The 128,358-nt window shown below is 49.4% G+C and overlaps 1 protein-coding gene across 4 annotated transcripts; it reads left to right on the top strand.

The window, feature by feature from the left end:
- The first annotated feature begins 16,840 nt into the window (after positions 1-16,840).
- Positions 16,841-97,293, top strand: CPEB1 (cytoplasmic polyadenylation element binding protein 1). 4 transcript variants are annotated; one of them, XM_044980840.1, is made up of 12 exons: positions 16,841-16,961; positions 37,521-37,698; positions 51,894-52,082; positions 76,219-76,445; positions 81,034-81,283; positions 81,746-81,859; positions 82,527-82,616; positions 83,578-83,714; positions 85,676-85,874; positions 90,441-90,535; positions 93,109-93,189; positions 95,897-97,293. In XM_044980840.1, the coding sequence occupies exons 1-12, from the start codon at positions 16,947-16,949 to the stop codon at positions 96,005-96,007; spliced, it is 1,686 nt and encodes a 561-aa protein (XP_044836775.1). In that variant the 5' UTR covers positions 16,841-16,946; the 3' UTR covers positions 96,008-97,293. The 4 variants fall into 4 exon arrangements, with proteins under 4 accessions (XP_044836775.1, XP_044836773.1, XP_044836776.1 ...); XM_044980838.1 differs by having other exon boundaries at positions 82,527-82,631; XM_044980839.1 differs by having other exon boundaries at positions 16,892-16,961; positions 37,524-37,698; positions 82,527-82,631.
- Positions 97,294-128,358: the final 31,065 nt, after the last annotated feature.

Genomic DNA, 128,358 nt, shown 5'->3' with positions numbered 1-128,358 from the left:
CTAGACCAGGAATAGGCAACCTATGGCACGCGTGCCGAAGGCGGCAAGCGAGCTGTATTTCAGTGGCACTCACTCTGCCCAGATCCTGGCCACCGGTCTGGAGGGCTCTGCATTTTAATTTAATTTTAAATGAAGCTTCTTAAACATTTTAAAAACCTTATTTACTTTACATACAACAATAGTTTAGTTATATATTATAGACTTATAGAAAGAGACCTTCTGAAAACATTAAAATGTATCACTAGCACCTGAAACCTTAAATCAGAGTGACTAAATGAAGACTCGGCCCAGCACTTCCGAAAGGTTGCCGACTCCTGGACTAGACCATACCCTACAGGTGCCCTTGCAGCAGCTTTCAACCGGACTCATTAGCAAGGGCCTGCATTCCCCAGAGCCCCCAGGATCTCACCCGTCCAGGGGCCTGGATGGCAGCTCCCTTGGTCTGTTCCCTCTGCAGCAGACCCATCCTGCTGCCCCCAAGCCAGCCTGGAAACACACCGTGCCTCTCCCCCAGTACCTGCAGCTGTTCTCCGGTATGCTGTGTTTGTGGGCCCTGGGGCTGATGCCCTCAGTTCTTCCAGGGGACGGTTTGGCTGGGTATAGGCAGGTTTCTTTGGTGCACCCTGCGGCCTTTGGGTAACGCCCAGTGCGCCTGTTGCTCCTCTCCCCTCCCCTTGTGGTTTCATGGCACAGCAGCCCTGCTGGGTGGGAGGACTGGCCTGGGGGAACATGGGGTGTAGTGTTCAGTCACCCCGAGGTGGTACTGTGAAACAGTCAGTCAGCTTGAAGGACCGGGAGGGTCTCCCAGCCCCAGCTGGTGTCTGTGCTGGGAACATGACCCGCTGCAGCGCAGCAACATTCCTCCTCATCAGACCAAGGCCTGTGCCACACAGCTCCCTGCCCCCCACAGGTGAAAACTGGCATCTGGACACTGCCCAGAGCTGCGGCTACCAGGGCTGCGATGGCCAGCTCTGGCAAGCTGCCAGGGGACAGCAGGAGTGATTTGATTGCATGTGTGGCCACAGCACCTTGGAGCCCCATCCCGGAGGGGTTTATTATTATTTGTATTACAGAAGTGGCCCCAACAGCTCAGGCACCTCCTGTGTCAGGTGCTGCCCTGAAGGGCTCATGATCTAATATGAGTGCCAGGCACAGGGTGGGGGAGACCCAAATAAGGGCAGAGGCAGCATGTCCCAGGTGGACAGGGCTCTTTCTGGTCCAGGCCCACCTGTGCCTGGCTCAGCTCTCTGCCACAGCTGGGGACAGTTAGCACAGCCACAGGACAGTCTGCTCCCACAGCTGAATCAGGCCCAGGCCGAGGGCTGACTCAGAAGCCTGCAGGGAGCCCAACAGGCAGTGAAGGTATATCTAGCTTGAAGGAGGCCAGGCCAGGATTAAAGGGGAAGCTGAGAGAAGCTGAGCAGAGGCTGCAGCCAGCTGGAATGATCAGCACAGACTCTGCAGGGCTGAGAGACTTTGGGTGCAGGTGGGGCCACTTACCGGAGTTACCAGCCTCTCCCAGTTGCACTAAGGACTAAGCTGAGATGCTGTAAGAAATTAGAACCCTCAGAGCCGGATCTTGTCTAGCATGCCTGCATTGGGGTGCCCAGCAGGGGAGGAGAAGGCAATGCATCTGCAGGGCCATACTGTGCCCCCCAGGGGTGTGGGTCACATAGTGCCCACCCCTGCACCCAGGATCCAGCCCACCAGACCAGCTGGCTTTTAGAGCCAGCTCCCTGGGCTGGCCAGCATGGCCACGTGGCCTGCAACCAGGCCAGAGATTTGGGTTTGAAACCCTTTATTTCAAGAACCTGGCTAGTTCCCTGGTGTACATGGAGCTCCTGACAAGGGGCTCAGCTCCCCACATGCCATGGAGCCAGCCTGCTCTGGGCTTTCACTGGCTCAGGGGAGCTGTTTATTCCCTATTAATGATCATGACTGTTGGTTTCTATTCCAGTAACAGCGAGAGGCCCCCGTTGTGATCAGGTCCTTGTTGCAAACACCCAGGCAGAGGCTGTGCCTGCCCCAAGCAGCAATTCTTTAGACGAAGGAAGAATTATTAGCCCTGCTTCACAGATGGGAAATTGAGGCACAGAGCTTCAACTGAAGCTAATCCAAGATAAATCTCATTAAACTGAAATTCAAGCATCCACACAGACTTTTGCACTGGTTTACCTAAATCATCTTAAAAGCCCGCCGGGCGTGAAACTAGGGCATCTCTGTCTGTAGACATATCCTCAGCCAGTTTTATCTCACACCTTTTTTTTGTTTGGGGGCAGGTCCCTGGGTGGACTGGATACCTATTTTGGACTAAGAGAGTGGCCTATTTCAATTGGTATACAAAAAAGAAAGATTAAAGTCAAATAGGACAGTCTTCATCCAAAATAAGGGTGTCCACAGAGAGACTTTCACTGAAACAACAAAAGATGTGAAATAAAACAGATTTAGTTACTTCACTTCCAGTGGGGGTGTAGCCCAGCCCTAGTTATCTCCCTGCAAGTGTACGTGTAATCAGGCCCTAAGTGTGCCTGGCAATTAACCAGCAGGAGAGAAAAGAGAGCCTCACTGTCTGTGGCTGGCATCCCAACAGACTCGGGCCAGCAGAGAATACTGCATGCTAAAGCTAAAGGATGCAAAACACCCTCCATGCATGCGCCAAAGTACTTGATACAAAGCGTGGGTGGGTGGCTTAGCACTGAACTTGATATGCTTGAAAAAGCCAGCAATGGAAAACTCCTGGAGAAGAGAGGACAGAATGACAGCTCACTCTATGACTCCAACAGGGAAGGGATGCTGCTGGGAGGAGAGATCATCTCTTAAAGGAAGTTGGAGTGAAGACCCCTGGATCCTGGGGCCACAAGTGGGTCATGGAATGGCTGGGAGGGATTGAGAGTTTATGGGCCCCACCAAGATCTTAGGCCAGAGCCACAAGGAATTAATGGTGTTAAAGGGACTTTATTCCTGAGGGCACCTCACCTGAACTACTTTGTCCTGCAGAACAAATACCAACAAAGCACAGTGCTTTGGAACCTGCCCCTTTGCTCCATAGCCTCAAACAGCAGAATTCAGGGGAGGCTTTAATGAGCACAGAGGCCAACAGTCTGTTAGCGTTACATGCTCTGTGGGATAAACCAGTAACGTGGGGTCTGCCTTTCAAGGAGCTCAGCACCCAGGGAGGCCCCCAAATAAGAGGCAGATCTCCCATGTGCTCAGCTCCCAGTGTGACACCAATGGTCTGACTTTCAAAATTGTTCACCACACAAAGTGCTCTTTGAAAGGCCGGCCCCTTATTTTGGTGCTCAGATAGATGCTGAGCTTTCCTCTGTCACTGACTGTCTTGTCTAATCTCAGAGGATGTCTGACTTAATTCTGAGGTAGCTGCTCCACATAAGCTATGTTTGCTATCTGGGCTTTGTATTTATTACCCTCTGGATTTTGAGCAGGCTGGTCTAATACACTTTGGATTGTCTGCTCTGTACCAACAATTGGCAGGTGTTAAGTCTAAGAGGCAGCTGTCTACAACCTGGCTAAGACAGGAACAGAATTATGATGGAATAGAGAGAGCGATTAAAGGGTTTGTTGTCCAAAAGAGAGAGAAATCCTATCTTGGGATAAGCCAGTAAAGTCCCCAACTCCCGTGAAGAGTTATCTAGGAAAGAAAATGAAACAAACTAAAATGGACAAGGTCTTTGACAACTTTTTTTTTCTGAAAGCTGACAAAATGCTGGAATGCCTGCAGTCCAGGAAGAATGATCTTTCAAGCTGTTTGATGGTTTGTAATTTTTTTTAAAGTTTAAAAAAAAAGTTAAAAAGAAAAATGAGCGGTGTGGGCTGGAAGATTGTGATAATAATCATGTTTTCCATCCCGCTAGTCAATTCCACAGTGCACACAACACAACAGTTTAGGACAGGAAGTGAAGAAGAATCCCACATTCCAACTGAAACTGCAGAGAGAATTTTAGGAAAGAGGAATGTGAATTAGACTAAAACATCACTGTCTCCCAAGATCTATAATGACTTCACCATAGTCTCAGCCTCACTTTTTTGTCAGTTCCAAAGTATAGTTCTTCCCACTGCATAGTGCCCCCTAGCCTCACCCTGGAGCATTAGCACAGTACTGACACAGAGGAAACAGCTCCACCTGTTGAATCAGCTACTCAATTTCTAACAGAACCTGAGTTTTCTCATCCAAGAGCCGATGTATCCTGCTCTGGCTTCTCTTGTAAAATGCTGCGAGCTCTGAGCAGGCACAGCCCAGGGGAACACAGCTGCTGGGCCCACCTCCTCTCACATGATGGGGGTAGGGCTCTGTGGTGATCTATTAGCATCCTCTGGGTGATCTAGCAGGCAAGGTGGGGAAAGAGCAGCTTGGGATCTGCCCAGAAAAGGATTAGCTCAGGGGAAAAGGCTCCAGAATGAACCAGGTCTAAAAGCTGCCCCGTGACCATGGCTGCCACGGTTCTGTGATCAGCTCCTCTCCTCTGGAAGATGTAGCTGCAGGATAGGCTGACAGAAGCCCCTCTGCACTGTGACTGCCCCTGTGCATTTAAAAATGTGACCGTTGCCCCTTTAGCCCAAGCCCTTTGCCAGCATTTGGGGGCTGCAGGTTTGTTTCCATTAGGAGGAGAAACTGATGCCACACGTCAGGTCTATTCTTTGGTGCAAGCCTGGTAATGAGGTCTGGCCACACAGTCCTGTTTCCCTAACGTGTAGGAACAAACAACTGCAGGCAGCATGCTGGCTCAGAATCCCCCACGTCTGCCACTGCAGCACGCTCTGTGCTCAAGAAGACCTGGCCCCCTGCTTCCTCTCCACCTTTGTCTTCACTCAGACTCAAGGCTCTGACCCAGATTTTAGCCCAACCCCCTGCCATCCACACACAAACCCTCTTTAACCTGGGTTCATGCATGCTTTGAGCCTCGGCTGGCTTGCAGGGTAGATCCCAGGTTTCACTTTAGTGCCACAGTGTGGGTGCAGCTGAAGCCCTGGTAATGGAGCTCAGGTTGTGACAGACCTCCAATGCATTCCCACAATTCCCCAGAGGCTGGGGGTGGGGTGGGGAGGGGAGAGCCTGTATTTTCGAGTCCTTCTGCTACTCACTTCCCACTCACCTCCTATGCACTGGATGCCAATGTATATACACCCAGTTAGTGTTTAACGCCTCATTCCACATGGCCTGCTCAATTTCTGCCCAGCTCAGTTCAGCCAGCATGAGAAGATCCTGGAGTTGCTTTCCCCAGCACACAGCATACTGTCCGGAGGAGCACACCAGGGCTCTGCTTGCTGTGCGGTGTGAGTACACCCAGGAGCATGCTTTGGGGAGATGCCCCCAAAACCACCAACTGGCTAAGAGTATCTCCAAGAGGCTGGAGGAGGAGAGAAGCATGCAGACAGCAGTTCACCACATTCTACAGGCCGTTACCCTCTGACCCCATTGAGGGGTACCAAAAGAAACTGCACCATCTGCTCAAGAAAATCCCTGAAGAAGCACAGGAACAAATCTACACAGACACACTCCTAGAGCCCCAACTAGGGATATTCTATCTGCTACCCAAGATCCATAAACTTGGGAATCCTGGATGCCCCATCATCTCAGGCATTGGCACCCTGACAGCAGGATTGTCTGGCTATGTGGACCCTCTCCTCAGGCCCTATGCTACCAGCACTCCCAGCTGTCTTCAAGACACCACTGACTTCCTGAGGAAACTACAATCCATTGGTGATCTTCCAGAAAACCATCCTAGCCACTATGGATGCAGAAACTCTCTACACCAACATTCCACACAAAGATGGACTGCAAGCCATCAGGAACAGTATCTCCAATAATGTCACGGCAAACTTGGTAGCTGAGCTTTGTGACTTTGTCCTCATCCACAACTATTTCAGATTTGGGGATGATTTATACCTTCAAGTCAGTGGCACTGATCACATTCCTCTCCTCCAAGTGCTTCAAAATGGATTCTTTGAGGACCTGCTCCATGATTTTTCCAGGGACTGAGGTGACACTGACTGGTCTGTAGTTCCCCAGATTCTCCTTCTTCCCTTTTTTAAAGATGGGCACTATATTTGCCTTTTTCTAATCATCCGGGACCTCCCCTAATTGCCACAAGTTTTCAAAGATAATGGCCAATGGCTCTGCAATCATATCGGCCAACCTCCTCAGCACTCTCGGATGCATTAGATCCGGACCCATGGACTTGTGCATGTCCAGCTTTTCTAAACAGTCCTTAACCTGTTCTTTCACCACTAAGGGCTGCTCACCTCCTCCCCATACTGTGCTGCCTGGGAGCTGACTTTGTGAAGACCGAGGCAAAAAAAGCATTGAGTACTTCAACTTTTTATCTGTCATTAGGTTGCCTCCCCCATTCAGTAAGGTTCCCACACTTTCCCTGTACTACTTCTTGTTGCTAACATACCTGTAGAAACCCTTCTGGTTACCCTTCACATCCCTTGCTAACTGAAACTCCAATTGTGCTTTGGCCTTCCTGATTACACCCCTGCATGCCTTCTAGTTGATGAGGTCTCCTTCTGATCCCTTCCCTCAGATAGAGGGAAGGGGGGTTGAGGGGACATTGGCCCCCACTGCAGAAGTTGTCACCCCACATCTGCCTGCCCCGACCAGCAATTAATCCTGCTCTCCCACCAGCTAAGCCCCCATCAGCCCCCACCCTCACAGTTCAGCCCCCCCCCCCCCGCCCAATCCTCCCCTTTCCAGTCATCAGTCTCACCTCTGCTCTTCCTGGTATTCTTCTCCTCACTCTCCCAGGCTGGGAGGGCCGCAGCAGGGCCCTCATCCCCTTCTGGCCCTCCCCAAGCTGGGTGCTGCCTGGCGGGGGAGGCAGAGGCACCGTCCTGTCCCCCTTGCTCACAGGAGGGGAAAGGGGAGGGGGAGCAGAGCTGCCCTGAGCTTCTGGGGTCTTTGCTCCTCCTCCTCCCCCCCACCGTGAGAGCAGCGAGGGCAGGGGAGAGACTCTGCTGGTTTCTGGCAGGGTTGAGCTTCGGGAGGGCTGGAGCTTCTTGTGTATCGCTAGATGAGTCCTGAAGCCCTGTGCAAGCCCATGCCTTGTGAAAGGCTAGTGAGCATTTGTCAATATTGCGTACTCCAGGCGGGCGAGCCAGCCAGGCTCAAAGCACATATCAGCCTGGGTGTGGGATCTGTGTGCAGATGGTACCGGGTTTTGGGCTGACCCCCATGTAAGAGACCAGCTTCACTCTGCAGTATAGACGTAAAAGTGACTCGCTCAAGCTCAGAGAGTCTGTGTGAGGGCCGAGAACTGAGCTGGGTCCCCTGAACCTCAGGTCAGCACCTCTACCACAAACCCCCTCATCACCTTCTGAGTCCTTCTCTGCCAGCCAGCAGACAGCACCCCAGTCCTGTGGCCAGAGAGCAGCCGCACAATGTGCCAGGCAGGCAGCAGAGGGCTGATCGGACTCACAGGTTGTAACTTCACTCACAACTGACCTGCAGTTTCAATAAAGCCTAGGAGAGAGCTGTAGGTAGGGTTGCCAACTTTCTACTCGCACAAAACCAAACACTCTTGCTCCGCCCCTCCTCCAAGGCCACGCTCCTTCTCAGAGGCCCTGCTCCTGCTCAATCCATCACCCCTCCCTCTGTCACTCACTCTCCCCACCCTCACTCACTCATTTTCACTGGGCTGGCTCAAGGGTTTGGGGTGCAGGAGGTGATGAGGGCTCTGGCCGGGGGTGCGGGCTCTGTGGTGAGGCCAGAAATTTGGAGTTCAGGGTGTGGGAAGGGGCTCTGGGCTGAGGTAGTGGGTTGGGATGTGGGAGTGGGTGAGGGCTGGGGGTGCAGACTCTGGGGTGGGGCTGAGAATGAGAGGTTTGTGGTGGAGGAGGGTGCTCCAGGCTGGGACCGAGGAGTGTGGACGGTGGGAGGGGGATCAGGGCAGGGGGCAGGGGGTTGGGCATGGGGGGAGTGAGGGCTCTGGCTGGGAATGTGGGCTCTGGAGAGGGGCTGGGGATGAGGAGTTTGCGGTGCAGGAGGGGGCTCTGGGCTGGGGTGGAGCTGAGGGGTTTGGCGCAGCGGAGGGGGCTCCAGGCTGACGCAAGGGGTTAGGGTGTGGGAGGGGGTACCATCTCTAGGCTAGGGGTGCAGGTTCCCTGGGCGGGGCCAGAAATGAGGGGTTTAGGGTGCAGGAGGGGGCTCTGCACTGGCTCAGGGGGTTGGGTGTGGGGAGAGTGAGGGCTCTGGGGTGGGGTTGGGGATGAGGGGCTTGGGTTGCAGGAGGGTTCTCCAGGCTAGGTATGAGGGGTTTGAAGGGTGGGAGGGGATCAGGGCTGGAGCAGGGGGTTATGGCATGGGAGAGGGTCAGTGGTGCAGGCTCAGGGTGGCGCTTACCTCAGGTGGCTCCCGGAAACAGCAGCATGTGCCCCCTCTCTGGCTCCTATGTGTAGGTGCAGACAGGCGGCTCTGCGCACTGCCCTGTCTGCAGGCACCGACACAGGTATGTTAAATCCCACTGAAGGTCACCATCACCGTACAACTACCCAACCAGAACCTCCTTGCATCCCAACAGCTGCCATCCCCTGCTTCTAGGGCCTGCCCAGAAAGCAGCTGGCAGAAGGTGACAGGTAGCTGCAGCAGGGGCTGGGATGTGGGGAGTACCTGACATGGAGCCCAGAACCCTGTTAAAGAGTGGGTGGCTGTTAAGAAGGAAGGTGAGGAGAGGGAACCAGGCCCCTGCTTGGGAGTGTCTTCAAACAGCTACTTTGAGGGCTGGGAAGGTGGGAGTGAGCTCACTGGGAGGTTGGGGGGGAGGAACTGTGCAAGAGAGGGAGTGAGCCACACATGAGGGGCCCCATGGTGCTCAGTGCAATGTTCTCAGAACATAAGAGGCCCAGTGGCAAAGGAACCATGAGGGCTATGAACAGATGGACACTACAGCGGGGTAGCAAATCTCAGCCCTGGCACATGCCCCTCATACCCAGGTTAGTTGTTTCCTATCCACCCTAACAGGAATTTATAAAACAGAGCCAGGATGGTCATAGAATATCAGGCTTGGAAGGGACCTCAGGAGGTCATCTAGTCCAACCACCTGCTCAAAGCAGGACCAATCTGCAACTAAATCATGGTCCTGTGACTAAATCACAGACTTTGGATTCAGGAGACTGGATTCTGTCTCCATGTCCGTCAGTTAGTCTCTGTGGCTTTGAACAAGTCCTTTTTTCTCTCTGTGCCTCAGTTTTCCCATACGTACAATGAGGATGACAATATCTCACATGAGGAGGGGAGATATGAGGTGTAGCTCATTGGCACTTTGGGATCTTCAGACAGAAGGTGCTATAGTTGGGCAAAGTATTATAATATTATTATTATTTATTAAATGCCCAGCATAAAAATCTGCATATAAATTTAAGATTGTAGGTGTGGACATGAGAATATTAGAATCTTACATTCATACAACATTGTTCAACGGAAAGGTCTTCACAAACAGGTAAGCTAGCCAAGGATCTCTTTGTCTGCAGGTAACGCACTGCCCGAAGTACAGACCTGCTTACTGTTGCTCAGTAATGCCGTGGGCAGGAAGCAGAGGAGAATGCTAACTGAGGGATGGAATTTGCAAGCTCGAATTTGTCCATAGCACCCACACTCTTCTTGAAAGGGCTGGATATAATTTAATGGTTTTAAACAGTCAGGACCTTAGTTTTATAGCTCACTCAATGCCCCCTGACACCAGGCTGTGGGGCATTCCTCCCTGCCAAAAAAAATAAAATGAGTGCCCCCTCCTAAAACAGCAGCACCTGCCTGCAGCTACTAAGGGGTTCCCCTAAGCACTGACCCAGTCCGATGTCACTGAGTTTGTAAGATTTCAGAAGCTCTCAGCACCAAGAGGCACATACAAACAGAACACTGAGAACGAGAGATTACAGGGCAATGTTTTTAATCTGTCTTTTGATGCCTTTAGTTCTTATGTCACACTGCATTTCTTGAGCAGCTTTTTGCTATTGCTCTGGAGTAAGCTCTGGGGAGACTCTTCTCCCCAGTGACTTCAGGGGGTTGGACCATGCTAGAGTGGCCTCGTTAGCATGAACAGTGGTGAGAATTCTCCTCTCTCTCCTTCTAGCAGCTGTTGACATGGCAGCAGACAGGCTCTGCCCCCAAATGATGCTCTTTCGCTAATGCCAATGAATGCTGTGCTCCTTCCCGGGTGCCCCTCCGATGCATTTCCTGAGGCAGAGCGGACAACTCCTTGCTAACTTAAAGAGGGACTGTCACATCTGGACAACCTTGATATGAGAAACTATTCAGACATACCGCTGCTGAGTTCCTAGTTTTCCTCTGCAACCTCTGTGCTAGTAAAAGAGCCAGCCCCTCTCTCTTCCCAACTCAGCTTCTCTTTCTGCATCACTGCTTTGTGAAATCACAGGCCCTGTATTCAGGACATCACAGTTTGCGGCCATGAAACTAGGCTACTGGCAATTCCAGTCCTTGCAACTGCAGGATCAAGCAGGCTGTGAAGATGGGCTGCTCCCTTGTTCAACTGCCTTGGAGGTTTAGCAAAAGCACGAAGGGAGTTATTAGAAACAAGAAAAGTAAACAGCCTTTGGTTCTAAGAGATTGGGGAATTCTCTCCAGTGCCACTTTGAGACCAAGTGCTTCTTTTCACTTGGGGCCCTTTCCTGCTCCCATTGAAGTCAACGGTGTGATGGGTTGGATCACAGAAACCACCTGGGAGCTGCCACATGATGTGCCAAGACTAATTCTGCCCCCTGCTTTCCCTGCCAGCTCGGGACCCCAGCACCCTGTCTTGCTGAGCCAGGCACTCCCATCTGCTCCAACAAAGACCCAGGGTCTGAATTACTTGCTCCAAACACTCAGATGCCCAACTCCCAATGGGGTCTAAACCCAAATAAATCCATTGTACCCTGTCTAAAGCTTATACAGGGCAAACTCATAAATTGTTCGCCCTCTATAACACTGATAGAGAGAGATGCACAGTTGTTTGCTCCCCCGGGTATTAATACATACTCTGAGTTAATTAATAAGTAAAAAGTGATTTTATTAAATACAGAAAGTAGGATTTAAGTGGTTCCAAGTAGTAACAGATAGAACAAAGTGAACTACCAAGTAAAATAAAATAGAACACGCAAATCTATGTCTAATCAAACTAAATACAAATAAGATCCTCACCAGTTCCAGAATGCTCCCTTTTACAGACTAATCTCCTTTTAGCCTGGGTCCAGCAATCACTCACCCCCCTTGCAGTCACTGCCCTTTGTTCCAGTTTCTTCCAAGTATCCTAGGGGGTGGAGATGCTCTCTCTTTAGCCAGCTAAAGACCAAATGGAGGGGTCTCCCAGGAGGTTAGACTTTCGCTTGTGGGTAGAGACCCCCCTCCTCACTCCTATCCAAAGTCCAGATCCAAGATGGAGTTTTGGAGTCACTTGGGCAAGTCACATGTCCATGCATGACTCACAGTCTTTACAGGCAGAAGCCATTGCCCACATGGTATCTTGTATGTCTCCAGGAAGACTTCTTATGTGGATTGGAGCATTCCAAGATGCATTGTTCCCCAAGTGTTTCCTGATCGGGTACTTAACCTTGCGAATTCCTTCCTAAAGAAGCTGACCAAATGCTTCACAAAGCTTACTTAGAAATCAAGCAGGTATACAACCAATACTCTTAACCTCAAGTACAAAACTATATATGTGTACAAATAGGATGAATAGATATAGTAGACCATAACCTTTACAGAGATATGTTACATGGCACAGGCAGCACAAAAAATATTCCAGTTATGTCATATTCCCATAAAAAATTATGGGGTACAGCATCTCAAACGGCAAAGGGTCAAATTAAGTCTCTTTGGAGTTTCGCTTCATCAGCGCCCCAAGAGAGCTGCAGCCTAGAAATCCCTACTTGGTAATGTAGAGGGCTCAGATTTGTAGATTCCGAGGCCAGAAGAGACCAATGTGATCTTCTAGTCTGACCTCCTGCATAAAACAGGCCAGACACCTGTTCCTGTTTGAACTAGAGCAGATCTTTTAGACAAACACCCAGTCCTGATTTACAAATTGCCAGTGATGGAGAATCCACCACAACCTTTGGTAAGTTGTTCCAATGATTAATTACCCTCACTGGTAAACAGTTACACCTTATTAGGCTTGTTTCCAGACTAAATTTGTCCAGCTCCAACTTCTGGCCATTGGATTTTGTTATACCTTTGTCTGCTAGATTAAAGAAGCCATTAACAAATAGTAGTTCCCCACCTAGGTACTTATAAGAACATAAGAACAGCCATACTGGGTCAGACCAAAGGTCCATTTAGCCCAATATCCTGTCTTCCGACAATGGCAAACAAGTGATCCATCCCATTGCTTCTGGCAAACAGAGGCCAGGGACACCATCCCTGCCCATCCTGGCTAATAGCCATTGATGGACCTATCCTCCATGGATTTATCTAGTTCTTTTTGGAACCCTGTTATAGTCTTAGCCTTCACAACATCCTCTGGCAAAGAGTTCCACAGACTGACTGTGCATGAAGAAATACTTCCTTTTGTTTGTTTTAAACCTGCTGCCTATTAATTTAATTTGGTGACTCCTAGTTCTTGGGTTATGAGAAGTAAATAACACTTCCTTATTTACTTTCTCCACACCAGTCATGATTTTATAGACCCCTATCATAGTCCCCCTTAAATCATCTCTTTTCCAAGCTGAAGAGTTCCAGTCTTATTAATCTCTCCTCAAATGGAAGCCATTCCATACTCCAATCATTTTTGTTGCGCTTTTCTGAACCTTTTCCAATTCCAATATATCTTTTTTTGAGATGGGGCGACCACATCTGCACACAGTATTCAAGATGTGGGCGTACCATGGATTTATATAGAGGAAATATGATATTTTCTTATTATCTATCCATTTCTTAATGATTCCCAATATTCTGTTAGTTTTTTTGACTGCTGCTGCACATTGAGTGGATGTTTTCAGAGAACTATCCACAATGACTTCAAGATCTCTTTCTTGAGAGGTAACAGCTAATTTAGACCATCATTTTATATGTATAGTTGGGATTATGTTTTCCAATGTGCATTACTTTGCATTTACCAACATTGAATTTTAATTATAGACGGAGATCAAGTCACCCCTTAACCTTCCCTTTGCTATGCTAAATAGATTGAGCTCCTTGAGTTATCACTAAAAAGCATGTTTTCTAATCCTTTAATCATTCTCCCTGGCTCTTCTCTGAATCATCTCCAATTATTCCACATCCTTCTTGAATTGTGGACATCAGAACTGGACACATTATTCTAGCAGCCACATCAGTGCCAAATACGGAAGTAAAATAACCTCTCCACTCCTACTCAAGATTCCCGTTTATGCACCCAAGAATCACATTAGTCCTTTTGGCTACAGTGTCGTACTGGGAGTTCATGTTCAGCTGATTGTCTACAATGACCTAATATTTTTCAGTCACTGCTTCCCAGGATAGAATTTCCTATCTTGTAAGTATGGCCAACATTCTTTGTTCCTAGATGTATGACTTTACATTTGTCTGTATTAAATGCATATTGTTTGCTTGCCTTACATAGCGATCCAGATCTCTCTGCCCTCTTCATTATCTACCACTCCCGGACAGCAAATTTTATCAGGGATGATTTTATGTTTTCTTCCAGGTCATTGACAAAAATGTTAACTAGCATAGGGCCAAGAACTGATCCCTGCGGATACCCACTGGAAACACACTCACTCAGTCATGACTCCCTGTTTACAATTATATGTTGAGACCTGGCAGTTAGCTAGTTTTTAATCCATTTATATGTGCCATGTCAATTTTGTATTGTTCTAGTTTTGTCATCAAAATGTCATGCAGTACAAAGACAAATGTCTTACAGAAGTCTATTATAGCAACACTACACATTTATCAACCAAACTGGTAATCTATTGGGAAAAATTGAGTTAATTTGATGGGATCTATTTCCATAAACCCATGTTGATTGGCATTAATCATATTATCCTCTTTTAATTCTTTATTAATCAAGTCCTGTATTAGCTGATTCATTATCTTCCCCAGGATCTGCCAGGCTGATTACCCTTTTAAAATATTGGTATATTAGCTTTCTTCCAGTTTTCTATAACTTCCCCAGTGTTCCAAGAGTTATTGAAAATCAACATTAATGGTACAGCTGCTGAGCCAGCTCTTTTAAAACTCTCCAATGCAAATTAGCCAGACCTCCCGATTTAAAAATGTCCAACACTGGTAGCTGCTGTTAACATCCGCCTGAGTTACTACTGGAGTGGAAAGTGTTTCATCATCATCACAGGACATGACTATGTCATGCTTTTTCCCCAAATATTGAGCAGGAATATTATTGAATACTTCTGCCTTTTCTGCATTATTATTATTGATAATTCCGCCATTTCCAACTAGTAATGGACCAATACCATTGTCAGGATTCTTTTTGTTCCTAATACATTTAAAAACTCTCTTACATCTGCTAGCCACAGATTTCTCCTTTGAGCAATGTGGCAGTGTGGCGTACAAGTTCGTGATGCCTTAAGTTCATACTTTCCAGAATCTAATTCATTGCCCTCTGCCTAACCCCCACATCTCTAGCTGATTAGGTTGCTGAGAGCCTTGAAAACCTGAACTAAGTGCAACTGATGCGGTGAAGTCTGCCTGGGGAACCACAAATAGCTCTGAGAGATGTGAACTGCCTCTTTCATTTCACTAGTGGCTAACTCATACACCTAGTAATATATGTTGAATGTCAACATTGTGGACTATTTCACCACTCATTAAGGCATGCTAGAAAGGAGATGCAGGATGATAGTATGAAGATCTGCACAACCTCCTCTGAATGACAGCTCAGCCCCCCTCACCTATGGGGAAATGAAGGTCAAGAAGCCCAGTGGGCCGGGGCATACCTGCCTCACTGAGCCCAAGATGGTGTTCTTGGATCCCAGTGAGGAGGAGCTGAGCACATGGAGACCAGACAGCCTGCAGGCATAGTTGTAATTTGAACATCTGCACAAACTACAGTTAGCAGCATTTAATGCGGGCAGAGTTCATTTTATGGGCAGAGCTTGGAAAAGCACCTGTTTTTCTCCCCACTCTGACCCCTGCCTATACCATTCTCATTTCAGACGTCTTGTTCATATTAAGAATTTTTTCCTAAAATTTGTTAGTGGTTGTAGCAAAACTAGGAATGCTAGGGTACCAATGGCTTTTTAAGCAGCATATTATGCAGATACGCTTCTAGCTGAGTTGAATAGCATGGTACTTAAAATGCCTGTCTATACTGTTCTTGATGTTACTACCACCAGTGTTAGCAGTGAAATGAAATTTTAAAGAAAAGGGCGAAAAACAACCAGTGTACTTACAGTTAAATAGTAGATTATATTAGGCATCTCCAGAAAGGCCCAAACAATCAAAACTAAATAAAAAAATATTTTCAACAAACCAGACAAGAATAGTCAGTTAACTAACACAGTCAATGCACAGATACAATAGAGCACAGTATTACAACCTGGGCCCCAATCCTGCAGATTTAACATGGTGCCAGACTCTCAGCTGGTGTGAATTCCAGTGAAGTCTATTCCAGCTGAGATCCAGACCCTCTGAGTAATCTGATACACGACTACCCACAATGGCTTTGTAAAGTTACTTTTGTGTTTAAGACTTTGGAGGATTAGGGGACTGAAGTCAATGCTTGCTAGATGTGCACAGGTTGGACTTTGAACACTTAACTGGTCATTTTCCTTAAACTTAAAAATATATTTTAGAGGCCACTCTACACTACACACTTATATTGGTACAACTACGTTGCTTAGGCATGTGAAAAATCCACACCCCTGACTGACATAGTTGTACTGACCTAACCCCTTGTGTAGACAGTGCTATGTCAACAGGAGAGCTACCACCTCCCAGGGGGGTGGATTAACTATGCTGATGGGAGAAGCTCTCCCATCTGCATAGTAGCATCTACACTAAAGTGCTACAGCAGCACAGCTGCACTGGTACAGTTGCACCGCCGTAGCACTGTATGTGAAGACAAGCCTATAGTCACTGAGGGCTGAATCCTGCTATGGAGCCATGCAGAATTTTCCTGCCTGCCCATTGGTTCAGGGCATTTCCCTCTGGCACCTGGCCTCTCTGCAGGCTGCACTGTCATGTTAAAGATGAGCGAGGGTCATTGCAACTTGGCTGCATTTTATTGAAATAAAATTAGGTGGGGGGCTCCTGCCAAAATGGCCCTGTAATGCTGTGGATTTCTAAACCATACAATGCAAATTCCTAGCAATCCTGATACTTCATGAGTACCCAGTGCCTCATTCAGCTTTCCCATGTGACTGCACACATAGCCCAGGCCATGGTGTGAAGAACAAAGCACAGTGAGGGGTGACAGGGAATGGATTACAGAAGTCCTAGCTCCTAACCCCCTCTAGAGCTGGCACAGAACCCAGGAGTCCTGCGTCCCAGGTCCCTTATGCTAACCAATAGCTCCCTCTCCCCTCCCTGAGCTAGAACAGAGCCCAGAAATCTGGGCTCACAGCCCCAACCACTAGGCAACACTCCCCTCCTCTCCCAGGGCCAGGGCCAGAACCCAGGAGTCCGAGCTCCTAGCCCAGCCCTACCCCCCCATCACTAGGTCCCGCTGCTCTCCCAGAGGCAGGGCAGAACCCAGGAGTCTTAGCTCCCTCCCTGCGCAGCTGCCGAGCCAGCCCCGAGAACGCGCGGCGCTCCCTTTAACAGTCCTTAGGGAGAGTCTGCAAACTCCCCGGGGCTGGGGCCCCGCGGCGGGCGCGACGGGTGTGGGCGGGCCGCCCGGCCCCGCCCTTTGGCGACGCCCCCTGGGCGCCGAGAAGCGGGCACCGCCTGCGCGGGCGGCTATAAAACCCTCCGGGGCCAAGCGGCGCCCGTTGCTGCTGGTGCGAGAGACCAGCCAGCCCCACCCGCCCCGCAGCGACCCCGGCCGCCCAGCCCCATGGCCTTCCCTCTGGTGAGTCCGCCGCGCCCCTCCCCCGCCGAGCCCCGGGGGCGGGGCGGCACGTGCTGGCCGGCGCGGAACCGCGTGTTGGCTTTCACGGGCGGGAGGGGGCGGGGCGCGGCGCGCGAGACTCCTCGTGACGAAGTGTTGGTGGTAGGTAGGGGGGTGGCTGCTCTGGCGGGGGAGCTCCGTCGGGGTGGGGGGCAGATGTCACCCCCCCGCGCTGTGTCTGAGCCCTGCCCAGCCCCCCTGGCTCGCGGCGGGCGGGACTGGCGAGGGAGGTCTCGGGCGCTGCTGCCCGCGGGGAGGGTCCTGGGCACCAGTGGCGCAGCCAGACCTGCTGGGCTCTGACCGCGCCAGTTTGCCGCTCTCGCTCTGCGGAAGTTTCTGCGGGGGGCGTGGGGTGCAATGGCCAGCAGGTGCCGGCGTCAGCGGCTCGCTGGGGCAGCGAGACCCGCCCTCTAGCTCCTCCTGCAGCCCGGCTGCGAGCTGTGGTGCTGGGCCAGTAGAGTGCGTGTGAGCTTCCACCCTCGCTGCGCAACGTCCAGTGGCCCGGGCCCGGGCTCCCCTCTCCGCGGTGCTGCTGGCGTGGCGTGCACGGGCTGTGGGACCCGGCTGCGTGTCTGGAGGGGAGCAGCCTGCCGCCCTGCCCGGCGCGCTCCAGCTGGGGAGTTTGCGGGGGCTGGCGGCTCCGGGGCGGTGAGGGGGTGGGGGCGCCTGGCTCGGGTGTCCCGGCGCCGGCTGGGGGGCGGGACGGCGCTAGCTTCCCGCAGCGGTGGGGCGGGGTCCTGGCGGGGCGCTCCGCGCTCGGCCCCTTTAAGGGCCGGTCCCCGCAGCGCCAGGCGGGCCGCCCCCTCACGTGGTTTCACACGTTCGCGGAGGAGCCCGGAGCTGCAGCCGCGGCGGAGCCCCCTCCCGGCCCGGCCGCCCCGGCGCAGACACGCCCGGCCCGGCCGGGGCAGCGGCACCTGTTGGCAGCGGCAGGAGGGCGAGCCCGCCAGGTGAGGGCCGGTCGGGGCCGGAGGATGCTTGGTCATGGCTGTGCCCCGAGGGCGCCGCGGCGCTGCTGAGGGGAGGGCTGGCGGTCCCTGCGGATCTGCCGGCGGTGCGTGAGGGGCTCGCACTGCAGGCGGGGTGGAGAGGGGCCCGGCCGGCGGGGCAGGATGAGCCGGTCGCGAGTCCGCGCTCTCTGTGCCTCCCCCACCCGCGGCTGGGGAGGGCGCTGGGCCGGGCCGGCAGCGCTGGCTGCGGGTCACTCACCCCTGCCGGCGCCGCTCGTCATGGCGCAGAGGCCCTGGGCTCGGACTGTCTCCAGCTTCTCGGGTGAGCAGCTGTCAGCGTGGGGCGGGGGAGCCCGGAGGCACCGCTCTCGGCGGGGAAGGCTGGTCCAGCGTGAGCCGCGGTTCCGTGCTGTTGCACTTGCTGCTGCTGCTCTGGAGTAGGGGAGTGAGCACAGCGCTCTTCTTAGACTGACAGGAAAGGTGGTTGGAAAACCAAAGTTTGAATTAACTATTTATGGTAAGGAATTGGCATAAGCACTTGGGCTCAGCTCTCTTCTATAATGTACCTTACTTTGCTATGATTTCTGCCAGCCCCCCTTCAGGCTTGGGCTGAATCTCTGCTCGTTTTCCCTGTCGTGTCCTATTGTGAGCAAGGAGACTAGCACTTGGTGCTTCACTGCCTGGTATTTTTCCTAGCTAACCTTTAGAGACTCAGATTGTACAGAACCTCTCTACAAAGATACAGCTCAATCTGAACATTGGGGGCTTGTGAAGAAAACACTAAATCCCTTAGGAAGAAAGGTCTGCACACCATAAGAAGTTGTCAGATAAAAACACTGGGTAGTTTCAGTCTGCCATAGTTGCTGCTGCCTATTAGGGCACATATGGCTAGGATGTCACCAGGGAAACCTGCAAGCAGACCTCTCAGGATTTGTTTTCCTGTAATGATCGCTGGCTAGAAGGTGTGTATTCAGACTGAGATTTGGAGAAGTACACAGAGGATATGGGTCCTCAATCCTTCACACATCATAATGAAAGCTATTCTCAGCTCTTCTGAATTTAGAGCTTGTATAAAGAGCCAGATCCTTGCCCCTGGAGATGGAAGTACCTGTGCTTAAAACTGGAAGACAGTTGTGCAACCTTTCTCCACACCTAAGGGCTGTGGAGCCCATTTAAAGGTGGGGGCAAATCTTCCCCCCTCTTTACCATTCAGCTACTCCCAACAGCAGCCTGACCTTTGACCCATGAACCCCTACACCAGGGGTTCTCAACCTTTCTGAGCCCCCATGATGTGCTATAAAAATTCAGTGGCCCACCTGTGCCACTGAATTTTTATAGCACAACAACACTTTTCCTGCATGTCCAGTAAATTAAAAGCCAGGGTTGGCATTAGGGCAGGGGTAGGCAAGCAGGGCAATTGCCCCGGGCCCTGCAAAGCGAAGTTGCTTGGGCTTTGGTTTCAGCCCCAAGCAGCAAGTCTCAAGTTTCAACTTTCTACCCTGGGCCCCAATGAGTAATGCCTGTCCTGCTCTCGTTTTATTTTCTGAAACCTGCTCCTGGGCCCTGCTTGAGAGCCACTGCTCTACGCAATCTGAGTTGCATTGCAACCTGGTGCATGGGGTCAGCTGTCACTCAGATTTGTTCTGTCCAAAAAGTGGTTGGGCCACAACCATGGTGCCCCTCAACTCCATTTCCTGTACCCATACCTGCTTTTGAATGTGGGGGGGGAGATGGAGGGTGACTATCTTCCAAACTTGTCTGAGTGAGTTTGTGCACATGATCAAACTACAGTTGTGTGCTCTGAGTGCTGCTTGGCTGCTTAATTGGGAGTGGGGTAGAGGAGAGCGTGGTACAAAAATGCTCCTTTCTTGTGGCCTCAATTAGGTGTTGCTCACAAATTGTGCATATCTGATCCCCACATTACTTAGGCATGAAATAGCTAACAGTTTTGAGATTTAAATTATTTAGCATGTGGGTTAACACCTTACTGATGAATGGGGCTGTTCAGACCCCTCAGTTATTGTTCCAGGCTGCCTGAAGAATCGTCTGTCTCTACATCGGTTATACTGAGCTTGCTTTTGATGCTTTGTTCATAACCATAACATCTAGATATGTTCTTCAAAAACTGAAGAACGAGAGCTTCAGAGATGTGCCACTGTACTGCCATGTACTGCTCCAACCTGAACTGTACCTTGGAGCCCTTACTTGTAGGAGCTACTCAACTTTGCTGAATGATGCTCCACACCAACCAAAGTTGGCAATGGTCTCCCCAGCACTAGGACGTATGCCACACCAACTTGTCAAGCCACTTTTCAGTTACCTGATGACTGTCTGCCTAGCTGAGTGGCTCTGGTGATGCAATATAGTGCTCTAATTATAGCACAGCTTATTTGTCTTAGATAAGAAAGTGGGTAACTTAAAGCATTAAATGATATTGGGGATTCTGTCCAAAGTGCTGTAATGCCATAATGTAGTGTTTAACAATAGCCAGGGGTGTTTATCTTGTCTCCCCCAAAGAACACTGTTGCATTAGATAATCCAGGGTCAGACTAGGGGTAGGGTCAGATGCTTGCTGCAGCAGCTGGAGAGACTCCCAGACAAAGGCTTGGTCTTGCATTTAAAAATTAAGTTGTAGCACGGCCCTCAGAGCTGTGAATGGCGGTGGAGCTATGCCAACCTAACCCCTGGTGTAGATGTAGCTAGGTCAGTGGAAGAATTCTGTTGACCTAGCTACTGCTGCAGGATTACCAACAAGCCTGATCAGTTAAGATGACCTAACCCTGGCCTAGACTGCTCTAGTCAATGAAAGGACTCTTCTATTGACCTAGCTACCGCCTCTTGGGGAGGTGGATTACCTGTCCTATGCCAATAGGATTAAACTTCGCATAAATGTCTTGTTTATGCTTGAAATGCTACCACAGTAATGGAAGAACACCTTCCATTGCTGTAGAAAGTTTCAGCACTACAGTGCACTGTGCTGTGGCTGTCCTACTGCAGTGTCTGTAGTGTAGTCAGGGCTGAAAGCCATGGGGGGAGCTCCATAAGCCCCAACTTCCCTTGGCGCCAGTGGGCAGCAGCTCTTAGAACTGCCTCCTCTTTGCTGCCACAGCTGAGGGCTGAGCTACTCTTCCAAATTAGCCACACTACTACATTGACCTAAGGGATGTGAAACTCCCCCTGAGATGTAGTTAAGCCAGAGGTAGGCAAACTATGGCCTGCAGGCTACATCCGGCCCACAGGACTGTCCTGCCCAACCCTTGCACTTCTGATGGGGGAGGGGGGGCTAGCCCCTGGCCCCTCCCCCGCTGTCCACCTTCCCAGCAGGCAGCAGACTGCACAGCAAAGTTGCGTGCTCCTGCAGGGCAGAGCAGCAGCATGTCTGGCTCTGGCCAGGCAGCATGGCTGCCAGACATGCTGCTCTGAGTGGCATGGTAAGGGAGCAGGGAGTGGGGGGGTTGGATTAAGGGGCAGGAGGTCCTGTCAGGGAGTGAGGATGGTTGGATGGGGTGGAGGTTCTTGGGTGGGGGTGGTCAGGGGGCAGGGGGATTGGATAAGAGTGGGAGTACTGGGGGGCCAGTCAGGGTGGGGGTGTGGATAGGGGTTGAGGCAGTCAAGGAGTGGGGGGTTGGATGGAGTGGGGTCCTGGGGGTGGTTGGACAAGGGGTGGAGGGGTCCCAGGAGGGTGTGGTCGGGGGACAAGGAGCAGGGGGGCATTGGATGGGTCAGAGGGTTCTGAGGGGGGCAGTCAGGGGGTGGGAAGTGGGAGGGGAGCAGATAGGGGGTGAGGGTCGGGCTGTTTGGGGAGGCACAGCCTTCCCTACCTGGCCCTCCATACAGTTTTGTAACCCTGATGTGGCCATCAGGCCAAAAAGTTTGCCCACCCCTGAGTTAAGCTGACTGTAGTCAGGGCCAAAAGCCATGGGGGGAGCTCCATAAGCCCCAACTTCACTTGGCTCCAATAGGAAGCAGCTCTTAGAACTACCTCCTCTTTGCTGCTGGGCTGATGGAGTTCTTCCGTTGGCCTAGCTGCTGTCTCTAAGGTAACTTTACTGCAGTAGTAAGCATCTAAGCTGCCATGGAACCGCTGCTGCTATGGCCTTTCTAGTGTAGATATATCATGAGCCAATAGTTCTCAACCAGAGAGGTCTTCCAGGGGATACATCAAATCATCTTCCAGGGAGAGGGATAGCTCGGTTTGAGCATTGGCCTGCCTAAACCCAGGGTTGAGTTAGATCCTTTGAGCAGGGGGTTGGACTAGATGACCTCTTGAGATCCCTTCCAACCCTGATATTCTATTATGATCTAGATATTTGCATAATTTTATAACAGGCCACATGAAAAGCACTAGCAAAGTCAGTACAAACTAAAATTTCATACAACCCATGGCTTGTTTATACTGGTCTAGATACTATACACTGAAATGTAAGTACAGTATTTATATTCCAATTGATTTTATAATGTGGTAAAATGAGAAAGGAAGCAATTTGTCAGTAATTGTGTGCTGTGACACTTTTTTTATTTTTGTATAGAAGTAATTTTTAAGTGAGGTGAAACTTGGAGTATGCAAGACAAATCAGACTTCTGAAAGGGGTGTGGTAGTCTGGAAAGGATGAGCCACTGTCCTGAGTTATACTCGCCATGATCTTTCCTGTGGCTGCTTTCAATTTAGATGCCATTGTGGACTTCTCTTAAATTGGTACATTGGAATTTTTGTTTCCTTTTCCTAATCTGTTCTGCTCCATCACTAGTTACCTTACTAATCCAGTTTTCCTGCATTTGGCTCTTCTGAAGCAATGTCACAACTCCTTGCATTTCCTTTCAGACAGACCTGTAGTCTAAAGTTCTTATTCGGTATCTTAGATATATGTATCAAGGGAATCCTGGGTTTCAAAATAAAAAATCCTGAGAAATGTTAAATACAGAGTATTGTAAGTTTCCACCAAACAAAACATTCAGATCTGTTATGCCCATCTAGCTGTGAAGCTAGATTGAGCCTGGTCTCAGGCTGGCCTACAGAGGTGATCTTCCAGAGCTGCTGCGGATAGGCAGCTCTAATCTCAAATCAGTAATTGCCAGAATGGTTCAGCATCTTGCTACCAGGAACTGTTTAACTTGGCTTCCTGGCTAGTATAGACAAGGTTGAACTATGCAATAGAGTATATCCTCCCTCTGATATATTACTCTTCTGTGCTGCCTCTGCTGGCCTGGGAAATGGTATTGAGCACTGTTAGAGCTATTTAAGACAGTTATGTCAAATGAGAGAGCAAATTCAGCTTACTTATGGTTTGGACTTGGGCATGAATGTGGGAGTCCAAACTCCCTCCACCCATAACAAAGCCCCCAGTGTTCATAGGAAATCTTCATAAAGATCAAGGGTGGAGTCTGGCCTTTGTTAATATTTAATATTCTACTGTCCCACTATCCTGCTCTTCAGCCACTGTTTCTGCCCTATATCTCTTCCTTCTCCACCTTTCTGTCTGCTCATGTCCCCTGTTCTGTATTGCCTTTCTTGCAGCAATTCCTAGTTCCTGGGCTTCTGCCTCACCCCTCTCCATTCCATTTGTTAAAATGCAGTGCAGTAGCTAATCTTGACAGAGCAGTGTCATGCTATTACACCCCAGTTTGTATGTCCCACAGGGCGTCCAGAAAAAATCAGCTAGGAAGGCTCTGGCCCATGTACTATCTTTAAGTACAGACACCCTGGCTTAAAGATAGTTAAGGCAAATGGTCTTGCTTGGGTGCTGTCTACACTACAGAATCAGCCACATGAGGGGAAGGGGAGGGTTGTCTAAATTGCACAGTAGTTAGTCCCATTTTGCAGTATAATGATGCCACAGCATGCCTTACCCATGTTTCCACAGTATAAAGGTTTTGGACTTAATGTTATTTGGGAACATTATAATCATGTTTCACTTGACTGGAACAATCATTGGGCTTGTGATTTGTCAGAGTTCCTATGTTCTAACCAGGCCCCTGACAGTTGACTGTCTGAAGCTGTAGGACCGCATACATAGCATGTGCTCCACAACACATTCTCTCTCAACCCTCTGGGCCACCTAATTGGTCATCACAAACTAGTATGATATCCTGAGAGGTAGGTCAAGGTGGTTGGGGTGAAAGGGGGATTGTCAGCCAGATGGACAAGGACAGGTTGCCCTGTCCTGTATTCTATGAAGAAAGAGGTAGTGAGGAAATGGGGAAACAGGAAGACTATGGGCAGGTCTGCATGTAAAATGCTGCCTGGGCACAGCTGCACCGTTTAAGTGAAGACAGTCCTATGCTGGAGCTAATCCATCTCCTGCAGAGGTGGTAGGAGAAGCTCTCCTGTCAGCATAGCACTGGCTACCCCAGGGTTTAGTAGGTCAGTAGAACTACATGGATCAAGGATGTGGATTTTTCACTCCCACCTCCCCCAAGCATGTAGTTATACAGATATAGGTCTGTAGTATAGACCTGGCCTCAGATGCACAGTGCTTAGGTGACTATTTAGACATGTTACTGGAGCTGTGGAAACTTCATGACTCCTGAGTGCAGGGAGAGTGAGAACTGGGTCAGACTGCTTACTGACTGTAACTAGGTTAACAGGGCCAATATTAATTGCTTTTTGCAGGGCCAGTCACTTTATTGTGGACTCTGATCCCTGCATTTGGCAAGAATTAACTTGTTTGAAACCAGAGCGGCTGAAGCCAGCATGGCTCTTCCTTCTATCTGTGCACTAGCATGACAATATTGATGCTGTCAGGAATGTGCTGTGCACATCATTCCACAATTTGTATAGATGTGGTGTTTGCTTGTGAACACTAATGAGCCTGGGTTGCTAGGAGAGGCATTACCCAATGTAGTGCATGTTAACACCAAAATGGCAGCAGCTGGTTTTGGAGGGGAAGAACAGTATGCAAAGCTGGCATCCATCAAGATTTTAGTAGGATTTTAAGTTCAGGTCTGCTCTTACATCTGAGCAGGTATGTGTTTCTCATTAATCTGTTTGTATTCCCTTAACTTGGTCTCAACACCAACACTCAGTTTCCAGTAAGAATTAATGGAAATGTCAATGCTACAGTACCAGATCCTGCAGGAATTGGATTGATGCACTGTTCCCAGGAATGTAGTGCTCTTGTCCTTACTGTGATAGTATGTGAGGCTCCATTTAAACATCTTAAATTTGGTGGTAGGAATTTGAGGCCAAAGTAAAGTTCTTAGAGTGGCTTTTGTATGTCTCCAATCATTGGGCAGTGTCTACATAGAAACACCATAGCAACAGAAGATGGGGCCCTGAGCACTCTTCTCAGCTAGTCAGGGCTCAAGTTGTGTTCGACTTTTAACTTTCCAGGAGAAGTGAAATGTTTGACTCTAACAAGGCAGCTGGCAGTCATATTGGAAACACTTTCTTCCATAACCTCATTAGGGGTTTGGTTGAATTTGCATTAGTTCCCTGGAAAAACATGGCTGTTTAGCATTAAGGGCTGTACAGCTTTATGCCGTCACACCTTCAAAACTGTAAACTGCTCCTTTACCTACCACTTGTGAACTGAATGACAAGGCTGGAAAAGCTGTTGGTTGATGGAGGAAGGTCTTGCTACATGAACACTAGTGTCTAGGTCTCTTATCTAGCTAAGTGGTCTCCAAACTTTTTTGATTATGCACCCCTACCAGTAAAAATTTGAGCGCACACCCCCTGCCGCACTGCAGGGCCGGCTCTACCATTTTTGCCACCCCAACTGCCGAAGTGCAAAAAAAAAAGCTGCTTGGACTCCTGCCTGAACTGCCAAAGCAGCACTGCTCCGGTGGCGCTCCTCCTGCTGCACACCCCGAAGGAGCCTCTTGCGCACCCGCTTTGGAGACCACTGATCTAGCTGACACTGAAGTCCTCTGAACAACTAAGGGCTAGTCTACACTGGCAGTGTTAAAGCACTGCCACAGCAATGCTTTACCATGGCTTGTGTAGTTGTGTCAGAGTGCTGGGAGAGCTCTCCCAGTGCTTTTAAAAAACACAAAAAACCCACCTTCACAAGGGGTGTTGCTCCCATTGCCGGTGCACTGTCTACACTAGCACTTTACAGTGCTGAAGCTTGCTGTGCTTGGAGGGGGTCTGCTCTCTGGCATTCTGCATCTGAAACCAGTGTAGTTCCAGTTAGAGCTGTGCAGAGGATACAAGTTCCATTTTTGCAAAGGACTTGGAGATTGACTTTTTGTGGTGGTCTAATTAGGACCAAAATTTTGAAATTCTCAAAATTCTTGAAACATCACTTTGGGTTGATCAAAATGTGGTGTTTTGATGTTTGGCAAAATCAAAACTGCATATCTTGATTTTACTCTTTATTAATGCAATACAAAAGTCAAAATAAGTGGTTTCAAAACAAAAGTCAAAATACTTGCTCTAAAACATAGCAAATGGGATGTTTTGACATCAGCATGTTCCCTTTTTTCAAAGCAAAACTTGGGCAAAATCAACACAATTGCATAAAGCATTTCAACACCAAAGCTGTGTTCTCTGATAGAATGGTTCTGAGATTGTTCTGACCAGCTGTTTCCAGCCAAAGGATTTTCTAAGGGCCTGTCTACTCTAGATTGCAAGACTTCCCTCACCAGTTCAGCTCCACTGGCATTAGAAACATTGAGATACCAGGTATCTTATGTCCCTGAGGGGGAGGGATAGCTCAGTGGTTTGAGCATTGGCCTGCTAAACCCAGGGTTGTGAGTTCAATCCTTGAGGGGGCCACTTAGGGATCTGGGGCAAAAAGTGGTCCTGCTAGTGAAGGCAGGGGGCTGGACTCAATGACCTTTCAAGGTCCCTTCCAGTTCTAGGAGACTGGTATATCTCCTATTTTCCTTCCTTAGAGGTTTTTAAGGTCAGGCTTGACAAAGCCCTGGCTGGGATGATTTAGTTGGGTTTGGTCCTGCTTTGAGCAGGGGGTTGGACTAGATGACCTCCTGAGGTCCCTTCCAACCCAGAGATTCTATGATTAGACAGCTTAGGGCATGTCTATGCTAACTTATTTTACTGCCTTAACTGTCAGTGTACTCAGGACTTAACAGTTTGCTTGGTAAGTGGGGAACAAACCTCACTGTTCTAGACCAGGTGGGGAGCTAATCTAAACTTGGTTTTGCCTAGACTACCCTGGGTGACCACACCATGTTCTGTTTCCTTAAACTGTTCAAATCCCACTATAAAACTTCATGTTGCATTCTAAAAAAACATAGCTTTTCCAGCAAAGTTAGATGGAGCCAGCTCAGGCTCCAGGGCTGAGAGAGCTTTGGTTAAAGGAAGTCCTGCATGAGTGGCATTACTGCACAGTACCCCTGTACATCAGCATACTTCAGCCCCAAGTGAGACCCCACTCAGCACAAGAAGGGAGCTCAGTCTCACTGGGCCTCTTGAAATGTGGTCTCAGCTGAAAAAGTCAGTAAAATCCTGAGTTCCAACTAGTGTCCACTTCAGTTCTGAAGCCTCACAGCTGGCAGATGGTTTGGTTACTAACTCATGCTGGGCCTCAACTCTGGCTCATTGGTTCATGTCCTCAAACTAATCTTCTGAGTCATCGCTTCCATTGTCTGTCTTGAAGCCCCACTACTCATCTCTAGGTTGAATGAAAACCCTTCCTCTCACCATCCCTCAGGACTGAGCCAGTGATCCAGCTTCCCTTTTGCTATGTCACTCTAGCACATCCTGTTTCCTCTTTCAGTAGTAGTTGTATGTAAGCACTTCAGGGAGCTTCATATGTCTAAATACATAAGTTCTTGGCTGTGAGTGAGGCTGTTAACACTTCCGGTAAACTAAACAATCCTTGCACTAGCTTGTTTAAGCCTCACCTGGTCAGCCTTTTATGTAATTTGGTTCTGGTCAATCAGTTGGAGACAACCCAGTACAGAAATACCCCTCTCTGCAAAGACTATGCTTCAGCAGTTCTCCATGCTGTCACTTCATTCTGCTTCAGCACAGATGCTGCTTGTTGGAGCTGGTTCTCCAGACCTTTATTGGTGCTTTAGTCTGAGTAGCCCAGTATCACTTTACCTTCATCACTGCTTCCTTGGTCTTGTACCAAAGCTTTTGGCAGCATCATAGAATATCAGGGTTGGAAGGAACATCAGGAGGTCATCTAGTCCAACCCCCTGCTCAAAGCAGGACCATGCCTCAACTAAATCATCCCAGCCAAGGCTTTGTCAAGCCTGACCTTAAAAACCTCAAAGGAATGAGATTCCACCACCTCCCTAGGTAACCCATTCCAGTGCTTCACCAACCAGTGAAAGGTTTTCCTAATATCCAACCTAAACCTCCCCCACTGCAACTTGAGACCATTACTCCTTGTTCTGTCATCTGGTACCACTGAGAACAGTCTAGATCCATCCTCTTTGAAACCACCTTTCAGGTAGATGAAAGCAGCTATCAAATCCCCCCCTCATCCTTCACTTTTGCAGACTAAATCCCAGTTCCCTCAGCCTCTCCTCATAAGTCATGTGCTCCAGCCCCTAATCATTTTTGTTGCCCTCCACTGGACTTTTTCCAATTTTTCTACATCCTAGTGTGGGGCCCAAAACTAGACACACTTGTCCAGATGAGGCCTCACCAATGCCAAATAGAGGGGAATGATCACATCCCTCAATCTGCTGGCAATGCTCCTACTTATACAGCCCAAAATGCTGTTAGCCTTCTTGGCAACAAGGGCATACTGACTCATATCCAGGTTCTCATCCACTGTAACCCCTAGGTCCTTTTCTGCAGAACTGTTGCCTAGCCACTTGGTCCCTAGTCTGTAGCAGTGCATGAGATTCTTCCATCCTAAGTGCAGGACTCTGCACTTGTCCTTGTTGAACCTCATCAGATTTCTTTTGGCCCAATCCTCTAACTTGTCAGGTCTCTCTGTATCGTATCCCTACCCTCCAGCATATCTTCCACTCCTCCCAGTTTAGTGTCATCTGCAAATCTGCTGAGGGTGCAGTCCACGCCATCCTCCAGATCATTAATGAAGATATTGAACAAAACCGGCCCCAGGACTGACCCTTGGGGCACTCCACTTGATAACTGGCTGCCAACTAGACATGGAGCCATTGATCTCTACCTGTTGAGCCCGATCTAGCCATGTTTCTATCCACCTTATAGTCCATTCATCCAGCCCTTACTTCTTTAACTTAGTCTCCCACAGTATTCTTGCCAGTATCAACAGCTTTGCTAAAGTCAAGGAATAACACATCCACTGCTTTTCCCCCATCCCCAGAGCCGGTTATCTCATCATAGAAGGCAATTAGTTAGTCAGGCATGACTTGCTCTTGGTGAATCCATGTTGACTGTTCCTGATCACTTTCCTCTCCTCTAAGTGTTTCAGAATTGATTCCTTGAGTACCTGCTCCATGATTTTTTCCAGGGACTGAAGTGAGGCTGACTGGCCTGTAGTTCCTTGGATCCTTCTTCCCTTTTAACGATGGGCACTACATTAGCCTTTTCCCAGTCATCCAGGACCTCCCTGATCAACATGAGTTTTCAAAGATAATGTCCCATGGCTCTGTAATCACACCAGCTAACTCGTTTAGCACCCTCAGATGCAGCACATCCGGACCCATGGACTTGTGCTGGTCCAGCTCTTCTAAATAGTCCTGAACCACTTTTCTCCACAGAAGGCTGGTCGTCACCTCCCCATACTGTTTTGCCCAGTACAGTAGTCTGGGAGCTGATCATCGTGAAGATGGGCAAAAAAAGCATTGAGTACATTAGCTTTTTCCACATCCTGTCACTAGGTTGCCTCTCCCATTCAGTAAGGGGCCCACACTTTCCCTGACCACCTTGTTGCTAACATACTTGTAGAAACCTTTCTTGTTAGTCTTAACATCCCTTGCTAGCTGCGACTCCAAGTGTGACTTGACCTTCCTGACTTCACTCCTGTATGCCTGAGCAATATTTTTATACTCCCTGGTCATTTTTCCAAGCTTCCACTTTTTAAACACAAAAATTTACAAGATCAGCAAGGATTTCACTGTTAAGCCAAGGTGGTCGCCTGCCATATTTACTATTTCTACACAGCAGGATGGTTTGCTCCTGCAACCTCAATAAGGATGCTTTAAAATACAGCCAGCTCTCCTGGACTCCTTTCCCCCTCATGTTGTTCTCTCAGGGGATCCTGCCTATCAGTTCCCTGAGGAGTCAATCGGCTTTTCTGAAGTCCAGGGTCTGTATTCTTCTGCTCTCCTTTTCTCCTTTTGTCAGGATCCTGAACTCAACCATCTCATGGTCACAGCCTCCCAGTTCCCATCCATTTTTGCTTCCCCTACTAATTCTTTCCTGTTTGTGAGCAGCAGGTCAAGAAGAGCTCTGCCTCTGGGTGGTTCCAGCACTTGCACTAGGAAATTGTCCCACTGCAGTGATTTGAATCTTACCTCTTTATTTGGTAGGCTTTAGTAAACCACTTGTGCTAGTGATGTGTGGTCTTTATGCTACCAAGATCTAGAAAGCTATGTCTAATTTGCATGCAACTTTACATCATGTTCCTGGAGTTCCCATCACCATAGTATCAATATACTGAGTGGAAAAGTCTCTTCTGTCCATGACTCAAGGTCACGTTTCAAATATTCTAGGTGGGGGAAGTCAAGGGAGATGCAATGGGGAAATGTATAAACAGTCTACCTTTACTGTAAGGATTGTAGAGCTGTATGCAGTAACCTGCAAAACAGCTAGCTTTGTGGGTTGCAGGGCAAGGATTACTGGCACAGCTTTCCTGGAACCATAGTTTTGATGTCAAGCTCTCACTTGAGGTGACTATGTGACTTAAGGGAACGTAGGCTTGTGTCTGGGAGACTGAAGCAATATTCATATTATGAATCTGAACAAAAGCTTGAACAAATGGAACTTCTTGTGACTCTGCACATGTTCTGGCATATAGGCCTGGTCTACACTAGAATTCTAATCAGTATAGTTGCATCTCATGGGGTATGAGAAATCCACGCCACTGAGATGTAGCTTTATTGGTTTAACCCCTGGTGTAAACAGCACTAGGCTGATGGAAGAGTTCTGTCAACCCAGCTGCTGTTTTGAAGAGGTGAATTGCCTACACTGACAGGAGAATCCTGTTGTAGGTAGTGTCTACGCTGAAGCACTAGTGGTACAGGTGAGCCACTGTAGTGTTTAAAGTGTAGATGAGCCCTTAATATAGTTATTTTAAGTCAGATCATTATAAGTCTATTCTAGCTGAACTTGAATCTTAAAGGTGACATCTAAGGAGAGAGTACCTTTTTTGCTGCTTTTGTACAAAGGCCTGGAAGTTGACTTGGTTCTGCTTTTTGCTGTTCTGAATTGCCACTCAGATCAGCATGGAAGCTGCTTTACTGAGAGCTTGTCTACACTTAAAACGCTGTAGTGAGTCAGTGAAGACACTACCTATGCTGATGCCAGGGGCTCTCCTGTCTATGTAGGTACTCCATCTTCCTAAGAGGGAAAGGAGTTAAGTTGACAGGAGAATTCTCCTGTCTGCATCAGGATTAGGTTGGTTTAATGGCATCACTTTGGGATGTGGATTTTGTGTAGTTATACTATCTTAATTTCCTAATGTAGACCAGGTCTGACACTTTAAAGAGTCTTCCATATGCCCTGCAGAATGGCCTTCTGCATGCTTCTGAACTTCCCACATTAGTTAAGCCTAACTAGCACTAACATGGGTTCCCTGCTTTCCACTTGTCCTTCCTCAGAGCTCCCTGGTCTCTGTATCCCTAGAGATAAAAGTAGGGGAGTAGGTTTTATTCTACTCCTTGAATTTGACTCAATCTATGGTCTTTAATTTGGGAAAGAAACCATGGTCAAGCACCTTTCCTTGGGCACAATGGAGCTGTTGGCTGCACTGGGGTTAAATAGGTGTTGACAGAACAGATTTTAGTCATGCTTATCATTTGCCGAGCTTTCACCTGGTGGTACAGTAGGAGTTGACAAATCTGAAAGTTCTCAGATATCATAGTTGTTCGGGTTACAGAATACCTTAGTTTCTAATCTAAAAACTAGAAGAAATGTGGTGAAGGCTTGAAAGTTTTCAAAGATAACTGCCCTTGAAACTAAATTAGTACAACTTTCTCAGTTCTCTTTGCTTAAGTTAAAGTTAAATGTTTAAACAGGTGAAAAAAACACTGGTGCTGGAGCCAGTGGACTGAGGAGCGTGGGCTATGTCCTTGGGTTTGGGTTAAAGTTCTAAAGACTTGCTTGTTCATACCTGCCAGATGGATCCTGCCTTCTGAGCCAGTGGTAGCTGCACTTACAGGGGGAGAACATCAACAGGGCTTCTAAAAATAAAACCAGTCCAGCATCCATCTCCTTGGTCTTTGCTTGATCTTGTGCTGATGGCATAACTTCTGGCATACAAGCCTTCCCATATGAACACTAGTCAGACTGCAACCACTGGGTATAAATAAGGGAGACTGTATGTGTTATATATGAAAGGCTGTGTCCAAGATTCCTGAAGAGAATTTACCTTTTGCATAATTCTAAGTCAATATGTATTGACCAAGCACATGTTCCATCTTAAAAAGAGCTGAATGTTTCCCTGTTTTCCTTCTGTTTCATGGGAGCAGATTTTATGGCTGGTAGCTGCAACAGCCTGGCCTGTGCCAGCTTTGCTGCAGTTGATGGGTTAGTTCTGTTCTCATGCTAGGAATCTGGCTTTGTAGCCAGCTTGTTAAAGGCTGTGGAATCCAGGGTTGCATAGTGAAAATGACTCCTTTACAATTCCTGCAGTCCTGACCTTTGGAATGGCATCTTCTTGCCTCCATTTTAAAGCTTCACTGCAAGACTCAGTGATCGCTTTTGTGTGCCTGTGCATGGGACTTATCCAGACACGCCCCCACAGGCTCATGGTTGCATTGGCACCTCAGTTGGATGTCTGGGGCAGGTAGCACAGCATGGATCAAGCATGGCACCTTGCTTCTGGGTCACCAGGGGCTTGAGAATGTAGTCCTAACACTCCTGAATGGTGCCAGGGAGTACACTACTCTCTAGTGACCCCTTCCCTCTTCTAGAGCAGGCCTGCACAACTCATAAAGTGGCAAGGGCCACATTCCTCCAAAGAAAACAGCCGAGGGCCGAAACCTCCTGGCCCCGCAGAAACACTCCGCCCCAGGGCCGTCCAGCCCTGTAGAAACAAACCCTCCTTCCCCAGTGCTGCCCCACCAAAACAGCTGTGGGCCAAAAAGGAAGGTTGAGGGTGGGGAAGTGATAGTTTATTTTAAATCATCTGGGGGCTTCCAGCTGAAGAGGTGGCTGGGAGCCCTCAGGGTCAAATTAAAGGGCTTGGGGCTCCGGCGGCTGGGGGAACCCGGCAGGGTCGGCTCTAGGTTTTTTGCTGCCCCAAGCAAAAAAAAATTTGGCTGCCCCCTGTCCCAGCCCTAGGCTCCCCCTGTACCCCTGCTGCCCCAATCCTGGGCTCTCCCCCCACTGACCCACACCCCCTGCTGCCCCAGCGCTGGGCTTCCCCCTTTCCTCCCCACCAGTGCCCTCCCCCCACCCTGCTGCTGCCCCAGCCCTGAGCTCCCCCCACCAGTGCCTCACCCACACACACACCACCTGCTGCCCCAGCCCTGGGTCACTGGTAACTCGCTCCCAGGGTGGGTCATTGAGCAGGAATTTTGGATGTGCACAAAACACAGACAGGATTGGTTCCCATATGGTTACAGAGGTGCAGTAAAGTGGAACAATTTTCAGCTTGTGTGATTGGAAGATATCTGGATGCATATTCTAAGACTGTCCTCCATAAATGAGGAAAAGTTGAGGTGCCTTTATTCTTTTGTTCCACTCTTTCTTTCTATGGGGAATTTGCCAATGCAATATCACTGTCTTCCTTAAACAAAAAGGCAATGGCTGTTGAAAATAGCAATTCCAGTGCTAATAAGCATTTCTTGCTGTAGAAAAAAGCAGGATAAAATTGAGCAAGTTACAGTGGATCAGTATATTTGAATTGGGAGAAATGAAGTAACAGCTTCCCAAACTGAGCTTGAGCACTCCTGAATTTTGAGGTCTTCAAATCTAGAAGGCAGGTGCTGGGGGGGACCCTGTGGGCTCCACGGGGGAGCATGGCAGCAATGTGTCTGGAGCTGCATGGAGCCAGACATGCTGGTCTGAATGGCACGGTAAGGGGGCTGGGGGTTGGAGAAGGGGTAGGGAGTTCCAGGAGGCAGTCAAGGGACAGGGAGCAGGGGTGGTTGGATGGGGCAGAGGTTCAGGGGGGCAGTCAGGGGACAGGCAGCAGTAGGATAGGCATGGGAGTCCCAGGGGTTTTATCAGGGGACAGGTATGGGGTGGGGTCCTGGGGGAAAATTGGGGGGGTCTCAGGAGGGGGCAGTTGGGGACAAGGAGAAGGGAGGCTTAGATAGGGGCTGGGGTCCCAAGGGGCAGTTGGAGCAGGGGTCTTGGGAGGGAGCAATCGGGGGACAAGGAGCAGCGGCATTTAGATAGGGGGTGGGGTCCTGGGGGGCAGTTAAGGGCAAACGGCTCTGGGCTGCCTGCAGCTGCAAGGAGCCCAGAGCCCTTTGATTCCCAGCCGCAGCTGAGATTTAAAGGGCTCTGGGCTCCCCGCGGTTGCCGGCAGCCCAGAGCTCTTTGCTTCCTGGCCATGGCCGGGATTCAAAGGGCTCTGGGCTGCCCGCAGAGCGCCATGTGCGGGGGATTTAGAATCCCCTCGCGGGCCGCACAGTGAGGCTCCGCAGGCCGTATGTTGTGCAGGCCTGTTCTAGAGGGTCACCGTGAGGCAGGGCTTCTGGGAGGATAGGAAAAGCCCAAGACTTAGTTATGCTTTTCCTCAAAGTCAAGCTAATGCTCAGCTTACTTTGGTTGTCATTCCAGTTAATAGCTGCTGACTGGAGTGATGGGCAGGGGACTAGCAAACAGTGCTGTCACGTTGCTCTGCAGTGGCTAAAGAGCATGAGTGTCAACCTCAGGGCAGACTTAAGAACCAGCATGCAAGCACCAAATTGGCTGCAAGTTCTGTACATACATTTCACCAACCACTTACCAGGCATCAACTCCTCAGGTGCTATCAGCCTTAACAGGAAATCAGACATTCCCTTTGGGTACCCCAATCTGTCTCACCACCACCCAGGTGGATCTATCTTTGTAATGGTCCCTTACACTGTGAGTCAAAGCAATATTCAGGATACTCCCAGTCTCAAAGGACCACTCACTTACCCCAGGTCAGTTGAACTTTGGATCTCACACCATAGACTACACTTGTAGCCAATCCTATAACAAACTATCTACAGGTTTATTAGATAGGAAAAGAAAATGAGTTACTTCAAACAGTGGTTCTCACTCTTTTTATTTGTAGAAGCCAAAAAAGCGCACAACTCACTCATTTTAATATCAATAGTCTTACCTTTCTGACACAGTGTGCTCTCTCCCCTGCCACAGCAGCCCCCGAGCTGAGGCTGGGAAGGAGGACAATCTCTCCCTGGCAGCTGCAGCCCTGCAGCTGGGGAAGTCACCTTTTTTTCTGGCCGCTGCAGCCCTGCACATCCCAATTCCCCTCACCTCACTGCCACCTACCCCCATTCTCCCCAAGGCCACCACCTCACCTTACATGTGTCTTCTCCAGGGTCCAGGCACCTAATTAGTGGAGCCACACCTGCATGGCTCAACTAATTAGGTGGGTGGCCCTTCATTCGTGTGTGTGGGGCCACCCAGGTGTGCACCTTAGAGGAAACTATCCATGGAGCTCACAGACCACTGGTGAACCTCAGGCTCATCACTGGCATTCTCTTGCTTATGCCTAGAAAACCTTACCCCCAGAGTCAAAGCAATAATGGTATAGTTACCCCTTGATAAGGGGTTTTGTTCCTGGCTTTGAGCTGCAAACTTAGTCAATGGGAGGAATTCACTTGCGAGACTCCTGTGTGAGATCTGATGAGTGGAATATTAGTCTGTCAATGGACCTTCCTTGTTGGGCAAGGCATAATGCCTTTTTTGTAGGAGACCAGCATTTCATTTTAGTTAATGCCTCTCTGCTGTCTGATTTACAGTTAAAGACTTACAATGCAAATGTTCGAACATTTCATTTATAACATTGTATTGTAAGGTAACTAATATATGCAGCATCTCACCAGCATTCCATAAAGTCTAAACACATTCCTATAATTCTAGTACCTATTTTAAGAGGTGAGCCAGACTGGTTCCAGCACTGTATTTCAATATTCAGCTGAGACATGGAGACCTTGGCAGGAGCTAGCACCTGGTCTGCCAGTTTCACAAGTGCTCCTTCCTCCCTTCCCCGCCTCCCTCTAAGTGAAATCATTCCTGTAGCTTTTGAGAGGTAATCATGAAGTCAGGTGTCACCACCCTATTTTGCAAGAGGGTGTGACTCTCTCTAACCCCACTGCTGTGATTGCTGAGTTGGGCCATAGTACCTGGAATTGCTGTCCCGAGCTCCATCCTAATAGTGAAAATTGAGTGAGGTTCTCCTTTCCCAGCAGCTAGGGGGAGGCTTGGGCAGAGTCTGATTCAATGCATTGTTAGAAAATGCTAACAGTGATCAACAGCAAATTCCTGTTGAATGTGGGCAAGCATGGTTGTGGTTAATCTGTTAGTGGGGCATGGTTAGCCCTGGGAGAACCACTATAGACAAGGCATGTGAGCTTTGCTGCACCCCAAAATGTCCCAGATATCTTTTCCTTGCCTCTAGCAAGTAGGAGTATGGACAGTCTCTTCAGAAGAAACAAGTGTTTATACAGGTACTATCTAGACTAGTGGGTCAGACTATCACCACTGTGTGTGTGCAGTTAATGATCAAAGCAGTGATGAAAGTGCTACTTCCCATAACTTAAAATCCACCTATGGGCAACCCCCACCCCCAGACTATGCAGTGCAGACAAACTACAGAAGGGCATCTGTGTTCAAACTGGTGTGTTTGGAAAACATGTATTGGCTCAAATGTACCTGCCAAATTCCAGGGCCTTATCAAACCAGAGCAGGTGGCCTCTTGCACATCCAGTGCTGAAAGGGTTCTCAGTAGCTATTGTGATATGATCATAGGATTGGTACAGGAACTGAGTCCCATATCCCAGTTATGCTGCTGACTTGTGCAGCCCCAGGTGAGACACTGCTTGACTAGGTTCTGTCTCTTACAGAACAGGGTAAGACTTGAGGAGGGTTGTTCTGATTTCACTGGTCATTCTTTATACTAACAAAAACTTGCTCACTCATGTTCTTGACACTCTTCTTCTGACCCAAAGGAACTGTACTGAAATGTGGCTCTAAGGGCTTGTCTACACTGGCAATTAACAGTGCTGCAACTTTACAACCCTGTGAGAAAGCACAGTGTAAACAGTGCCCCAGTGCTGGGAGCTGTGCCCCTTGTGGAGGTGGGTTTTTAGAGTGCAGGGAGAGCTCTCTCCTAGTGCTGTGCCACAACCACAAAAGGCATGTTAAAGCACTACTGCGGCAGCACTTTAGTGTTGCCAGTGTAGACTAGCCCTAAGTCTAGAGGCCTAAAGGTAAAAGTAACCAAGCATTGAATGTAAAACCAGACTATGGCTGTAAAAATACCTTGGTCAAAGTAGGCCATGTAAGTCAGATATTAGCTGGCAAGACGCTTAACACTTTTCCCTTTCTGCCTAGAAGGAAGATATTGGGAGGACCACCAAAGACTGCTGGGATAGCCCTGATGCACCTGCTCTCTCTACTTGCAGCAATGCAGATATCTTCCGCAGAATAAATGCCATGCTGGATAACTCTCTGGATTTCAGTGGAGTCTGCACGACACCCATCACAAAAGGAAGACGTGACCTTTTGCCAGGTGACTTGGTTGGCTAGTGCTCATAAGAGCACAGGGCGCAATGTCAGATGGCTGCAGTACAGGGATTCCATAGCTGGATATAATATGTAAACCTGTCTTGCTTATTTCTTAATGTGTCTTTTAAGAGTACTAACAAGTGGGGAATGTAATTAAAGATGACTTGTCATGGAAACCACTGCAGATCTGTGTGCGCGCAGCCCTGTGATGCGTAAGAGCCTGAGTCTCTTTCAACAGCTTCTTTCTGTTTCTACCATAGAAATATCAAAAAGGGTCAAGTCTCTTTTCCTGGTCTGGTCAGGGTCTTAATTCTGGTTTACACACAAACTTGCATGGAAACAACTTAATGTCTGTCACCTCTTGCAGTGGTGCTAATCTGCTTAGTGCAAAACTTATTTTGGGTTCAGTTGCCTACTTTGATGTTTAAACGCTGTCTTAGGGCTCATCTTTGTGTACAGCAGTGCAGCTGCACCTGTGCAACACTTCAGTGAAGACACTACTACACTGACAGCTTCTTCCATTGGCATAGTTAATCCATCTCCCCAAGAGGTGGTAGCTGTGTTGACAGGAGAAGTTCACCTGTCAACATAGCACTACCTACTTGGGGGTTAGGTCAGTGTAAGTACATAGCTCGGGTGTGGATTTTTCACACCCCTGAGTGATGTAGTTATAGGTCTGTAGTGTAGATCTGGCCATAGGCCTGGTCTTTCCTAAAATTTTGCCAACATAGCTATACTAGGAAAATGCTCCTAGTGAAGACTCAGCTTTATGCTTGCAAGCCCCAAAGAGGAGTGGATGTCTGTTCATCCAGCCTGCTGCTAGTAAACTTCTCCTGGGTCCTTTCAGCCAGTGGATCCAAGTGTTCTATTTCAGGAACAGTGGGTTTGGTTATGGATGTATCCTACTCCCTGGGCAGTGTGGAGCACAGCTGCCATAGCATGGTGTAAGCTAGAAACTAACTGGGCAGCTTTCATTTAATGAGCATGTTTGTTACTCAGCCCCATTTTGAGTTCCAGGTTATCTTTGTGGAGAGCCTTCATGACACAAAGGCAAACTATGGGACATTGGCATAAGTTTGCCTTGATGGATACACTGGACTTAAAATATCCAAAATGTCAAATGTGACTGAAGAGACTTCCATTCCAAGCACTATGTAATTACAATATGTAGGCAATATTGTTCCCTGTCTACCACAAATGCTGTGGTCTTCACTGGCTTCTTTCCAAAGTGGTTCTTGAATTGGCAAAAGCCATAACACGCTGGCTGAATGAGAAAATATGTAAGGGGTCTCTCTACAACTGAGACCTGAGTAAGTGTCAATATCAGATCTCATTCTCTGCAACAGGAGGTTGAAATAAGGGGTGCAGTTCTGTTAAGTACAGAGGATAACATTGCCGGACTTGTGTGTGGATAAAAACTAATATTTAATTAAAAACATGACTAATCCATGTCACCAAGAAGCCAGATTTATAGTGAAGCTTCTTAAGGTTTCTGCTGCATGAATGCAGGAGGCCATCTGGGATATGGTGGGTCCAAAACCTCCATTCCCATCTCATTTGCAGCGCTACTGTATTTTGAGATGTTTCTAAAGTTGCACATAAAACACTGTTTTAGGCATTTCACTAACAGTTGAGCTGTGAACTACAATTGTGTGGTGTATATTTCACCACTTTGTGCACTCCTTACACTTTTGCCCAGCTTGAACAATGAAAAGTAGGCTTGCTTTGCTTTTCGGTCACTTTAACCATGTGGCTTTCATGCATCAGCACAAAGCTGCATGGTTGGGTTGCAAAGCACTGCAGGACAATACTTAAAACCAAGCTGCCTCTAGTGGCATAAAATTAAGTGTCTATTAGTGTTGGGTCAGTCTTTTTTTTTAGCAACCTGAAGTTTAGGTTAAACTTACTGACATGCCCAACCAAGGGTTGGGGTTCTTCCTCCAGCAGCTACCCATCCTGAGCCAAAGAGGGATATGCTGCAGACTCTGTACTGCAGTAAATGGTAGTGATGGTGGAGTGGCAGTCTAGTGCTATGATCTTGTAGCAGTATATCACTTAGCTGAGCTCCTGGTAAAAGGGCTTGAGTCAGCACGGGCCATGTGATCTACACAGCTTGGGCAGAGGGCCACAAGACCCAAGCTATCAGCAGCCACCTGAGTCAGTTTATGGATGGTGTGGCCACTTCACAAGCATGGGCAGCTTCAGTTACATCTCTCCTCTTGGCAAAGGGGAAGATGCTTTTGCTGAAGGAGCCCTGCCTTATCTAGTTTATATTAGAACACTTACAGTGAACCAGGAGTTTCCATATTTTGGAAAATGCGGAGTCCTGTATCCATGAGTGCACACTTGCATGAGGACAGGGCATTAGGTGGGGTCTAATCAGTACCAGTTCATGGTACTTAAGCTAGAAAAGATAACATTAATGTTCAGAGGGGTAGCTGTGTTGGTCTGGGTCTGTAAAAAGCAGAGTCCTGTGGCACGTTATAGACTAACAGATGTATTGGAGCATAAGCTTTCATGGGTGAATACCCAATTCGTTAGACGCATGTTGTACAATTTGTCACTAGTCAAGAATGACAAAGCTCATGTTGTCCATGTGATTCTAATTCTGCCGCTGTGCAGAAGCAGTAGGATCAAGATCATTTACTGTTTCTTATAGAATGTAGTCATAGCTGCTTTGTCCAAACTCTTAAGGACTGAACAAGGCAGGATACTGCAGGAACTGTTCCTCACTCACCATGCACCTTGGGCCTGATTTTCCCTTTTGCCATGTGTGTGACACTAGTGCAAAGTGACTGCAAAAAACACTGTTTGGATTTGTGCAGGGCAGTGGAGAGTTAGACCCCTTGTATTGGAAAGATTCCTGAGTTCCCTCTGGTATATAGTGCTAGAAGATGCTACATGTATCTGGCTGTAGAAAATCCTATAGTGCAGTTGTATAACTAAATGCTAGATCATAATTCACATGCATAAAGGGCAGCATTATGGTTCTGCATGCATTCTCAAGTACTGCCTGTCTTCACTAGAGAGCCTGACTTGCAACTGTAAGAGTTAATTTAGCTTTTATAGATTAAAAACTGTAGTACTAGCTCCTGGGGGAAAAAAGCTAGGAAAAGGACTTAACCCAGTAGGGCAATTCATGCTTTAATTTGTCTGTTGCCAATCTCCATTGACTTTCCCAGCTCAAACAAAATCCAGGATAAGATGCCTCCACAATCTTTATTCTACATGGAGTGTAATCCTTTTATGCATGCTGAAAGGGGCTTGTGCCCTTTTCACTGCTACTTAAATAGTTGTCTAGTGCTATTGAGGAAGTGCACAAATGCATGTAAAGACCCTTCACTTCAAGGGTGGAAAGATGTGCAGACACAGGAAAGGGAACAACACTGTCTAAGCTTGGTGGTCCTTCTGCAGATAAAGCTTCAAGCTTTCAATTGACTGGTGTAGTGTATATGGCTGGAGAGTCATTTAGACTAAGTTTCACATGGAGGAAAAACTAATACCAGTGGGACTGAATGCTCCTTACTAAGCCTACCAGTATGTCAGCCTTTTAAAAAAGGTCACTGTTTTCTTTGTGGTTAATCTTGACCGGTGTTAAGACAAACAGCTGAGTTTTATGGGGCTGTCCCTAGTAACTACACAACTGCATATGTTTAATGAATGAATAGCTCCAGAAGTTGCCCAAAGCTCAGTTTTAGTCACTAACAAACCAGATTACACAGATGTCCAATACAGCATTATATTGGTTGCTGGCAACACCTGCTCTAGCTGTAGAACCTGACTGATATACCTGCAAGTTCTGTGTTAGAGGCTAACACTCCTGAACATTTGCCTTTTAGTCTTCAGCCTATGCTTAGTCTTAAAGGTGGCATTTTTGCAAAGACAATGGCATGGGGGGGGACCTGTGTGCTAGGAGCAGGGACTAAGTCTAAACTGCTCCAATCCTTAATCTCAGTTGAAGTATTTATCCTCCATCTACAGATGGGAATTGAGGCACAGAGATGAAGTGACTTGTCAAAGGCAGAGCCAGGAGTTTAACCCAGATCTCCTGAATTCCAGTCAGTGTCATACCCACAAGACCATTCCTCCTGAGCATAAGGAGAATGCCTTAAGCAACTCTTTTGGGAGAGAAGAAAGTGCACTTCCTATTATCTCAAATTAAACCCCAGTTCTGAGGGTCTGGAATTTGTAATGGGGCATAGTGCTAGTCCCTAAGGCAGTGGTGTCAAATGCCTACCTCACAAGAATTGTTGATCCAGCCCATAAGGGTCATTCTGCAGGATCCAAGCTTTCATTTTAAGGTTCTTCTCAGTCACAAAAGTTAGATGCTTGTTAAAAACACTACAGATCACCAACTAGCATGATCACAACTCATACCATTCCCCACCTCATTCAGTGTGCAACTACAGGGAAATATTCAACTAAAATGCCAAATGGATTGGATTTCTTCACCTGCACTGAGTTTGGGCTCTTGAATACTTCTCCAGCATGTTGGTGTCAGTTCTGTATTTTGGGGCACTGCTTCTATCTTAAAGCCTTAACCATAGTTCTGCAGGGTATAACATGGATATTCTATTCAGGCACAGGTAAGACTCAACAGTTGAAGATAACTTGTGACTTACCTGGGACTGGGCTAACATCAGGAAAGCTGAGAATTGTTACTTAACTTGCATGGTAGGAAATGCATAGCATCTTAGATATCAGACTTTAAAGGGTGACTTTGTGTGTGGACTCCAGTAGCTGTTTCCAGCAACTCAGTAAATTGGGTCTCCATCAAATCTGACTCATCAGTGATTAGAAGCAGATCCCCTCAACTCTGGGTAGTCTAGTAATCGTCTTAAGGCTTGTCTACAGCATAGGGAGTAACTTCTAAAGTTAACGTGTTGCCTATTGATTTGTGTGGATGCTGTTGGTGTGCCTTAAAGTGCACTAGGGGACCTTTAATGTATTACCTGCAGTGCGCACCACCTGGTTCTACACTGACCAATTAATGTGTAACATGTTGGTGCAATTTAAAAATCACACCCCTGGTATAGGCAGGCACTGAGATGATAGCCCCTTCTCCACCAGCTGAGCTGGTAATGTTGTCTTCTAGTATGTTTGCATTGTGTAGTGCTTAGCTGCAGCAGTGTTAGCTAGAATGGCTCTTCTAGCTGATGCAGACTTGAGGTTCTCCTGCAGTGACTTCCTGACTGTCATTGAAATGGATTTGCATATGATTTAGGCAAGTATGTCCTGTGGAGTCTGACTCCCACTTTCTTCTGCTGCAGAGCCATGCCTTTTCTCTCTGTGGTTCTTGAAATTGTCATTAATCATTGGCCTTTCAAAGTTTTCAGTTAATCACAAACAAGGTAAACTCCCCCACTGGCTCTGAAGCAGTTAATATACCATTAAATGTCAAGTTTTGGCACTATTCAGAATGTCTACACAGTAAAGAACCCCATGGCTGCCCTATGCCAGCTGACTCCTGCTTGGGCTGCAGCCCATTTCATTGCTGTGTAGACTTCCAGGCCCAGGGACTGTCCTATCCCAATGGGTCCCAGAGCCAGGGCTCCAGCCTGAGCCTGGACATCTACAAGCAATGAAGCAGCCCCACAGCTGAGCCACACTGGCCAGCTGTGGGTTTTTGCTGTGTAGACATACCCTCAGATTATGGGAAAAGCAACATTTAACTGAAACCCTTTAGGGTAGGGGTGGCCAACCTGTGGCTCCGGAGCCAGGGCTAGAGCTACAGGCCCAACTTTCCAGTATGCCAGGGGGTACTCACTGCTCAACCCCTGGCTCTGCCACAGGCCCTGCCCCCACTCCATCCCTTCCTGCCCTCTCCCCTGAGCTGGCTGTGCCTTTGCTCCTCCCCCTCTTTCCCCAGAGCCTCCTGCATGCCACAGATGGGGAGGTGCTGATTGGCCAGGCTGCTGGTGGATGGGAGGTGCTGGGAGTGGCGGGTGGGCTGCGGACATATTACTATGGCTCTTTGGCAATGTACACTGGTAAATTCTGGCTCCTTCTCAGGCTCACGTTGGTCACCCCTGCCTAGGGTTTCTTGCCTGGTCCCTAGCTGCAGAAAGACCCACTAGCTACAAACAATACAGATCTCCAGGATTCCATGCTCTTAAACTAAGGGCTTGTCTACAGTTCATGGCAAACTGGAGTGCAGATCCACCTCCACTAGCATGCTACAGACTGTCCATGAGGACCCTGCTGAGTTAATGTGCTTTGACTTAGTCCCATTTCATTGAGGATTTGATTTAAAGTGAGTTAATGAACTGTTAATGGTTTGAGTAGCAGCTGTTAGTCTGCATCCACAAAAAGAACAAGAGTACTTGTGGCACCTTAGACTAAAATTATTTGAGCATAAGCTTTTGTCACTAGCAGTCTCCTTCAGCCCCCACTAAAACCTCTCCAGCGCATCAAAGATCTACAACCTATCCTGAAAGACAATCCCTCACTCTCACAGATCTTGGGAGACAGACCAGTCCTCACTTACAGACAGCCCCCCAACCTGAAGCAAATACTCACCAGCAACCACACAACAAAAACCCTAACCCAGGAACCTATCTTTGCAACAAAGCCTGATGCCAACTCTGTCCACATCTATTCAAGGGACACTATCATAGGACCTAATCACATCAGCCATGCCATCAGGGGCTCATTTACCTGCACATCTACCAATGTGATATATGCCATCATTGGCCAATGTACATGGCAGAGGGGCATTGCTGGCACAACTGGACAGTCTCTATGCAAAAAAGTAAATGGACACACATCTGACATCAGGAATCACAACATTCAGAAACCAGTAGAACACTTCAACCTCTCTGGCCACTCAGTAACAGACTTAAAGGTGGCAGTTTTGCAACAGAAAAGTTTCAAAAACAGACTCCAATGAGAAACTGAATTAGAATTGATTTGCAAACTAGATACCATTAACTTGGGCTTGAATAGAGACTGAGAGTGGCTGGGTCATTACACAAATGGAATTATTTCCCCATGTTAAGTATCCTCACACCTTCTTGTCAACTGTCTGGAATGGGCCATCTTGATTATCACTACAAGTTTTTTTCCCCTGCTGATAATAGCTCATCTTAACCTCTTAAAGTTGGTATGGCAACTTCCACCTTTTCATGTTCTCTTTATGTATATATCTTCTTACTTTATGTTCACTTCTATGCATCTGATGAAGTGGGCGGTAGCCCACAAAAACTTAAGCTCAAATTTGTTAGTCTCTAAGGTGCCAGAAGTACTCCTCTTCTCTTTGAACTGTTAATGTGTCAGCAGAGTCCATACAGTGGCAGGCTAGTGCAGGATGGATTCACACCGCAGTTTGCCATGAAATTTGTGTAGACAAGCCCTTAGTGTGCTAAATGTGAATTCTCATAGACCTTAGACACTAACATCCTTAACTCCTAGTTCAGTTTCATTATGGGCAGAAACCCTTTAGCAAGTGAATTCTCATTCAGTGGCCTAAAATCATGAAAACCAGTGGCCTAACAACCAACTGAAGTATAGAAATCTACACTCGGAGCTAGAGCCACAAAGGGATTTAGGTGCCTGGGTCCAAAATTTAGATCCTCAAAACCCCTGCCCAGCTGCTATCTAACCCTGCAGGTGCTTAGTCCCATGGCATTTAAACTGCTGCTGGGTGTGCACACAGCCCCTTAGCCCTGGTACTTAGCCGTGAACTGGGTGTGGGTCTCCTGCAAGCACACCTGCTGCCTCATGCCTCTCCACAAAACACTGCTATCTGAGGAGGTGGCTCTGATTCTTAACCCAGTGGCTAGAGCACTCAGCCAGGATGTGAGGCCTAGTTCACTTTTTCCTCCTTAGCCTGATGGGGAGCAGGGGCTTGGACCTGGGTCTGACTTATTCTCTCTAGTAGAATGTATGGCTGAATCAGAGCAGAGGGAGATGCCTGGTCATCACTAGAAAATAGGGAGATGGATACCTGCATCAGTAGGAGAATCCCTCCTGGCAACATAGGTCCTGCCTACAGTGAAGCACAACGGTGGCACAAACCTGAAGCCACCTGACTTCCTTTGAAGGGTGGGGTTACGCCACCCCCACTTCCTATTGGCTAGCCTAGGTTGCTCCCCACTCAGCTTGCTGGCTTCTGGGAGCTCCATTCTTGGGTACCAGTGCTCTCATGCAGTGTCTATGGAGCCTAAAGCCAAACTTGAGGCTGTGGATTTTGCTAGGTGGCAGGGTGTTGAGCATTGCAATGTGGCATCTAGGGACCAGCATGGATCTAAACCACAGGGTCTTACAAAGAACCTGAAACTTCTTACCTTCTGTGAAATGAGGGGCCTTCTAATGGAGGGTTAGCTAAAGATGCCGATCTACATCCTGTACCTCTGGATTTGAATGTTCACTTGACTTGTGCTTCATGAGGTCACTTGGTTTGAAAGCTGGAACTTGATAGGGATGCAGGAGTGCGCTTTGCTAGACTCTTGACTCTGATTTGATAAGATGAGTGTGAAGGCAGCAGTTGGGGTTTGTATAACTGATCTGTTTGACTGGGTGCAGGTGGAGACAGATTTATACAACTTAATGGTGCAAAAAAGGCCTTTTCTACATTAGGTCCTAATCACCTTAATCTTGCTAGAAGGCTGAATACTGGAGAGCTAGGGAGGTAGTGTTCTCAAGCAGATTCTGGAAATTGTATTATCTAGCATCTTCCTGCATGACCTGTACCCATCTTTTGCAAAGCTGGGGCCCTCTTAAAAGTAAAGCATGCATGTCATACTAATTGTCCATCTATAGTGAATGGATGCAGGAAAGCTGTAGATGACCTGAATTGCCAGGCTTAAAAATAAATTAAAGTTGGAGTGTTTCAGGCCTCTCTCATTATAGCAAGGAGGACATGAACTCATTCCTTCCTCTGCAGGTCACCTTAAAATGACATTGGAAGTGTTAATTACTGGCAGCCTTTCTTCTGAAAATGTCTTGTGGTCTATAGGGTGTTGAGGTCACACCATACTGGCCCAGAGTGTGCAGAGTTTGACTTGAATATGCTCTCCAGTGCAGTGGTTCTCAGCCTGGGATATGCAGCGGTCTTCCAGTGGATCATAAACTCATCTAGATATCTGGCTAGTTTTACAATAGGTTACATAAAAAGCACCAGCAAAGTCTGTACAAACTAAAATTTCATACAGACAGTGACTTGTTTATACTGCTTTATCTACTAGATACTGAAATGTAAGTACAATATAATTATAAAATCAATTGGAATAGAAGTATGGTATATGAGAGCCTTTTTCAGTAATGTGTGACACTTCTGTATTTTTGTCTTTTTTTTTTGTAAGCATGTAGTTTAAGTGAGGTGAAACTTGGGGGCATGCAAGACAAATCAGACTACTAAGAGTGGTCTGGAAAGGTTGAGCACTGATCTAATGCATAGCACCCTTTTCCTTCTATTAAGCTTGGAGGTCAGGACAGGTTAGTTACTGTGTTAGTTTTAAAGCACAAGTCATCAGTGGAAAGATAATTCCCACAGACTTGGGCTGTGGCACTCCCATAAACAGCATACGTAGAAATGTTGAATAATCATGAGGGCTGAGTTACGGTTGCTGTGGGAACGAACTGAATTGCCTGAACAGTGTCTAAACTCTTATGATGCCATATTAAAGGTCTGTCAGGCCTCATCTGAAAAGTTGCCCCTTCAACTATACTACTAGAACTAAAGTAGTTCCACACCCTAACGCAGATATAGGTAGACCATAAGTGTTTCTTTGGTGTAGCTTACTCCTGTGCAGGAAGGGAATAAGCTGTACCAGTATTGCATGGAAAACTACATGAGACAATCATGCAGGTTGCAAAGGCAAGCACTCAAATTAGGAAATGCTAGGTTGCCTCTGCAATTTCAGCTCAGTTGCCTTATCATAAGGCATATGCATAGTATGTGATTGTGCTGAAGACTATCTTTTTTTCCCACAGGTCACATTTCAGTCAGTGCACAGAATGGCTAGTGCTCAGTGAATAAGTAGCTATGTAATATTTTGTGTTCACTGTTCAGTGTAATCCTAGGCCTCGTACTGCATGCTAGTCAAACCCTGCTCTAAAGACAATTTATTTCCTCATGGGCTTGTCTGTGGTTCTCATCTCTACTGTTTGAGGCTTCAAACATTCCTGTGAGTTGAGGGAGTGGTGGGATCCCTATTGCCCAAGTTAAGGTCAGATGTACTTACTAATTTGGGGTGCCCAATTTGAAACCTCTACAACCTGACTGTTTCAGAATACTCAGCATTATTTAGCACTTCATTGTGTTCACAGCACAGCTCCAATTTGAATTCATCTGCAGCCAAGAGTGGTCAGCACATGTGTAAATCAAACCAAGGCTTTTAATTGGGCACCCAGAAAATGAGGAACACTTAGTGACCCCCTATGAAGTTTTAAGTGATGTGCCCAGCTTCATATAGAAATTTTGTGGAAGAGGCAAGGATAGGATGGAATTCCTCAGGAGCATTTAACTGCCATAACCATGAGACCCTCTGTCACAGGTCAGGGGTGCGCAGTCTAGTGGCCAGAGTCCATCACTGTCAAGATGGGCCACCACCTCAGGTGGGGTGGCAGCCAAGATAGGGGGACCTGGGCCCTCCCTCTCCACTGGATCCCAGACCAGAGCCCTGTCAGTGGCAGGGTTGCCTGCCACCAGCTCAGCAGGGGTCTGGCTGAAACACACTGAGTTTGCAGGGAGTTGGGACAACCAGAGGCTAAGACTCCTACCCACTTCTCTGCATCTCATGGCTTCCTAGTTCCCTCTGTTCCTTCTTCCCTCAGTCATGTCCATTGCCTGTGAGTTGAGGGTTGCTGTCAGCTGGCTGGCCTCTGCATCAGGGAGTGCCTGCAGCCCTTCAGCAGGGGCCAGCAGCACACCACCTTTCCCTATGGTGGTCTGCCAAGATTGAGCCAGGCTGCTCCCTCTTATACTGGTGTTGCACTTTGAGCATGCCCAGTAGGGCCATGGGGGCATGGCTTCCTCAGCCCACGCTGCAGGGTTAACCCCTGCAGTCCCAGTGTGGGACATGCATGCCCCATCACACCCTCCTTTCTCTTTCTGCAGTTGTCTGCCTCACTCATTACTCCCCTCCCAACTTCTTTGACAATTGAGGCAGGGATCCTACAGGCTCCTTCACCAACAGCTTTGACCTGTCCCCACAGCAGCTGCATTCCATGCAGTGAATGAGGCAAGGTCCTGTGGAAAATGGTCTGTTAATGTGATGAGACTGTGGTAATACATACATGCAAGGGAGCTGAATTAAGGCAGCACCTGAATTCTGGCATTTCTGAACTCGAGTTCTTGACTTGGCAGTGTTCTCAAGATAGCTTTTGCATGTAACCACCTGGACTTTATTTGGTTCATTTTTTAAAAACGTTGACATCTTGACACCCCATGGGTCCCAAGCTGGGTCAGAGCCTTTGGATCCATGTACTGACCTCTGCCAGTTGAGGGAACAGAGTAACTGACTGCAGTAGTGCCGTCCTCTGCATGGAGCAGCACTAGTGGTGGAAGGGTCACCTTGCCAGATATTTGCTGGCAGCAGAGGAATAGAGACTTGGGAATTCAGTTCTATTCCAGGTCCTGGAGGGGAATGTGCCCTTCTGCCCATTCCCTCCAGTTGAACCCTTTGTGCCCCATACCCCTTTTACCTGTACAAGTTTTCCCCACCCTAGCTTAGTCCCAGCCCTATTCTTCCCACTTATCAGGCTTCCAATCCCAGTCTGCTTGCCCAGTAAATTTGTCACTGCTCCAAACTACTCCACTCCTAGGCTCCTTGCCCAGCCAGTTCCCAGTCCCTCCACTTGCCCTACCTCTTTCCCAGTCCCTGCCCCTACGACCATTCCCATCCCCACTAACTCCTAGTCTCCCTCAGTTTTCTCATCTAATCTGTCCTCAGTTCTCCTGGCTCCTTATCCCAGTCTCCCCCATCTGATCTCCGTTCCCCCTGCCTTGAAATGACTGCCTGGATGTCAGCTGAAGACAGGGACTCCATGCTCTGTTCAGTGGCCAGCCCTGCCCTGGCCCAGAGCAGCCATTATGGGGAGAGCCACGCTTCACCCAATGGCCAGTGGCATGTGCTCTGTCGGCCTGGTCAGCACTAGGAGCTATGAGGCTGGAGCATATGCAGGATGGAATCTTGTTTAACAAATCAAATCCCTGAAGTCTCTTCTCAGCATGTGCAAGCTACAGTTTTCAGAGGCTTGTCATGTGGGGGGATCTACAGATGGATGGCAGCAACAGCAGCTGCCTTTGGGTCAGGGATGTGCCTTTTGCCAAATTCCAGGTTCCTGCTCCAAAGCATGGGCAGGCTAGAGCATTCCAAAGAAGATTATCTCCAGAACTTTACAACGGGAGAAATAGCTCTTTTCCGTAGCCTCACTCTTGGAAACAGCTGAATGCTTAGGCTTATCTTCGGAGAAATGTCAATGGAGGCTGATACGTGGCACAAAACTTCAGCCCCAATGGTTACAATTTGGTGAAGTTACATGTAACTGAAAATGGCCTCATTAAGGTTGCCCCAAACTTCCCATTATAGGCAGGATTACTAGCCCTTCCTATAATAAGCACCTTTACATCATTGTGTCCACATTAGAGGCTGTACTAGTCTGACAATCATTTTAAAATGTACAGTGTTTGTAGACATTGGTCATGAGGGCAGTGGGGACAGAGTGCTGGTTTGCCAGCAGGTGTGGCTGCAGCATTACCATGTCATATCTCTGACCTGCAGGCCCCAGACTTCCCACTGATCATCAGATACTGTATGTGATAGGAAACTTTGGGGTTCCCAACTCCCTGTGAGGTTTAGGTAGGGCCTGTCTTCTACTGTAGCATAAACTTGGTTCTACCTTAGGGTATTTGATTGGTGTCAGCTTCTGGAGCTGTGCTAGGCATGTAGACCAGTAAATCACTTGGGATTCTGCTATGGGGCCGGAAGGGAGGTCACAGGGCTGAGTACCAGACTGGTGATGCCTGGGGTGGCTGTAATTACACGTGACAAATGTGGCAAGCAGGAGTCACTGCAGCACCCTGCTGAAGAGGAAGGGGGCAGGGTGTTCATTGGATGGCATGCAATGGGAGGGGTTTGGGAGCAGCATGGAGGAGACTACTGTCATTCTGCTTGGGAGCTGGCTTACAAATGCCCTGCGTGACTCAGATTTTGGGTAAGGTAGCTGAGCATCTTGTGGCTTAATCAGCCCCCAGATCTTGCATCAAACTGGCATTCTCACAACAAACTGCCTGCATTTCTCTAGCATGCTGGCACAGACTCCTAAACTAAGGCAGGAATCCAGCCTCTTTAATAGCTCTGGCTTGTGACACATCTTCTCCCCCCTCTCCCCCATGGGAGGGGAATGGGGTGGGGAAGGATAGAAGGTCAGTGAGCCATGAAAATTCCTGTCTAAATGTGAATTGGGAATTCTGCTCTTTCTGGCCAAGTTTCTTTCCCAGTGTGACATGCAGACTCAGACTGGCCTGCAATATATGCACTTCTCTTCCTAGTGCTGAGGATTTTTTTTGAAGGTTATCCATATTATTGAATAGTAAACAATGCAGAGTCAGGGAGGCTCAGTGGCCAAGTTGAAGCAAATAGATTATGCTAGCAGAATTGTGAAGCTTTGCATTGGGTGGCTGAATCGGGGCTGGAGCCAGCAGCTGGAGCTGGTCCAGGACTAAAGTGTTTTTGGGTTTGTGGGTGGAGGGGGAGGGACAGGAGAGCTGGATAGCACTAAACTAGTGGGTCTGAGCTGTCGCTGCTGCTGAGGATTGCTGTCTCGAGCCTCTTTTCCACTGTGCTGTAGCTCACGGCTTATTTGTGCTGTCTGCCTGTCTTGATTTACTGTAGCTGTGCCTTTTCCTTTCTGCATGCTGTCTCATCTTCTAGGGGAATCTATTCTCTATACCTTTATTCTGTAATAAATGATGTGGTTATATTGCATGCCTGAGTGACGTCACTGTCAGCACAGTAAGCATCAGCAGCCTGATCACATGCTGGCCCAGTCAGTAATGCAGACGGGATAGGAAGGTGGAGGGGGGGCAGAGGGAGGGAGGGGGCTGGTTCCTGGATATATGGCAGTCTTCTCCTTTTGGGGTGTAGTTGTTGGTCTCAGAGGCTTCATCATAGGGCAGGGTCTGGCTTGAAGCATTGGCAAACTCCTCCTAAAAATCCCTGAACTCTTCAGTTTGTGTTTGTTCCACCTGAGCAGACTTCCAGGACTCTGAAGGAGCAGTGGCAAGCAGGATGCTTTTCCCCAGCTCTGCGCAAGAGTCTCCCCGTGGCCTCCCGGACACAAACGACCTGTGCCTTGGCCTGCAGTCTCTCAATCTGACAGGGTGGGACAGACCATGGAGCACTCAGGACTCTGATACTGCAGCACAGACCAGCACACAGTCTGGTGAGTCGCTCTCTGCTTACGCACAGCAACAGTTGTTGATTATTTGCTTTTTTTTTTAAAAGTGAACCTATTGCCCAGAAAGTAGCTGTTACAGGAGGAGGTTGTGACTGGTTGAGGGATTTCTCTTAACCTTATAAATACTGCAAGTTCAGGGGACAGAATAAGGGGAGGTTTTGGTTCTGTATGTTCTGCAACTACTCCAGTCTTGGCTGGTGAAACAGGAAACAACTTACAAAATACCCAGGCTTCTCCTGATCCTGTGATGTCTGGGGAGGGATTAATGTGCTGATGGGCAAGAGGCTTTATTAAAAAATCTGCTCATACCTTCCTTCCAAGAGGGTTAGGGTATATTTGAAGATTGAGCTAAATGCCTACACTGAACACCACTGCAGTGTGCAAGTGGTGTTAAACTTGTTCCACTCCAGATAAATCTTCTAGCAAATTGCTACCTGGGCAAAATAGGGTGTGCTAGCAGAAAGCTCTCTATGGGGGGAGCGGCTTGCTTGCAGAGGGACCCCCTGCCTGGCAGCAAATGCTGCTGTAGCACACAAGCTTAGGCTGTTGCACTCTCTGGGTCTGCTGCCTGCACTCTTCATATGGGGTGTGGACTGAGCTCCAAGTACCAAACTCAACCAGAAGGTTCCCAGCTCTGTAAAAGGGCTCGGCAGGACTTTTTTTCTCCAGTCTCAAACTAAAACAAATCATGTTCTGGGGAACGGCACTTTGTCTGCAAGAGTTAGTCTCTGCTGCCATGCCCTCACTCTGCTCGTGGGGGAAAGTATTGGCTTCTTTTGCCTTTTTCCCCCTTCCAAACTCTGTTCACCCTGGCTTTCAGCTGGGATCTAGCTCAGAGCACCAGCTGTATGGAGTGCTCTAGGTCTGGGCACTAGTTTTCTCTATAGAAATTGAAGTGAAGAGCAATGTTGTACCACTCAGTCTTCTAGACCAGGATTTAGTGGTGTGGCTGGGTAGGGTGCAGGAGGGGGATGTGGACTCATCTTTCAGGTCCTTATAGTAAAGATCTGGAAAGAACAATCTCACAGATGGTGTTACATTCACTGAAGTTATCAGTCCATGGCAATATCTCCTGCTTCAGCAGAGTTTGCACAAGTTCAGCCTGGTTGCTACAGAAACTCCTCCTTTTTATAGAAGCAACCTGCTGCTTTGTTAAAAGGCTAGTGCATCTTTGTGCATTGATGGGGGTGACATTGAAGGCCCCAGGCATATAGCAGGTGCTGATAGGAATGTGGGTTGCAGTGTCTTCTCATGGGGGTGGCCATTCAGGGGTGGTTTTGGAGGAGTGGAAGTGACCCTACTTAGGGAAGGTAGTAATGATGTGAAGTGTTGCAGGCTGCTCTACTGGCAAGCTTCATGCCAAAGCTCATGATTTGTGGGAGCATGTCTCCCTTCCCACTAATGCCTGTCACTTGGTTGTAGCAGTGGATCACAATCTGCCAGGGCAGCACCAAATGTCACTTCAGATACTGCAAAACTGATCTGCATGGTACCCTGAGCAGGGCTCCTGCAGCTTCCTCCCATGGCTGGGGGTGGGACTTGTCAGGTGACTGTTGCAGAAGCAATGTAGCCATGCAGGGAGGGAGCAATGAGTACTAAACAGGCTTATGCACAGACCCCTGGAAAGAACTTCCTGTTGAGGGGTCTTCCTAGGAGCCATTGGCACTCCAGTAGGCTTGGATTCCTGCCTTCCTGTGCAGTCCAAAAAAAATCCAGCTGGCTTCCCCTGGTGACCTGTAAATACTCCATGTAGCACTGAACAAGGGACAGTTCTTCCCAGGCAGCAGTTGTGCCTGATCTTCTCCTACCTTTGCTAATGTCTTGTCTGTCTGGCCCTTGCCAGTGAAGCTGGGAATAGGGAGCTGATGGCTGACTTTCCATCACTCAAACAGTCCTCCAAAATGGTGGGGGGGGGAGGGGAAATGTGAGTTCTTAATCAGAGCTGAAAGGAGCAGCAGCCTTGGATAATTAATAGCATACGACATATTGGGAAGTGTCAGGCACCTGGGTACTGAATCTGGATTATGGAAGCTTAACTAAGGCCTTGTGAACAGCACAGTTGTACATAGGTGCTGGAACTGAGGGTGCTGCTACACCCCTTGAATTGAAGTGGTTTCAATCAGATACAGGGTTTACAGTTTGGTTAAAAGGCTCTCTGCGCCCCTGCAGTTGTAACCAAGCCAGCAATATCCAAATCTGACAGTACTTTCTAGCGTTGTTACAGCCATAATGTGTATAAGACATAATGCACAATGGCAGTGCAAAGCAGCTTTGTGTGACAGCCTCTTGCTGCTGCTGCTCTGGGCCCCACATGATCAGCTGTAGCAGTCTCGGCTGTTTTCTCAGCCAACATCCTGCCTGGCCGTTTTGACACAGCCTCCATTCTCACTAGCTACTGATACTTGCTATTCAGTGGGATGAAATGGTACATTACTCTTTGGAAGATTTTAAAACTGTGAATTTGCATGCTGAGGAAGCAGCAAATTTTTAAAAATTTGCTATTTATGCAACACAGATTACACCCCCCCCAGGGACTTCATATGAATTCAGATTGTACAGAGCAAAATAACCTCTGAATCAATAGAAAATTCAACTGGAAACTAGTCTGGGGTACTCCAGTGACCTTCCTGATCACTGAATTATTTTGGTGTCTGTAGAACACATCCTTCACAAATAAGGTACTGAACTTCCTACAGCTCTGTAGTGCATCACATATTTGAGTTCCTCATTTAATAGGCTCACAAAACTTGGTGGAACTGATGGCAGTGAAGAACTAAGTACTTGTGATACTAAAATACTCAGGAGCACAGGCCTCCTGAATGCAAGGGCTAAGCATCTTGCAGAGGTGAAACACCCTGTTTGAGGCAGAGGACACAGAATTAAAGCCTCAAAGGCTTGCATTCCTCCTGCCATCCAATCACTATCCATTGTGGGACTTCTACCCCTGTAATCTAGGGGAAGGGAGTTTGTTTTGACATCACATAGACTGACCCATGTGCAAACTCCCCATCTACACATGGGGAAACGTGCATGGTCTACAGGACCCATATTCATATACCCAGAGCCATTTGTTGACAGTGCCATTGCAGTCACTAGTCTCTCCACCCCTGCAGAATGTGCTGGCTACAGTCTGTCTGCCTTGCTTGGTGCAGGAGACTAAATGGAGAGGCAGGAGAAGTGGCACTTGAATGAGTGACCATGGCTTGCCTTGCAGTGGGTATGGCATATGCTTGGCTCAAGAGTTGAAATGCTGGCATTGGTGTGCAGCTGTTCCATTGTTTGTCTGCACCTCCCACATCTGCAGAGTCTTGTCCGTCCCTCCCTTCCTAGGACCAGGGAGTTGCCATGAAAAGCTTTGTGGAGAGGTAGGGGTGGGGGGGGATGCAGACTGTGTCTGGAACACTTTGAGAAGTGCCATGTGAAATGGCTTCTCTTCTGTTTGTGAGGGGTGGGCATGGGGGGGGCATTTCCCTGCTTGAGACCTTAAGTCTTCAGAGGGGCCAGCAGGTATAGTTAGCTGGTATTGCCTGGCTATGCCTTGTGTAGCAAAGGCAGAAAGCAGCATGTGAACAGTCTAGTGCCTGTCAGTAATCTCTGGCACTACAGTGATGCAGGTATTGATTCCCAGCTGACTGCCCCAGTCACTCGGTGGTGCTGCAGCTGGCATTTCAGCACTGAGCCGGGGTGATCAGAATCAGGAAATCCTGACTGCAGATGCACTGGGCTCAGCATTGGGTTGTCTGTCTCTAGAACCTGGCTGGGAGGGGCAGGTGCTGCCAGCACACAGCAGTTGGGACGGTTCTAGCAGTGACTCAGCTGTATAAATCCACAGGGAGCTGGCCAGGAGGATGGAAGTGCAAAAAGTTCAGTCTAAAATTATGATGGCTGATGCAGTTTCCTGCAGTGCCAGTGCTTGAGCATTGATGAGCTGGAATTTGTGTGCTCTAATCTGCAGGACTTTCCCTAAATCTGCATACAGCTCCTGTCAGGTGCTATCTGTACCTTAGCCTGAAAAGGAATATCTGGCAATAGGGAAACTATACAGGTGTCACCTTGTGCCTCCTGTGGAACTGGTGTACAGATATGCTTTATATTGCAGTTGTGTACAGGGCTCCAGTCGGGGTAATGGCACCATTATGCCAGACACAGCAGACTAGGCAAAAATGCTGCTTTTGTTTTGCAACACCAAGGAGTTTTCTCTTGTAGTCAGACTGCTGCTTCATGCCTCCCCAGGGGCTGGGAAGCTGCTCAGTCCCAGGACATGGGAGTTGTAGAGTCAGCAGGAAAATGCACTGCTACATTGTAGAGGAGACAATCCACCTTTGAGAGGGTGGAAGAAACTTTGCCCCTCTGCCAAGGAGCACCTTCTGCTCCTGAAGCTGCTGTCTTGCCTGGGGAGAGCCCCTATTAGAGATAGCGGCTGCCGCAGTCCAGAATTGCTGCATCTATTGGCTATAGGATTTAACTGCTGTCTTGTGGCAGGAGAACACTAAACCCACTGCTGCCACTAAAACTGTCAGGCTAGGAATATTGACTCAAGTCCCAGAAACCTGTTCTCTTGGAAATAAATGCTGGCCTTGGATGCTTCCAGCTAAGCATCTCCTGTAATACAGTATTCCTTTCCCAGTTTAATAACAGTAAATCTGCAGTGTTCATAGCATCCAGGGCACCTGTTTCTCCTTGGGGGAGGTAAAGGGACACTTGTATCAGGACAGTGGAGGAAGGAGACTCAAGTGCTGGTTTAGTTTGTATGCCTGCATAATTAATAAGAGTAGCACACAAGGAGATGTGAGGTAGAGCCCTGCAAGGGGCTACTTTTTAAATCCTGCTTCCACTCACAAAAACCTTAGATCATTCAAGAGACAGCTTCCCTCACTACTTAAAAGAACCAGTTGGCTAATATATAATGGAATTCAGATACAATTTTTACCATTAAAAGAATAAAATCTTGCTTAAACCATGTAAAAATATTTAACTCCTGTTGTCATAAACATGAAATCTCAATCCCTGTCCTAAATTTAAGAAAAATAAAGGTCTTAATACTTAGAGAAACATGCTTTACATTGTTGAAATTCTGTTTGAAAAACTGACTGTTTTCCCACATTACTGCAATCTGGTTTTATTTATTCCCCCATGCAATCCCAACTGTAACAAAGTACATTTTACCCTCCTGCTATTATGGCCGCAGGTCCTGTGGGATCCCAGTTGGGCTGCAAGCCTCTGATGGGAGGTTTAACGTGCTCAGTCTCTCTACTCTCACTGGATGGTATTGAAGCCTGTATGCTGTTAACTCAGTACCTGGCATGAGTATGAATGCCAGTATTGCCATACTGGATCAGACCACTGACTCATCTATCCCAGTATCTGCTCTCTCGCTCTAAAAAGTACATCTGACTCCAGATGGACAAAGAGTGACTAGTCCATGGAGAAATTCTTAAACACTTACAGGGCATAATCAACCACTGCTATCATAGGGTCTGCCTTTTAATCTAGTTTGGATAACCAGATGTTATCCATATAGCTGATTAGCAGGATAAAAATAAACACTTGGCCTCATCTTGTGGCAGTGCGTTCCATAGGTTGACTATGCATAGCTTCCTTTTATCCATTTCAGACATTGCTTTGTTTCCTTAGTTGTCCCCTGGTAAAGAGTGCTCGACTACCTTCCCGAATGCTTGCTTTATGTATACTATCCTGTCTCTTCCTGTTCATTAATATGTCCCCTTCCGGATGCCCTCTATGGCTCTGACTCTCATTCCCAGTCTCTAGCCATGTCTTCTCTCCCATCAGGGTTTGCCACTCCACAACTGGGCTTCCCCCTGTGCTGCAGTTAACTGGGTCTCATTGCCAGTCAGACTTGGCTGGGGAGGGCTCTGAGTCACTACAGGGAATTCTTATTCGGGTGTCTGCCTGGTGGCTTTTGCCCACATGCTCAGGGTCTAACTGATTGCCATATAGGGGGTCAGAAAAGAACTTTCCATCCAGTCAGATTGGCAGAGACCCTGGGTATAACTTTAGTTGCTTGACAGCCTTAAACAATTGTGACTAATTGCACTGTAAATAGAATCCATTTAAATATTTTTGAATGTTTTCTAAATTTTCAAATACATTGATTTCAGTTACAACACAGAATACAAAGTGTACAGTGCTCACTTTATATTTTGGTGGGATGATTTAGTTGGTGTTGGTCCTCCTTTGAGCAGGCGGTTGGACTAGATGACCTCCTGAGGTCTCTTCCAATCCTAATCTTCTATGATTCTGATTTTTGATAAGTATTTGCACTGTAAAATAGTTTTCAATTCAGTCAGTACAAGTAATATAGTGCAATCTTTATCATGAACGTGCAATTTACAAATGTAGAATTATGTTCAAAACTTCTGTTTTGAATGCAATGTAAAACTTCAGCCTGCTAGTCCACTCAGTCCTACTTCTCATTCAGCCAATTGCTCAGACAAGTTTATTTACATTTACGGAAGCTAATGCTGCCCTCTTATTTACGATGTCACCAGAAAGTGAGAACAGGCATTTGTATGGCACTTGTAGCCAGCATCGCAAGATATATTTACGTGGCAGATGTGCTAAAGATTCATATGTCCCTTCATGCTTCAACCACCATCCCAGGGGCCATGCATCCATGCTGATGACTGGTTCTGCTCGATAACCATCCAAAAGCATTGTAGACCAGCATATGTTCACTTTACTCATCTGAGTCGGATGCCACCAGCAGATGGTTGATTTTTCTTTTCTGATGATTCAGGTTCTGTAGTTTCTGCATCGGAGTGTTGCTCTTTTAAGACTTCTGAAAGTATGCTCCACATCTCATCCCTCTCAGACTTCGAAAGACACTTCAAATTCTTAAACCTTGCATTGAGTGCTGTAGCTATCTTTAGAAATCTGACAAAACAGAGGTACCAATGAGATCTGCAGCAAGTGTTCTTAAAACAAAAAAAAGCTGGGTCATCATCCGAGACTCCTATAACATGAAATATATGGCAGAATGCTGGTAAAACGGAGCGCAGGGGATGTACAATTTTCCCACATGGAGTTCAGTCACAAATTTAATGCATTTTAACAAGCATCAGCATGGAAGCATGTCCTCCGGAATGGTGGGCAAAACATGATGGGGCATACAAATGTTTAGCATATATGGCACATAAATACCTTGCAATGCTGGCTACAACAGTGCCATGCAAATGCCTATTCTCACTTTCTGGTGACATTGTGAATAAGAGGGTAGCATTATCTCCTGTAAATGTAAACAAACTTTTTTTGTCTGAGCAATTGGCTGAATGAAGTAAGACTGAGTGGACTAGCAGGCTCCGAAGTTTTACATTGTTTTATTTTGAATGCAGTTTTTTGTATATAATTCTACATTTGTAAGTTGTACTTTCATGATAGAGATTGCACTACAGTACTTGTATAAGGTGAATTAAAAAGAATAGTATTTTTTCTAGTGCAAATATTGGAAATATACACTGATTTCAATTACAATACAGAATACAATAGATGAAAATGTAGAAAAACATCCAAAAATATTTAAATTGCAGTTTAATCACTTAATAGAATATAAACTGAAATTTATTAATCACAATTTAGTTTTTGAGTTAGGTGTGTGAGTTAACTGCAATTAATCAACAGCCCTAATTTAAACCATGATTTGAGGACTTCAGTAACTCAGCCAGAGATTAGGGTTCTGTCACAGGAGTCTGTGACAAAGGTTCTGTGACCTGTGATGTGCAGGTGGTCAGACTAGGTGAAAGGGACCATCATGATCTAAAGTCTGTCCTCTTCAATAAAAAAATCTTCAGTCTGTCCTGCTAAGAGCTGGCTTCCTCCCCTGCTGCCCAACCAACCCAAAAAAGTAACTTGTCTTAAATGAATGGATCCAGAGAGAATCAAACCCTACCCTTTACAGGATAAAATCTGATTGGGAGAGGTGCCAAGGACTGAACTATGACCTCTCAAGGTCCCTTCCAGTCCTATGATTCTAGCTCTTGACTATACCTGGAAGACACTCAGATACCACAGCAATAGGTGGCAGTATGTAGACACAGTGTAGGAAAATTCTTGCTTGTTAAGAAGGGGCTTAGGTAACAGACATCACATTAAGTGCATCCATGGAGGTTCAGTGCTCCCCAGTGTGGCAATCTCTGCTGCTCTGGGTTTTGGGGGAACTTGCTCCAGGGCATACAGCAGTCTCCCTTTCCCCAGAGCCAGAGGGAGCAGACAAGCCAGTTAGTGCTCCCCTTGCTGCCAGCGTTAGGCATGCATCTTGTGTGCCCGGGAGTAGCCAGTACTATCTTGCACCAGTAACTTGGGGAAGAGACTTCAGCTCTCTGCTACTGGCTCGGCAGCACAGCCCTTGAGGGATTGAGTTCCTGTCCCATCTTTGCATCACAACAGTAGTGGCACAACTGTCTGCTTATGGGGCCTTTCTGGCAGTTGTCACTTCCCCATGTGGTGTGTGACCTGGGGATGCTAATTATCAGAACAGGACCACCTATAGTGAGCAGGTAGAGCTGCCGTACCAAAAGCTACTGTTGCTCAACAGAGTTCAGGGTTCTCCTTCCTGATTAAAAAAAAACCTCTTCAACCCTGGAACATGCAGACTCCCATAGCTGTTAGTGTGACTGAATTTAAGAAATATATAGGAAGGTTTGATGCCTTTTACTACTGGGCAATACAGAAGAGACCTCTAATGCATTGAATGCTAGATGGTTGTGCTGAGGCATCCAAGACAAAAATAGAAGCCTATCACCAGGTCATTACTCCATGGACAAAAACCTTTTGCATCAGAAGAGATCTGCAGAGCAGCAGATTGGTCTTCAACTTGTACAATTGTCAGACCCTTCTAGCTACAGCCCCAATGCAGAAAAGCGCTGAAGCATGTGCTTACATGCTGTTCTTAATAGGGATGTTTCCTGAATTGAAGCCTAGATATACAGGTGTTGGCAGACCCAACCTCTGGTAGGAAGGTACTGCATGTTGTGGTGCTCTGGAAATCCACTAAAGCAAACTGCCATAAACACCTGTGGGAAGGTGTTAATCCCCATAGCAGGGATGGCTAGCATGGATCCAGAAGTTGGATTCCTGATCCTGTCAAGTATCCAAGCTCACCTTCCTGGACCATCCACTAACTGAATGTGTAAGATCAGTCCAGTGACCATTGTTGACCACTGTAGGTGTGCTTTAATTCAGAGGAAGCAACTAATGCTGTTAGAAACAGTCTTCTAGTTTAAGAAGCAACTGTTGGCCTTCCTGGAGGAGCTAAGCCTCCTGCCTTGTCATGCAATTGCAAAGCAAAGACAAAACCCACTGGTAGGAATGGAATCTGGGTAAGCAGAGAAATCTGGGGGATGTCCGTCTTTGTCAGCTATGTCTTGAGATGTGGGTTGCAAAAGTTGAACTCAGTATCCAAAGCAAGGACCTACCACCAGCTGATACAATGGCATAATATTTCTTGGTATTCTCCATCCCACTTGTTATGCATCTCTGTACATTTGCTTTCTTGACAGCTACTGCACCTTACGTTTCATCAAACTGTTGGCAGTGTCCCCCAGGCCTTTCCCAAGTAGGTACAGCTGACTCCAAAGTAAGCAATGTGTAGCAGTGGATGGGAACTCTTTTGATGTCTCTTACAATGCATTTGGCAGAGGAGGTTGTGTTGACATCAGGCTAGAATAAACTCTCTAGGCTTATCCTGATTCGGAAAGAGATCTAGCTTGTCAAGGTTCTCCAGTACTATCACTGTAGTATCCTAAATGAGCCCTTCTCTGGGTTTAAGTGAAAGGGAGACATCTGAGATCATGCTATAACCCTGGGGAAAAGGATAAGGAAATGTTTACCCACCATGAACAAGGAGGAACAAATTTTTGTCCTCTTGTTGGTGCTTAGGTCAGTTCGTGCCCGAAGTCTTAATCTCAATACTTGCTGCAGGTGGTCTTAACTGCCTCCCCCCCCACCCATTTAGCCCAGCAGCTACCTCCAAGTTCTAGATGGAGGCCATGTCTACATAAGTGCAATTACACTGGTGCAGACTTAGCACTGATGCAACATATCTCTATTAACCTGGGCTTGCTTACACTGCTGCAATGTGAGTGAGCCCCATGTAGTGGCTTTGCTGCATGCACAGGGACCAACACTGTAGTAGTGCTGAAAGGAAGGACCATTAGTCCTGAGTGCTGGAATCCACTTCCCCCTCGCTATGGCATTCTGTGCTGCAGCTGCACTTCTGTAAACAGCCTTGCACAAGCACTTGCCCCATCCCACCAGTAATACCTACATTAGCACTGTTCTAAAACACTGAGCACAAATATGAGGCATTAAACAATTCCTTGAACATGTTTGGCTGTCCAGTTACAGGGCTGCTCAAATTCAGTTCTGACAGTCAAACAGTAAGTTTAGACTAGTGCCCGGTAGCTGCCATCTGGGCTTGTGATGCCATCTTGGATTCTTAACAGAAACAAATCATGTCTAATATGCATACATGTGCTAAAACTGTTAATGGTGGCTTTGTCAGTGCCTTCTTCCAATGGAAATGAAATTCAGTCCTGCTATGCATCAAACCTGCAATCTTAACCCTCTCCTCTTTTGAGACCAGTCATTTGACTGACTTGGATTGATGTAACAGGATACCTATTGCAGCAAAATACATAGGTGCTTGAGTGAACATACCAGTGATATCAGATCTGCTGGTTGGGTTCCAGTTCAGGTGAGATGTCATTTAGTCTCTGATCTTGCACAATAGATAAGTTTGTGAAAGCACCAGGGGCGGCTCTAGGCACCAGCAAAACAAGCTGGTGCCTATGGCGGCAAAATGTAGGGGGCGTCCCCTGCCGCCGGGGAGGGCGGCAGGCTGGGCCGGCGGACCTGCCGCAGTCATGCCTGCGGGAGGTCCACCGGAGCCCCGGGACGACTGGACCTGCCGCAGGCATGACTGCGGAGGGGGCGCTCGTCCCGCGGCTCGGCTGGACCTCCCGCAGGCATGCCTGCGGCAGCTCAAGCGGAGCCGCCGGACCCGCGAACCATCCGCAGCCGCAGGAGGTCCAGCCGAGCCACGCGGGACCAGCGGACCCTCTGCAGTCATGCCCGCGGGAGGTCCGCTGCTCCCGCGGCTCCGGGGCGCCTCCCGCGCATGACTGCTTGGGGCGGCCAAAAACGTAGAGCCGCCCCTGGAAAGCACATAGGGTTTTCTGTGCTCCTTCAAGAGCTTCTTTCTCTAAACAATCTCTTCTGGGAAATCCCACTGCATTGGTATCTTAAAGCCGTCCTGGTAAAATGTAGCCACTGTTAATGCTGACCCTGCCATTGGTCTATACCAGTACAATGCCATTTGGAGATGGTAATGGCTCATATACTAAGGTAGAGAACTTTATGGCTTCCTCACTCTGCTCAGAGCAAGGTCAGGCATGATGATCATATGAACACTTGCACAGTCCCTTGTCCTGATGTATGCCAATGATTTGCCATTGTAGCTGCATAGGAGTGCACGTAGTAGTCAGTCCATTGTGAATGCACCTGTTGATCACAGAACCCCGAGGTTTGTGATTTTGGGGGCAGTGACATAGCCAAGTTCTGCTATGGGTGTAGATTGACTGGCAGGCTTCATGCTTAGCATCTCAAAGTTGAACCAGCCTGTAATCTGATGGAGGAGAACCTCTGCATTCTGAGCCTGCTCCGGTAGCTCTGAACAGCCCTGGGCTGCTAATTGCTTACAGATTAGGCTCCCTAATCTGTCTGCTCTGCATTGCCAGTTCTCGGGGTGGCAGCATGGCATGGAGCACAGCTTCTCAAACCCACACTTCTGTACTGGGGCTGAAGTCTTGTATGGCCTCATCCAGACTCCCTTCCACTTGGACAGTGTTACCCCCAGTCCTGACACCTGGTGGGACCACACTGCTGCACACTTGTCTCAGGCTCACAAGAGGTGGAATGCACACTTCCATAGATTCCCGAGCCAGAAGGGCCCACTGATCATCTAGTCTGGACTGTACAGTGCAGGCTGGGAATTATTTCAGGGAAATTCTTAGCACAGATCTTGGTGGAAAACCATCCAATCTTGGTGCACTAGCCCTGAAGCAAGCAGAAGTAAAAGTCCATATGTGCAACCTGGTCACTATAACATGGTAAACCTGTGGAGGAAGCTCTGTCATGCTGGCTGTACCTAGCCCCTCAGGCCTTCATTGAGAACTGTTGAGATTTCTGTTGGTCTGTACCAGACCAGTCTGTTACAGCAGTGATCTGTGGCTTCTGGTATCAGCAGACAGGGATGAGCGCTCTGACATGTGCTGCTTCCACTATCCATGATTTAAATAGGATTGTTGGTGGGTTCAGATTGTTTGCTGCGGCAAACAGACCTCAGCTCTTCAGCATTATGCTGCATTGCACCTGGCCATAATAGCCTGGTGTTTGGCATAACTAGGCCATATATTGCATGATGCTGCAGAATGCTGGTCACAGCTGTGCCAGTGGGGCTAAAGCCAATTGGTGGGGAATGACGCACATGCACTGCCAGCAGAAGAGCAACTGTAGCTGGTCTGGTCAGACAGACGAGTCATAGAATCATAGAATCTCAGGGTTGGAAGGGACCTCAGGAGGTCATCTAGTCCAACCCCCTGCTCAAAGCAGGACCAAACCCAACTAAATCATCCCAGCCAGGGCTTTGTCAAGCCTGACCTTAAAAACCTCTAAGGAAGGAGATTCCACTACCTCCCTAGGTAACCCATTCCAGTGCTTCACCACCCTACTAGTGAAAAAGTTTTTCCTAATATCCAACCTAAACCTCCCCCTCTGCAACTTGAGACCATTACTCCTTGTTCTGTCATCTTCTACCACTGAGAACAGTCTAGATCCATCCTCTTTGGAACCCCCTTTCAGGTAGTTGAAAGCAGCTATCAAATCCCCCCTCATTCTTCTCTTCTGCAGACTAAACAATCCCAGTTCCCTCAGCCTCTCCTCATAAGTCATGTGCTCCAGCCCCCTAATCATTTTTGTTGCCCTCCGCTGGACTCTCTCCAATTTATCCACATCCTTCTTGTAGTGTGGGGCCCAAAACTGGACACAGTACTCCAAATGAGGCCTCACCAGTGCTGAGTAGAGGGGGATGATCACATCCCTTGATCTGCTGGAAATGCCCCTACTTATACAACCCAAAATGCCATTAGCCTTCTTGGCAACAAGGGCACACTGTTGACTCATATTCAGCTTTTCGTCCACCGTAACCCCTAGGTCCTTTTCTGCAGAACTGCTACCCAGCCATTCGGTCCCTAGTCTGTAGCAGTGCATGGGATTCTTCCGTCCTAAGTGCAGGACTCTGCACTTGTCCTTGTTGAACCTCATCCTATTTCTTTTGGCCCAATCCTCTAATTTGTCTAGGTCCCTCTGTATCCTATCCCTACCCTCCAGCGTATCAACCACTCCTCCCAGTTTAGTGTCATCTGCAAACTTGCTAAGGGTGCAGTCCACACCATCCTCCAGATCGTTAATGAAGATATTGAACAAAACCGGACCCAGCACCGACCCTTGGGGCACTCCACTTGATACCGGCTGCCATCTAGACATGGAACCATTGATCACTACCCGTTGAGCCCGACCATCTAGCCAGTTTTCTATCCACCTTACCGTCCATTCATCCAGCCCAGACTTCTTTAACTTGCTGGCAAGAATACTGTGGGAGACTGTATCAAAAGCTTTGCTAAAATCCAGAAATAGTACATCCACTGCTTTCCCCTCATCCACAGAGCCGGTTATCTCGTCATAGAAGGCAATTAGGTTAGTCAGGCATGACTTGCCCTTGGTGAATCCATGCTGACTGTTCCTGATCACTTTCCCCTCCTTTAAGTGGTTCAGGATTGATTCCTTGAGGACCTGCTCCATGATTTTTCCAGGGTCCCCAGTAGTTGGCTCCTTTTACAGACTGCACACCTGACTGCCCAGGATCAGATGGACCAGGATCCACGCTTGTCTTTTCAACACTGTTACAAAGGGATTAATTGCATGCTCTGCACAAGGGGATGCTCTGAAAGGGTTGCAGTCAGGGTGTACCTGCATGACCTTAAACTTGTGAGATTTCTCAAGTCTGTCCCCAAATATCTGGGAGTGAATGGGTCTCTGCACAGAACAAGGGACAAATGTAAGGGAGTTTCTTCTAGGGAGGCTGTAGCAAGTATTCCTGAGCCACCTCAATGCAGAGTCAGTGGGGAAGGGGCATAGTCTTCCTGGGTATCTGCTGTGACAAAAGCACTTTCAGAACTGAGCTGAGATGCCAGGAGCAGCCACAAATGCTTTTGGGGCTCCCTATTTGTCTAGTGTGGAGACCTATTAAGGGCAGGTCCAAGCTAACCAAGTGACAGGATCGGTGACATGTATCAGACTCAGCGCATGTTAGTGGACTTGAGCTTGATTAGGGGAGTTGGTTAGAACACACTTGGTCTCCTCTGTATTGCATATCTTGATGTGTAACACTATCGGGGGTAGCGGTGTTAGTCTATATCCACAAAAACAAGGAGTCTGGTGGCACCTTGAAGGCAAACAGATTTATTTGGGCATAAGCTTTCATGGGTAAACTCCTTATTTTGATGTGTAATTGAGTCCCTGGACTCCTTTGTCTTCCTAGTGTGGCTGGACCCATAAGTGACAAAACAGCTGACTCAGGTGATGTGATGGGTGAGCTGCTGCCAATTCTAAAGAGGCAGCTCTCAGGTGGGGCCAGCAGTCTCATCCTTTTAGAGAGCCCCAGGACTGCACAGCCTCCCTCCTGCTAAAATGCTCTCCTCCATGGAGTACTGAATAGAAAAGGGTGGAATGGAAAGTGAAGTTGAGTGGAGAATACTCTAAATCATGTGGCAGAAAAGTCACTGCAAGGCTGGAGGTGGTCAGCCATTTTATCATTTAGTATCAGAATCCAACTCCTGGGTTAAAATACATGTGCTTGGGGCAGGATTCTAAGTGGAAGGAAGAGGGCTGAGATCTTAACCTTGAGTGCATTCCTTTTGCAGTGGAAGCTTGTTTGCTTTGTTAGGGGGACTAGATTCTGGTGTCCTGGCTCATATCAGTTGCAAATGGACTTCAACCAGTCTGGCAATACCTTACAAGCCTGTTTAAATTTTGATGCCTGTTTTCAGATGCATTTAAGTTGCTTTTTCTTGCAGTCAGGTGTCTAGCTTAAAGGTGCATGGCCAAGCAAACCCATGTTTTCAGACTTGTCCTGCATTATAGAGAATTTATCTAATGGTGTTCTCATAACTAGGCACTTATCTAGGCTGCATATATAACTGGATAGTGGAAATGAGTCTGCTTCCCCTGTTCTTGCATATATTATCAGTCTCTAGTTTGCACCCTAAGCATTGCAGCAGACACTTGTGAGGGAGTGTCTAATTGATACTTTATATATAGAAATGTGTGTTCCTGGGCTTTGCAAAACAGCAAATGTATCAAATTTGACCTGGCAGTTTTTGCTTTTAAATCTTGGCTGCTGGAATGATGCTAATGCACAGTGGACACAATGCCATGCTTTATATTTGTCCCACTCTAAAAATAAGCATGCAATTGTGTATGTAGTCTCGAGTTACCTACTTGTGTGTATGCTAGACCTGAAGACATCCGAACTCTCTCAGCAGATGCTTGCAAATCTTGCCTATTTCCATAAACTCTGTTCTGGCTAGTCTTGAATCCTGACCATCCCTTCTGTCCCTACCCACAATATCCTGGCAAGTGTCTAGACAGCCTCTTGGTCAAGGCATGACTTGGGCCAAGAATTCAGGCCTGCCTCTTGCACCTCACCTGCTTGGAACTCTTCTCTAACTCCTTTTTATGCTGTCCATACAAGGGTCTGCTTCCAAACACTGAGTTCAGCCTATTAGCACCTGAGGCAAGAATGCAATTCCTGCTTGTAAAATGGAGTGGAGGCGCTCTGGTAAAGTGACTCACCATGATGCCTGAATTGGTGCTAGAGCAGCAATAGAACCCAGGAGTCCTGACTTGCTCTGTAACTATTAGCTTATGATCCTTCCATACTTCCTCCTGGCGTTTTGAGTGAGCATGCAGATGGCCACCTGACATCTTAGTGCCTCATTTCAAAAATAAATATCCATGCTGTTGGATGTTCCAGTTAGCTTTTTTTATTGTAAAAAACTAACTGGCCTTAGGTTTTAAGGTTAACACCCATTCAGATGTTAAGGCTGGTCCTATTAGCAGGGAAGAAAGCAAAGCAGAAGCTCCAAAACAATTCTCAGGTAAATACCTACAAATCCAGGGCACCTTCTAACTCTCAAAAAGCTTAACTGTGTGCTCAGCATTGTGCAAAACTCAACCTGTGTCGAGACAGTCTAAAATGTCAGGCTACGTGGACAGGTGTGTATGGCTGTTCCCAGAGAACTTTGCATAATAAGTAAAACCAGTGTTTAAATCCAGGTGCTTCACCACTGAAATAATTGGCAGTGAGCTTGCCATAGCTGTGGAAAGTAATCTGCTCCCTGCAGGGAGCTGGAGCATTCCACAGCCCCAGAAAGGCTAATTCATGTGCTGACAGTATTTGTACAGTTACATCAATGCTCAAACATTCTTAAAATTTGTCTTCTGCAGGAAGATAGGAGGCAGAATTGTAGGTGGCCTGGTACTGTTTGCTAGGTTGCCAGAGTGAGTTCCCATCCCTGCATCTGGTTCTACTTTGTGGAGCAGACTTGGTGATGCTAGCTTGATACCTTCTGAGGCTGGGATTATGGCAACAGTTGGATAGCATCTGCAAGACAAATGGCTTCCTTGTGCCGTTTCTCTAAAGATCGAGGGGTGCTTCCTGTCACTATTTTTTGGCTGACTATAAATATACAAGCTGCTCTCACCTGGTCGAGTGGTGAAAACGGTGGGTGAGCTTTCTCTGGAACTGGAGTAGGCTATTCAGGATATCTGGCTTTCTCTGCAAGCTTGATCCCACAACAGAGAAGAAACTGCGCTGTGTCCAATATCCAGGGCCCCAGACACATTGCCCTCCCCAAAACGTGCAACTGATGCTTGGCTTCCCTTGCATCAATTCTGTACATTCCTGGAGCATTGCAGTGCAATTCCAGGGAACAGCAGGCATAGTTCTGAGACTGCATGGGCGCTAGTCTCCATGTATGAGCCATCTTCTATGTCCATCTTGCTTGGTAAACTGACTCTGTACTACCCCTGTTCTGAGTAGAGCGCAGTTAGCACTGCTGGCTTGTCTTTGTACATGGTCCCTTGCTGTGCTCAAACGTCTGGAGGCACAGCACTGCCGTCAGACCCACTCTGGGTTCTGTTACTGCTGCAGTAAGCAGAGATGCACCTCTTTCTAAATGGGCATGGTAAATCTCAGTGGTGCCTCCTTGTTCCTCTCAGCATGCCTGGGACACTTAGAATTGGAAAGTTTTCCCAGTTCTCATAGAAACAGGTGACCTCTTTACCTTTCCAATTCTAGTTCTTGAGGGGCACCACTGGGTCAGCTGTCTCCTTACTGAACTGAGCAAGGAGCTGTAAGAGATCCTGACTTCACTGGCTGTTGGTCTTGGTGGGGGATGGGGAGGCTTTGGCACTCTGCTCTGTGCACCAAGTACTCTTGTTCCAGGGTCTCTGTCCCTCTATCAGGAGATTAGATATAAAAGGACATTCTAATCTTGGTGCAAGTTGTTGGCCAGCAAACAGTGATTGTTCAAATGTCTGGGCTTTGCCGACTTGTAAGTGCAAGCCCCAATAGCTCCTGCAAACAGTAGTTCCCTGTATAGCTGCAGGAAGCCTCTTCCAGAAAGGAGAGAAAAAATGCATTCAGAACCTGACTCTCAGAACAAGTGTCTACACACTCAGTACCACAGCCAGGCGTAGAGTGCATACACGCTACCAGCAACAGGTCTGCCTGGTCACTCACATGCCTCCTATCTGAATGTAGCCCACTGAGGTTCTGAACCTGCTCCCTGTCTCAGAAGTTGCAGACATCTCCTTTCCCCGGGTATGCATGTGAAATGCATTAATCCATGAGTTGCATGTGCCTCAGCTTCTAAGGAAGCTGAATATGAAGTGTGGGTGGTACACCCCCCTGGCCAACACAGAGTCCAATGATCTTGGGGGTTGGAGAGAGCATTAAAGGGAGCAGAAGCTTTTGGGTCACCCAAACTTAAGTCCTTAGTTCTGCACTAGAGATGCAGTTTCTTTTCTGAAAATAAGTTTTACTGGGGTCTCCTCTATAACTACAAAGAAGAAAGTGGCTGATTCCTGTGATAAGCTGGTCAACAGATGAGTCGGTTCCTTTGCTGGACAGATTTTTCCATAAACTCAGTACATGTGACTAGTCTTTAAAAAGACTCCTCTAAAGCATAGTTTGGAAAAGCAAGTTTCTCATCACTAGTATTTCCCCAAATTAACTAGGCTAGAAGTCCCATGTATGATCCCTTTTCAGTGTCTCCTGAGTCTGTCTCCAGCAGTCTCTTTGAGGAAATAGAAGCAGGTTCAGTTCTTGGAAGTGAAGTCTTGTGTGTATTTTGACTTGGGTAGTAAGGTGGCTATGTATCCATTCCAAATGCCTTTCTTGAGCTTACACAAGTATCAGCTCAGTGTCCCATCCTCAAATTTGTGCCATTGCTCTTCCTAGACAGGCTTGGTAACACCCACAAATCCTATAGTGAGAGTGGTGGTGGGTTCGCCTGCTACTTCAGGCCATCTTCCTTCCATTATGAACTTGGGTGTGCCAAGCAAACTTTGAAAATCTCATGCTTCAGATTTAAATGAAAGCTGAAATGGCCTTCCAACTGCTTTTCTATGTCTACAGGGGAATTCCAGCCATCGACAGGCGGCTGCTGGTATAGCTGAAATAGTGTAGACAGTGTAAACAGCTATAATCTGCACTTACTGCAACAGTGAAAACACTTGCTTGAACCCAGGTGCAAATCAACTGTGCCTGTTTTATGGTTTGCAATGTTGGTCACCAACATCCAAATTTGGGTCAGATCCCCGATGTGGACTAGAGCTAAGGAGAGTTCATTTTGATAGCCACCCTTTATGTCCACAGTTCCTGCTCCTTCCATTACACAAGCAGTCTCTACCAGCATAGCTGTGTTCTCCACTGTTCAGGGGCACTAGCCTGGGTGTGATGCCTTAGCATGGCTTGTCTGTTTGAAAGATGTGCAGTATCTAAGGTTCCCATGATGATCCCATGTAAGGGATAACCTCCTGCAGTGAACCATGTCTGGGCATGAGGCCACTAGGAAAAGTTTGAAGTCGAGGAAGCTGGTTCTAGAGCATCACTCTTCCATGAAACAGACTGCTGCTGAATACAGGCAGACTGGAGGAGTGTCTTGCTGGCTCATGCAGGAGGGCTGCTCCACGAAACTCCTAACCCTCAGACCTTGTCTCATGCTAACTTCTGTATGTTCCGAAATTGCAGGCGTGACTCTGGCTACAGTTGTAAGTTTGAAAGCTGCTTCTCTTGCTCCTCTACCAAGAAGAACTGGCTTGTGCCTCTCACTGCTATATGCTGAGTGAAGGCCTGAGAAATGTTCCAGAAGTCTTCTACAAGCTTGAAATATCAGCACATTGGCTCCTCCCTTGTCTACTGGAGGAGCTATAAATGGGGCGCTTCCTCATCACCCTAATACTTCAGTCAGGGATAAATCTTTCTCACAGACCTCTTAAGTGGTTGTTAGACCCACTTAGTTTTAAAATACTTAAATTACAAATTGCCCCCCCCCCAAAAGTTACATTACATGGCTTCTACAGTCGTGTTAATTCTGCAGCTGTCCATAGTCTGAAGGAAATGATAGACAAGATGTGCTCTTCTGACTTTGGAAGGCCAGCCTTTGATGTATATCCTAGGCTACTGAGAGCTTTCAGAGGAACTAAAGTACTCAATTAACGGGGGAAGGGAGCAAAGTCAGACTTGGCAGAATTTTATTTTGCATTCCTAATGTGGCTCTTACTACTTGGTCAATGACTGAGAGGATGGCAGTTTCCAGGTGAATAACTCCATTTGGAGAACTTTTGGCTTGGTGTCATTCATCCATTGAAAGCTGTCTTGTGCGCTGCAGGCACACCTACTTCCTGTGAGATCCTCCTCTCCTGGAGGTTTGGCCTGTGGGTCTCTTGTTTCCAAGCTGGGAACAATGTCTGAGATGTGAGCTGCTTGTGAAACAAGATCTACTCTCATGTGAACAGTAATGTTTCCTAGGCTGCCTTTGAAGGGTCTCTGCAACAAATGCAAACTGGTCATTGTAAGCTTGAAATGGTGACCAAATGCTAGAGCTCCTACCGAAGCAGCTGGCAGTGTCTCTCCTCCCCTGCTTGTCTGCCTCAGCTGTTCTCAAAGGCAGTCTCCCACCCGAATGTTCTCCTCACTGCTAGCTAAGGAGAATGTATTTAGGTGGAAGGGGAGCATGGGTGCCAGAAAGCAGCACTCCTTCACAGCTTGCCTTTGAAGGCAAATGGGATGGCTGTAAAGGCCCAAGTTCATACAGAAACTCATAAAATAGGCAAGATCCTGGCTTTGATGCAGTTTTAAAATGACTCACTTTGATTCAGTCACCCTTCTCAAGGCACTGCAGGTCTGCTGTGGGGGGTTACTGCTGTAGCGCTTCCATTGTTTGTGATGTAGCAGAGGTGTCAAGGGCTTTCCCTGGAGTTCTGAATCATGAGGTGGAGTCAGTCTCTGGAAACACTGAGCCCCATCAAACCTGGAACCACGGAGTCAGGCTGGCAGCTGGGTAGGCCACCAGAGTTAACTTCATTGAGGTCTCAAGTTCAGTGCAGGTTGCATCATAAGCAAGCTTGGGAGTCCCCCAGGGTGATGGTCTCTGTTACGGGCTCCACCCACAGAGCTGGGAGCTCTGGAGTACTGCTCAGGTAGGTCTAAAGAGAGAACAGGAAACCTTTAGACTGAATAGCTTCATACTGTCAACACAAATGGCTTAAAATCTAGGGCCTGCAAACATCCTTCAAACACTGTTGGTTTAGTGCTTAGCAAGTCCCACGGACTTTGGTGGAACAATGCTCATAATGAGTTTGCAGAATTGGGCCCTCAGCTTTTAACTCAAAGGCTTCCACTTAATTAACACTGTCTTGAAGGAAAATATTCTCAACCCCACTTGGAAATTAGCATCGCTCCAGCCACTCATCACTATACAGTCCTTGCTAACCTGCTAATGTAGCTAGGTGCCAACTTAATCTGCCTATAACTGCTCCCCAATTAAGTAAGCCCAGCCCAACTGCAGAGATAATTGGGCAGTCCACAAACAAATGAGGCAAGTACCTAGTATCCCTTCCCCACCCCCCACATACTATTCTGCCAGGCTTCCACATATCCTAGAGCTGTTAACCTGAACTTTGGTTTAACTGTCACTGTGGTTCTCTACCTGCAGAGATGGCTCATTAACTCAGCACACTAGATGTAGGCAGCTGCTAGTGTGTTGGTATGGCTGTGTTCAGGCAGCATAATGCTGGCTGTGGGATTTACATATGGCCCACAAGTAGCAAAACTTTCTCCCTAGTTTTGTTTCAAGGAGAGGTCAGCAGTGATGCATTTGGCAGCTCTGAGGCTTGGGTGGCAGGACCAGCCTGCTATGCATCAGAGCTTGTAATGGTCAATGACTAATCAGTTTTTAGACTCTTAACAAATTCAGCTGTCTTCCTTGAACAATACACTAGCTGTATTGCTTTCAAACATGCCACATGACTTCAGAGAAGCCTGAAACCATGCTTAGTCCAGCTTGAACAGAATGTCTCCCAACCCATACAACAAACCTGTACTCTGGAAAGGGGCCCAGTCTCCCCTCATCCCAAAGCTGTTGACGCTAGCTTTTCCTTAGTGCTTGATCTGCCAGTGCAGCTCCACCAGCAGTAGCAAGTCAGCACTAGTATAGAGAAGGCTTCGTGGGGCTGCTCAGGCTGGTGGCAGGCACCTGGTCTGTGCTAGCACTCCTGCTGTTCCTCCAGCTAGAGCTGAGCTCGTGTTTGCAGTGGAGGAAAGTCCTGGCAGACAAGTCTGTAGCATAGGGCAGATTGGGAATTGAAGGGGAATTAAGAGTAGCAAAAACTGACACTCTTGCTTATACTCTAAAAGGGCAAAGTTAAGCTAGTGCTGTGCAATACCTGGCCTCCAGTGTCCTGAGAAACCAGAGCTGCAGACTGGCAGGTTCCTGTGCCATAGGCCAGAAGTTGTTAACCCTGGGTACGCAGAGGTCTTCCGGGGGTACATCAACTCCTCTAGATCAGTTTCTCAACCTGGGGGTTGAACCTTGAAGGGTGGGGATGGGTTTAGGGGAATCGCTAGTGCAGGGATGGCAAGCAGGGCTGTTGCTTGGGGCCCCACACCACAGGCGGCCCCATGAAGGTAAGTTACATGCTTCAACCCCAGGCAGTGTGGCTCAGGCTGATCCTGGAAGGGGTATGGAAGGGTTGAAAACCACTGCCATAGGGATCGTCCATGTGCTGTGGACATAGGTGGGAAGAAATCCTACTCTAAACCTGTGTGGTTCTTGCTGTTGGTGACTGTACAGCCCAGATTCTCAGTGCTTGGTGGGTGAGGATGAGTAAGCATTGGAACGCTCCAGCATGCCACTAAGATTTGTCTTAAATAGCCATAATGCCTCCATCAGCTAACTGCTAGCAGTCTCTTGCCATTCACCTTTTAATCTGCAAGTAGGCACTGTGTGGTGCTGATGTACATAAATTCTGCATTTCCTCCTTGTAAGGAGGTGCCTCTGGCCTTGGCTTGACAGGGATTTAAAGGTAGGTGCTGGAATACGCTTGCCAATGTGTTCAGACTCTAGTATAGGAAAAACTAGACTAGTTTGCCCTAGAACTGTATACCACATTGGCTAATGTTTTCTGTAACCCCTCTAGGTCCTAGTCCTGGCATAAGGAAGGGGTGGGGTGATGGCCACCTGACCAATGTTGAGCTCTCATGACGGCTGCCTTTCTGAAAACCTGCTCCTCCTCAGACTAACTAGTATTGGCTTTGAAGCCACTGCAGACTTTAGACTAGCTATAAATGCTCTTCTAAATCATTGAGCCTGCTGCAGAACTGTCCCGCTGCAGAACTGTCCCCCTGCACAGGTCAGGGCCCTGCAGAGCCTGCCCTGGGTGGTAACAGACAGTGTTTGATCACGTGCTTGTGCAAGGGAAGTCTCCTCTATTCAGGTGGGAGGGGCACATGTCCAAGGCTTAAACCCACAGGTGTGGTTCTGGACCAGGTGCTGACAGCAGTTTCAGCAGGCTGCTGACAGGAGATGCTCTGGTAAGGCTTGGCATTGGATTGCAGCGGTACAGTCTGAAATGGCGCTGGGAGGGAAATGCTCTGCAGCGCACATGCTGCTGTGGGAGGAGTGATGTCTGGAGTGTCTTGCCTCTCCAGAGGTGGAAACACAAAGGCGATGGGCAAATCCCTCAGAACATCAGAAGGTGATGTGCACTTGAGTCTATGGGCTGGCTTCTGGGCATGGGCCTGTTGTGTTTATCAGCACGCTCTGGTAGTGTTGGTAGCCATGGCAGCTACATGTACATGTCTAGCTATAACCAGTTCAGGGTACCACTTCCAGTGTTCATGGCCACTCCTATATACCTGTTGTAACCAGTCCTTGTTCCTTCCAGCTCTGTGCAGTAGGGTGTCCCATAGTGCATTGCCCCACATGGCACTAGGGTGGTGTGTGCGCCCTACAAGCACTTGATTCCTTGCTGAGACACTAAGGGATAGCTGCCCAGACTTTGTCAGCATGCACTTGTGCAAAATGTCTGACACTGGGAGCAGAACTCTGCTTTTGCAGCCAGTGCTAATGGGGCCTTGGCACTCAGTTCCTCTGCTCTCCCTCGGCTGGGAGGCAGCTAATGAGGTAGATAGTATTAAACATCCATCTGGCCACCCAGGCTGGCATTGCTTACTCTGTATATTAACCATGATGCTGTTGCATCTGTGTTTCAGAGTGGTCAAGCAGTTTTTTCAGGAACCCACTAGCTTCCAGACACAGCCTGGCCAAAGGAGATTGGAGAAAGCACATGTTTAACTTCTGTCCAACAAACCTCCCCGCCAGACCAAGCCTCCTCGATGCTGCCTGATACCAGAGCCTTTTGGGAGTGTGGGTGGGGAAATGGGTCCAATATGCTAATGAGGGGGGTTTCTCTGTTCTAGTTCTCAGCATGCTCAGTAGCCCTCTGGGGAATGTTTTGGGAAAGCCCCCTCTGGGCTTCCTGCCTCTGGACCCAATTGGCTCGGACTTGGGAGAGAAGTTTCCCACGCAGACTCTGAGGAGCTCCCGCCTGGACAGTCGCGCTCTCCTGGATTCCCGCTCCAGCAGCCCCTCGGACTCTGATACCAGTGGATTCAGCTCGGGATCTGATCATCTCTCAGATTTAATCGTAAGATGGTTCTTTGTTTTCCTAACCTCAAGTCTTTGCATTGCCCCTCTTAGGTCAAACACTCAACTCTTGGCATCTTAGGAGAACAGCATTGTGCTGCAGAACACCATGACTCCATCCTGAGACAATAAAAAGGAATTAATTGCTCCATTGTTCTTTCAATAGCTCCTAGCCTGAAACTAAGAGTTGCTTCCCTTCTGGATCTGCCTTCATCCAGGATTTGGAAGATAGACTGGCTTACCCAGCATCACCCTCCCAGGGTGAGGGGAGCCGACCATTGTGCCAATTTTTCCTTAAACAATGGACACTAAAGGGGCAATTTACTATTGAGACCTCCTTTTATGGCATTACTCATCAGAGTACTTCAAATTCAGTCACTCTATAAAAGTTCCAGGACAAACACTTGCCCTACAATCCCCATGCTAATTGAGGTGACTTCAGTCAGTTCTCATGTTTAGATACTTCTTTGGTAAGGCTCAAACAGCTAGAGCAGCAGTTCACAAACTGGGGGTTGGGACCCCCTTTGAATGGGGTCACCAGGGCTGGCTTAGACTTGCTGGGGCCCGGGGCTGAAGCCCAACCCCCACTAGACAGGGTGGAAGTCAAAGCCCGAGGGCTTCAGCCCTGGGTGTCTGGACTCAAGTTGCAGGCTCCCTGCCTGGGGCGGAAGTCCTTGAGCTTCAGCTTTGGCCCCTGTCCTGGGGTTGTGACATAATTTTTGTTAGTAGGGGGTCATAGTACTGTGATTGAGAACCCCCTGAGCTAGGAGGAGGGGGCGGTGAATTGACATGGGGGGGTGGGAGGATGCCATCAGTTGTTGAAAGCAAATAAACAGAAGGTCAGGTATGTCTTTACCTGTCACTTAGTGTTGTGCCTGTTACAAATACCCTTCAGAAGTGTTCTCAAAGTTGCCAGTGTTCTTTAAATCTGACCCAAATCTTAAACTGCTTTAAAACTGAAGGCTGATAACACTTCCCCATATTTTTCACCAGTTCAGAGGGAAACAGGATTCCAAAATTTAATTGCAGTTGATTTCTTTTGATAGTACTTGCCATGTGCTTTCCAAACAAATTGCCCCTGCCCCCAGAGTTAACTAGTTAAAGGAAAGGGAAATAAGTATTTGGCCATGTTAGAGCAGTAAGTATTTTAGGATATAGGTTATTGCCGGTGGCATGGCTGGCTGGCTAGTTTCTTTTGTAGCAATCTTGGAGGAAGGATTTGCAACTCAAACACTGCAGCTCTGAAAGTAAAACTGATAGCCTCACCAAGCTGAGGAAAATGCAAAAAGCAAAATCAAATTAACTTTCACTAATGTGGAGTGCTAGTAACTTGGGAAAGACCTCTTTAATTTTCAGAAGGGACAAAAACATTAGTCTGGGTTGTAGTTCTCAAGCAACTTAAACTAGCCACCTTTAAACATTTCTCACTTTTGCACAGTCTGGCATTGCCACCACCGATGCTGGCAACCATGGGAGATTCTTCCATAAAAAGGCTGGTGTAGACAAGGCTTTGGTCCTGCTCCAGAGGGCTCAGTCTAGTTGTCACTGGGGAAAGTAAACAAAACAGTCTTGCTTCTCATGTTCTGTAAGGGTAGCTTTCACATTGAGTCTCTGCTGCTTATCCTTTTATCACACTTGTACACCTGACTTGCAGGGCTTAAAATGTAAAGTCTTTCCTAGTGTGCTAACAGGATTTGTGGGAAAGTCTCTCTCCCACCCCATGCTGGGCACTCAGATGCCACAACCAAATGTTGATCTTCATTCTCCACCTGCTCTCTTGGTGACCATCTCACAGGACTGTGACACTAAACAAACTTTGCAGAAGGAAGCAGATTGGCAAAAACATCAGTTCTATGGACCTCTAATTGTATAATTTTGTGCATGTTGCTCAAAGCTAATTGCTGCTTCCTCATCTGGTGGTCAGGGCCCATGTACTTACTATCCACAACATGCAGCCAGCTATACAGTGTTCTCCTAATGCACTTGGTTTAGAGCTGTGTGCTTTGGATTCTAGATTAGCAGGCCAGGGATGGCTAGATGTCTTCAAATGCTAGTCTGTTAAATACTAAACCCATTTGTCCTGGGAGAATCACCTTGCATGATTCTGAGCAGCTCTCTTGAGACTCATTAACTTTGGGTTTGGTATACAAACTCCTCCAAGCCTGTCAGCACCATGCAATGCCTCTGCTCTGGTTTGCAGCTTGCAGTTCTCGCTCACCTCACTTCTCGGACCTCTTCTCCGCATACCCACTTTTTCTGCCACAAGCAGTTTACTATTACTGCTCTGCTAGCCTGATGTCATACAAGTTTCCTGTCCCCTTCTGAGGTGTCGCTGGAGATCCCTGTGAGCAGCACTTCCTTGCAGCCTCTGTTTAGCCTAAGCTGCTTTGGGTTTTTCAGACTGGGTGTTCAGAGCATCCCTGTAGCCAAACCCAAGGAGACCTGCAGGCTACTGTATACCTGCCCAAGACTCTCCCCTGAGCCACAAAGGGAAATGGTGTAAAATCCAGCAACAGTAGGTACTTCAGAAGGTCAGGCTCTCCCTGGACTCCAGATACTTTGTTCAGATGGCCTTTAATCCTTGGAAGGCCTTATTCACATGCTCAAGGGCTAACTGATGACCATGAGGCGTGGGGAAGGAATTTCCCCCAGGTCAGGATGGCAATGATCTCAGGGAGGTTTTCACCTTCCCCTGCAGTGTGTGGTTGGGGAGTCACTTAATCATTTCCCTGCCATTGCAGGGGCACTGGTGCACCTCTGTCCCTCCTATTCTCTGCCTGTGGCACATCATAGTCCAGCCTTCCATGGGCTATAATACTACTTGCTAATTTTAGAGACAAGGTGGGAGATCTAATCTATTAGACCAACTTCTCACTGGATTCAGTATGCAGGTGCTAGGTGACATCAATGGCCTGAGAGACACAGGAGGTCAGACTAGAAGATCTGCTGGTCCCTTAAGCCATAAATACTGACCTAGATCTCTACAAGTGACCTGGCCTGGTTGCTGTAGAGCAACCTTGCTGGAGACCAGTAGAAGAATTAATTTGAGAGGAGAGCATTTCAGTGTTCACTCCAAATGGAAGAGGGTTGAACTTTGACTCCTTATGGGCAAGACATGCAGCATCCAGAGCATTACTTCTAGCCTGAGTGTACTGATAATCCCCATGCCTGGCGTGCTTTGCCTGAAAGCATTCTACTCTAGCTGGTATGTTAGAGCTCTGTCTCCTGGATCAAAGTGCAGCTTCCCCTCAGCATTGGAGTCTGAAATGGACTTCTCTAGGACCTTCCATAGAGCTCTAGGTACTCAGGAAGGAAGTGGGTGGATCAGAGTGACACCTGGAATCTCGCACACCAGGTGCCAGCTGCAGGCCTGTCACCTGCTTCACACAGCCTGCTGTGGAGAAGCAGTGTCTGGAACCCATGCTTATCCAGCTGAAGAGGAGCTGGCATAGCTTGCCCAGCTGAATACTGAAAGGCAGTCTAATGTCAGTAGGACTCTGGATTGCACTCTGCCAGTCTGGCCGTCATTTGGCTCCCTCTGGCCCAAATACTTGCCCCTCTGCAACCAGCCTAAGTGTCAGTGACCACTTTGCACTGATCAGTGGTAGATGCTGTGTAGGAACCTGCCCCATGCCTGACAGACAGGGCCAGCTCCAGGCACCAGCTTATCAAGCAGGTGCTTGGGGCAGCAACTTGGGAGTAGGGCGGCACTTTCAGGGATTCGGCGGCAATTCAGCGGAGGGTCCCTCGCTCCCGTTTGGAGTGAAGGACCTCCCGCTGAATTGCCGCAGATCGCGATCGCGGCTTTTTTTGGCTGCTTGGGGCGGCAAAACCCCTGGAGCCAGCCCTGCTGACAGACTAGTATTAGGGTAACCAGGGCTTGCCCCATGTGGGTACCAGGAGGGAACTCCTCATCCCCTCAGTGGGCAGCATTTCCAGTTTCTACATTCTTAGTGCAGATGTGCCTGTTGAGATGGCCACACAGCAGCCAGTGTTAATGCTACGCCGGGTGTCTCTCCCACCCCAGTGGAATCATGACTTAACCATCAAGTAGGAAATCTGCTAATTGCAGATTTACGGACCAGATGTGCTGGCCACCTTTGAGTAGCTTTGCCACATGGCAGGCAAGGCACAGACTTGCATGCTAGCGGTTCTCCCCTCCACTGCTGTCAGCACCTATAAGACTCAGCTATCCAAACATTGCAGCCTTGAGTGCCTGCCCACTTTGTGTTGCATTGTGGTAGCATGCAGAGGCCACGATGGAGGCCAGGCTCCAGCATGCAACTTGCTGTGCACACAGTCCTACTCCAGTATCAATGACAAGACAACCCTAACGGAGGAGGAGGAATCTGCCTCCTGCAGATGGAATACAGCCTCAGATTAAATGGGAAACATCCCAGACTAGTGACTTAACAACGCGATTACTTTTCAGTAGACATAAACCGGCAAGGACCCTGCCTTTTGGCTTGCATAATTGGGCAGGAACACCTGCTCCTCTAAAGTCAAGTAGGAGGACTGCCTTGCAGCAGTTCAGGCTGTCATGGGCGTCCCTTTGGACTGGGAATTACAGAGCACTTTATTTCTTGCAGTCAAGCCTTCGGATCTCCCCACCTCTTCCCTTCCTGCCCCTCAGCGGTGTGTCAAGGGACCCCTTAAAGATGGGTGTGGGGTCACGACTGGATCAAGATCAAGCTGCATTGGCTGCAGTAACTTCCTCTCCAGCCAGTGCGTCTAAAAGATGGCCTGGGGCATCTGTGTGGCCTTCCTGGGACCTGCTGGACTCACCAGAGGACCCTTTCAGCATTGAAAGAGAGGCCAGGCTTCATAGGCAAGCAGCAGGTAAGTCAGGGCTCGGGGTCTCATCACTTATTTTTCATTACTATGGGCCCAGTCTCAGACCACAGCCCCACTGTGCTAAGAGCTGTACAGACAGCAGGAAGATGGTCTTGGCCCCAAGGACCTTAGTCCAAGTTGGCAGCGTGCTCCATAAAGTCACATAACTGCTGACCCTCACTTTTGGGGGAAGAGGAGACTGGCCTTGATGCAGGGAGTGATGCTGGGATGTGACAATACTGCTAGCAGTTCTGGGTCTGCCACCACCAGCATTCTGGGTCTGGTAGGCTGGCAGGAAAGTAGCCCTTGTATGGACAAGTGTGCCTACTCTTGACTCGAAGCTGTATCCTTGTTTGAGTGTGGCAGCCCCCTGAGACCATATCAGACCAGGGAGCTAGGCAGAAACTTATCCATAGCTTGAAATGGTGCCAAATGGTCCTATAAAGCTACTTTTGCATCTGTTTTAAGCTGTGAACGAGGCAACCTGCACCTGGAGCGGGCAGCTCCCTCCCCGAAACTACAAGAACCCAGTCTATTCCTGCAAAGTCTTTCTGGGAGGTGTTCCATGGGATATCACGGAAGGTAAGTGGCCTCCTGCACTCCTTGGGCTGCAGACCTCTACAAGAGCCAGTCCTGAAGCTGTCACTAGGGTGCATCGGGAAGGGCCCCAACACTTAACTTCTCTACACTCCTTTCCCACTGCTGCCAGCTCTCTCCACAGCTCCACACTAGGGCAGGTAGTCTCCATGCACCCAGGGTGTTTAACCCAACAGGTCTAGGCTAAATACTGAGGGCTTTCTGTACACAACTTGGCAGCTAGCAACAACTGGATGTCTCCAAAGGAGTCTGTGAAACAGCTTCCCCAAAACTGCCAGGGCTGGTGTGGGGAGGATATTAAAGGCTCACTATCTTCTCTCCCCACCCCTGTACCCAGAAAAATGTCTATTGAAGAGCTCTAAACTAAGTATTCCCTCTCAGCCCAGTACTCAAACACTTAACTCTGAGCATGTGACTCACTGAAGTGGCTGGCCTCTGCCTAAAAACCTAGTGCTTGTTGGGGGCCCTGGTTGCCCACCAAACTCTGCCTCCTTGGCCATAGCACAGCTCCATTCAGTCCCTCCTCTAAGAGGAGGGTTAGTCATGCACACAGGCATTCGCTCCTGGGGAAGGAATGGCTCCAGAGATCAGTTCTTGCACCTCCAGGGTGGGCTCTCCTGCTGCCTCTGAATGAAACTTTCTTTGTGTGCAGCTGGACTGATCAACACCTTCCGTGTGTTTGGCTCACTGAGTGTGGAGTGGCCTGGTAAGGATGGCAAACACCCTCGCTGCCCTCCCAAAGGTAATATGCCTAAAGGTAATAGAGACATGGTAGGCCTACTTTTTTCCCATGCTATGTTACAGCACTGATGCTGGGATGGCACGGCTGCATGCTGGTGACTAGATGGGACAGAGCACTGTAGGGTAAACACTGCGCACTTTCACTGTTCTGCGCAAGGGTAGCACGGTTTTTCCTCTTACTAAAATTCTGCTAACCTGTCCAGAGTGAGGCAGTGCATATGTAGACTGTCTGGAAAGCACATGGGGAACTCCTGCCCAGAGCTAAGCTGGTGCTGCAGAACTCTGATGTGAGACTGCATTGCCAGTCACCATTACAGTGTAAGCATCCCACACTGGCACACACCTGGCACTTAAATACAGTACATGGCTATTCGTTATAAGCAGTGTTACAATTAATCTACAGCAAGCTGAATTCTGTTCCCTTGGACTATCTGCCCAAGAACAGAGTCAAACTAACCAGACTAATGGGTAACTGTTAATCATGAATGGATTGGTTAGGTGCTTAGTGACCTGGCTCAGTGTATTAAGTAGTCTTGAGGTCTGAGCACTTTCACTTAATGAAACACTTGTGCTGTCCTCAGTAAACTTAGAGCTCTGGATTGATGCATCATAGCAGTGAAGCCAAGAATGCTGGTCTGTTAGGAGCATGTTCTGGCCAGAATAGTTACACGATCACTTAGATGGTATCCAAGTCACTCTATGCCAGTCCCAACTACCTAGCTGACAGGGAGGTGTTGAAATGGATTCCATTGAACATATAGAGTGATGGTACAGGTGGAAGGATGAAACACAGAGCTGAGTGCTAGCTGTTCCTTTGATCTCATTCCATGCAGAGGAAGACTAAAGTGGATACAGTTCAAATGGGATGGCTGGGAGGCATTTAAAAAGGCTTGGGATGGGGGTGATCCCTTCTTGCGAGTGCTGCTGTTCTAACTCTGCGCTCTTCCCCCTGCGCCCCCCAGGATACGTCTACCTGGTGTTTGAGTCAGAGAAGTCTGTGCGAGCCCTGCTGCAGGCTTGCTCCCAAGACCTGTTGAGCCCTGATGGCCTGAGCGAGTACTACTTCAAGATGTCCAGCCGCAGGATGCGCTGTAAGGAGGTCAGTGGACTTGCTAGCCCTCTAGCTCAACTAAAACAAGACATTGCTGAGCTCATGCTTGATGTGTCTAGAACCAGGGTTGGTGGCTGCTTATGGTGCAGCAGTGTCCATGGAACTGCCCTGCTAGGAGGCTGAAATCCATAACTTGTTGGTGAGGAAGCCTTCGGAGAACAACCTCTCTGCAGAGAATACTTGGCTGATGGACAGTCTGCCAGCCTCCTGTCCTCACCTGCTAATCTGGATGTTAACGCAGAGCGGCAGCATGGCCTATAGAAAAGGTCCTCAGATGCTCTCCACTCAACCCCCACCCTCGGTCCCATGAGCCTCATGCTCCACAGCAAGAAGCCATGGCTGGGTGGGGCAGCTGGGTAAGGTCTGTGCGTGGGGTGTGGGGTGGCTATCCTGCTCCAGGGAAGCACCGCTTAGACATGGAGCTGGCTGAGCATGGAGCAGCAAGAGTCAGGCAGGCAGCTGGCTCCTGGCTACCTTTCCACAGTTCTTTCCTGCAGCAGAGGCAGTGTGGGCAGAGAGGATGGGGAAGAAAGATGAGAAGCAGCAGCACAGAAGAGCAGAGCTGCTTAGTCTTTAACCAAAAGCTGGCAGCTCCTAGGATTTCCCTGCTATATCCTGCTCCCATTTGACTCATGGAGGTTGGGAACCCTCACTTGTGGGCTGGTGGATTGAGCAGGGACCTCTTTGAGTCTGGATTTGCTGTGGACTCTGGCCTCATGCTAGCAGCTGATCTTCTGTTTCAGCATGTATAGAATGAGAACCACTTACCACCTCAGAGAGCCAGAGTTATTTTTACACTGCTTTGTGGGGAGAGGGGCTTGGCTCCCTGACTTTTCCATCAAGCCTGCCTGCTGCTTGCAGAACGAATGGCTTTCATGCATAATGCATATTGCTATTACAACTGAGTGTGTGTTTGGTCCCAGATGTAGTCTAGACTGCCGGTCTCGATCCAGGGGCTGGTGATCTTAGGGCTGGCGAAAGGTGCCAGATTGGAATTCCTGAGACAGGAGCCCCCTCTGACCACAGGGCATGTGCAGTCTGGGCAGCAGCTGTACAGCTGCATGGTTACGGAATTGAGATTCCGCTCTTATCTGGACAGGAACAACAGCACTGTGCTCCAGACAGCTCTTCTGTTGTCTGGCCACTGGTAGCACCTTCAGGTTTGGTGATTTAGCTCTGAGCCCTCTATCAGCTGTCTAGCAGACGGAAGCTCCTGTAGAAATTGACAGTAGGTGGGATGTTGCATTGAGCTGTTCCAACAATAGGTCTCTGCCAGAGGATATGACTGAGCAGTGAATATAGGTACAGACAATAGGTAAAATCAATCTTGCCTGGCTGGTCCCTGGCTGTCTGCCCCAAGGGACTTATGCTTTTGATTCCAGCCCAGCACTGCAGTGTGGTATTGGGGCACTGCTCCAACTGATGGGACTGCCCCCATGGCATGTGGTGCTGGTGTGTGGTGGCTGCAGCCATGCCAATTGAGCTCAAGGCACTAATGGAACTGGCTGCTCAAGGGGCAGAGACCTTTCCTGCTGGAATAGTACCTCTTGCCCACCAGCAGCTGTGCTGGCTCAAGACAGGTGCGGGAGCCCAGTTAGCTAGCTCTGGGGGAAATGGAAAACCCAGTGGAGATGTAGGGTCCATTACCTCTTGGTGGGGCAGTCTTTTGGCACTCCCCTGGAATGGTGCTGTGCAGAGTGGGGTGAGCAGAGCACTGTAGCTTGTCATGGGCAAGATCCACACCATGCAGGGAACTCTGGACTCCAAAGGCAGCAGGCGATGGGTGGGCAGGGCCCTGCTATGAGGTCAGAGTGACAAGGCTTCTGAGGGGCCAGAGTCTGTCTGCAATGGACTTCAGTAATCCATTGAGATTAGTATTGGGCAGCCCCAGGTTTTAGCTTGCCAGGCTCTAGCTCACAGGTGACTTACCTGCTCATGGGTGCTTCCAGGTGCAGGTGATCCCCTGGGTCCTGGCAGACAGCAATTTCGTGCGAAGCCCATCTCAGCGGCTTGATCCCAGTAAGACGGTCTTCGTGGGGGCCCTGCATGGGATGTTGAATGCAGAGGCTCTAGCAGCCATCATGAATGACCTGTTCGGAGGGGTGGTCTATGCTGGTATTGACACGGACAAGCACAAGTATCCTATTGGTAAGTGTCAGAGCCCTTCATCTCCTAGGGCTGCATGTAAACATCCTCTTGACGCTTCTGGCAGGGCCCTGTCCACTCTGAGGGGCAGAGAGCAGACCAGCCACTCTGCAAACAAGGAGCACCCTTGCCCCAGTGGCTGGAGTGTGCTGCAGAAGGGAAGAAGGTGAAAAAGGCCATCTGGTTTCCCAGGGCAGAGTCCTGGCAGTGTGTGAATGACTGAGTGCAGCTCAGTTACCACAGTCAGGTGTGCAGCTAGGAAAGCTGGTGGGACCCATGACAGGCCTGTGGCCCCTACCAAAAGGGCTGTTCTAAACAGTCTGTCCCTCTTCCCTGGGAGGGAGGGTGTCACAGCACTTACTTCACTCCTCTGCTTCCTGGAACTAATCTCAGCTCTTCCACCACAGTGGATGAGTCATTCTCTAATTAGCACTTGCTTGAGGCTGCTTAGGGCTGACTGGAATGAATTGTGCTATTAGCCCCAGGGGCCTATATCCCCTGAAAAGGCACTTCTTTGGGCTGAGGTCCACAGTGCTATTACAATGGGCACTGTAGGCTGCTGGGGGTAGAACCAGTCCTGGCTGGCTGTCGAATGCCCCATCTCCTGATGTTCCCTCTAGCCTCCCGCTGTCCTCCCTGCTGTAGTTCCAGACATTCCAACAGCTGGTTACACTGCCTGTTTGCAGCTGAGTACTGGGGCTATGTTTGCCCTTTGGGAGATGGTCCCTTCAGTTCTGCTCCTGCTGCAAAGATGTTGGCAGCGGCTGGTGCCATGTCAGACTCGGAGTGAGGCTGACGAGAACGTGAGGCCAAAGGAAGTCTGTCTTCTGCTCCCCATATTGCTGGGGAGCCTAGACAGCTCTGTGGCTAGGACACAGTATGCTCCCCTGCCCTGGGCAGGAAAGGAGGCAGGGTTGGAATAGAACTGACTCCAGGGCAGGCAGCTCCACCTCCAGGAGGGGAGTGATGCCAGAAGGGCAGCATGGCAGGTGGAAGATGGAACGTGAATCCCTATCACTCACACCAGTATCTGCACCTCTGACTGCAGAGCTCAGCCACTCCCTCTTCCCTGCAGATCATGGCTGGAAAGCACCTGATGATGCTGCCAGTGCAGTAAGGTGCCTTCACACCCAGCTCCCTCCCTCGGACAGCCCCCCTCAGATCCCTGCTCGCATCTGACTGAGACCTCCATGGGGAAACAGCCCTACCTGTCTCTGTGGATCCTGTGCATAGAGGTGTTGAGCTTCTGTGGCGCCTTGCCTGGATACCCTGCCACGGCTGGCACATGTGGGGAAGGGGAGACTAAGCCTCCAGCCTCTGAGATCACTAGCCATGGGAAGTTTTTTGGCACAAACCAAGCCCAGTCTTTGTCCCCATAATCCAGCTTCACAGGGGAACAATTCCCAAAGGGGAAATGTGTGATCAAACCAGGGCTGGATTCCCACCTTCATGGGGTGCAGCAGGGCAGATTGATGCAGAAAAGACCACGTGTGGACCTGCTGCTTGTGCTAGGTGTGCAGGGACACAGGGAATTCTTCCCATGGGGAGAAGGGCCAGTAGCCAGAGTTTGAAAATCAAGTAGTAAAATAGTTTAAAAAAACCAGGGATGACTGAGCAAGAGTGTAAGGAGTATTGTGAACTATACCTGGAGTCTGCAGCTGCGCTGGAGGAGAGAGCTTTCAGTCCTCACACACCTTCCCAGACTGCAGGATTGGGATAGGGATTTCCTGCCATTCCTAAGACTGGGAAGTGTTGGGCTGTTCCCAGCTGCCAGTGTGGGGCACAGTACCTTAGAGTCCTGGCTTTCTCCAGCTTCTGTTTCAGGTTGCTATGCCTCACCACAACCTCCACCTCCTACCCCAGCACATGGCAATTGGGTGAGTAGCAGCTTGGATGTGGAGGAACCAGCAGGCAGTAAAGGGCTGCTAGGCCTACCATTTCTTCCACCCCCAGGTTGCATTCTGTAGGAACTGCAGGATTCTCAGTATGCACCAGTCAGCTTGTCCTGGGATCACCACCAGAGACATGTACCTAGTTTCATGGACTCATACCTGAAAGTCGCCTCCTTGCTTTACTGGCCTTTCACAGGCAGCCAAATCCTGACAGGTCTCATCTTAGCCCCTTCCTTCCAGCATGTGAGCTGTCATCTGCCCCCTCTTTGGGCTCCTGCATGCTCTCACAAGCAGTGCTACCATGGGTGTATGGGCCCCCTCTCAACCTATAAATCACATGGCCCGAGGAGGGTCTTTATGGCAAAAGTGGGATTCAGATCAGTTTCATGCTGATATACTGGGCTTTGGTCCTTTGATCAGAGGCTCAGGCAGCTGGGAACTCCTATCTTAGTGATACAATGGGAAGTGTTATAGAAAACTGAGGCTATTCAGAGTAATCAGAAAAGGCAATTTCTAATCCTAACTCCTGCCAGATGCATAGAGGAATTCAGGTCACATGGCAAGCTGGAGCTATCTGTCAAGTACAACAGGAGAAAATACCTATTTACAAGTGTTAACTAGAACAAGTGCCAGGTCAGTAGCTGCCCTCTGATGCCAATCTCTTTGACAGCAAAAAGCCTACCTATAGCATTGATCAAATGAGGTCTGTGCTCACTGTCCAGAGGAGGCACTCACTGGGTCTAGGCAAGAATTTCAGAGCCAGCTTTGTCCCAGCCCGTCTCAAGAACCCGTGGAAACATCGCAACATGAACGAAATCAGCTATTGTAGACCTCAGATCAGAGCATTACAACCCACTTCCAATGCTGTTCCGAGCCTCTGCACATCAGAGAAGTAGAACAGGACCCTGTCTGAAACATCTAAGTTCCTAATGGAAGCTTGTCTTCAGGGCGTTCCCATTTTACCATCCTCTGACAACTTCTGTTTTGCAGACCAATGGAAGCCACCTTTTCTTAACTTTGATCACTACCATTTGATCGTGCATGTGCTCCCAGGGACTCTCTCCCCAGCATCCTAGTGGCAGTAACACTGGCTTTAGGGAAGAAGAAAATTCACTTTGCTGGTCATGGACAGAGTTTCTGATCAGGGTTCTGTATGGAGGAAACCTGAAGCAAAGACTCCAGGAACCATCCCACTGATCTTGGATTCAGGACAAATGTGGTACCAAGGGAATTTGGTTACAGGATTCATCCTCATCTCAGGCCTGCAAGTACAAGCACTCTTCTCAAAGAACATGCATAGAAGATGGAGATGCCTACAATGAAAAACAAGTTGGTGTCACAAACAGAAGGCCAGTCTGTGGTGCGCCTACTGGGAATTCTGATCTTGTATGGCCATGGCCCATAGTGCTTTACCATTTTGCTTGGACAACTCCTATCCATAGCAAAGTCTCATGGATTGAGATCTGCTAAACAGCCACACAACCATCAGTAGATACGTTCACCAAGTTCTGCATGTTGGTCATCCAGTTTTTGCCAACATCATGTACTTTTTGGCAGAACACTGGTCCTTGCCTTAGTGCATCCATGGAGACTTGCATAGAAAAACCCCTTGTTTTGGATCATCCTGCTTCCTACCCTAGAGGCAAGCTATGAAAATCCCATTGTAATGGATCCATGGACCTGAGCTCAAAGACTGGGGAAATATATCCGTGTATGTCTGAACTTTCTTCATGGATCTGACCCACTCTGGAGACAAATGGATCATCCAGCATAGATGAAAACTTGACATTGAAGTATTTGGGTTTGTCACTAGGTAGAACTTGCCCTGCTTTGCAGTAGAAATTTTCTGAGTACAGTTAGGCTTGGCAGGACTTGATTTTTATTTTTATTTTTTTTGATAGAAATAGTGATGGGCATTTACCAATTTTAAATTCCCACAATTGTGGGATATGGAGGGGTCAAACTACTAACAGATGCTGAGATTCAAAAGTTAAAGCTTTAGAATTGTCAACGTCACTTGTCAAAACATAGTGTAAATACCCTTAAATCAAACTCATTCTCAAACTGTTCCTTATTGTGCCTGTCTGTAAATCATGGTTATCATTGGAAACATTATTTCCTCAGTTTGTGCGTACAGTGAAATTGTTGACTTTTACTGATAACAAACCCTTCCAAGCCCATGCATGGTTAATGCACCTAGTTTAGGAAAATAGACATGAATGATTGTGGCTGCAGAAACTGTCTCAACTGGAAGGAACTCCAGGAGGCAGGGTATCCTGACTGCCAGTGACTGGTCTGCTTCTGCCCCCAAGCAGGCAGTGTACCCAATGTATCCTCCCTGCAGAACCAACACTGGAACGGACTTTACCATAAACCACATTGAATGCCTATGCTGTGCTTCCATGTGTTCCCATGAGTTTGGGAGAGGGGGAGGCATAGCCACAAAGCCTTGATGTTCTTCTGATGGAACATGCTCTGATTGCCTCATACTAGGAGAATTAGGCCTGCTGCCGTGGTGGCTTTTCCTTGGGCCTGAAAGAGCAGAGCCTGGAGATGCTGCAGTTCAGTTCTTGGGGTGGTTCTGGGGTTAGCTTGGTGGCAGCTCACCCTGCAGGTTCTCTCCCAGCCTCTGCTTAGTTTCCTCTTGGTGTTGCACTAATGGTCTGGCTCATTTCAGGATCTGGCCGTGTTACCTTTAACAACCAGCGCAGTTACCTGAAGGCAGTCAGCGCTGCATTCGTGGAGATCAAAACCACCAAGTTCACTAAAAAGGTAAGTGGGGTCAGTAGGAGAGGCTCTACTAGGGCTGCCTGGCACCTGGCCTGGTGTGGCAAATGGCACCAGGCTCTACCTCCTGGGTGCTCTGTCTGAATACCATTAGTCTGCTGGCTTCCTATGGCCCAGCCTCAGGCCCTCTGTTTGCAGAGGAAACCAAACGGACACTGCCACCTCCATGCTGTAGTCAGTCCAGTCTTAGTTACTTTTAGACTACAGGAGTTGCTTTTAGGCTACAGGATGTAGCTGTGACTGCACCATCAGGGGTCATCCATACCCTAAGCGTGCTGGGAACACTGACACTGGGCCCTCTGCTGTCAGGCTCCGCTCCTGAAGGGCTCCTTGTGGCTGGCAGTGTCTGCACTCCAGCACAACTCCGGAGGTGTTGGTCAGTGCTCCAGCTCCAGTACAAGCCTTGGGCTGTCTTCACTAAGTGGTTGAAGTTAGGTCAGGGTTACCCTGCCTAATTACTAGCCCTGAGATTTCCAGCTGGAGGCAGATGAGACCAGTACGTCTGCCAGTGCCAGGAATGCTGCGGGGAGATGTCTGAGAGGCCATGCTCCTGGAAATGCCCCGTCAGTGCTGCTCCAGAGAAGCCCCTTCAGGAGTGCTAGCAAGAGAGCAAATAACCATGAGGCCAGAGAGCAAACACCAGAAATGCTGTCCCTGTGTCTATCCCTGGGAATCCCTCTTGAGTGGGAAAACTACTGTGGGGCTGGTTCTAACTGCAGGGACCCAGGTTGCTCACTCAATCAGCGTGGGGGAAGTGGGACTACCAGCTGCCCTGCTGTGGGTGGGTGCTGGTAACTGTCTCCAGGAGCTGGGCGAGTTTGGCAGGTGGGGTGCTAGGCAGTCTTTCCCCACTCCCTCAGGCTGTCACCCTGCCTCCTGTTAGACAGTAGTGCTGCTCAGCCCATGCCTGTGCCAAGAGCTCTGGCCCAGGGACAAGCAAAAGCTTCCTGGTGTGGGGAAGGGACCCTGCAGCTGGGATTGATGGCCTCCAGGCCTCACTGGGGCCCATGGGCCAGTGTTGGCCCAAGAGGTTTCCCCACTCAAACAGCTGTAGTCTGCCTTGCCTCCAGAGGTGCCCCTGATGTGCCCAGGGCACATGCATGGGGCCTCCTGCCCCCTCTTAAATGACACCTGTGTTGGGAGGCAAGCACAGCCTATCCTCCAGTGCCATCCACACTGCTGCAGCGTGGCATGTACCCTCAAGGCTCATCTGGCCTCTTGTCCCTGGGGTGAGTGGTGAACCTTAGCTGGGTGACCAGGCAGATTCCCCCTCTGCAGGCACCAAGTATCCATCATGACCCTGCACTAGAGCAGCCACTACCCATGGCCTGGGGAGCAAGCATCTCCAGAGACCTTTGGGCAGCAACAGCAAAGCTGCTGTGGTCTGAAAGCATTGGAGTAGGACATACCTGCTCTCAGGGGCAGCCTGGTACATGGGCACTGAGTGCAGTGGGTACCAGCCAGATCTTCCCTGACCTCTTGGGACAGGCCCACTGACTTGGGCAGAGGTTGCAGAGGAAGATGGAGGCTTTGTCCCCTATAAATGGAGTTTCTGGGACACTCCACACAGCAGTCTGGGAATCCCACCCCCAGCTTGTGTTAGGTAATAATTGGAGATTGGTATATCTCCTAGAACTGGAAGGGACCTTGAAAGGTCATCAAGTCCAGCCCCCTGCCTTCACTAGCAGGACCAATTTTTGACCCACATCCCTAAGCGGCCCCCTCAAGGATTGAACTCACAACCCTGGGTTTAGCAGGCCAATGCTCAAACCACGGAGCTATCCCTCCCCCCAAGGGAGCATTGGCCTGCTAAACCCAGGGTTGTGAGTTCAATCCTTGAGGGGGCCGCTTAGGGATGTGGGTCAAAAATTGGTCCTGCTAGTGAAGGCAGGGGGCTGGACTTGATGACCTTTCAAGGTCCCTTCCAGTTCTAGGAGATTGGTATATCTCCAATTATTACCATTATTACCTATTACCTTGTGTTACAGGATGGGCCTTCGCTGTGTCACCTGAGCCTGATTGTTACTGGCCTCTCTGAAGGTCAAAAGCTTGCCAGGTTCTGAGCTGTTTGAAACTTCTTCAGCTTGTCCCTGGGGCCATCAACACACAGTGGTTTGGGCCCTTTAGCTCTGCCCAGGGATGGGCGACTCCAGCCCCCTGGTGCAGCTGGTTAGGTACCCTCTGTAAGGGAGCCGCTGCTCCTGGATTGTCTGCCCCAGTCCGGCCTAGGTGGGCTTCTGGACAAGTGACAGTTATTTCTTTGATCACTCTGGGGTCCCCAGAGTGAAACTTGGGTGGCCTGTTTGCTGAGGCCAAGCTCTCACCACACCTGGTCTGAGCTTGTCTGGAAATAGTACTGAGAACTGGAGCCCCACCAATCACATTGTCCCACAGTGCATGTAACCTCCTCCAAGCACAGCATTACCTAAACAGTCACCCTCGCTGCAGACATGTCCAGCCAGGTGCAAGCTGCAGCCAGAGCAGTGCTGCTCCTGACATGGTCTGACCTGCCCAGTGTCCTGACTTCAGCCTGATTGACTCTCCTTGCCCTTGTGCAGGTTCAGATTGACCCATATCTAGAAGATTCCATGTGTCAAGTCTGCAGTGCCCAGCCAGGTCCCTTCTTCTGCAGAGATCAGGTAACTCTGAATTTGGTGGGGATCATACCTTACCAGCTAGCTGTGCTCAATCCAGGAGCAGGAACTTCACATGCAGCATGTCCTTGAGTAGATCAGGGTTTGCCCCCACAGCTCCTGGGGTACACAGAGGGTGCTAGCATGCTTGGCGTTTAGAGGTCTGCCACAGAATGTGCATTGGCACTGGGAATGCTTGTTATCTCTCGCTCCTGGCCAGGTGCCTCAGACAACCCCCCTGGGGGATCCAGATGCCTTACCAGCCTGCATAGCTATAAGGACACTAGCCAGGGCTCAGGGATGGGGATGAATATGCACTTAAGGGCAGGACAGCCCCTTGGTACAGCACATTGGGGCAGGCAAGGTGCCATCTTTTGTGATTTTTTTCATGCAAAATGAGGAACGCGTTACTGGCCTTGGGTGGAGGCAATAACTGTTTGACGATTGCACAGTGTGATCATGCCCACTTAACACCAAGTCCTGGGAGCATCTGGTCTGCAGGTAGCCAGGGACTGCAGACTGGAGCCCTACAGCCTGCTGCATCTGGCTCTGAGCCAGATAAAATGGCCCTGCTGAGCTAAGTCAGTGGTGTATTTGAGGTCTGATATGCAAGCCACCGGGGCTAGAAACAGACGTAAGCTACCTGCATGTGAGGGCTAAAACCGTATCTGTATTGAAGTGCGGTCTGGAGGCAAGAAGCAAGGTAGGAACAGAGGAGCCTTAATGCAGGGCTTACTCTGTGCTCGGTGTCTTGAGGCCCTTTCATAATTGCACAGACTGAAATGTTTCCAGATTGAAACAAGCTCAGCCAGGGAGTGTCTTCTGGACCCTTCATCGGGGGGATCCAGCAGCCAGGTGCCACCACTAACCTAAACTGAGTGGTGACAAATTTGTGGTTTTGTCCAAAAACATGGTTCATTCCACTGTTTGATTGGGATGCTAGTACTCCCCTGGAAGGAACAACTTGCGTGTGGTAGAATGGGGATCAAGCTGCCTTGAGCTCCCTAGGAGAGGAAACCATAGTCTAGAAACACTGATCTACAAGCCTTGTGCAACACCTGGTTGTGAATGCGAACATGTGGTCACTAACACCTACTGTACCACTATGAAATAAGCGTGGCCTGTGCTGCAAGCTGCAGTCCATGGATGTAGGCAACTGGGTGCTTGGAGGTGCTTTGCACCCCAGAATTAAGGAGTGCACTCAGATGAGCTTCTCTATTCCAAACTTTTTTTATTTCCTTTTATTGAAAGGGGGCTGATTTCATTAGGGAATGGAACTAACTGCTCAGGAAAGCTGAACTCAGCAGTTTAACTGTAGCCCCCCCCTCAAAGTAATACACCTCTGAGATGTAAAGGTTTCCTGACCAGGGAGAAGACTGGCTTTTTTAAGTCTTCACTTTAAACCAGGGGTCTCCAACTCGCAGGCCGGAACCTCCCCAATGTGGCCTGCGGAGCTCCAGCAGTTTTGGGGCCAGGTCTCTCTTGGCCCCACCTGCCACCCCCAGGCACTCCCCAGGCCATTTAAAATGGCCTTGGGGCCCAGCAGCACAGCAGAGCTGAGTGGTGTCTGCCTGCTTGCTCCATGTTTCTGCTGGCCCCTCCCTGTGGCCCCAGGGCAGGGCTTTGCCTCTCCATGCTGCCGCTGCCCTGAGCACCCCTGCAGCCAATGGGAAGCTGCAGGGGCAGTGCTGGGGGCAGCAGCGGGCAGAGGCCCCATGCCCGCCCCACCTTGGAGCCCCAGGTAAGCACCGCACCCTGCCCAACTCCCTCCCAGAGCCTTAAGCAGGTGGGGGGTGGAGTTTTGGGGGGCAGGTTCTGGGCAGCATGAGTGACATTATTGGTCCGCTGGGAGGATTTGAGGACTGGCACTGGTCCAAAGGTACATTGAGTTTGAGACCCCTGCTTTAAACCCTCATTTAAATACTACCAGTGCAAGGGGCCAGCGTAATGACCCTGGAGACTGATGTCCCCTCGCTACACACATACTGAGGCAGCATCACAACATTCCCTCTCGCCAGAGGTGAAAGTAAGCCGGTACAGTCCAGTACGGCATACTGGCAAGAGCAGTACACTGTACCAGATTGGACTGGCTTCTGCAGTGGTGATTTAAAGGGCCTGGGGCTCCAGCTGCTGCAGGGGAGCCCCAGGCCCTTTAAATCACCACGGGAGCTCCAGCAGCCGGGATCCCATGGTGATTTAAAAGGCCCAGAGCTCCCCCCGCAGCGGCCGGAGCCCTGGGCCCTTTAACGTGTCCCAGGGCTCCCAGCTGCCTCTACAGCTGGTAGCTCTGGAGTGATTTAAAGGCCCTGGGGCTCCCAGCCACAGCTGGACCCCCCAGGGCCTTTAAATCTTGAAAGGCCCCTCCTCTTCTGGTTGAGGCCATGCCCCCTGCTCAGGACTCCGGCATACCAGTAAGTCCTTTAAGTTACTTTCACCCTGCCTCTGGCTGTGACCCCTCTGAAACTCAGAGCATGGATTGAGCAGAGACTGAATTCCTTCAGGAGCAAAGGCCTTGTCTATTGACACCAAAGAGATGAATGTGGATGCTGGATCACTCCTGGCATGCTCCAATTAACTGGTTGCTAGAGGCAAGATGGCTTATCCCATGAACCAGTCTCTCCTTCTTTCAAGAGACTCAGCTGCTTGCAGCAGTTCTCCCCCCCCAGCTCTGCTGTGAACCCCTTCAGTAATCCCTGCCTGTTTCTCCCCGCAGGTCTGCTTCAAGTACTTCTGTCGCTCCTGCTGGCACTGGCAACATTCCATGGAGGTCCTGCGTCACCACCGCCCACTGATGCGCAACCAGAAGAACAGAGACTCCAGCTAGAGAGGCAGCAGATGCACCAGGAGCTGCCGCAGTTACAGGAGAAAGTTCTTTTGTTAACCTGCCAAGTGGAGAGAGCACGAGCGTGCCTGCCAGTGCCAGACCCAGACTGGGAACGCGCTTCCTGAGGACTAATGGGGAAATCTTACATTCACGTTTGCACTTGCTGGTCTTTATTTGTTTCTGCACTAATGCACAGTGAATTTTGTCGGGTTTTGTTTGGGGGTTTTTTGAGGGGGGAGGGCCCCCTCAAACAATTCTGCAGTTCCCAGACTTTGGTTCCTCGTTTGCTGACAAGAAGCAAAAAGGGCCATGTTTTGAGAAGGTGTCTATGCAGATGCCTTCACCTAGGTTTTTTATTTATTAAAGGCGCTTTTTTACATTCCTTGCAATACTGATGGTAATAATGCAGGTCTCATTGGCTCCATTTTTTTGCAGTTGCCATACAGTGCCTTTCCATTCATTTAACCCCCATCTGAACGGCATAAACTGAATGTTCAGCTGGCGTTTTTTACTGTAACAACAAAGGAGACTTTGCTCTTCATTTAAACCAAATCATATTTCATATTTTACGCTCGAGGGTTTTTACCAGTTCCTTTTTACACTCTTAAAACGGTTTTTAAGTCGTTTGAAACAAGAATTTTTCTTTCCTGGCAGCTTTTAACATTATTGCAATTTGTGTCTGGGGCTGCTGGTTAGAAGACAAGTTTCACAGTTGTGAATCAAGGGGTTTGCAACAAGAAAAGGACAGGATTTTTGGATTTGAAACTGGACCGGATAAACGATCTCTGAGCTGCTGTATATAGTTTTAAATAGTTTGTTGCACTTTTTTAAGTTGCACTTAAGGGGGGTTGATAGGTTTTTAATCACAGTCACAGGACTTAATTTTCTTTTGTAACTGAGCTAAAAGGGCTGCGTCTTGGTGGGCAGACAAAGGTTCATAGGAGCCCTTTCTCTTAGAGGGGACAAGTACCTTTCCCTTTGTTTAAGAAATGTAAAAAGCAACAGTGCAGTCAACTGAATGCTGCTGGGATTTGAGAACTTTATAATTTATTTTTTACTTTCCCCTCTATTGGAAGCTGTGTGCCAAAGAACCAGTGTCATACTTTTTTCCCTTTTTCCTGCTGAGCTGATGTTGTATATCCCAGCTGCTCTTTGTGGGGTTTTTGTGAAGCTGTGTGTGAAGTCTCTACCTCATTGTAGTATATGCAGGCAAGACTGCACTCTCCTACAGATGTGTGGAGTAAGCTGTGGTGTAGTTTTTGGCACATAATAAACACGTTGCAGCAGTTCTTAGTCTCTCTCTTTAATGGGGATGTGCAGGGAGGTGGAAGGAGCTGCATGGGAGAGCACTGGGGAAACTTCCCTGTTGAACAGTAGTTCTGGGCACAGGAACTAAGGCCTTGTCTGCACTGAAGTAGTAGGAAAACTGACTGTGGGCTGTTACTGGTGTAGGTGCTTCTACCAGAATAGCTTATTCTGGTTCAGCTAAGCTACACTACTATACATTGCCTACTACTAGTACAACAGCATAATAGTCTAGCCCAGACCTAGGGCTTGTCGGCCTAGCTATGTCTCCCATGGTGTGAGACTTGCACATACTGAGAGAAGTAGTTGAGCTGACTAACCACCAGTGTAGATGCTGCTAGGTGGATAAAGTCTTCTGTTGACCTAGCTACTGCCTCTTCAGAGCACAACTGTATTTCAGTGATTGGGGGGGGGAGGGGGGAGAGGAACCCTTTGGTTGTGGTAGCAAGCATTTACACCACAGCACTACCTGTGCTGCTGCAGTCCTTTCGTGAGGATGTAACCTGAGGTTTTTTTTCCACACAACTCAATTAGCAGATGCTTTACTGTTCTGAGTGCAGCCCAGGCCTTAGGAGCTTTGATCGCTTGCTCTTTCCTGTCCTTACACAAAACAGACTCCTGAGTCTACAAGTGGGTCCCAGAACAGCTGGGGAAGGATATGGGTAGGCATTCACTCCGCATTCCTCCCCACAGGGCCCAGCTGACTAGCTGGGCCCTGAAGCTGTCTTTCCTCTGTGGCCGTCCATTGCAAGTCACAAGGCTGCTATGCCAGCCATGCTTCCCTTCACCAATTTGATGGGTTCAGTCAGACACCCTCTTGGGACTGTTACCTGATGTGCTGAAACTACATCTGAGCTGGTTTTCTTTGCCAGCTTGGGACTCCAGAACCCTACCTTGTTGAGCCAGACATGCTAGTCTGCTGCAGCACAGACCCAGGGTCTGAACCATACCCCCAAAGCTGCAGACTTAACTGAAAACAGTTCAGCAAGTACTCCGTCTCCAGCACCCAGACACCCAGCTCCCAATGAGATCCAAACCCCAAATCAGTTTTACTCTGTAAAAAGTTACAGTGTAAACTCATAAATCTGCCCTCTATAACACTGATAGAGATGCACAGCTGTTTGCTGCCCCAGGTATTAATCACTTACTCTGGGTTAATAAAGTGATTTTATTCAGTATAAAAAGTAGGATTTAAGTGGTCATAGAATAGAACAAAGTTACCAAGCAAAATAAAACAAAACATGCAAGTCTAAGCCTAATGCATCAAAAAGATGACTACTAAATCTCACCATCAGATGTTCCGATAAGATGCTTTCACAGACTAGACTCCTCACTAATCTGGGCCCAATCCTTTCCCTGGTACAGTTGTTAGTTCCAGCTCAGGTGGTAACTCGGGGATTTCTCATGACTAGCAGCCCCCTTCTGTTCCATCCCTTTATAGCTTTGGCCCAAGGTGGTGTGGAAGCAGGGAAAGAGGGTTTAAGTGCAGCCATTTAAGTGTCAGAGACAGAGCAACTGTTCTGTCAGCGGGAATCCTTTTGTCTCTTTGGCTTCCCACCCCTTCTAAATGTAAAAGCAACAGGTTTAAAATGAATTCCAGTATCATGTGACAGGGTCACATGTCCTGAGACCCAAGGCTGACCAGCACAGAATGGAGACTAGGGGAAGTACCCCAGAAGTTTTGCAAGTAAACAGCCATTTACAGGTGACTGATTCTGAAGCACCCTTGATGGCTTCCACTTACACTTGTATTACTGATGTAAATGTTCTTATTTTCTTAACTCCAGACAAATACACACAAACAAATGGGATGAACATACTCAGATCATAAGCTCTGTACAGATACCTTACAAAAGACCTTTTGCATAAAGCATAATCCAGTTACATTGTATTCACTCATAAACATATTTCCATAAACATGGAGTGCAATGTCACACTGGCCCTTAACTACATCTTACATGGAGTAATCTGCTCCCTGCTTATGACTAGAGCATGACCCAGGAGCTACCTCATATGGGCCAGTGCTGTGGCTGCCAGAACAGATCAGCTGCAGCTCTTTGCAGAGCTGCATTTCAATTCAAACCATGAATGCAGCAGTGAGTGATGGGTAGGATGAGGGGTGCTCACCCAAAGGAAAAACAATGGGGAGTCCTTGTGGCACTTCAGAGACTAACACATTTGGCAAACATTGGCCTCTGACAATTTCCTGCCAAATGTCCCTCTGCCATGATGGAGGAAGGCTGGGGGTAGACAAGACGATCCTGGATCAATGTGCTCTCTCTTGGGAAAGATGGCCTGTAACCTTGCATAGCATAACATCTTGTGATGTTTGCAGTGTTTTTGTCCCAGCATATTAGAGGGACAAGGTGGGTGAGGTAGTTGTTTAGTTGGTCCAATAAAAGATTTCACCCACCTTGTCTCAGGTCTTTTCAAATGCTGACTTGGTAGAACTTGTCTGGTAAAAGTACAAGGTACATAGATCAGGTGAGGATAATTGTTGGAGGAAATAGTGGAAGAGGAGACTTTATCCATTTATGATGGACATGTCTCCTATTATATTGGATGTGATATCCTAATCAGTAATTCTTGCGTACAGATTACCAAATGATGATTTTTGGAAATTCTCCTGGCCTCTTTCTAGCAGAAACAGCTATGCTCAAAGAAACTAAGAATTGACCTCACTTGGTAGCCTTATTGGGTAAAGAAATTGAGAGGAACAGTTTTTAATTAAAAAAACAACAAAAAAGCCTAGTTGCTCTTGGAAAAATAAATGGTACCAAGCAAGCTAGACAGATGCCAAATACAGACTTAAACATTTAGTCACCATTTACCCACTCAGCAGAGTGCCCTGGTCTGTACAACTCCATAGTTTTAAGTCTTCAGTGCTAGGTTTGACAGTCTGGATTTGTGAATATGAACTGACATGCTTGTTTGTATCCAGCCTGCTATAACATAGAATCATAGAAGATTAGGGTTGGAAGAGACCTCAGGAGGTCATCTAGTCCAACTTCGTGCTCAAAGCAGGACCAACCCCAACTAAATCATCCCAGTCAGGGATTTGTCAAACTGGGCCTTAAAAACCTCTTAGGATGGAGAATCCACCACCTCCCTAGATAACCCATTTCAGTGACTCTTTGGAACCTTCCTTCAGGTAGTTGAAGGCTGCTATCAAATCCCCCCTCACTTTTCTCTTCTGTGGACTAAATAAGCGCAGTTCCCTCAGCCTCTCCTCATAATGCGCCCCAGCCCCCTAATCATTTTCATTGCCCTCCACTGGACTCTCTCCAATTTGTCCACATCCTTTCTGTAGTGGGGGGACCAAAACTGGATGCAATACTCCAGATGTGGCCTCACCAGTGCCACAGAGGGGAATAATCACTTCCTTTGATCTGCTGGCAGTGCTCCAACTAATACAGTCCAATATGCCGTTAGCCTCCTTGGCAACGAGCACACTGCTGACTTATATCCAGCTTCTCATCCACTGGAATCCCCAGGTCCTTTTCTGCAGAACTGCTGCTTAGTCAGTCATGAGCCAGAGTACCAATTCCTGCTGCTGACCCCTCCTCTGCATGGGTCATAGATTCCAAGGCGACCAGGGACCACTGTGATCATCTAGTCTGATCTGATGTATCGCACAGGCCCAAGAACTTCCTCAGAATTTCTAGAGCAGATCTGGTCTCCATCTGCTGGAACCACCAGCACCTATTCCGCAGGGAAAGGATTTGGGTGGGACCAAGCCCTGGTCTGACCCAGATCATCACCTGCCAGACCTCTGCTGGTATCAGCCTCAGGACTGCTGCTGTGAGGAGACCAGTGTGTACTGCCCCGGAGCAGGCTGCATCTGCCCACGGAGAAGCATTGCTACAAGTTGGAGCTTTTGTCATTAACCCTGACTGAGCTGAAACTGACCCCCCAGAAAAAAAAATCTTGCACCCCCTGCTCTACCCTGAATGTGCCTGTCCCAGAGCCCTCCTCCAGCTGTGACAATACAGCCCATCTGCCTGCATGGCACACCTTGGCCTGTTCACATCTGGACACTTTCAGCTCTGACCCAAACTAAGAACTCTGACTGGCCAAATCGTGATTCCCTCAAGATAACCAGCATTTTAGAATCATAGAATCTCAGGGTTGGAAGGGACCTCAGGAGGTCATCTAGTCCAACCCCCTGCTCAAAGCAGGACCAAACCCAACTAAATCATCCCAGCCAGGGCTTTGTCAAGCCTGACCTTAAAAACCTCTAAGGAAGGAGATTCCACCACCTCCCTAGGTAACCCATTCCAGTTCTTCACCACCCTACTAGTGAAAAAGTTTTTCCTAATATCCAACCTAAACCTCCCCCTCTGCAACTTGAGACCATTACTCCTTGTTCTGTCATCTTCTACCACTGAGAACAGTCTAGATCCATCCTCTTTGGAAACCCCTTTCAGGTAGTTGAAAGCAGCTATCAAATCCCCCCTCATTCTTCTCTTCTGCAGACTAAACAATCCCAGTTCCCTCAGCCTCTCCTCATAAGTCATGTGCTCCAGCCCCCTAATCATTTTTGTTGCCCTCCGCTGGACTCTCTCCAATTTATCCACATCCTTCTTGTAGTGTGGGGCCCAAAACTGGACACAGTACTCCAAATGAGGCCTCAGCAGTGCTGAGTAGAGGGGAATGATCACATCCCTCGATCTGCTGGAAATGCCCCTACTTATACAACCCAAAATGCCATTAGCCTTCTTGGCAACAAGGGCACACTGTTGACTCATATTCAGCTTTTCGTCCACCGTAACCCCTAGGTCCTTTTCTGCAGAACTGCTGCCCAGCCATTCGGTCCCTAGTCTGTAGCAGTGCATGGGATTCTTCCGTCCTAAGTGCAGGACTCTGCACTTGTCCTTGTTGAACCTCATCATATTTCTTTTGGCCCAATCCTCTAATTTGTCTAGGTCCCTCTGTAACCTATCCCTACCCTCCAGTGTATCAACCACTCCTCCCAGTTTAGTGTCATCTGCAAACTTGCTAAGGGTGCAGTCCACACCATCCTCCAGATTGTTAATGAAGATACTGAATAAAACCGGCCCCAGCACCGACCCTTGGGGCACTCCACTTGATACCGGCTGCCAACTAGACATGGAACCATTGATCACTACCCGTTGAGCCCGACCATCTAGCCAGTTTCTATCCACCTTACCGTCCATTCATCCAGCCCATACTTCTTTAACTTGCTGGCAAGAATACTGTGGGAGACTGTATCAAAAGCTTTGCTAAAGTCCAGAAATAGTACATCCACTGCTTTCCCCTCATCCACAGAGCTGGTTATCTCGTCATAGAAGGCAATCAGGTTAGTCAGGCATGACTTGCCCTTGGTGAATCCATGCTGACTGTTCCTGATCATTTTCCCCTCCTTTAAGTGGTTCAGGATTGATTCCTTGAGGACCTGTTCCATGATTTTTCCAGGGACTGAGGTGAGACTGACTGGCCTGTAGTTCCCTGGATCTTCCTTCTTCCCTTTTTTAAAGATGGGCACTACATTAGCTTTTTTCCAGTCAATGAAAAGCCAGGATCCCTCCCTCTCACTTCCCCCTTTGCTGGATTTAATTCTCATGAACTGGAGACACTATCTCATATTTCTATTACTGTCTAGATCAGTGGTTTTCAGCCTTTTAAGGCTTGGGACCCATTTGCAAATGTTTACAGCCAATAAATAGTCTGGGGGTGGAGGCTCTGGGGTGGTTTCAGTCAAGTCCTGCCCAGCACTCACCTCACTCTGGTGGCTCCTGCAGCTTCTGTGCTGTGGGGCTGGCTGGGCTTGGCTCTTTGCTCCAGGGTTGCAGCACAGCTCAGGTTTGGCCTGACTGGACCAAATTTGTGTAAGTGGAGTTGTGACCCGGAGTTGTCACTCACATTTGTCCTACCTGGACTCCCGTCATCATGGCAGCTGGGCCAAGCCGGAGGGGTGCTGGGACCCCAGAGGTTGCAGTGCCTGGAGCAGCGAGGGACAGGAGCTGCCAAGTGACCCTTTGAAACATTCTGGTGACCCCGATGTTGGGTCCCAATCTATGGGTTGAGAAACCTTGGTTTACAGGATCTAACTGCCCTTACTGCAATAAACTCATTGCTTCTTGTCCTATCCTCCGAGATTAACTAGAACAATTTCTCCCTCCTCCTTGTAACAACCTTTTATGTACTTGAAAACTGTTATCGTGTCCCCCATTCTCTTCTCCAGACTATGAAAAAACTGGGTTTGTTATCTTCCCTCAGAGGCAAGGCTGGCTCCAGACCCCAGCGTGACAAGCACGCGCGTGGGGCGGCATTTGCCGGCAGGGGCGGCGGGCTGGGCCGGTGGACCTGCCGCAGTCATGCCTGCGGGAGGTCCACCGGAGTCCCGGGACGACCGGACCTGCCGCAGGCATGACTGCGGAGGGGGCGCTTCTCCCGCGGCTCCAGTGGACCTCCCGCAGGCATCACTGCGGACAGTTCGCTGGTCCCGCGGCTCGGCTGGACCTCCCGCAGGCATGCCTGCGGAAGCTCCACTGGGAGCTGCCGGACCAGCCAACTGTCCGCAGCTGCGGGAGGTCCAGCCGAGCCGCGCGACCAGCGGACCCTCCGCAGTCATGCCCGCGGGAGGTCCGCTGCTCCCGAGGCTCCGGGGTGCCTCCCGCGCCTGACTGCTTGGGGCGGCCGAATATGTAGAGCCGCCCCTGCTCAGAGGTCATGTTTTCTAGACCTTTAATCATTTTTGTTGCTCTTCTCTGGACTTTCTCCAATTTGTCAACATCTTTCCTGAAATGTGGCGCCAAGAACTGGACACAATACTCCAGCTGAGGCCTAATCAGTGCAGAGTAGAGTGGAAGAATTACTTCTCGTGTCTTGCTTACAACACTCCTGCTAATACATCCCAGAATGATGTTTGCTTTTTTTTTTGCGTCAGTGTTACACTATTGACTCATATTTAGCTTGTGATTCACTATGACCCCCAGATCCCTTTCCGCAGTACTCCTTCCTAGGCAGTCATTTCCCATTTTGTATGTGTGCAACTGATTGTTCCTTCCTAAGTGGAGTACTTTGCATTTGTCCTTATTGAATTTCATCCTATTTACTTCAGACCATTTCTCCAGTTTGTCCAGATCATTTTGAATTTTAATCCTATCCTCCAAAGCTCTTGCAATGTCTCCCAGCTTGGTATTGTTGACAAACTTTTTAAGTGTACTCTCTATGCTGTTATCTACGTCATTGATAAAGATATCGAACAGAACTGGACCCAGAACTGATCCCCGTGGGACCCCACTCGTTATGCCCTTCCAGCATGACTGAACCACTGATCAGTACTCTCTGGGAATGTTTTTCCAACCAGTTATGCATCCCTTTATAGTAGCTCCATCTAGGTTGTATTCTTCTTCGAGTGATTGCTCCTATGCATTCCAGTCAGGTGTGCGCGCCGTGCGTGCACGGCATCTCGGAACTTTTTTACCCTAGCAACTCCGGCGGGCCGGCTGGCGCCCCCTGGAGTGGCGCCGCTATGGCGCCCGTTATATACCCCAGCCGGCCCGTCCGCTCCTCAGTTCCTTCTTACCGCCCATGACAGCCAGTTGGAACTGTGGAGTGCTCTCTGTCCTCCACCAACCTAGCTCTCGCTACTGTTCTCTGTATATAGTTCGTTTAGTACTTAGTGTAGATAGTTTTTGATAGTTAGTTAGTTAGGTTTTAGGATAAGGTTAAGGGGGGTATCCCCTCCCTTTCCTCCCCCGGTGCGGGCTCATGCCCAAGGCACCAGGCTTTAAGCCCTGCGCATCGTGCCAGAGGCCTATGCCAATCGGGGACCCGCACGACGCCTGCCTCCGTTGCCTTGGCGAAGGTCACCGAACAGATAAGTGTTCTTTCTGTTCTGCCTTTAAGCCGCGAACTCGTAAGGAGCGGGACATTCGATTAAAACAACTCCTAATGGAGGCGTCGCTCCAGCCCCCGGCACCGTCCGCGCCGGCACCGAGAACTTCATCGGTGCAGAGCGCACCGGCGGCCCCGAGCCGCTCCGGCACCGTGGCTCCACAGCCTCAGCCAGCGGCTCCAAAGACCCGGCACCGCTCGCTCTCGCCTTCTAAGAAGCGCAAGCTGGCGAAGGCGATTGCTAAGTCCCGCGCGGAGGACTCAGCAGCGATGACGATGGCGCTACCTGCGGCCCCCGCGGTAGCCGTGCACAAGACGTGCACCGGACCGTTGACTCCGGCACCGCAAGGGCTGTCGAGTCCGGCACCGCCACGCTCCCCGGCACCGACCGTGGTTGAGCCCCGGCTGCCATCTACGCCGGAGACATTCTCCTCGGCGCGCGAGCTTATACAGCTCATAGAGGCACCGGCCCCCGGCACCGCCGGCGCGCGCTGTCGTGTCTGCAGGAAAGCCGGCCATGATGACCCGGCCGCCCTCTCTGGACAGATGGCACGGACGACGCTCCCGGTCCCGGTCACGTTCCCGGTCCCACCGCAGGTCACTGTCCCGTCGCTCGCGATCTCAGCACCGCTCGCCATCGCGGTACCGGTCGCCGTCTCGACGTCGGTCGCAGTCCCGGTACCGTTCGTCATCGCGGTACCGGTCGCACTCCCGGCGCCGCACCAGATCCCGATCGCCGTCGCATCGGCACCGACGGAGGTCTCCGTCCCGGCGCCGTTCCTGGCACCGCGACTCGCGGAGCCGCTCCCGGCACCGCAGATCTGTATCCCGGTCGAGCTCCCGGCACCGGTCGAGCTCCCGGCACCGCGACAGACGTTGGTCTCGGTCACCATCCCGGTACCGTGAAGACCGGCACCGATCCTCGGCACCGTCCGGTGCCGGACTGCCTCAGTCAACGGCGCAATCCATCAGTGCCTCGGCACCGCCATGGCCATCCCGCCCTGCGTCGGTCGCCTCCGCGGCGGACAGCAATGGACTCCTACCGCCTACCCCACATGGTCAACCTCGGGGCACAGCAGTGGGGATTCTGGGTGCCATGGGCCCAGTATGAGTCTCAAGGGGTGCCGTTGCCCCCAAGAGCCCCTGCCTCCGAGCGCAGGGTACCAGAGGCGACTGTTAGCCGACCGCCCCCTTCACCACCACGCGAGCCTGACCGCGAGAGGACCATGCAGCCCAAACCAGTCGACGAACAGTCCGCAGGTCCTTCGACTGAGGTCGTCGTCCAGGGCTTGTCCTCGTCGTCCTCACCGGACGAGGCGGTGGCTGGAGCTTCTACCAAGGAGCCTCTGCCAATAGACCTGAAGGCTCACCAAGACCTGCTTCGCCGCGTGGCGACAGCCATGGATCTTCCCGTGGCGGAGGCTCAGGAGGACGAGGACCCTATCACAAATGTGGTCGGAGCGGAGGTTCCAGTGCGAGTGGCGTTACCGTTCGTACGGACAATACAAAAGAACGCCACCACACTCTGGCAGACGCCGGCGTCCATCCCTCCTACGGCTCGTGGGGTCGAGCGCAAATATTCAGTCCCCCCCACGGGCTACGAGTATCTCTATACTCACCCAACCCCGGACTCGTTGGTCGTCAGTCGGTCAACGACAGGGAGAGGCATGGTCAACCTGCCCCTGCGCCTAAGTCGAAGGACGCGCGGCGGATGGACCTGTTAGGCCGCAAAATCTACTCGGCGGGCGGCCTGCAAATGCGCATCGCCAACCAGATGGTCCTTCTCGCCAGGTACGTCTTTGACATCATGACGTCTCTGGCGAAGTTTACAGAGCTCCTGCCAACAGCCTCCCGCCAGGAGTTCTCGGCAATGTTGGACGAGGGAAAGAAATCGTCCAGGTCCTCCATCACGGCCGCCCTTGACGCCGCGGACTCGGGAGCTCGGACGTTAGCCTCCGGCGTGACGATGCGGCGCATCTCCTGGCTGCAGTCCTCCACCCTGCCGCCGGAGGTGCAGTATACGTTACAGGACCTGCCTTTTGACACGCAGGGTCTCTTCTCTGAGAAGACTGATTCCCGGATCCAGACCCTGAAGGACGGTCGCATTGCCATCCGCACCCTCGGGATGCACACGCCGGCTCCACAGCGCAGGTCCTTCCGGCAGCAACCCCCCCAGTCCTTCCATCAGCAACGCTACCGCCCGTACAATAGCTGGCGACCGGGCCCAAATCGCCGTCGTCCTTCCGGCAACAGGCGTAACCAGGGCCAGGCCTCTTCCAAGGCCCCTCAGGGGTCCAAGCAGGCCTTTTGATGGGACGCACGAGGACGGCCCATCACTCTCCCTACCGGATCCTACCCTTCTTTTCCACAACCGCCTCTCCTATTTCTTTTCGGCGTGGTCCCAAATAACAACGGACAACTGGGTGCTTCAAACAGTCCAGTCGGGATACCGTCTTCAATTTGTTTCGCCCGCCCCCTTCCCACCCACCCTCCCTGTCCCTCTTCAGGGACCCCTCTCACGAGCAATTCCTCCTACAAGAGGTCCAGACTCTGTTGAGCGTGGGTGCCATAGAGGCAGTGCCTCAAGACAGGCGGGGCAGGGGATTCTATTCCCGTTATTTTCTCATCCCCAAGGCGAAAGGAGGGCTACGTCCTATCCTGGACCTTCGCGAGCTGAACAAATACCTGCTCAAGCCCAAGTTTCGCATGGTCACCCTGGGGACCATCATTCCCTCTCTGGATCCGGGAGACTGGTTTGCTGCCCTCGACATGAAGGACGCCTACTTCCATGTCGCGATCTATCCTCCTCATCGACGTTACCTCCGTTTTGTGGTCAACAATGCCCACTACCAGTTCGCCGTGTTACCATTCGGGCTCGCTACCGCACCGTGGGTGTTTACCAAATGCATGGCAGTGGTTGCCGCAGCCCTCCGCCGTCGTCAGATACACGTCTACCCGTATCTCGACGACTGGCTGGTTCGCGGACAGTCTCGACAGCTGGTAATGGGCCAGATGACAGAAATCCTGTCCCTCTTTCAGCGACTCGGTCTTCTCATCAACGCCGAGAAGTCCACTTTGATTCCGTCACAGCGGGTGGAGTTCATTGGAGCGGTCCTCGACTCCTTGTTGGCCCGAGCCTGCCTACCGCAATCTCGACATCAGACGATGGTCTCCATCATCCGGGACCTCGTCACCTTCCCGACCACGACGGTGCGCTCCTGCCTCCGCCTCCTGGGCCACATGGCATCATGCACGTATGTCACCGCGTACGCGCGCCTCCACCTCCGCCCGTTCCAGTCTTGGCTCGCGTCGGTGTACCGGCCGCATCGAGACCCCATCGACATGGTGGTCACAGTCACCAGGCCGACCCTCGAGTCCCTCAGCTGGTGGCTCGACCCGGAGGTCGTATGTGCCGGAGTCCCGTTCCACCCTCCTCGCCCATCCGCCACTCTGACCACGGATGCCTCAGCGCTCGGTTGGGGAGCTCACCTCGGCGACCTTCACACCCAAGACCTTTGGTCGCCCCAAGAGCTCGCTCTCCACATCAATGTCCGCGAGCTGCGAGCGATCCGTTTGGCGTGTCGCACCTTCCGCGCCCGCCTACAAGGCCGCTGTATGACAGTGTTCACGGACAATACAACAGCAATGTTCTACGTGAACAAGCAGGGCGAAGCCCGCTCCTCCCTCCTCTGCAAGGAAGCGATGCTCCTGTGGGACTTCTGCGTCACCCACTCCATTCACCTGGAAGCGTCCTTTCTTCCGGGAGTGCAGAACACGCTGGCCGACCATCTCAGCAGGTCGTTCCTCTCCCACGAGTGGTCTCTCCGTCCCGATGTAGTACACACAATCTTCCAGAGGTGGGGGTTTCCCCAAGTAGACCTATTCGCGTCCAAGGAGAACAGGAAGTGCCACCTGTTTTGCTCGTTCCGGGGTCACTCGCCGGGCTCCCTGTCGGACGCCTTCCTGTATTCCTGGAAGGATCACCTCCTCTACGCCTTCCCTCCATTCCCGCTCGTGCACCGAGTGCTACAGAAGCTTCGGAGGGACAGAGCCAGCGTCATACTCGTGGCTCCGGCCTGGCCGAGGCAGCACTGGTACACCCTGCTGCTCGAGCTCTCCGTTCGGGATCCCATCCCCCTTCCGTTGTGGCCGGACCTCATCACCCAGGGCTTCGGCAGACTCCGCCACCCGAACCTGCAGTCCCTCCATCTTACAGCTTGGTACCTGAGTGGTTGACCCACGCAGAGCGGGACTGTTCGGCGGCAGTACAACAAGTCCTGCTAGAGAGCAGAAAGCCTTCCACTCGCTCCACCTATCTGGCGAAATGGAAGCGGTTCGCGCTCTGGTGTGACCAGCGAGGCCTCAATCCCTTCGTAGTCCCTGTCCCTACCATCCTGGTCTACCTCTGGTACCTTAAGGAGCAAGGTCTTGCGGTCTCCTCCTTGAGAGTTCACCTGGCAGCAGTGTCCGCCTTTCGTCCATCTGTGGAAGGTCGGTCCATCTTCTCCAACCCGATGGTTTCCCGCTTCCTTAAAGGCCTGGACCGCTTGTACCCGCCGGTGCGGCGTCCTGCCCCGACCTGGGATTTGAACCTCGTGCTGGCCAAGCTGATGGGTCCCCCCTTCGAGCCCTTGGCCACGTGCTCCCTGCTCTACCTCTCCTGGAAGACAGCCTTCCTCGTCGCCATTACATCAGCGAGACGAGTCTCTGAGCTCCGTGCTCTAACGGTTGGTCCACCATACACCGTCTTCCATCGAGACAAGGTGCAGCTTCGATCACATCCGGCCTTCCTCCCCAAGATGGTGTCGGCCTTCCACCTCAACCAGGAGATCTTCCTCCCGGTCTTCTTCCCGAAGCCACATGCCTCGCCTAGGGAGCAACAGCTTCACACCCTCGACGTCCGCAGGGCCCTCGCTTTTTACATCGAGCGGACGAAGCCCTTCCGGCGTTCGCCCCAGCTGTTCATAGCGGTTGCTGACCGCATGAAAGACGAGCCGATCTCCTCCCAACGCATTTCCTCCTGGGTCACAGCATGTATCCGGACCTGCTACGAGCTTGCTTGCGTGCCACCATGCCGCCTCACTGCTCACTCGACGAGAGCGCACGCCTCGTCCGCCGCCTTCCTGGCCCATGTTCCCATCCAGGACATCTGTCGAGCGGCCACCTGGTCTTCGGTCCACACCTTCGCCTCCCACTACACGTTGGTGCAGCAGTCTCGAGACGACGCAGCCTTCGGCTCTGCGGTATTACACTCCGCCACGTCTCACTCCGACCCCACCGCCTACGTAAGGCTTGGGAATCACCTGACTGGAATGCATAGGAGCAATCACTCGAAGAAGAAGAGACGGTTACTCACCGTAGTAACTGTTGTTCTTCGAGATGTGTTGCTCCTATCCATTCCAGACCCGCCCTCCTTCCCCACTGTCGGAGTAGCCAGCAAGAAGGAACTGAGGAGCGGACGGGCCGGCTGGGGTATATATCCGGCGCCATAGCGGCGCCACTCCAGGGGGCGCCAGCCGGCCCGCCAGAGTTGCTAGGGTAAAAAAGTTCCGAGATGCCGTGCACGCGCGGCGCGCACACCTGACTGGAATGGATAGGAGCAACACATCTCGAAGAACAACAGTTACTACGGTGAGTAACCATCTCTTTCCTTAGTTTGTTTATAAGATCATGCAAGACAGTATCAAAAGTCTTACTAAAGTCAAGATAGACCACATTTTACTGCTTCCCGCCCCCATCCACAAGGCTTGTTACCCAGTCAAAGGGTATGTCTACACTATGGGATTATTCCAATTTTACATAAACCGGTTTTGTAAAACAGATTGTATAAAGTCGAGTGCACGCGGCCACACTAAGCACATTAATTCGGCGGTGTGCGTCCATGTACCGAGGCTAGCGTCGATTTCCGGAGCGTTGCACAGTGGGTAGCTATCCCATAGTTCCCACAGTCTCCCCTGCCCATTGGAATTCTGGGTTGAGATCCCAATGCAAAAACAGTGTCACAGGGGATTCTGGGTAAATGTCGTTACTCAATCCTTCCTCTGTGAAAGCAATGGCAATCATTTCGCGCCCTTTTTCCCTGGATTGGGAGCTCAGCCAAAAATGCAAATGCTTTTCGGAGACTGCGGGGACTGTGGGATAGCTGGAGTCCTCAGTACCCCCTCCTTCCCTCCATGAGCATCCATTTGATTCTTTGGCTTTCCGTTACGCTTGTCACACAGCACTGTGCTGTGGCCTCTGTCTATCATAGCCTGGAGATTTTTTCAAATGCTTTGTCATTTCGTCTTCTGGAACGGAGCTCTGATAGAACAGATTTGTCTCCCCATACAGCGATCAGATCCAGTATCTCCTGTACGGTCCATGCTGGAGCTCTTTTTGGATTTGGGACTGCATCGCCACCCGTGCTGATCAGAGCTCCACGCTGGGCAAACAGGAAATGAAATTCAAAGGTTCGCGGGGCTTTTCCTGTCTACCGGGCCAGTGCATCCGAGTTCAGATTGCTTTCCAGAGCGGTCACAATGGTGCACTGTGAGATACCACCCGGAGGCCGATACCGTCGATTTGCGGCCACACTAACCCTGATCCGACATGGCAATACCGATTTCAGCGCTACTCCTCTCGTCGGGGAGGAGTACAGAAATCAGTTTAAAGAGCCCTTTATATCGATATAAAGGGCCTCGTTGTGTGGACGGGTGCAGGGTTAAATCGGTTTAACGCTGCTAAATTCGATTTAAACGTGTAGTGTAGACCAGGCCAAAGAGAGCTATTAGGTTGGTTTGACACAATTTGTTATTGACAAATCTGTGCTTGCTTATCACTTTATTATCTTCTGGGTATCTGCAAATTGATTGCTTCCATTATCTTTCTGGGTACAGAAGTTAAGCTGACTGGTCTGTAATTTCCCGGGTTGTCCTCATCCTCTTTTTATAGATGGGCACCATATTTGCCCTTATCCAGCCCTCTGGAATCTCTCCCATCTTCCATGACTTTTTGAAGATATTTGGTAATGGTTCAGATATCTCCTCAGTCAGCTCCTTGAGTATTCTAAGATGCATTTCATCAGAGCCTGGTGCCTTAAAGGCATCTAACTTGTCTTAAGTAATTTTTAACTTGCCCTTTCCCTATTTTAGCATCTGATCCTACCTCATTTTCATTGGCATTCACAATGTTAGACGTTCAATCACTACTAACCTTTTTGGTGAAAACTGAAGCACTTCTGCCATTTCCACGTTTTCTGTTATTGTTTCCCCATCTCGTTGAGCAGTGGGCCTACCCTGTGAATGTACATTGTTGTTAAAGACATTATCCATATATATGGATCCTATGGCCCTATTTTATAGGGTTTCTCTCTGTGTTTTGGGAGGCAGATGACACGTTCCTTCCGAGACAGTTTCTGCCAGACCCCTCCAGTGCCTCTCCCGTGTCTAATAAACTGGCTCAGTGTCTCCAGTAGCAGCCAGTTACCTGTCCCTGAGGGAGGATCTGACAGCATTTTGCAGACTGGTTTAATTGCTCCTCACCACAACCTGGGGCGGCAGGTCCCTGTGATGACCTTGCTTGTTCAGACAGAGGCACAGAGCGGGGGAATGACACATGCATGGTCATGCAGAGTCAGTGGCACAGCTGGGAATAGACCCGGGTGGCGTGAGTAACTAAAACCCTGGTGAAGCCCTTAGCAGTCTCACAATGCATGGCCTGCGTTAGTCACCAATGCTCCATTGTGGCTTCATCCCCATAGGGTTTATCTGCAGAGGGTTTAATTGGAAACTTTCCTCTTAAGGCTGCAGCACGTTTCTAGCAGAAGGAGAATAATTTATAAAGTTCACTGTGGGAAATGAATAGAGGAGAAATAGGAGCTGCAGGCGGCCATGGCAATGGACACATGATCAGCGGGAGGCAGCTCCCCCCCGGCTCCCAGGAGGAACCACAGGAAGCCAGGTGAACTCAGCATGGGAAGTGCTTCTTACTGGGAATCAGCTGTGACAGATGCAGGGACTGTTGTGGTTTGGGAGGGACTGGCCTTGCCCAGAGCGGAGCTCCCGCTAATTCTGCAGCATTTGCTTTGAGCCCATCTCTAGTTACCAATGGCTTTTCTGCACCTCCTGCTGGTGACCCCAGTAATAACACCCAGTCAAACCCCCGTGTCAGGGCCTGCTTTCCCAGTGTCTGGTTAGCTTCGTGAGCAGGACCGGCTCCAGAGCCCAGCGGGGCAAGCACCCGCCTGGGGCGGCCCTTTCCCGGGGGGGCGGCAGGCTGGGCCGGCGGACCTGCCGCAGTCATGCCTGCGGGAGGTCCACCGGAGCCCCGGGAGCAGCGGACCTGCCGCAGGCATGACTGCGGAGGGGACACTCGGCCGGCGGCTCCAGTGGACCTCCCGCAGGCATGACTGCGGACGGTTCGCTGGTCCCGCGGCTCGGCTGGACCTCCCGCAGGCATGACTGCGGCAGCTCAACCGGAGCCGCCGGACCTGCGAACCGGCCGCAGCTGCGGGAGGTCCAGCTGAACCGCGCGACCAGTGGACCCTCTGCAGTCATGCCCGCGGGAGGTCCGCTGCTCCCGCGGCTCGGGGGCGCCTCCCGGGCATGACTGCTTGGGGCGGCCAAAAACCTAGAGCCGCCCCTGTTCGTGAGGATTTTAGAGAGACAAAAATCAGCTGCCACAAAAGGTGCGTGTTAATTACAGATATCTGTGTGATGGTGAATCTAGTGGCTAGAGTGACGGCTGGGTGGCAGGATGCCTGGGTCCTCATCCCAGCTCTGGGCAAGAGTGTGATCTAGTAGCTAGATCAGAGGCCTCCTGGTTCTTTTCCTGGTTCTATCACTGACTCACTGTGTGACTCTACGAGCAATTCACGGTGCTGCCTCGTGCCTCAGTTTCCCCCTCTGTCACATGACTAGTCCCAGTGTCCCAGGGATGCAGGGAGGCATGGCTAATGTGCTGGGGGAAACATGTCAAGCACCTCAGCTGTCTGTATGCACTCACTAGCTCTGGCAGCACAGAGCGCCAGTTGGCAGCCGGGAACAGGGCTCATAGTGCCAAAGGAAGCCACCAGCTCCACTTGGCCCTATGTAGGTAATCAGCAGCTGCTTGAGCCCTGTGTGTCACAGGTGGGAGCAGGAGCCAGTCAGGGGGCTTCTCTCCAGCCTGCGTCTCTCCAGCCATGTCTGGCTTCAGAGGGAAGTGACCTGTGGGTGGGTGGGTGCTGTCTGCCTGTGGGACCCAGAGCCCGTGGCCAGCCCCAGGGGACTCTGACAAGACCTTCCTGCTCTGCTGCTAGGACCAGATTTTCAAGAGCCTTCCAGACAGGTCGGCAAAGCCCTAGGAGAACCTGAGTCTCGCGTGGAGTGTCTGCACCCAGTGCCCTGGGCTTGGAACCAGGCAGAGCCTGGGGCTCAGGCGAAACTTGACCATCCCCAGAGAAAGCTTTGGTCGGGGCCTGTCTCGATCAGCCATGAAGGGAGGTTAGGACCCAGGGGAACAGTCAGTCCCTGCTTCCACCTGGGTCACCTGAACCTCAGCGTCGGCTGGGCTGTGTTTCCTTTGCTCTCCCTGCCTCCTGCACTTGCTAACAGCCAAGCCCAAGAGCTGGATAGCCCAGCCCCATGTCCCGAGGTTACCAGCCCATCTTACCTGCTGCAAGCAGGTACCTGCAGGAGAAATGGGACAAGGCAGCCTATTGCCAGCACAGGAGCAAGGTATGGGATTGGGCACAATAGGATGGGGCTGAATGAGGTAGGAGCAAGAAGCCCTGGCCCGTAGTCTGGAAGTTCGGGGCATGCCAGGGATATGTAATCAGGCCCTAGAGAATCTACTCTGTGTGTGTAGCTGGAGATGGGGAATCTAGTGGGTCTTTGGGGGAATTTCTACAAGGGACTGCGTGGTCCAATGGAGCAGGTACTGGCCTGGAGCCCAAAGACCTGGGTTCTTGGCCTTTCCCGTCCATGTACCTGAGCTGCTGTGTGAACTTAAGCAGCGAGCCCTAGCTTTGCATTAATCCAGGTTTGTAATTGCACTTAGCAGCTGCTGTTAAATAGCTCTGGCAGAGATGTGGAACAGAGCCATGCGTGTGTTGGTCTCTATTGAAAGCTGTCAGGTTTGCTAGAGCCAGTCAGCCTGCTCCGTGCACTGCTGTGGCCTGCTGAGCAAACCTTCTGATGGTGCCTGCCACAGGGATGGCTGCCTGAGTCTGCAGAAAGCCTGAAACAGAGTCTCACAAGGAGGAACGGCTCTAATGGCCAATGGTGTGGAGCGGGGGAGGGAGTGGAGCCTGGGGGTGGGAACGGGGAGCTGCTCCAGGGCAGGAAATGCAGCGGGAAGAAAAGAGGAAGGACAGCAGTTTGGGGATGGGCATAGGAAGTGGCAGGGAGAGGAGGCTGGGCGAGGAAGTGATCCAACGTGGGAGCTGCCTACCCAGCACTGCTCAGGGTGACAGTGAGATGGGGACAAGTAGAGAGGAACCCTGAGTGCAGAGGGCAGCTTGGCCCGATGGCTGTGCATCCCTGCCTGGGCCAGCAGGGGGAGCCCTACAGTGCACTGGGGGGAGCAAGCCCTCAATGCCAATTCTGGCCCATACCCCAGGATTAATCATGTCTAAGGCTAAGATTTAGTCATGGATATTTTTAGTAAAAGTCAGGGACAGGTCACAGGCAATAATGAAAAAACCATGGAAGCCCGTGACCTGTCCCTGACTTTTACTAAAAATACTCCTGCGGGCTCACAGCTCCAGGGTCCCCCTTCGCTGGCAGCTCTTAGCTGCGGGGTTCCCTCCTGATGCCCACGGGGACCTGAAGCTGTTGGGGGTTCCCCCTGTCACCAGCAGATGCCAGGAACTCTGGGGTTCCCCCTGCCGCCAGGGCGGCCAGGAGAAGCAGGAGTCCCCCCTGCCATCTGCGGGGGTTTCCCCTGCCGGCTATGGTGGCTAGGAGCTACAGAAGGCTCCCGCCGCCTGAGGCAGTGGGTGTACCCCACAGTTCCCAGCCTCCGCAGACAGCAGGGGACCCTGCAGCTCCCAGCCCACGCTGGCTGACATCACAGAGGTCTTTGGAAATCATGGATTCCGTGACCTCCATGACTAAATCGCAGCCTTAATCATGTCATTTGCTGGGGCCTGTGTGCAGGAGCTGGGGAGCTGTTCCCAGCGCTGCGGGGCAGAGCTGTGGCTGGCAGCACCCACCTTGGGGCACCCAGGGCAAAGGGCTTCAACTCTTCATTAAAGAGCCACCGCTACTAGGCAGCCCTGCTCCCACTCCCTAGGTGGCCACGACCCACTGATGGGGAGGTGGTGGTGGTGGGGAATTATCCCTGCATTGTTTCGGGGGTGGGGGGTCAGCAATCCAGCGCAGAGCATCCCACCAGAAAGATGCTGATCAGAGAAGCTCTGACTGTGCGATGTGCTGGTGCCCCCTTTGGGCACAAGCAACAAAGGGGCCCATGGGCGGCTCCCGAATGCTGGGCGTTGCTCCAGGCCAGAAGTGAGTGTCAGGGCTGCTGTGGGGCCAGCGGGAGATGAGGGCTGGTCCTGCACTGTGAAAGCTGGGGCAAGTCTGGGCTCTAGCTGCCAGCGCTCCTGGAGACGGCTCTGTGTACCCAGCCCTGCAGCCCTTGTGACTCTCCTGTCCACAGGTGGATTCGGCTTCCCCAGCCGTGGACACCCAAGGACCGCAGCCCCCCAGCCACCTGCAGCTCAACCTGAAAAGGATGCAGGTGAGCAGCCTCTGGGGCAGCGTGTGGGCTGGCTGCTCTGGCAGGCGGGCGTTGCTGGGGAGCCCAGCGAAGCTGGGGGGAGGTGATTAGGGGAAGACCCATCCCCAAAGATTTGCTGCTGCAGCCCAGGGCTTGCCGGGGTAGGGCCGAACAGAAGGCCCTAGCCTGAAGGCCTGGCACTGGCAGACTCCCACTGATGTTAGGATGGGGCCCTTTCAAGGACACAGCCCCTTACCAAAGGAGACCCCCCCCAGTGGGCCCTGGGTACTGGCCCCAGAAACCCTTGATGGCAACCCTGGCAGGGGATTTCCTGGCCTAGGCCTCGGGGGGGGTTCAGGGAGCTCCCTTTCATCTCCCCCACCCCACTGCTCATCCTGCTCAGAGCCTTTATAAACCACCTGGCAGGGGGTTGGCCATGGCCTTCCACCTGCCTTTTGCGTGCGAGTGATGTAATCACCCAGCCATGGGCATTGGTATTGGCGAGCCAGCAGGGGGTGCTCTTCCCTCGGGGTCACTACTGACCCAATGTCCCGGCATGGCGTTAGGGTGCTGTGCTGCTGGAGGGCCCTTCTGCTGGCTGCTCCTGTCACATGTGATCATTAAAGATTCCCCGACACATTTCCCAAGGCTGCCGTGTTAGCTCTGGGGGCCTGGGCAATTCCAGCTCAAGGGCTGCCAGCAGGTTCAGTCTGATACATTATTCTACTTCCATTCCCCTCCTAAGCCCCAGAGCTGGTTGCATTGCACTGGAGCCTCATCCTGAGCTAGTTTGTAATGGCTTTGTTGTGAGAGCGAGGGGCGGAGAGCTGGCAGAGCTGATGGGGTGACTGACTGATGACGTGATCTGTTAGTTGCGTCAAGGAGGGGACGGCTTTACGCTCTGGATTTTGTCCCTCTCCAGCTAGACAGAGAGTGCCGGGCCATTAGAGAAAGAGACGACTGCATTCGCTCTGCCAGGCTGGTCGCCATTGTGCAGTCCAGGGGGCGCGTGGACAACTGGAACAGCTACAGTGTACGCAGGTCTGTGCCGCTGGCAGGGCATGGGGCTGGCAGTGAGAGCTGGGAATGGCTGGGGGTGGCGGGCAGGATCCACGGGACAAAGGGACCCCTGAGTGGGGAGGAGCCAGCCAGTTCCCCCACCCAGTAACATAATCTCAGCCCCTCCCCTGGGTCTGTTTGGACAAGGAAGCGGCCCATGAGCCAGGACTGACAGCAGATGCTGACTAGACCCATAGTGGGCCACACCCCCTCTGGCCTTAACTTGCTCTAATGTATCTGGATCTTTCAGTCCCTGCGACAGGGGTCCTGAGTCAGCCAGGAAATCTGGGGCAGAGCAGGGGACAGCCTGCAAGAGCAGCTCAACGCCTGAGGACACGCTCCAAAGGGCTCGGGGAAGACCCGTGGGCTGGGATACTTAAAACTAGATCGGCTGAAGTGCTGGAGGGTGCAAGTCCCACCCACCCCAGGCCTCTCTGGGGCCTGGGCTATGTGAGCCCAACAGACAGGTCTCCAGGCCTCTCCCAAGCAGCAGCACGTGGGGAGAGATGGGTCTGAGCCAGGATCCCAGGTTGGGAGCCCCATGCGCTACAGGGATTTGTCATCCACAGCCAGGCTCTGGTGTGACTCAGACCCATCGCTGCTCTGGAGGGGGCAGAAAGGAGCAAGCTGGGCAGAACTTTCAGGCATCCCTGCAGTGAGTGCTGAATGCAGAGGGATCCCATCGCTCTGCCCCATATGCCCCATCCACCCTCTCCCTGGCTGCCCCACACCATTCCCTACAGGAGACCCTTCAACGTCTTAGTGCTTCTCAGGCCAGCCACAGTAGTGCCTGTCCTGCTGTCTGCCCAGCCTCTACTGCATTTATAACACCCACCAGATACAAAACCACAATTGGCCCTAGAATTGGCCATGAAAGGTCCGATCCACCCCTTGCTTCTCTCCCCGACGTCCTCCTCCTCTGTCCCTGTCCCAGGCTCCTTCCCTGGATGCTTGGGAAGGGTTGTGTGAAGAGGTGGAAACTTCTGGGGTTGGTCTGATTCCCTGCAGCAGGGAGTTCCACCGCTGGAGCCACCCACTGGCCACACTCCACCCCCTGGCTCCCAGCTATCTGATGGGTCATGGCTCGAGAGTGGAGTGCAGGCCTGACCCCAGCCCACGGGACCCCCAGGTGCAGGGCCGGCTTTAAGCCGATTCACCCGATTCCCCGGAATTGCGCCCCGCGCCTAAGGGTGCCCCGCTCTGGGGATCTTCGGCGGCATTTCGGCGGTGGGAGGGTACTTCGGTGCCACGGAAAACCCAGATCGGACCCCCTCCCACCGAGTATTCCAATCAGGCCCCGCAAGTCATAAAGCCGGCCCTGCCCGGGTGAGGAGCAGGATGATGGAGCATGGGCGGCACTGGGGCAGTCCGTGTGGGATGAACAGAGCTCCATTTGCCCCAGCTGGGCTTCCTGGAGCTGAGGGAGGACCTGGAGAAACTGGGGGGTGAGAGATGGGGCCTACGGGTCCCAGCTGGCATTGGGTGGATTGATTGGTCTTCCCCCCTGCTCATCTCTGCCCAGCAAAGGGCGAGGGCAGGGAAACCCTGTATCAGGGAGAATGCTGAGCCACTGCTGGCCCAGTAGCATCGGGGAGGGACCTCAAGGTGGAGGAGCCTGCAGAGAGGGCTGGGCCCAGGAGGGAAGGTTAAAAGGGCACCACGGCCCCCTCCACTGTTCTCTGCCCCCAGCCTGAGCAGTGAGAGGCGTCGCCGGGAGCTGGCACAGATCGGGGTGGAGAACCAGCGGCTCGTGGGGCGGCTGAGGCAGCAGCAGTCGGAGTACGCCCGGGAGCCCTGGGAGCACCACTGGGAAAGGGTGGAGCTCATCCGCAATGGCATCGCCCGCTACCCTCGCGGCATGCGGGCCCTGCAGGTAATGGGCTGCCAGGGAGGCCAGGGGGCGGGAGGGGTCGCTGCTGCCTCGCGCCAGCCCCTAGGGGCAGCCTGGGCCGAGCAGCGGCTGAGTCGCTGCTGGGCTGGGAGGGCAGGGAGATCCTTAGAGCCACTGCTGTTCACCCCCTGACATCGCCCGCTCTGCCCTCCCACTTGCTCCCTCCCTGTGGTGCCCACACTTCCTTCCCTCCCCCACCGTGTTCCCCTCTGGCCCCCCCACTTTCCCTCTCTGACTCATCCCCACACTCCCAATGCTCCCCATCTCAGCACCCCTCTCCTGCCCTAGGGAGGGGGGAGCCCTGGTCCGAGGCTGCCTGTCCCAGATGGGCTGCACATGCTCCACTGGGGTCGGGTGGGGCTAGAGATGCACAGGCACAGATAGGCTGGATCCTCTGAGGTGGGGAGCACCCACAACTCCCATTGGCTCCAGCTGGAGCCCTGCGTGCTCAGTTGGAAACGCAGCCCCTGAGAACGCAGGGGACAGGGGGGGCAGAAATTCATAGATTTCAGATCAGACAGGCCCACAGTGACCTACTCTGGCCTCCTGTATAGTGCAGGCCAGAGATCCTCCCACAGGAGATCCTCTGGAAAGACACCCAGTCTTGACTTAGAGATCTTGAGTGATGAGGAACCCACCCTGGCCCTAGGGCCTCTGGCCCAAAGGTCAATTCCCTTCACTGTAAGAACACCTCACTTCGTGTCAGCCCAGCCCCACGAGTGCCCTAGAGCGCCCAGCCCCTGTCCCACTGGGCGCTGACAGAATTCACAGCTCTGCTGCCCCCAAGGAACACTGCGCACCAGCTTGCAAGTTACACCGCAGACTCCCCACTCACAGCACGTGGATACGTTTGTAGTCAAAACAAAAGAGGATCATTTAACAGAGAGCAGAGATTCGAGAAGCAGCAAGTCAATTTAGTGGCACCAAATGGTTACACATTAGGGTTCTCTCTCCACTTTGAACTTTAGGGACCCACATGAAAGACCCCCTATGCTTATTTTTACCAGCTTAAGTTAAAAACTTTCCCAAGGCACAAATTTCTTCTTGTCCTTGGACAGTTTGCTGCCACCACCAAGTGAATTAGACAAAGATTCAGGAAAAGGACCACTTGGAGTTCCTGTTTTCACCAAATATCCCCCCAAGCCTCTGGGGAGGCTTGAGAGTAACCAAGGTGAGCACAGACCAGACCCTTGGGTTTTTGGGACACTAAAACCCCGATCAGATTCTTAAAAACAGAACTTTTATTATAAGGGGAAAAAAGTAAAAGAAGCACCTCTGTAAAATCGGGATGAAAGGTAATTTTACTGGGTAATAAGAGTTAAAACACGGAGGATTTTCCTCTAGGCAAAACTTTAAAGTTACAAAAAACAGAAATAAACCTCCCTCTTAGCATAGGGAAAATTTACAAGCTAAAACAAAAGATACTCTAACACATTTCCTTGCTATTACTAACTATTTCTGCAATATTAGATGTATCATTTCAGTAGGAGCTGGATTACTTGCTTGATCTCTCCCTTTGTCTCCCGAGAGAACACCCACAGAGCACAAAACAAAGCCCCCCCCTGCTCCCCCCCCCCGGTTTGAAAATATCTTCTTTCCCCATTGGTCCTTCTGGTCAGGTGCCAACCAGGTTATCTGTGCTTCTTAACCCTTTACAGGGTGTTGATTACTTTCCTTGCTGTTGTCTCTGGAGGACTAATATCTGGCTGATTCCCCAACTTACAGCATGTTTTAGTGACAATCATACAACACAATTCTCAACACTACATATGCATTAATGATATACATATATGGATAGAGAAACGACTTTCAGCAGATCATAACCTTTCCCCCGATACCTTACAAAGCATGCTTTATATGCCTTTATATGTCATATATAAACGGGGAATATGGGGGTTACAGGGCGCTCCCCCAAGGTACAGAATGTCACAGCCTCCACTGAGAAATAGACAGCGTACTCCGTCTACACACACCCAGGCTAGTAGAGAAGTGTCTCCTGCCTGAAAGAAACTTGTTGAACACTTGCTGGTGCCCAGCCCCATGTCGCAGTGTTAAGATCATGATCCCCAGTATAGATACATAACTCCAATATAGAAAGAAATAAGAAAACTCTTCAATGAACTTTAACCTGTATTTACAAAACATTCTGAATAAAAAACACTCTGTGGTCTTAAAACATGACTTTCGTTGCTTTAAGTTTTGAAAATTCAGTCACTAGTTCTTTTAGATCCAGTTTTCCAGCTATTTCATGCTCTATTGACATTGTGGCAAGCCCAACAAGTCTCTTTTGCACCATTGTTCAATGCAGATATGTTTTTATCAATTTTAACTTTAAGAAGCTACGTTCCCCACTAGCTACAGAAACTGGCAAAGTTAAAAGAATGCACAGAGCTATAAAAATGTTTGGAAAACAGTCTGTGAGTTTATTTTCACAAACAAACTTCAGTACTTCTTCAGGAGTGGAATGTTTCTTAAGTCATCTTGAAAAAGCCTGAAGCTCACTACACAAATCTATAGCATCAATGTCTTTTGAATTTTCATGAGTCAATGCCGACTCCAGGTTTATACAAAATTCTCTTACTTGTTTTGCTGTTTTCTTTTGCAAGCTGTGGATATCATATAGAAAGCCAAATACTGACTCTAGCTGCTGCATCTGATGAAATCTTTCAGCAACCAAGTGAATAGCAGTATTAAGGACTGCAAAGTAGAAATTCACTTTGAACCTTTGTTTTGGGTTCTGAATGGGTGTGTATCATCCTTCATATGAAAACTGCTGCTTCTTTTGCCGAATGCAAACTGGCTCTGGTTCAAATTCTGTCATAAAGTCTATTTCTTCAGCAAGCTCAAGAGAATCTACGAGTGTACTTTTGAACCCTTCATCACTTCTGAATTCCTCCAGAATATTTTTAGTTTGTTGCAGTTTTTGAATAGGAGAATATATGTTCAAGTTCTTTTCCTGAAGCTGCTTACTAGTGAGGTTAATCTCAAAAAGGATATTATACCACAAAATGAGTGAAGTCACAAATTTGAACTTGGAAAGGCCATTTGCAAGAGCTTCTGCATCTGAATGTGCCGTATTGCCAGATGATCCAATAAAGGTGGTATAATCAGAAATTTCAATTAGGGCATCTTAAATGTTTCCAAGTTCATAGCAAAGAGGCTTCAAAGTATCAGTGCAACTCTTCCATCTTGTCTAAGTGGTTTCACAGTTAGAGAATTCACATGGCGAGTCAGAATCTCTCAACGGCGTGTTGAGCCTGAGAAAAACACATAAACACATTGCACCAGGTCAAAGAAACTGCTTGCCTCTAAACAACATCTAGCAGCATCATTGACAACCAAATTCAGAGACTGTGCACTGCAAGGAACGAAAAAGGCCCTAGGATTGATTTCCATCATTCTCCTTTGCACACCATTGTCTTTACCCTTCATATTACTCACATTATCGTAGCCTTGGCCACATAAGTTTTCAACAGATAATGACATTGTTTCAAGCTCTTGTAGAATAGTTTCAGTCATAAATGCTCCAGTCGTCTCCTTCAGTGGTACGAAACCCAAAAAATGTTCCTTTATGAGCACTTCAACATTATCTTAATCTGCAGACTTTTCCATATCCACAAAACGAATGATCATTTATTCAACATGACTCACATCTGGTGTACAGTCCAGTATTATTGAAAAGTATTTTGCAGAATGGGCAGCTTCTACAATTTTCTTTTTAATGGCATTTGCTAGGATTTGAATCAGTTCATTCTGCATATTTTTTCCTAAGTAATGAACCTGTGTTTCATGATCAGTAATTTTACGTAGATGCTCCTTCATGACTGGATCAAACAAAGCTAGGTAGTCAACAAAATTCAAAAGTTTCCTTTACCTGGAGTGTATAATTTTTCATTTCTACCGTGGCCACGGAATGCTAAATTTTGCCCACCGAAAACTCTCACTAAGCAATCAGATGCTCTAATATTTGTTGCCAACATTCTTCGTTTTCCTTGATCACACACAAATTTTCTTCATCGAGAGTTTTTCCTTTTTTCAATCATAATTCAAGTTTTTTCCAATTTTGAAAACATTCCAAATGTTCTGTACTTCTTTCATGTGAAGAGAGAATTGAAGAGATGTTTTCCAGTCCTTCGAACCATTTTCGGTTGTAGCCTGATTTGGGGAGGGTTAGTAGGGACAGTGGAATTTGTCCACTTAATTTAGTTTTATTTAATAATTAATTTTCTAATTAATTAATAATATTAGTAATAATTAATAGATATTAATAATTTGGGTATGGCTCGTCAATATGTGTGATCAGAAGATAAAGTTCGTCTTGAATCAGGCTTCACAGAATTTAATACAAGGAGATTGGGGTATATAACAGGAAATTACACTGAGACAAAGTTTAGTCAAACAAGACCTTTTATTTAAAATCAATAAAACAAGAATGTTAAAAGCAGTTTGATTACAAAGTTACAAAATATCACAGTTCTTTAAGAGATATGGGATGATATTACACAGTTCTAAATGCACTCTGCAGCAAAGAGGGTGTTGTTCACACCTATTGATAGAGGAAGTTATAAAGAGGTTATGAGTGAAACTCTCTTTTTAACCTAAATGCTCTAGCAGAAATAAGAATTTGTTCATACTCACAACTTTGAAAAGAATTAATACTACGACTTAGTATTGACAGCTTTCGTAGGAGAAAGAGGCTTCGAAGCAGGTTGAGACGACAAGGAAATAGAGAGATGTATCGCCTGCCCTAATGGAGGATTGTCACCCTTTTTATAGGGAGAAATCCTTCCTCCTATGCCCAAATTTGTCTTTCCCCCATGGAAAGGTGAGGGTACCTGTTTTCATTGGCTGACCTTTTGTGTGCGTACTAATGACAGCTATATAGTAGCTTGCGGGTGTATGTGTTACATTTGTGGTCAAAAATACCCTCCTTTTTACCCTAACTAGGTGAAAGGTTAGCAGACATTCAAAAAGTCCCTAGACATTTGCGTAGGTTTGTCTCCTATTATTACTTTTCTGAGTAAGGGTCTTAAAGGTTGCTGTCAGCGTCACAAAGGAAATAGGCCAGGATGTCTGGCTTAGAAGTTTCTAGGTATCTTGCGTTACAGCTATTGCAAATTCCTATTAATCTATGCAGCCTACACACTTTTATCAAAAAGACATTTTATACAGACCAACAGATTAATCCTCAGGGCTACACGGTAAGTGATGTACCAATTGCTTTATTTCTAAACAACTTGCAGCAAAAGCAAAACACAGCAAGTCCTTCGACACTGAATATTGTAACCAACTTTGATTAATTTCTTCACCATTAATGAGTTTCCTCTTGTAATGCTGAGCAGAGAAGTTTCTTTTATTTCCATCCTTAGGGAAGGGAAATTCACAAACTTGTTTGGGTCCACGTTCCACAAGAATTTGCCGCACGCTGTCATCACATCTGGGCCATGAAGCTGGGTCCCCATATTGCAACTTGTTTGTAACTTCCCCATCCTTTCTTCCTTCTACTTCATTTACTTCAATTTCTGCATGTGTCTCTGAAGGTGAATAAATTTTCTCCACTTCCATATCAGTCTGATGCTGTGAGCTGCCTTCATCTAGAAGTAAGTATCAGAGGGGTAGCCGTGTTAGTCTGGATCTGTAAAAGAAGCAGAGTCTTGTGGCACCTTATAGACTAACAGACGTTTTGCAGCATGAGCTTTCGTGGGTGAATACCCACTTCGTTGGATGCATGTAGTGGAAATTTCATGGGGCAGGTATATATAAGCAAGCAAGAAGCAGGCTAGAGATAACGCGGTTAGTTCAATCAGGGAGGATGAGGCCCTCTTCTAGCAGCTGAGGTGTGAAAACCAAGAGAGGAGAAACTGGTTTTGTAGTTGGCAAGCCATTCACAGTCTTTGTTTAATCCTGAGCTGATGGTGTCAAATTTGCTGATGAACTGAAGCTCAGCAGTTTCTCTTTGAAGTCTGGTCCTGAAGTTTTTTTGCTGCAGGATGGCCACCTTAAGATCTGCTATTGTGTGGCCAGGGAGGTTGAAGTGTTCTCCTACAGGTTTTTGTATATTGCCATTCCTAATATCTGATTTATGTCCATTTATCCTTTTCCATAGAGACTGTCCAGTTTGGCCGATGTACATAACAGAGGGGCATTGCTGGCATATGATGGCGTATATTACATTGGTGGACGTGCAGGTGAATGAACCGGTGATGGTGTGGCTGATCTGGTTAGGTCCTGTGATGGTGTCACTGACGTAGATATGTGAGCAGAGTTGGCATCGAGGTTTGTTGCATGGATTGGTTCCTGAGTTAGAGTTACTATGGTGCAGTGTGCAGTTACTGGTGAGAATATGCTTCAGGTTGGCAGGTTGTCTGTGGGCGAGGACTGGCCTGCCACCCAAGGCCTGTGAAAGTGTGGGATCATTGTCCAGGATGGGTTGGAGGGGTTTTAGCTGGGGACTGTATGTGATGGCCAGTGGAGTCCTGTTGGTTTCTTTCTTGGGTTTGTCTTGCAGTAGGAGGCTTCTGGGTACATGTCTGGCTCTGTTGATCTGTTTCCTTATTTCCTTGTGCGGATATTGTAGTTTTGAGAATGCTTGATGGAGATTTTGTAGGTGTTGGTCTGTGTCTGAGGGGTTAGAGCAGATACGGTTGTACCTCAGTGCTTGGCTGTAGACAATGGATCGTGTGGTGTGCCCGGGATGGAAGCTGGAGGCATGAAGGTAGGCATAGCGGTCGGTAGGTTTTCGGTATAGGGTGGTGTGAATGTGACCATCACTTATTTGCACCGTGGTGTCTAGGAAGTGGACCTCCCGTGTAGATTGGTCCAGGCCGAGGTTGATGGTGGGGTGGAAGCTGTTGAAATCGTGGTGGAATTTTTCCAGAGTCTCCTTCCCATGGGTCCAGATGATGAAGATGCCATCAATGTAGCGTAGGTAGAGAAGGGGCGTGAGTGGACGAGAGCTGAGGAAGCGTTGTTCCAGGTCAGCCATAAAAATGTTGGCATATTGTGGGGCCATGCGGGTGCCCATAGCGGTGCCACTGATCTGGAGATATATATTGTCATCAAATTTGAAATAGTTGTGTGTGAGGATAAAGGCACAGAGCTCAGCAACCAGTTGTGCTGTGGCATCATCAGGGATATTTGTGTGGGATGTTTGTGTAGAGAGCCTCTACATCCATGGTGGCTAGGATGGTGTTTTCTGGAAGGTCACCAATGCATTGTAGTTTTCTCAGGAAATCAGTGGTGTCACGGAGATAGCTGGGAGTGCTGGTAGCATAGGGTCTGAGTAGAGAGTCCACATATCCAGACAGTCCTTCAGTGAGAGTGCCAATGCCCGAGATGATGGGGCGTCCAGGATTTCCGGGTTTGTGGATCTTGGATAGTAGATAGAATAACCCTGGTTGGGGCTCTAAGGGTATGTTGATTTGTTCCAGTGTTAGTGTAGGGAGTGTCCTGAGTAGATGGTGCAGTTTCTTAGTGTATTCCTCAGTGGGATCTGAGGAAAGAGGGAGTCGAAGTCTGCTTTTCTGAAGTCCAGGGTCTCTGTTCTACTGCTTTCCCTTTTTCCTTGTGTCACGATCCTGAACTCAACCATCTCATGGTAACTGCCTCCCAGGTTCCCATCCACTATTGCTTCCTCTACTATTTCTTCCCTGTTTGTGAGCAGCAGGTCAAGAAGAGCTTTTCCCCTAGTTGGTTCCTCCAGCACTTGCACCAGGAAATTGTCCCCTACACTTTCCAGAAACTTCCTAGATTGTCTGTGCACTGCTGTATTGCTCTCCCAGCAGATATCGGGGTGATTAAAGTCACCCATGAGAACCAGGGCCTGTGATCTAGCAACTTCTGTTAGTTGCTGGAAGAAAGCCTCGTCCACCTCATCCCCCTGGTCCGGTGGTCTGTAGCAGACTCCCACCACGACATTACCCTTGTTGTTCATACTTCTAAATTTAATCCAGAGACACTCAGGTTTTTCTGCAGTTTCATACTGGAGCTCTGAGCAGTCATACTGCTCTCTTACGTACAACGCAACTCCCCCACCTTTTCTGCCCTGCCTGTCCTTCCTGAACAGTTTATATCCATCCATGACAGTACTCCAATCATGTGAGTTATCCCACCAAGTCTCTGTTATTCCAATTACATCATAATTCCCTGACTGTGCCAGGACTTCTAGTTCTCCCTGCTTGTTCCCCAGGCTTCTTGCATTTGTGTATAGGCACTTAAGATAACTCGCTGATTGTCCCGCTTTCTCGGTCTTAGACAGGAGTCCTCCCCTCTTGCAAGCTCCTGGTTGTGCTTCCTCCCGGTATCCCACTTCCCCACTTACCTCGGGGCTTTGGTCTCCTTCGCCCGGTGAACCTAGTTTAAAGCCCTCCTCACTAGGTTAGCCAGCCTGCTTGCAAAGATGCTCTTCCCTCTCTTCGTGAGGTGGAGCCCGTCTCTGCCTAGCAATCCTTCTTCTTGGAAGACCATCCCATGGTCAAAGAATCCAAACCCTTCTCTCCGACACCATCTGCGTAGCCATTCGTTGATTTCCACGATTCGACAGTCTCTACCC

This window comes from Mauremys mutica, chromosome 11 (assembly GCF_020497125.1).
Source record: "Mauremys mutica isolate MM-2020 ecotype Southern chromosome 11, ASM2049712v1, whole genome shotgun sequence".
NCBI lineage: Eukaryota > Metazoa > Chordata > Testudines > Geoemydidae > Mauremys > Mauremys mutica.
The sequence above is the reverse complement of the archived record's forward strand: the minus strand, read 5'-3'. Positions and strand labels throughout refer to the sequence as shown.

What these genes read in the sequence shown, in the direction of transcription:
- CPEB1 (XM_044980838.1), top strand. An exon ending in CCACCAAGTTCACTAAAAAG is followed by an intron (nt 90,536 to 93,108) that starts GTAAGTGGGGTC and finishes GCCCTTGTGCAG; the next exon opens with GTTCAGATTGACCCATATCT. An exon ending in CCTTCTTCTGCAGAGATCAG is followed by an intron (nt 93,190 to 95,896) that starts GTAACTCTGAAT and finishes TTCTCCCCGCAG; the next exon opens with GTCTGCTTCAAGTACTTCTG.